The sequence below is a fragment of the Sciurus carolinensis genome, chromosome 4, assembly GCF_902686445.1.
Source record: "Sciurus carolinensis chromosome 4, mSciCar1.2, whole genome shotgun sequence".
NCBI lineage: Eukaryota > Metazoa > Chordata > Mammalia > Rodentia > Sciuridae > Sciurus > Sciurus carolinensis.
The window spans coordinates 25,710,580-25,854,758 of record NC_062216.1 but is presented as its reverse complement, the minus strand read 5'-3'; positions in this window follow the sequence as shown (position 1 = coordinate 25,854,758).

The following is a 144,179-nucleotide window of genomic DNA, read 5'->3' as shown; positions in this document are numbered from 1 at the left end:
TTGATAAGAGGAACCCAAGTTACTTAGAAGAGAGAGATCTTTATGACCCTTTTCACAGGCCAAATCTTGAAACTCAGGGAGATAAGGATAATTACTCCTAACTATAAAGTCTGAAAGAATGTATGGTTAAGAATCCAATTAGGACCAGTCAGCATGGGCCAAAGTGACCTACAGTTGTCATGGTAGTAGGGATTTCAAAGTCTGTTGCCATCTTGCTGTCATTCAAAAGTAAAGAGATGGAAGGGGCAGAACTCTCTGGACACTTCTCTGGAATTCTCCCAAAAAACCGGAATGCAGACGAGAAATATTGTCTCTCTCCTCTCTGAGAGGACTCACTCTCTCCCTGGAAAATGACTCCTTTCGCTTTTCCAATCCCTTCAATAAACTCATTTTTGTTACTCTGAGTCACATATCTGAAATCTTTCCAACTTGATCACGAGAATTGGGTTCTTAAGTGGGGGAGTCTTCACACTGCCTCAGTTTCTCGGAAAGCCTCAGCCCCGTAACACTATAAGGTTCCATCCTTCATCAGTGGGAGGTCCATCTCTTCTCATTTAAATATTTCCTACTCAATTCATTCTTTCCTTTCATTACTGTCTGTGGATTTTATACTTCAAATTTGCAAAACAAGAACGCAGATGGAAATTGGTGAGGCTTGTAGTCTGCACAAATCCCATCTTTCAGCAGGAATAGGGAATCTAGTTTCATCTCAACACTCCATTTTCAATATGAGAGAGGAAACCAAAACATTTTTACTCTTATTAAAAATAATCTTAAAAATTTCTCAAGTTGAAACATTCAAGGTTTATTTTTCAGTCAATATAGAATAAGCTGCTTCTGATGATAAGACAGAGACATACTTTGTTGCTGTTGGACTCAAGGCAGCAGAAGTCACAGGATGAAGTGTCAACAAAATTATCTTCTATTTTACTCTCCCCTCCACCCCCCCCCCTTTTTTTTTACTTGAATGCAGCTTCAATCAATAGCCTTGAAGCTCAAGATTATCTATCAAACTGAGAAAATCTGACTTTGGTAGCTAGATTCCTCTAATCAAATATTGACAGATGAGATTTTCTGGGTGATAAAAACTGACTTAAAACCCAGAATGACATTATTTGATGTGCATGGTAGAATTCAAGATGAAACATGTATCATACAGTAGATATTTAGCTCTCAAGTTTTTACTATTCCTAAATAATACAGCTATAAGTTAGCACTACTTCTTTCATATTATATATTGAAAAGCTAAGGTCAAATCTTTTTCCTGTTTGCATTTTTAACATATTTAATCTACATTTTTATCCTGCCTATGTCTGAAGTATACCAGCAGAAAAGTTTAGTTTGAAGACATCATTTCAAACTAGTACCTTAAAATGTGAAAATAGTTATCAGTCAAGTTTTTAGAAATTTGATTATGTTGTTTGAGATCTTGTAGATAGATTTATATATAACTATTTTATATTTTTTCATATATAACTATTATATATTTTTAAATATAACTATTATATATACACAATTATCTATATACACACATAACTAACTTTAATGTACTATACACAAACACATACATACACACACCCCACCCATGTATGCTACCTAATAATAGAAAACTTAGAGAACTAAGATGAATTTTTTTACTTTAGAAATATTTAATGTGTAAACACACAGTATCCACACTGTTAACATGACAATTTGTTACATTTTCTGTGGTTTCTTTTGTCTTCTGAATTAACAAGTAAACATTAAAGAATGGAGTATAATTACCATGGGTAGGAATTAAATAGAAAAATGATTTTTAGAAGATGTAAATCCATATAGGGTTTAAATGCAGTCATTTTCTCTAAAATATGGCCTGCCATGGAAAGAGCAGAATGGCATTGTATTCATTCTTTAACAGTGAAAAATTAATAAATAATTTAAATGCATGATGGGAGGCAATAAAGTATCAGTCTATGAATCAGTCTTGGCAATAAGTCTGAATCCTTGGAATTTGAAAACTTGGAGTCAGTCCAGTTATAAATCAAAGTTTTGTAATATGTAAGAGATCCAAAGCACATCTTGACCTTTCATTTTAATGTTGGAATTATCAGCCAATATTAGTGCCATTTACTACCATCAAACTCTTAGCACTTCAATGATTTTGACATTTTTTTCTCATTTTTCCATGACCCAGTTTTCCAAAAATAAGAGAAGTTTGAGGAAAATTTTATCCCAGGACTGAAGCAATAATAGAAGCAACACTTAAACACTTCTTCCAGGCAAGAAGTCCTTTCCATTACAGCTACCTTGTTACAGCTACCCCAAGCACTATACTTAATGCCTACAGAAGTGCAAAGGAAGTAAAAATACTAAAAATGAACCATAGGAGTTTCTTGTGTAATTATGGATGCTGTCTAGTACCTTTTAAATTTTTATTATTACTATTATTATTATTATTATTATTATTATTATTATTATGTGGTATTGGGAATTGAACCCAGGATGCTTAACCACATACCCAACTTTTTGAAAATTTTATTTTGAGATAGGGCCTTGCTAGGTTGCTGAGACTGGCTTTGAACTTGGGATCTTCCTGACTTGGCCTCTTGAGCCACTGGGATTCCATCTAGCATTCTTAATGAGAAAGAAAAGTAGATGAGTCTGTTAAAAAAAACAAAAAAAACCCACAAACAAACAAATAAACAAACAAACAAAAAACAGAGAGAGAGAGAGAGAGAGAGAGAGAGAGAGAGAGAGAGAGAAAGATTGAGGGAGAGAGAGAGAGACTAGAAATACCAGGTGACTTTTTCAAATATTGTGGAATCCAGAAAAAAAAAAAAAAAAAAAAACTTCTCCCCTCACTCTGTGGTATTGATGATTACTCAAGAGAGGGAGATGAGTACTCTAATGTAGACAATTCTCAAGGTTTCTGATGTGTTTTCAAAATTTCTGATTAGCATGAAAGATAATCTCATGTATGACACAATTGCTATCATAATTATAATTCGTGCATGACTCTTAGATCCCTATATTCTTTGTGATCTAAGCCTTAAATATCAAAGAAATCTTTTAAAAAGGCACCAACCTGAAACTTGAATTAACTATATAAATATAAACAAGCAAAAACTCAATCCAGTCAGAAGAAAATATTGATGTATATATTAATTTGTTGATAAATCATAACACAAATAAGGCTGGAATTGCTCTATCTATGCAAGTTCATACAAAGGGTACTCTTTAGTAACCTTATTCTTAAATATTAATGTGATATGATGAATGGAGAAGAGCTTCACCAATCTTTCCTATCCATCAACTTATAAGTCTGTTTCCTATTATCAACTTCTTCATTTTGAGATCTTCTGGATTCTAAAAAGAAAAAACAAATAACAACTAGAAGACTTATACAATAACCCTGAATAAAATGACTAATAAGCAATTGAGCACATAATATGTTACAGGAATTCTGTTAGAGTCTTTGTGTAATCATTGCAGAATGATTATCAGAGGCAGTGTAAACATAGTCAGCAAGCCTCCATAATCAGAAGTCTCAACCTGCAATGGGCTCAGAATTCTATAATGTATAAGACCAAACTTCCCTAAATACAATACAGGCAGATGGAGGTGCTTTACCAGGTAAAGTGTCATGTGAGACTTTGTATTTGGTATAGAAGTTATCATTGTGCAAAATTATTGGCAAGGTCATATCATACTTTACTCTGAAAATTAGTAAATTTGTTATAAAAACAAGATAACAAGATTTATCAACATAGATAATTGAACATAATATCCTACCATTTCGTACTGAGGGCATTCATATATTGAAAAGCAGACTTCAAATAATAGACACTTTCTTATTTTTCTAAAACAAAAATAAGTTTTAATTAACCACTCGTCATATAACCAAAAATATTCAAAGAATGTATGCATGTATTGAGGCTGGTATGATCTCATTTCTGCCTTCTAGGAGCAGAGGGAGATTTTCCTAAAAAATGGAACTATTTTAAGAGCAATAGAGATTGCATGCAGAAATATATTTTAGTCTTTTAGGAATCGTATTAAAGAAAAAGAATGTTTCAGTCTAGTTGCACCATGGGCCGGTAAGAAATAAGAGCTCTTGAATCAGGTATTTTAATTATTCTAAGTTGTAAAGACAAACTTGCCATGCACATGTTATGTAGTACTATAGAAATGAACAATAAGTAGTAAATTTTATATCTGTAGCACTATGTTTTCATTATTTCTTCAGGAAATTTTTTCTTGCAATGATGCATTTAATAACATAAAGTTGCTTTTGTCAATAACTCGGGTTATGTTTTCTCAGAACAGTAATAAGTTGCTTAAATTTCTTGCTAATATACTTACTACAAATTGCCTTGACACACACACATGCAAAGATAAAAAACAGAATGAAACAACAACAACAACAACAACAACAACAAAAAACACAACTCAATACATTATAAGTCAAACCCTAAACCCTCAGGTAAATAGACAACATATGAAAGATGAAGTTTCCCTTGTCCAGGTTTTTGATGTATCATGGAAAAACCATGTTAAAAAACTTTTAACATGACTTAGACAAGCTGTAAATCACCAGTCTTCCTATTGCCTTTAACCTAGCTCAAATCCCTAATGACTTCAAAGTTACCAGCTATGCTAATTATGGAATAAGCTCCAATCTTCACTTTTGCAACTTAATTGGAATAATATGAATGGAATTTAGTCTCTTCAGTGGTATTGACCAAAGGGGAACTCCTCTTTTATCTAAGACAACTGAATCAGTTACATTTTTCATATTATTAAAAATAAATATGAAGCTTAAATTGAGCAAAAGTAGATATATATGGTCCCCAACTTAGGATGGCTTGATTTAGGAGTTCTCAATTCAGGGTGATGTGAAAGTGATATGTATTCAGTAGAAGCAATACTTCAGAGTTTGAATTTGGCCACCCCTCCACCCCGCTGCATGGTTGTTGCCACCACAGTTTCCTGGGGAACGCTGTGAGTGAACAAGGTTTGTGGCATACAACAGGGCAGCAATGTCCACAGTCAGGCAAGTGTCCTGGTGGCAGGGCCTGGGCCTCCCGTTCTTCCCTTTGGATCCCTGGAAGCAGATGGTGGGTCAGCGGCAGAAGCAGAGGTAGAGACTGCAGCACTTTCTGTTCCCCTCTCACTCTGTCCCCTTCAACATGAGCCAGGAGAGACCAGGAGCCCCAGTGACTGGAGGGGATCAGCTGTCAGAGAATATGGAATATAGAAATTCTCTTCCCCAGAATGTGGAGACTGCTCAATCACCAGAAGCATAATGCTGTCATTGTTGCAGTGGATAATGCAGGAAAAACTAGCATCCTTTAACAGTTTTCTATGAATGAAGTTGTACATACATCATCTACCATGGTAGTACTACAATAATAGTCATTCATTCTTTTAAAGTGAAGGAAATAAAACTTCAAAGGCTTGAACTATTACATAAACATGGATATTTCTGACTTACCTTTTATTTTTCAATATTCAAAATGGTAGTAAATATAGATAATTCAGGCTGTTTTGGGGAATAGTGTTTGAAAATGGTAAGGCTGGTCATGAGGAGACTACTGCCAGGTGACTTCACTAAAACAAACTAAGACAGCGATAATATAATGGTTACTAAAAGGAAGTGATAATAACACAAGGTAACTTCGAATTCTCTAGAAAGCTGCAAAACGAGGTCAATCCTTATGTTTGCTTTGTTGTGGTTCAATTAAACAAATAAAACATACACAATCCTGTATCCATTTTTCATTTTTTTAAATTTCATTTGAAATTTTGAATTTTTAAAAAAAAATCATTTGAATACTGTGAACATGAATGAGAGCTATATATCTAGTGCTCAACTTAGACTATCTGATAAATGATCCCATCATTTATGCATTAATTCTCATCCCAATCAATAAGGTATACCACACTAACACTAAGCAAAAGAAAATGAGAGTTTTGCTAATTTCAGACGGCTGACTTCAGAGCACAGAAAAGTATAAGAAAGAAAGAGGGGCACAGAACAATGATTAAAGGGTCATTTTTATAAGAAAAAATGTGTGCCAAAATTCATGAAGCAAAATTAATAGAAGTGTGGGGAGAAATAGATGACTCTACTATTATAGTGGGAGACTTCAACAGTTCTCCATTAGAAATGGGCAGGTCCAGCAGACAGCAGCACATTAGTAAGGGCACAGTTTAACTCAATACCATCATCAATCAACTAGATAATGAACCATCTACAGATTACTTTATATAAAAGTAGCAGAGAATGCATTATTTTAAAATCCACATAGAATATTCACGAAAAGAGAGGCCATTCTGGACTACACAATGCAACATACTTAAAAGAATAGAAATCACGTAGTGTCTACTTTTAGACCACAACACAATCAAAGTTGCAATCGATAAAAGAAATACAGCAGGAAAATTTAAATATTTTGGAGATTATTAAACATATCTGAATAATATATGGGTTTAAAAAACCCTTTCAAGATAAATTTAAAATAATTTTTTGAACTAAATGTGAACAGAAATGAAACCTCTCCAAATTTATTACTTGCAGGAAGTAGCTCTTAAGGGAAAATTATAGTACTGAATTCATATGATAGAAAATATGAATGATAGAAAGTAATTTCAGCTTTTATTTTTGAAAACCAGAAATATAAGAACAAATGAAATCCACAGTAAGTAACAGAAAACCAAGTTGTATAAGAAAATAATGAAATTGAAACAAAATAATGAGAGAAAATCAACTGAACCAAAAGTTATTTCTCTGAAAAAATTGATAAAATCAATAAATAGTAGACAGGTTAACTTGGAAAAAGAAAGAAAAATCTTATTAATATCAGAAGTAAAATATATCCTTGGACACTGGTCAAACAAAATAAAAGATACATACATTTGAAAGGAAGAAACTTTGTCTTTGTTGTAAGACAATGTGAATGTCTGCATAGAAAGTTCCAAAATTAGCCAAAAAAATTCCTGGATCTATTAAGCAGTTATACTAAAGTTGCAGAATACTATCCTGCAAAGTCATTCATTTTCTTGTATATCAACTATGATCAAGCGGAATTTGACATCAAAAACACATTACTACTGACATTAGTCCCCCACAATTGAAATACTCAGACATAAATCTAATAAAAATGTATAAGACCTATTAAGTGGAAAACAACAAAACTCTAATTAAAGAAATCAAAGAACTAAGTGAAGGAATATTTCACTTGTATGAATGAGAAGATTCAGTATGGTTAAGATCTCGTTCTCTAAACTTGACCTTCAGTGCAATTCCAATCAATAATCCAGCAAATTATTATTATTATTATTATTATTATTATTATTAATTATTAATCTTTGATACCAGGGATTGCAACCAAGGGACTTAACCACTGAACTACATCCCCATCCTTTATTTTTTTTTTAAATTTGAGACAGGGTCTTGCTAAGCTGCTTAAGACCTTACTAAGTTGCTGAAGCTTGCTTTGAACTCACAATCCTCCCGCCTCAGTCACCCAAGCTGCTGGGATTACAGGCATGCACCACCGTGCCCAGCTATCACATTATTTTTAAATATTGAGAAACTTATTAGAAAGTTTATATGGAGAAGAAAAATCCTCTGTACCCAACATTGAAGTTGGTTGGGTACATTGAAAAATCCTCTGTACCCAAGATTGAAGTCAGAAGAATAATACCTGACTTTAGGACTTACTGTAAAGCTATAGTAAACAAGACCATGTGAAATCAGAGACAGAATAGAGAAACCAGTAAATAGACTACAATAGAACACCAGAAATATGGCCCTTAAATATAGTCTACTGATCTTTGAGCATGAAGCAGAGAAGAGAAGTATCTCAATACAACAGAATAAAGATATTTCAACAAATGGTACTGGAAAAGTGGATATCCATATAAAAAAATCTAGACATAATATTTACATTCATTACAAAAATACCTCAAAATGGATCATAGACATAAATGTAAAACATAAAATATAAAAATTTTAGAAGAGAACAGGAGAAAGTTTCAGATGACCTTGTGTATAATAATGACATTTTCAGATAAAACAAAATAGGTAAGACACATGAAAGACTGAGATGAGCTATTGTTAATAAATAAGTCCCAAGTTTTTAAATTAATTAAATGAAATCAGTTAATTATTTCAAACTTACCACAAGTGTTATATTTGTTGGTCAATTTAAGGTTTTATAAATGTTTCACAGCTGGGCAGATGGGACAAAATGGGTTAAAATGAAAAATTTATGTTCCAAGAAAGATAATGTAAAAAAGAATAAGATAAGCCAGAGAATTGGAGAAAATATTTGCAAAAGACACAGCTGATAAGGGATTGTTATGCAACATATATAAAGAACTCTTAAAACTCAACAATAACAACAATCTGACTTAAAAATGGGCAAAAGTTTTGCATAGACATCTCACAAAAGAATATATATTGATGAAAAGTAAACATTTGAAAATATACTGACATTATTTTTATTAGGGAATTGCAAGTTAAAACAATAGTGAGATGCTACTCCACACCTATTAGACTAACTAAAATCCAAGCAGTGCTAATACCAAATGCTGGTGAGGGTATGAAAAGAGAGAAACTGTTAATTCACGTTGGTGGTACAGCCTCTTTGGAAGACAGTTTGGTAGTTTCACACACAACTACACATACACTTAACATATGATCCAGCAATCATATGCCACAGCATTTACTCCAACGAATTTAAAGCTTCTGTCCACACAAAAACCTATTATAGTAGCTTTAATAATAATTGCCAAAACTAAGGAGCAACCTTCAGTAGACGTATGAAGAAGGAAAATGAGGCATATCCAGCTCGTGAAATATTATTCAACACTAAAACAGAAGTTATCAAACCATGAAAAAAAAAACATGGAATAAATGTAAATGTATATTACCAACAAAAAGAGGTTAACCTAAAAAAGACTGTATACTGTATGATTCCAGCCATACAACATGTGGAAAAGAAGAAAGAAAGAATGTAACCTGTAAAAGATCAGTGACTTCTGAGAGTTTGGCAGGAAAGAGAAATGAATAGGTAGAGAACAGAACTCTGAGTCTCTTCTGCAGCATACCATAATGGTGGTTACGTGTCTTTTTACATGATGCACATCGAGAGTGAGCCCTAATTAACCTATGAATTTTGTGTGATAATAATTTGTTCATGGTAAATTGTCAATTGTGACAAATGTGTAACTCTGGTGAGAATGTAGCTTTGGGGTGAGTCTATAAGTCTGTTGGGGCCATAAGTATGTATAGATACATGTACTTATACATGAACCATCTGCAGATTACTTTACATAAAAGTAACAGAATATGCATTCTTCTAAAATTCACATGGAATATTCGTGAAAAGAGAGGCCATTCTGGGCTGTACAATACGACATACTTTCAAAGAATAGAAATCACGGTATCTACTTTTAGACCACAATGCAATTAAAGTTGCAATCAATAAAGGAAATACAGTAGGGAAATCTAAATGTTTTGGAGAGGTGATGGACACATATCTAGGAAATAACTACACTTTCCATTCTATTTTTTTCCCACAACCTAAAATTGCTCTAAAACTAAAGTGTGGTAGTTAAAGAAATAAACAATTGTGACAATGAAGTAATTATAGTACCCAAGTTATATGTTATTTTAAAGATTAAATCAAACAAGATATGTAAAGTGCATGATGTGGTCCTGGAACATAATAATCTCAAAAAATGTGAGCTGTTTTCATAATGAATATTGTTTTTTTTTCCTTTATATGCAATATTTGGCGATGTTTAGCAATTGGGTTCATAATTTAATCTTAGGACAGACAACACAGGAATACTCATTAGACTATCAGAACTTTATGCAGATTCTCAAATGTTAATAATGTAAATGTATGGAAATAAATTTAAGCTAAAGAATAGACCCAAATTTATCACTTCATAATCACAAGACACCATTCCTTGATTTGATACCATCTGTCCTATGTTTCTTGTCTCTTTGCTTTCAGCAACTAAACTTTTAAAATTAAATCCCTGAACACTTTTTATGCTTCTTTTTTGAATCACTTGAAATATATGTAATGCATTAATTGAAGTTAGTTTTGAAGAGAAGGGCATGGTACAATGAGACCAACGGTGGCTGGAATTAATAGATTATTTCATTGAAAGTTAATGAGAAATGAACAATTTATGTTCAATTCTCTTTGCCATCTGCTGAAATGGGCTATATCTTTATAATAGGGTTACAACTAGTGAAATGACTTGAATATATTTATCTCCAGAAATCAAATAACTCAATATGTAGAATTTTACCTGTTGCACAATGTTTCACTTCAGTAGAAGTTCTATAGTCAGAGAAAAAATGCAAACTTCAATTGTTGAGAAAAAATTTAATTTATGATATATGTATTTTTGTACACCACAAATAGCAAATAAATAGATATATAGAGACATGTTTGAATAAAAGAATGGACACATTGCAATTAATGTAAGAAATCTTCATCTCAAAATAATTGAGTAGGCTATCAGATAAAACCTCTTCACACTAGAAATATAACAGCCAGTGTCAATTTAATTGACAGTTGAAAATTATTCCAAAATGGCAGAATTCATCAAATTTGAAACTTGAATATTGAAGTTAGGATATTCATTCTAATGCTTTGTCTTTATGTCAAAGTGAAATGTAATATTTATTATTCAGTAAATTTTTTTGGATAAATGGATATTTAACTCATTTTGTGAATAGTTACATGGTACACTGAACATTGAATTTCCAGTGAACAGAATTTTGTAAGATAATTTTGTAATTAAAAATAATAATAAAGTCAAGCCCTGTGGTTCATGCCTACAATCCCAGCATTTCAGAGGGCTGAGGCAAGAGGATCACAAGTTCAGAGCCAGACTCAACAATTTAGAAAGGCCTTGAGCAACTCAGTGAGACCCTGCCTCTAAATAAAATATATAAACAAGGCTGAGGATGTGAGGTTCAATCCCTGGTACTAATAGTAATAATAAATAATAATAAAAATAATTTCTTTTTTTTTTTTTTTGGTGTGATTTGAACCCAGGGCCTCACACTTGAGAGGAAAACACTCCACCACTGAGATACATCCCCAGTTCAATAAGTTTGGCTCCTAGTCTGTCACTGCAGGATTTTTTGTTTGTTTTTGTGGAAAGCCTTATGTGAGAGAAATTAAAAAAAAAAAAACAGTTGAAGACACTTCATAAAAAAAAATAACATATCTTAGTCTTTTATTTGGGCTATGGATGCTAGAAAAGGAATTTACATGCATAAATTTTAATATAATTTTTTAAATTTAATTTAACTTTTCTTTTAATTTTGAGGATAAACCTAAGAGAAAGGTATTGTTAGCATTTCCAGATGGGAACAAATCTTAGCAAGGTAATTTTTTTAAGATCACTAAAATATAAGGGGTCGTGTGAGAGTTTCAAATTCTGATTTTATCACTTTGGAGCTTTAACTCATCCCCTAAGCTGTAACATTTCAAACTGATTGACACTTTAAGTCTTGGTCTCAAAATTTTACCTGACGTTCACATTGGACTTTTACTGCATTGTCCAGAAAAAAATAGTCATGTAAGTATGTACAATAGTATTAGCTTCCAGATTTTATGTATGTTGACTAAATGAATGAATGGGTCTTTTATTCAAGGGTGCTTATTTAAAGGAAGTAACTTAGGCAGCATAAGAAGATTTTTGTGACCTATGGAGTAAATCAAATCAAAATGATGCAGGCTTCCTATCTTTCTGTACCTTGCTTGTCTTGAATGACTCATACTTATATTTGTTATTTTTATAAATGTGCTACAGGAAACAGGGTGCAGGTTGAAAGTGCTACTTTAAAATCTAAAATGACTATTCTGTAGCTTATATCAAATAAAATATGGAAACCATGATAATGCATTTTCTCATACTAAGTGAGAATCTCATCAATTTTTTTCAATTATATTTTTCTTCACTATCAAGTGACAGTAAGAGTCCTCTGATATTCGTAGCACAGTGCTGGGCACTAGAAGTTACCCAATATTTTCATTTCACTGAGCACCAGACAGCATTGTGTTTATTTTACTCAGGAAATATTTGCACAGCTAAAAAATATTTTTCTTTGAGATAGAGGAAAACCCATCAAATTCAAATTATATTCAGAGTCTCAGTAAATATGAAGTGGTAGTAAATCTGCCTAAATAAATTCTAAGACTTTCATAAATTTTCAAAATAAATATTGGAGAAATTAGAATAAATAAAAGTGATTTCGCTCTGCTGACAAGACATTATAAAAATGGCATTTTAAAGTAAGTTGCATATGGCAGTTCAAATCTGACAAAAATTGAAGATATGATTCAAAATTGTTTGGTTGAAAATAAATTCAGACTTTATTTGCCAATTCTTCATACAAAACTTAAAGCAGTTTGTATTGTTTTTAGCTTACACACAATCTGAAAAAAATAAGTGCTACTTGAATAATAAGGAAAGTTAGAATTGAAGAAAACAATAAAGGTAAATAAATCTTAAATCTTTTACTATTATTTGTGATATTATTTTTTCACTCTTAGAAAATGTGATGGTGTAATGTAACTAAAAATATGGAGACTTTTTGTCAAAGTTTGGTATATTTCTCTTGCTATTCTTCTTCTTTTTTTTTTTTTAATTTTTTGTAATGTGGGTGGAGCCAGGGTTTCATGTATGCTAGGCAAGCGCTCTGCCACTGAGCTACATACATATAGAATTTCTTAAATAACTGTTACAAAAATATTAGTATTTTATGCATTCTCATTGATACCTATATTAATATTAGTAGCACATTTATTCTTCTTCTTGAAAACACCCTATTGAACTCAAGTATTTACTCCTATCAAATGCAGATGATGCTTTGAAATATAGTTGCAGTGAAGAAAGAAAAGCCGACCTGGAGTTTTCATACTTAATTGATCATAAAGTAAAATGTTTGATAACTTGATATATTACAGAGCTTGAAAGTTTTCCATGACTTATTAAGAAAGTATATTCTATTATGTACCAAAATTGAAAGTCTTTCAGTTTATATTCATTCGCATTGACATAATCATTACCTATAGGTCATGCTTTATGCTCTTTTCATAAAGTTTAATAGTGCAAATTTGAAGAAATATCTAAAAACATTTAACAACCTTTATTATATATTCTGTGAAGTACTCCCTAATTGCAAATTAGGTGGTCAGTGGTTTGAAAGAGTTAATGTGCCTCCAGACCTCTTATTATGTGGGAATAATTGCAGGTATCAGGCTCATTAAGCAGCACACTGACCCTCCTCTACTAAAAGAAACTTCACATTTATGCTCTTTTCTTCTTTTCTTAAACATTCATTTGCTTTCCTTTCATTCTTCTGGATTCAGTTGGCAACATCAGCTGAACTCTCTTTAAGATAGTATTGGAACTCTCTTTTTACATTCAATCTTCATACATGAAAGCAATTTTGCCCAGTGTCTGTTTGAAAATCTTTGTTGAATGACACCATTGCTCCTTATCATCAGTGACACCACATTATGAATACAAGCAAATCATTTTTACAGCAGTTTGTCAGAGGCTGATGATATCCTATATCTACATTACTTGTAAGGTGTCCAGTATTTTATTCTTACTATAATTATTCCCTCTAGAATTTTGTGAAGATATTGATAATGTTTTCATCTATCATCAGAGGATGATATTTTTAAATTTCTTATCCTTCGTTGTTTAGTACTTGTATCACCTCACTTAATTAATACTATGCTTTCCTTCTGTTGAAACCAGTTGGGTTGTGTGTTTGTTGTTTCTAACCTCTGTCAATTAATTTTGTACAGTCAGTAGAAAAGATTCCTCCACTTTTTATAAGGCATTTCTGCTAGCATTTCTACCATACTTCATAGGAATTTAAAGTCAGGACTGGCTTTGAAGATGATCAATAGGGGATCATGTTGTCTTTGGGGTTTATATTACCTCCTATATGTAGGCTCTAATGCTCAGCTTGATGCAATTTTTTCCCCATGTAAAGATCTTATTCCACATCACAGATCTGTATGTATCTGAACAAAAACTGTGGCCTGGGTTCTTCTTGTGCCTCAGAAAAATTTTAAAATATATGTTTCCATTTTTTAAAAGATTTTCAATATATCATGATGTTGAAAATATGGGAATGACTCATAGAGTTCAAGGTACCCAACTAAACAGTCAGCCTTTACCCCAAGTAAAATCATCTATTTCAAGTCACAAAAAGTTTTAAAGCAATTATATTATTCTTCAGGTAATCAGAACCTACCTATCTTGTACACTTTTTATGGTTTAGATATGAAGGGATCCTCAAAACCTCATGCATAAGAAAATGCAAGCAAGTTTACAGATGATATTGTTGGGTTGTGGGAGTCTTAACCTATTCAGTGCATTGCTCCACTGATATTGATTAAACGAGCAGTAACTGTAGGCAGATAGGGTTGGCCAGAAGAAGTAGGTCCCTGAGGGTGTGCATTGGGATATATATTTTATTCCTGGTAAGCACAGCTCTCTCTGCTTCCAGGTGTCAAGTTCTGAGTTGGTTCCCTCAGCCTTGCTTTTCCACCATGATGCTGTGCCTCATCTCATGCCCAGAGCTATGAAGTAAGCCAACCATGGATATCTAAACCCATGAGCCAAAAAGAAACTTTTCCTTCTCTAAATTATTCTTCTCAGGTCTTTTGGTCACAGTGATGAAAAGTTCACTGAAATAGCTATTGTCAAGCAAGAGAAATATCCCAAAGGAAGTCCTTCTTTATAAAACTACTTATGCCCTAATTCATTTTATCAATGCACCTTTCAAAACTTAAATTACAGGAGGATCCAAGATGGAGGACAAGAGGGTTGCTCCAGAACTCAGAATTCAAGACGGGAGGCATTGAGAGACTCGGACCAACATAGAGCCGCAGGGTGAGTCTCTCCCACTGGGTGAAGCTCGGCCCGGGCAGCAGGCTCAGACAACGGGCAGCTTCTCAGAACAAGGCAGGGCAGCAAGAGACTTCCCCAAGGAGCCCTGCTCCCTCCGGCTGCAGGCCTGATCCACAGCCCGCTTCTCAGAGCAGGTCCAACCAGTGAGAGCTTTTCAGTACAGAGTCAATCCCAAGCCCTGAACCCAGTGGTGGGACCTGGGCCCAGGCGGCTTCTGGGACAAGGGCAGGACAGCGGGAGGCTTTCCTGAGCAGCCCTGCTACCTCTGGTGGCAGGTGGGGTCCACAGACAGCTTCTCAGAGCAGGCCGGCACAGTGAGAGCTTTTCCGCACAGAGCTAACCCCAAGCCCTGAAACCAGCTGCGGCCCCGGCCTGCATGCAGCTTCTGGGACCAAGGCAGGACAGCAAAAAGCTTTCCTCAAGCAGCCCGGCTCCCTCCAGCAATGGCAGACCCTGTCTACAGTGGGCCACCCAGTGAGAGGATTTCCATGCAGAACCAGCCCCCAGCCCTGGACCCAGTAGCGGGCTAGGCACAGCTTTCTTCAGAAGCACTGCATTATCAAGTTCCTCCAAGACTTCAGGCTACTGAAGGCTGAGAGGTAACATACTGGAAATCTACAGGGACACTATAAGCCAATAGCGGAAATCTGCAATATCTCAGAGTCCCACTGACATCTGACCAATATGAGAACACAAGGGAAGAAAATGTCCCAAACAAACATAGATGCTATATCAATAAAACCCAATGACAGCACAGCAGAAGAAATGTCAGAAAGGGAGTTCAGAATGTACATAATTAAAACAATCAGGGAAGCAAAGGAGCAGATGAAAGAACAAATGCAGGAATTAAATTATCACAACAATCAACAGTTAAAAGACCAAATACGGGAAGCAAAAGATCATTTCAATAAAGAGTTAGAGATACTGAAAAAAAAAACAAACAAACAGAAATCCTTGAAATGAAGGAAACAATAAACCAAGTTAAGAACTCCATAGAAAGCATAACCAATAGGATAGAACACCTGGAAGACAGAACCTCAGATATTGAAGACAAAATATTTAATCTTGAAAACAAAATTGACCAAACAGAGATGATGGTAAGAAATCATGAACAGAATATACAAAAATTATGGGATATCATGAAAAGGCCAAATTTAGGAATTATTGAGATTGAGGAAGGCTCAGAGAAACAAACCAAAGGAACGAAAAATCTATTCAATGAAATAATATCAGAAAATTTCCCAAATCTGAAGAATGAAATGGAAAACCAGGTACAAGAGGCTTATAGGACTCCAAATATACAAAATTACAACAGACCCACACCAAGGCACATTATTATGAAAATACCTAATATACAAAATAAAGAGAGAATTTTAAAGGCCGCGAGAGTAAAGAATCAAATTACATTCAGGGGGAAACCAATAAGAATATCAGCAGATTTTTCAATCCAGACCCTAAAAGCTAGAAGGGCCTGGAACAACATTTGTCAAGCCCTGAAAGAAAACGGATGCCAACCAAGAATCTTATACCCAGTAAAACTTACTTTCAGATTTGAAGACAAAATAAAATTCTTTCATGATAAACAAAAGCTAAAAGAATTTGCAAAAAGAAAGCCAGCACTACAGAGCATTCTCAGCAAAATATTCCATGAGGAAGAGATGAAAAACAATGATTCAAATCACAAAGGGAGGAACTAGTCTAAAGAAATAGCCAAATAAAGGAGAAACCAAATCATGTCAAAAAACAAATATGAGTCAAATGACTGAGAATACAAATCAAATCACAATAATAACCCTGAATGTTAATGGCCTGAACTCATCAATCAAAATACATAGACTGGCAGTTTGGATTAAAAAGAAAAATCCAACAATATGCTGCCTGCAAGAGACTCATCTCATAGAAAGAGATATCCACAGACTAAAGGTGAAAGGATGGAGAAAAACATACCATGCATATGGACACAACAAAAAAGCTGGAATATCCATCCTCATTTTAGATAATGTGGACTTCAAGCCAAAACTACTCAGAAGGGATAAAGAAGGACAATACATACTGTTTAAGGCAAGAATAAATCAGCAAGACATAACAATCATAAATATCTATGCCCCAAACATTGGCTCATCCATGTACGTCAAACAAATCCTTCTCAATTCCAGAAATCAAATAGACCACAACACAATAATACTAGGCGATTTTAACACACCCTCTCACCACTGGATAGATCTTCCAAACAAAAATTGAATAAAGAAACCATATATCGCAATAACACAATCAACAATTTAGACTTAATGGACATATATAGAATATACCATCCAACAAAGAGCGAATACACGTCCTTCTCAGCAGCACATGGATCCTTCTCTAAAATAGACCATATTTTATGCCACAAAGCTACTGCTAGTAACTACAAGAAGATAGATATACTACCTTGTATTATATCAGATCATAATGGATTGAAATTAGAAATAAGTGACAGAATAAAAAACAAACTTCTCCAATACCTGGAAATTAAATAATACACTATTATATGATGAATTGATAACAGAAGAGATCAGGAGGGAAATAAAAAAAATTCTTAGAAGTAAACGAGAACAAAGACACATCATATCAAAATCTCTGGGACACTATGAAAGCAGTACTTAGAGGAAGATTTATTTCATGGAGCGCATTCATAAAAGAAGAAAAAAAATCAACAAATAAACGACTTAACACTACAGCTCAAAGCGCTAGAAAAAGAAGAGCAGACCAACACCAAAAGTAGTAGAAGACAGGAAATAGTTAGAATCAGAGCTGAAATCAACGAAATTGAAACAAAAGAAACAATTGGAAAAATTAACAAAATAAATAGTTGGTTCTTTGAAAAAATGAACAAAATTGACAAACCCTTAGCCACACTAACAAAGAGAAAGAGAGAGAAAACTCAAATTACTAAAATTAGGAATGAACAAGGAAATATCACTACAGACACAAGTGAAATACAAAACATAATTAGAAGCTATTTTGAAAATCTGTACTCCAACAAAACAGAAAACCTCCAAGACATCAACAAGTTTCTAGACACATATGAATTACCTAATCTGAACCAGGAGGACATACACAACTTAAATAAATCAATTTCAAGTAGTGAAATAGAAGAGGTCATCAAAAGCCTACCAACAAAGAAAATTCCGGGACCAGACTGGTTCTCAGCCAAGTTCTACAAAACCTTTAAAGAAGAGCTCATTCTAATACTCCTCAAAATATTCCATGAAATAGAAGAGGAGGTAACCCTCCCAAACTCATTCGATGAAGCCAATATCACCCTTATACCTAAACCAGACAGAGATGCATCGAGGAAAGAAAATTTCAGACCAATATCCTTAATAAACATCGATGAAAAAATTCTCAACAAAATTTTAGCAAATCACATACAAAAATAAAATAAAAAGATAGTGCACCATGATCAAGTGGGTTTTATCCCAGGGATGCAAGGTTGGTTCAACATCTGGAAATCAATAAATGTCATTCACCATATCAACAGACTTAAAGTTAAGAATCACATGATTATTTCAATAGATGCAGAAAAAGTATTTGATAAAATACAGCATCCCTTCATGCTCAAAACACTAGAAAAAATAGGGATAGTGGGAACATTCCTTAACATTGTAGAAGTCATCTACACTAAGCCCATGGCTAATATCATTCTAAATGGTGAAAAACTGAAACTATTCCCCCTAAAAACTGGAACAAGACAGGGATGCCCTCTTTCACCACTTCTATTCAATATCGTCCTTGAAACTCTAGCCAGAGCAATTAGACGAACCAAAGAAATTAAAGGGATATGAATAGGAAAAGAAGAACTCAAACTATCCCTGTTTGCTGATGACATGATTATATATTTAGAAGAACCTGGAAATTCCACGAGAAAACTTTTAGAACTCATAAGTGAATTCAGTGAAGTAGCAGGTTACAAGATCAATGCTCATAAATCCAATGCATTATTATACATAAGTGATGAATCTTCAGAAAGAAAAATTAGGAAAACTACCACATTCACAATAGCCTCGAAAAAATAAAATACTTGGGAATCAATCTCACAAAAGAGGTGAAAGACCTCTACAATGAGAACTACAGAACACTAAAGAAAAAAGTTAAAGAAAACCTTAGAAGATGGAAAGATCTCCCATGTTTTGAATAGGCAGAACTAATATTCTCAAAATGGCCATACTACCAAAAGTGCTATACAGATTCAATGCAATTCCAATTAAAATCCCAAGGACATACCTCAGAGAATTAGAGCAAGCAATCATGAAATTCATCTGGAAGAATAAAAAACCCAGAATAGACAAAGCAATGCTTAGCAGGAAGAGCGAAGCAGGAGGTATCGCAATACCAGATCTTCGATTTTACTACAAAGCAACAGTAACAAAAATGGCATGGTATTGGTACCAAAATAGACAGGTAGATCAATGGTACAGAATAGAGGACATGGACACAAACCCAAATAAATATAATTTTCTCATACTAGACAAAGGTGCCAAAAACATGCAATGGAGAAAAGACAGTCTGTTCAACAAACCATGCTGGGAAAACTGGAAATCCATATGCAGCAGAATGAAATTAAACCCCTATCTCTCACCCTGCACAAAACTCAACTCAAAATGGATCAAGGACCTCAGAATCAGACCAGAGACGCTTCATCTTACAGAAGAAAAAGTAGGTCAAAATCTTCAACATGTCAGCTTAGGATCAGACTTCCTTAACAGGACTCCCACAGCACAAGAAATAAAAGCAAGAATCAACAACTGGGATAGATTCAAACTAAAAAACTTTCTCTCAGCAAAGGAAACTATCAGCAATGTGAAGAGAGAGCCTACAGAGTGGGATATAATCTTTGCTGCTCATACTTCAGATAGAGCACTAATTTCCAGAATCGATAAAGAACTCAAAAAGGTCTACACCAAGAATACAAATATTCCAATCAACAAATGGGCTAAGGAAATGAACAGACACTTCACAGAAGAAGATGTACAAGCAATCAACAGATACATGGAAAATGTTCAACATCTCTAGTAATAAGAGAAATGCAAATCAAAACTACCCTAAGATTTCATCTCACCCCAATTAGAATGGCGATTATCAAGAACACAAGCATCAATAGTTGTTGGAGAAGATGTGGGGAAAAAGGTACACTCACACATTGCTGGTGGGGTTGCAAATTATTGCAGCCACCCTGGAAAGCAGTATGGAGATTCCTCAGAAAGCTTGGAATGGAACCACCATTTGACCCAGCTACCCCACTCCTCAGTCTATACCCAAATGACTTAAAATCAGCATAGTACAGAGATACAGTCACATCAATGTTCATAGCTGCTCGATTCACAGTAGCTAGATTGTGGAACCAACATAGATGTCCTTCAATTAATGAATGGGTAAACAAACTGTGGTATATATATACAATGGAATATTACTCAGCCATAAAGAATGATAAAATTATGGCATTTGCAGGCAAATGGATGAAATTGGAGAGTATCATGCAAAGTGAGATAAGCCAATCTCAAAAAAACAAAGGATGAAGGATCTTACTGATGTGGATGATGACACATAATGAGGGGTGGGAGTGGGCCAGAATGGAGGAAGTAAGGAATATATAGAGGGAAAAGAGGGGTGGGAGGGGTTGGGGGGAAGGGAAAAAATAACAGAATGAATCAAACAACATTACCCTATGTAAATTTATGATTACACAAATGGTATACCTTTATTCCATGTACAACCAGAGAAACAACATGTATCACATTTGTTCACAATAAAAAAAAAATCAAATTAGAATCAATTTAACTTCATCTATTTGAAAACATTTAGAAAACTCAGTAAATTCCAAAATATTTCCAAAGATGGAAGATATCACAAAGAATCACCCAAAAAAGTAGACTTTTTTTTTCAAGGATTACAGGCTAATTCATTTTGATAAACAATAGTGTAACAACTTGAAATATTATATATGTTAAAAACTATTCTTAACAATATCAGAGAGCCCAATTAAAAGTGTTTCTGGACTAAAACTAAAGGAAATTCAGACAAACAGGGTCTGGAGAATGCTTTCCCCAGTTTGTGCTTGCCAGTATGAAGAAATTTAAATTTTAGAATTCAATGAATAAATTTTAAAGCATGTAAGCAATGATCAAAAATAAAATGGATAAATCAGAAGAAACTATCATGAACCATAATGTTCAAAATTTTTAAAAATCCGCTATGAAAGTAAGTGAACTTATGTCCATAAAGAAGAAAATAATCAATTGATAGCAGCAGAACCAAGAATTGTAGAGACAATGGAAATAATAGACAAGAATGTGAAAATGGTGAAAATGAATATTCATTACATATTCAAGATGTCAGATAAGCAAAGGAATACTATCAAAGAAAAAAAAAACAAAACAATTATCAAAAGTATACTTCTAGACTTAATAAATAAATTTAAAATGACAAATACAATATATTGAAAAAACTGGATGTTTGATTGCAGAAGTTATTAAATGAAAACCTAGCAATATAAACCACCTAGCATTTCATCACAAAGGAAAAGAAAGGCTGAAAATATAAACATGAGTAGCAGTATATACTGGAGCTCCAGAGCAAAGGTGGGGTTGAGGAAGACAAAGAATAATGATAGAAAACTTTCCATGCACAATGAAAAACTCTAAACCCAAAGTTCAAAAAACTCAACACGTGGAAGCAAAACACATATAAAGAAAATTATACCAAAGCACATAATTAATGACAGGCATGCTAAAAAAACATAATAATACACATTATCTACAAGGGATCAGACATAGAATCACTAAACTCTTTTCATTGGAGACTATGCAAATCACAAGGCAATGGAGATATGTGATACCGATGTCTTTCTAATAGACAAGAGTGTGGTGCTATCTTACAAAAATAGTATAACAACCCAATTTTGGCCAATGATAACTTTTGTCTGAAATTATTTTTCCCCAAAACAGTTAAAGACAGGATATGAAAATGAGAGTCAGTCTTTAATATATATTTTTTTGGTGAAAATTGAGGAACAAGAGGGTCAAATCCACTGTTAATCCTGCCTGTGCATATGAAATACATCATTCATTATTGCTAAAGAATGCAACTAATACCCAGTAACAACAAAGACTATGAAAATAGAACAGTTCACATTCAATACCTTAAAACCAAATAGAATTGGCTTTATGACTATTAGTAGTAGAAAAGTAAGATTTAAACTATTCCAAAATTCTTGTGTTGTCAGGAAAAAAGATAAAGTTTCTGAATTATATTTTAGTTAGTGATGCATATTCAAGTTTTCTTTTTACCATTAGAAGATTAAATTATGAAACATCTGATATAGGAGAACAAAAAGCCAGAACAACACACATGCACGTATACACACACACACACACACACACACACACACACACAGAGAAAACTGAAAACTTAAAGAAAAAGAAGTAGACAATAACAAAATTCACAAGCCCATAGAGTGGGAAACTTTAATGCTTTTCTTTATTCATTTAGAGGCCAAATGTCTACACAAAAAATAAATTGAAAAGATATTCAGAAGTTGTGAGCAACAAATTTAATAAACATGTGCTGACTATAACCAAGTGTAACACATAGAACACTATTCCCAATAAGCATGGGTTATGCACTATTTTTTAAGCCTAAACAGAATAATTTATAAAATTTGATCTATAAGAACTATATCTTTTTCAGGAATTATTAGCAAATTTAAAGTCATTGAAATCATATTAAGTGTGTTCTCTGGCCAAATGTATTTATGTTAGACATTAATAAAACAATAATCCCCAATTATAATATCATTAGAAGTTTCAAATGCACTCATAAGTCATGGAAAAATAATGAATTATTCAAAGAAAAAAGTAGAAAACAAAAATTAGAAAATATGTTGAATTGAATATTAATGAAAATACTACATAGAGAAATTTCTGTCATACTAATAAATGGTATGCTGTCGGAAACTTAGAGCATTAGGTGCTCATATGATTTTGTAAAAGAAGAGAGAAAAGCTAAAATTGAATGATACAAGTATTTATCTCAAGAAGTTTGAAAATGAACAGCAAAATAAAACTTTTAACAGAAAGAAGGCATTGATAGAAATTTGAATGAGAGGAATTTTTTAAAAAGTAAACAAATTAGAGAATAAAATTTAATTTTATATTTTAGAATGAATAACAGAAGACTAGAAAGATTAAAATAACAAAATGGATTATAGATAAATTGCTAATAAATTTTAAGCAGACAAAAGAGACATAAAAAAGAAAATTATGAACAAGTGATTATCACACAGATGGAAGAGTTTATATCTCTGAAGGGGAAAAGAGCTTTCTTAATAAGACAGGCTAGACCTGGAGAGTGTTTAAAAGCTCTTATAATTATTCTATGTCATGTGCATTCACTTTTAATGCAATTTTTAATTTTTCTATTGCATGTTTTGATAAAGATATTATTTATATAGATTTATAATAGAATTTTAGGAAACAAATCCACATATGTAACCACCACCACTGATTTAAAACATCATCTTAATGATCATTATCTTGTTTCTAGAAAAGATAATACTCAATTTTATTCAAATCAAATTGCTAGGGCTGGGTTTGTGGCTCAGTGGTAGAGTGCTTGCCTAGCATATGTAAGGCACCATGTAAAAATAAATAAATAAATAAATAAAGGTAAAAAATATGTTCATGAAAAAATTAAGTTGCTGATAGGAAACAATATATTAGATGAGATTAAAATCAAAAGTCATTTTAGAGGCTTATGTATCAAATCAATTGTCAAGATGACTTGAAAAATTAGGAAAACCCAATCTATGCTGTATAGTTAATGGGGGGATCTTATTTATTCATCACAATAGTCAAAATGTTTGGATAAGAGGCATATTATTATTCATTTAATATAGAAGAGAGAACTTGAAATCAAACCAACCTACTCACATTTAATATTAAGTAGGAAACCCAGATTTTGGAAATCTATTTTCTTTTAAAGTCAGATTGTTTACATTTCATGAGCAAATAATTTTAAATAAATTAACTAAGATGTTATACTTCCAAATAATTTTTCAAACTATGATGATATTGATAATAAAACTTAACAAAAGATAATACCTAAATGAAAATTCTATTTGTATTATCCTCATTATAGTTAATAAAGTTAATTATTCAAGTCAAATAATCCATATTACTGAAAAATCCAAAATAATTTGGAGTAAATATTGTAATTGAAAGATGTACAGAAAAATTACATCATTTTCTTGATTCTAGGAAACATTTCCTAGAATATATTTAGAAAACTGTGATCATGAAATTTAGAAAAAGATAAATACAAACGAATATAAGAATAAGCATAAATATAAATATCCAAAGTGATTTATAAATGGAAAAAGACTTCCTATAATACCCAAGATTCTAAATATACTGATTGAAAAAAAATATGTATAATGTACTTAATATTTTTGTTAGCAAGATTGAGTATAGCATGTCTGATTTCTGCTTATTTATACTTATATAATGTCTGTGTTGCATGTAAATAAATTTTGATCAAAAAATTAGAATTGAGACCTGCTGAGAAATGCAAGTGCACATAAATATACTTAGCATACATGAGATGTCAGGAAACACAAGGGACAATACTCTGTGCAATCACATTTGTTATCTATTTTTTTCAGTGAGTCCTACATACAACCCAAGTTCCCTCTTCTGTTGAGTCAGGATTGGTTGAATGACAGACAATTACTTTTCAGATAGAAATCATTTTTTTCCTTAAAAATAAATATAAAAAGTCCTATGCTATGTTCTGTGGTGCTCCAAAAATTTCCATCATTATATGAGGAAGGTAATATTTACTTTTCCTTTCCTCTATGTTGCAAAATTTTCCCCACAAAATAATTGCAACAATTGAAACAATCTAGTGGTTAAGGATGTGCATATTCAAACACCCTCCAAGAAATTGAAGATAATTTTTTTCTTGATTTAAAGTCTCAAGGAAAAATATTTCAGAGATCAAATTATGTTTCCTTTTTTACACAGAAAACATGTTTTCTACTACCTAAGTCCATAAATAGGAGAAAGAAAAGTGAGAAGAAAGGAATAAAATTCAGCAAGACCCTTTCCTTGCATCCTGAAGGACTCTGAGAAAATTAACTAAGAAGGGTGAAGATATGTTTTAAAAGAAAGATAGATGAATGAAATTGATAGAAATCCCTCATTATTTTTATTGTCGAAGGCTAAGAGAGTCAAATCAATTAGATACATGAAATAATAAGGTTAATGTTCAAACCTATGTACTGAATACCACCAACTTGTGTGAACAACGTCCATTTTATGTTCCTGATTGACCTTTCTTAATGAATGCCAGAGAATGTATCACTGATATGCCAAGGTTTTGCCCTGTATTTCAGAGACTAAAATTTTGCTTTAATTCAAGAACCAAGCAATTCCATTAAAATTCTCTGCTTTGCCAAAAGGTTTTGATTAACATTTGACATCAATTTTGAGCTCTGAGGCATTTTAGTAGAGGTTACAAAGGATTTAATATCTTGGAACACACACTTAAGTGTATTACCTAAGAAGGCATGGGGACCCCACAGTAAGAGGAGTCATATTCTGAAATATTAATTTGATTTAGTGTGTTGGGGGCAGTGATAGAAGCACTTGCTAATAAGAGGATATGGGAGGGGCAAAAAAGATCCATTTTACTTTTCCTGTATTCTTTAATTGCTATCATTGTGTTTCACAATTCACTGGATAACAATCAAATTTGTCCATTTAACTGTAAGTATTTTATGTGATTTTTAGTTTGGCAATAGAATTCAAAATTAGGCAATACATTCTCATCTGTCTCTATCTCCATAAAATGTGTCATCTGTTAAAGATTCTGGATGCATTTCCCACTTTTAACCATATTTCGAAATAAACAATCATTTTCAGTAGCAATCCACTGAAAATATGTGTCATTTTCATTTGTAAGAATTATTGAATAACCTTATAAAATGGCCCTGGTTAAAAATAACTGATGTTTAATAAAATACATGTGGATTGCTTCAGGTAATGAAATGTATGAGTTCTATGTATTCAACATATATCAAAATTAATGTGATTTATTCCTTGCTGTCAAAAATTTTAAATTCTCTGAGGCATAAGGGATATGAAATCAGGGTGGAGATAAGACAAATGCTCTAGCAAAAAATAAACAATATAAGAAGAAAATAAAATAATGTGATAGAAATATTTTTGTGTTAATTTACCATTTAAAAATGTTGTTTGAGAAAACATTAACATTTTGTTAAACATAAGGTTTTCCTACATGTCTGCGTTCCTGTCAACTGGCTTGCTCTCTGAAGACAAATGTTTCCAGATATTTTTATATTTATTGTTTTACAGATATTTTATAAATTCAGAGGAAAATATCTATATTTGAAACTGAAATGTTAGCACTATGTTGTTATTTGCATTGCTTTCATTTATTTGCAAATCTTCTTAAGAGTATTCAGATCTATTGTTTATCTCTTCAAGAAAAGGTGTTGGGAAAACTGGGAACTCACATTCAAAAGAAAAGTCAGATCCTTATACTATACCATCTATGAACATTAATTCAAAGTGGATTAAAGACCCAAACATAAGACCCCAAAGTATCAAAGTCATATTAGAAAAGGTTGGGAGAAAAAGACTAGATTTAGCACTGAAAAGCAAAAATATACACATGAAACTACACCAAACATATTCCCTCAAATTGGAGAGACAGAGGCAGAGCATCACAACCTAATCCAAAGCAGAGACCCCTGAGCCTAAACCCTGGGAACTAGTGCTGGGAACCTTGAACTGCTTATGACAAATTGCTATTGGTTTAGGGGAGATAATCCTGAGAGATAAAATCTCCACCTGGTCTTGATCAGGTGGTGTCCTACTTCCAGACTCTCTACCGGGAGAAAAATTCCCTATGGTTTTTGCAGTGTAAGGAGAAAAATAATATTGAAATATACCAGAGCATTCCATTCTTCTATACAAGGACCTAATTGACCTTAAGGAAGGAAAATACGTCCCCCACCCCTCACCCTGTAACTTTGCTGATCTTTTGTATAAGGAAAACAGATTTTGGTTTTAGCCTTCATTGTCTGCAATAATGGGTTTCATTGACTTTAATGGGTTTCCAACTTATTCAGCTCCAAATCTTACATGCATGAGGTAGAAAAAAAAAAAAAAAAGAACCCAGATTTATAGCATAGTGTTGTTCTTTGAAGCTTGTGTCCTTATCCAGTTTGCCTATTTTTTCCACTTTACCAAGTTTTTTTCTTATTTGTGTAGTTTGTGATATCCAAGGTGTTTAATTTTATTCATCAAGAAAAGTAGGGAAAAGTATATGCATTTCATCTTCCCCTAAATAGAAGTCACTTGTAGCTCCTTTAGTTTGTTTTGAAAAAAAAAATAAGATAAAACATATCATTTATAATTTGTATACTAAAGAGAATCATCAAGAGTGAAAAAATAAAATTAAGAAAGTAAGGCAGAGGGTAGGAGTTCAGGAAGAAAACCTTTAAGAATGTAAGAACCGGTATTCTGGGAACAAACATAAACACTGGACGTGGATGAGATCTAGATGTATTCAAGTAGTTTAAAAGACCAAGTATCTTACTTTTTTAATTTTGACAGTGAATTAAGCAATATGTTACTAATAATGAAAACAAATTCTCAAGATAGAGTGATACTGTATAAAATAATCTTTCCTGAAATGGAAAAGTTTGGAGAAACTGGTCATACTGAAAATCCATTTTTTGTGGAGACAAATATGAAATGAAATCATCTAACATTATCTGTCCCTTTTTCCAAAAGATAAAAACATTTGGTTAACTAGGGTTGTGACTTTGCCAGAAAATGTTGGAAAGTGAAAAAAGAAGGAAATGATATTGATGGTGGACAGAAACCATTGATTATAGTGATGGACCACTTAAAATTATCTCAGATATAAGGATAGCATTTAATAAAAAAATTTGAAGATAAGTGAATTTGTGATAACAATGGAACTAAAGAGCTATTACCATCTGGGAATTAAGGAGTGAAGGGGAGGGCACATGGCTCAAAGGGAGATGAGGAACAAGAAGAGCATCAGAACCACCTTCGGGGCCTGTGGTGTGTATGACTGAGAAGAAACTTGTTCTCATGGAAATATAAAACCAGTTTCAGTTTGTGCAAGAAAATGATATCAATTAATAAAGATATTTTTAAAGACTTGGGGACATGCTAATGACAGAGCATGACATCTGTGAAACACAGTGGTGGGTAAGAGATCCGGAGTGGCACAGTGATTGGACATCCAAGAAAAGCCAGACAGAGGTACGATTAAGAGAAGTTGAATGAGGAGCAACAATGTGAAGCTGATTTTTTTGTTGTTGTTTGTTCTGGGGATTGAACCTAGATCCTTATACTTGCAAGGTAAGCACTCTACCAACTAAGCTATACCCCCACCCCACTGTGAAGCTGATTTCTAATGTAACTGCAGACAGTCAAGATGAATCCATAAAGAAATGAGTCCTTGTGTTCTCTGAAAGGTAGTTGAAAATTGGGTCAAATTGGAACTATCTTTCTGTGTGTACTTGGTTATCTTTAGCGGTGAGCAAGGCAATCTTTCTAGTCATCTGAGGAGGAGGATTTATATAAAAAGTGTGAAGAAACATTGAGTTTCATCTTCTTGATATATATTTTGTCTCATTTCTCTGATTTAGCTCTGCAGTGTAACTGGGTAATATTTCGTAAATAAATAAAATCTGTGATACATAATGATACTTTCTTCCATTGTCTCTTACTCTAGAATTCTTTGTCTCCAAATGTATTTCCCTTGCTGAGAGAAAACTTTTTAGTTTGAATCTATCCCTGTTATTGAGTCTTGCTTTTATTTCTTGCGCTTTGGCAGTCATGTTAAGGAAGTCTGATCCTAAGCCGACATGATGAAGATTTGGACCTACTTTTTCTTCTATAAGGTGCAGGGTCTCTGGTCTGATTCCAAGGTCCTTAATCTATTTCGAGTTGAGTTTTGTGCAGGGTGAGAGATAGGGGTTTAGTTTCATTCTGCTGCATATGGATTTCCAGTTTTCCCAGCACCACTTGTTGAACAGGCTGACTTTTCTCCATTGCATGTTTTTGGCACCTTTGTCTAGTATGAGAAAACTGTATTTATTTGGGTTTGTGTCCGTGTCCTCTATTCTGTACCATTGATCTAGCTGTTCATTTTGGTGCCAATACCCTGCCATTTTTGTTATTATTGCTTTGTAGTATAGTTTAAGTTCTGGTATTGTGATACCCTCTGCTTCACTCTTCCTGCTAAGCATTGCTTTGTCTATTCTGGGTTTCTTATTCTTCCAGATGAATTTCATGATTGCTTGCTCTATTTCTGTGAGGTACTTCATGGGGATTTTAATTGGAATTGCATTGACTCTGTATAGCCCTTTTGGTAGTATGGCCATTTAGACAATATTAATTCTGCCTATCCAGGAACATGGGAAATCTTTCCATCTTCTAAGGTTTTCTTTAATTTCTTTCTTTAGTGTTCTGTAGTCCTCATTGTAGAAGTATTTCATCTCTTTTGTGAGACTGATTCCCAAGTATTTTATTTTTTTTCCCCATTCTATCTGTGTAAAAACAGTGGATCAGGAATCACATTAGTCAAATAAATGCACTTTAAAATTATGGTATTTCAGTAACTAACTATGGATCTGTCCTTGGACCTTCATACTTGATGTTGTAACATTAAATCTCCCAGTGAATTTTGTTTCCAAGACCAAAAGCTCTCTAAAGAGGAGGCAGAACAGATATTTTTAAAGCAAATGCAGATCAGACTCATTAGTATTATTTTAACTAATCAGGAGGCAAGTGATAGGCACTTGCTAGGCAAGTGCTATACCTGAGTTATATCCCAAGTCCCACATACATATATTTCAAGATGCTTTTTTTAAAAAAAAGAATATACACAAAATGCATATTGTAATATTTTTATTCATTTTTCAGTGAAGCTAATTTTAGGTATACTTTTTAATCTTATTGTTTCCACCACAAAATGAATGCTTAAACAATATTGCTATATATCCTATTCATTCATTCTTCCATGGTTAATTTCATCAGAGCAATGTGGAAAAGTTGCAAATTTTTGGAAAAAAATATCCAAAGAGATAAGTCTGAGTTTTGAAATTGACCAGAAAGACATTGTTTACCAATGTCAGAATATATTTCTGATTACATTTTATAATGCACTCAATTCCAGTGTTTGTAAATATCCTTATTTTTAATAATTTTTCTGGGTAACATAAGAAAACTAATGTTCATATTTTACTATATCAAACTGATGTAATTAACTTTCACATAAAGTAAACCTAAACATTTTGTAAATAAAACCTGATACATATGTGTATTTATATACATGCCTGTATGTATGTGTACATATGTGTGTGAAAAGCTAGGCTTCAGTTTGAGCAAGGAAATGACGTAAATGAATAAAGATGGTGAAAGATGCAGACATGTCAATGACAGAGCATGAAACTCACCCGGCACAATGGAGGAAGAAAAGGAGAGAGGCATGGTGATGGGGTCATACCAGGACAGCAGACTGTGGTGTGAGACAAGATAATGGTTTACATAAGAAGAAAAAGGATAAAACCACAAGGTTCCCTAACTCTTGAGTAGGGTGATGATCAGCAACTTTATTTTATCCTCAGTTCACAGAACATAAACTTTCTGTGTCCAACGATATTGGAATTGAGTCCCAGCTCTGTCTCCTACAAGTCATGCTAATGCAAATAAAACAAATGATTCAAGTAAAAAAACTTTATCAATAATATAGAAATCATAATATTTCTTCTCATAGGTCTCTAGATAAACTAAATGAAATATTTCATATAAAATGCTTGGTGCAATAAATAATATGTGTCTACATATCAATAAGATTTTAGAAAGTCAGTCTTTGCTTATCATGTGTAATTAATCACTGCTTAATATTCTGAATCTAAAGTTTTAAAATATAAGCACTTTACACAGGATGCATCAAATGTAGTACAAACATAAATGTATGATATGTTTAAATGCCACATTCTTTATGTTAACAAAATCCTTTGCATATTATAAACTTGCTGATTTTGAAGTTAATTTATAAAACATTCACTATTTCCTCCTGTATTTTTCATAAAAAAAGGTGAAGTTCTTAAGATATTCTTTTGAGGGTGGAAGAGCCATCTTTCCATACTCTTGGAATGTTTTTTTAACAAGGTATATAAGAGAGGTACTGTGTAGCAAACTGTATATCGAATTCATTACTTTCAGAATACAGATGTGAGAAAGATGGAAAATTTCTCCTTTAAGTTTATGGGATTTCTGTCTACATGGTGCAAATAAGTTAGCTAATTAAGCATTTATTATAATTATTATTTTATATTCTATATCAAATGTGTCAGAAACTTGCTTTGCTTGAAAACAAACAAATTTTTTTTTTCCTTTCAGCAAAATAGCATTCCCCAGTAAATCAATTCAGGTTTTCTTAGTGATTATTCTTTACAGATACTTATTATGTCTTGGCCTGAAAGCTCCTGATTATCTTGCTCCTGATTGGTTGAAGAAAGTCATGATGTGATACACAATGTGTTGGCCTTTCTAGATGTTGTCTAGTGGTCCTGTGCTGAAGGCTCATTTTCTAGTACTGAACGTGGAAAGTGACAGAGTAGCAGCATCAAGCAATCCTGTTAAGTGGTGCTTAGGGGCAAATTCACTGAGAAATTCTTCCCTATGCTTTTGGGAAGAGCAGGTGTATTTTGCATCTTGTTTCTTCTTCAAATACTGTTCATTTCTTTAGTATTTGTTAAATGACCATGTGAGAGAAAAATAATGGAGAAAACATAAAATTATGAGACTTGGTCATATTGAACATTTTCTTTGCTGTATTTCCCTAAAAAAAAAAAATTAGAGAAAAAAGTTTTCATACTAGTATCTTGTTAGGGTGGTAAAGGGAGGCATCTAGGAAGGAAATCGGGGGAAAATGTAATGAAGAAGTGAATGAAGGGAAATACGGAAGAGTTGCTGCTTAGATTGTTTCAGCTACACAGCACCATTAAGGTTGGCTCAGTAGAATCTGTTTATTTTTGTCTCACTCTTACTTCTGTCTCCTACAGGGGTAAATTCACCCAATAGTGTCCTGACTCTCCTGTACTTTTGGGTGTGTCATCTATCATCTTAATTCAGGACGTGGGGAGTCAAAGTTTCTCCACGTAGAGTTTCACCAAGGTGTTTGCCTTCTAATCTCTCTATAAGACTGCGCACATATATGGTGACTTTAGTGATAATTTATAGTAGCAAGTGCCCAGTAATGACTTTATAACCACAGGAAGAATGTAAACTGACCATAAGATCAGCAAAAAAATTGATCAATTCTTGGCAGGGAACTGGGCAAGATTGTGGCAATCTAGTGTGGCACCTGAATTGAATCCAGGACAGCCTTGGTGTCCTTTTGATTCATTTGAACCTAAGTAATCTCATTTCTTAATAAAGAGGGGAAAGGGGAAGAGGAGTAATGTCCTCAAAGACTTGATACAACAGCGGTTCCCAGGGTTAAAACTGGTATTCTTTATCAACTCCCAACACCAACTTTTTCATTGTTCTTTCCCTCATCCTGCACATTGGCTAATCTCATTGACAGTCTAGACTAGTGAAGGCAACCACAGGACTGGGGCTAAGGTAGTGCAAGAGAAGAACCTAGCATGCACAACTGACTCTTAGGGTCCTGCAAGAGCTGACCCTAGAAAGTGGGCACCTCCTTAAATTTTTACACACTATGTGTCTTACTTGTCTAACCTTAATCTGGACCCTATGAAATCTTTGAAAGGTATCAGTCTTTAGTTTCTTTCTACTTGTAGTCTGTTTGCTGCAATTGCTCTTTAGTGGTTATCATTGGCCATTGAATTATATGATAAAAGTGGATTCATGAGGTTCCAGGCAGCTTCTTCCCTGCAAGCCTGAATGCTCACAGTAAACAGGTCAAATCACCATGTAGTATAGTATCTTTATTCTGTGCCCGATGGTTTGCAAAGTGATCATGTAGGAATCCAAGTTTCCAATTCAAAGAAATACCCAGAGGAATACCCAGTGTCTAGTTTAACAATTCTCTTTGAGAATCAGGGTCTCTTTAACCAGCAGAATTTGAGACTATGGACGTAGGAAGACAAATACCACAAATATTGTCACAGAAAATTATGATGAGCGTGTAAATTCTACTTCAAATTTTGGTTCCTTAACCTACTCAGGAACTAAAGACACAGCACCAAATACCAACAATTAAAAGAGAATGTCAATCCCACTTAAGATTGTAGCTAATATTTCAAAGGCAATTTCACATTGTATTGGCTTGAATGTCCCCAGATAGCAGTCTTAGTGAAACAACCAGGGTATCTGTTAGTCATAAGCCAATTCTGACACCACTTCCTTTTCTCTAAAGTATATCCCTTTTACCAAGTATGTTAGATATTATATTATTGAATAATTTCTGGCAGTTATCACCAGTAGACACCATTTGCAAACTACACATTTTCAATGAATATATACACATGTATCTTCAGATTTCCTTGACCCTGGATTTCCAATCTCTACCCCAGTTCATGCACAAACTGGTCAGACTATAGGTTCATGAGTCAGTAGAGATTCATACTTTAAGCTACTTATCTCTCATATGTTACAAATGATAAAAAATATGTTGTGGCTTTTCCTCACACAAGAATTATTTTTTAAAGTGTCTACCCATTATGAAGGCATTCCTTCACTGTTGATGTTCATGGTGAAACTATTATGTCAGTAGTTATTCCTGACAAATATTTTGTCCTGTCCTGTCCTGTTCATGAACCAATCTGACTCCCTTCTCCCCTTTGTAATAAAGGACTGATTTTACCACAATAATCATAGTCATTTTTGATGTGCACACATGAAGATTTCAAGATCCGTTCACTCATTGAAATGTATCCTTTGCAGACCTGGGTTCCATTCCTAAAATGTCAGAGTCCTGGTTTTAGCATAAGATTTCCTACTTAGTTTCTTTTTCTTTTTTTTTTTTTTTTTTGATTCCTTTATCTGACTTTTATTCATAATGCAGGATTGCTGAAATTCCTTCTGGTTCTTTTCTTTCTTTTTTTTTATTGTAAACAAATGGGATACATGTTGTTTCTCTGTTTAGAGTAAAAGCATACCATTTGTGTAATCATAAATTTACATAGGGTAATGTTGGTTGATTCATTCTGTTATTTTTTCCCTTCCCCTCACCCCTCCCATCCCTCTTTTCCCTCTATACAGTCCTTTCTTTCCCCATTCTTGCCCCCCTCCCTAACCCTAACTCTAACCCTAAAACTAACCCCTCCCATGCCCCATTATGTATCATCATCCACTTATCAGCAAGATCATTCTTCCTTTGGTTTTTTGAGATTGGCTTTTCTCACTTAGCATGATATTCTCCAATTTCATCCATTTGCCTAAAAATGCCATAATTTTATCATTCTTTATGGCTGAGTAATATTCCATTGTATAAATATGCCACAGTTTCTTTATCCATTCATCAACTGAAGGGCATCTAGGTTGGTTCCACAATCTGGCTATGGTGAATTGAGCAGCAATGAACATTGATGTGGCTGTATCTCTGTAGTATGCTGATTTTAAGTCCTTTGGGTATAGGCCAAGGATGGGATAGCTGGGTCAAATGGCGTTTCCATTCCAAGTTTTCTTAGGAATCTCCATACTGCTTTCCAGAGTGGCTGCACTAATTTGCAGCCCCACCAGCAATGTATGAGTGTACCTTTTTCCCCACATCCTCGCCAACACCTGTTGTTGCTTGTATTCTTGATAATCGCCATTCTAATTGGGGTGAGATGGACTCTTAGGGTGGTTTTGATTTGCATTTCTCTTATTACTAGAGATGTTGAACATTTTTCCTTATGTTTGTTGATTGCTTGTAGATCTTCTTCTGTGAAGTGTCTGTTCATTTCCTTAGACCATTTGTCGATTGGATTATTTGCATTCTTGGTGTTGAGTTTTTTGAGTTCTTTATAGATTCTGGAGATTAGTGCTCTATCTGAAGTATGAGTGGCAAAGATTTTCTCCCACTCTGTAGGCTCTTTCTTTGCATTGCTGATAGTTTCCTTTGCTGAGAGAAAGCTTTTTAGTTTGAATCTATCCCAGTTGTTGATTCTTGCTTTTATTTCTTGTGCTATGGGAGTCCTGTTGAGGAAGTCTGGTCCTAAGCCGACATGTTGAAGATCTGGACCTATTTTTTCTTCTATAACATGCAGGGTCGCTGGTCTGATTCCGAGGTCCTTAATCCATTTTGAGTCTAGTTTTGTGCACGGTGAGAGATATGGGTTTAGTTTCATTCTGTTGCATATGGATTTCCAATTTTCCCAGCACCATTTGTTGAAGAGGCTATCTTTTCTCCATTGCATATTTTTGGCACCTTTGTCTAGTATGAGAAAATTATATTTATTTGGGTTTGTGTCCGTGTCCTCTATTCTGTACCATTGATCTACCTGTCTATTTTGGTACCAATACCATGCCATTTTTGTTACTATTGCTTTGTAGTATAGTTGAAGTTCTGGTATTGCAATACCCCCTGCTTCATTTTTCCTGCAAAGGATTGCTTTAGCAATTCTGGGTTTCTTATTCTTCCAGATGAATTTCATGATTGCTTGTTCTATTTCTGTAAGGTACGTCGTTGGGATTTTAATTGGAATTGCTTTGAATCTGTATAGCACTTTTGACAATATTAATTCTTCCTATCCAGGAACATGAGAGATCTTTCCATCTTCTAAGGTGTTCTTTAATTTCTTTCTTTAGTGTTCTGTAGTTCTCATTGTAGAAGTCTTTCACCTCTTTTGTGAGATTGATTCCCAAGTATTTTATTTTTTTTGAGGCTATTGTGAATGGGGTAGTTTTCCTAACTTCTCTTTCTGAAGATTCATCACTTATGTATAAAAATGCATTAGATTTATGAGCATTGATCTTATATCCTGCTACTTTACTAAATTCACTTATGAATTCTAAGAGTTTTCTGGTCAAATTTCCTGGTTCCTCTAAGTATATAATCATATCATCAGCAAATAGGGATAATTTGAGTTCTTCTTTTCCTATTCGTATCCCTTTAATTTCTTTGGTCTGTGTAATTGCTCTGGCTAGAGTTTCAAGGACGATATTGAATAGGAGTGGTGAAAGAGGGCACCCCTGCCTTGTTCCAGATTTTAGGGGGAATGCTTTCAGTTTTTCACCATTTAGAATGATATTAGCCATGGGCTTAGTGTAGATGGCCTTTACAATGTTAAGGAATGTTCACACTATCCCTATTTTTTCTAGTGTTTTGAGCATGAATGGGTGCTGTATTTTATCAAATGCTTTTTCTGCATCTATTGAAAGTTTCTTTTGAAGAAATTATAGTTTAATAATATCATATTTTTACACTTTATATTCATCAGAATCAGCCTATGTCAAGGTTCTCTTTTAATGATTTTAAGTTTAAAACCAAAGCAAAACAAATGAAAGCCCCTGTTTCACAACATGCCATAGGTTGGCTGTCGGTGTCACTGAGCCCATGACTTTCTTTCTGCAAGGCTTCATGTGTCATCAGCAAAAGTCACAATGCTGTGTTATTATCACTGACATCAAGAATAGCAAGGAATTCATATCCCAGTACAGTTGCCTTCTCTTTCCATTTTATTATGTAACACAAATGGACATCTCACAAATGCGACATCACTGCCTACTAGTGCTTTCCACCACTCTCCTTATCAGTCATTACAGGATACCTGTTGCCCTCATATTGCCATAGGATTCCAGCCCCAAATCCCATCCTGAGGTCTGCAAATAAACCCTGGTATCCACACTCTAAGTCCATGACCCCTAGAAAACAGAGCCTAAGGCAAAATCTTTTGAATTTTTGTTTTATTGGTTGCAATTCCAAAGAAAATGCAGTAAGGGAAGAACATGAGAGAGGGAAGGAGGAAAATTCAATTTTAAAAAGGGGTTTTATGAAGCTGATCCCAGATTAAATATCTCTCTCTCTCTCTCTCTCTCTCACACACACACACACACACACACACACACACACCTTCTCATTGTAACAGATTAAATTATCAGGTGCGGTTTTTCACTCTATAATATATCCATTCCCTTTGCCACATTGTTTTTATCATTACAGATAAAGTATGTTTTCCTACTTCAATGAATTCACACCTGGACACATGATTTCCTTTGAGCATGGAGCTGTTAACAGACGTGACACAAACATGAACTTTAAGTGTGCTTGAGGAATCAGGCTATTCCCTTACACATCAAGTTGCCTGAAGATCCCTGATGAATGAGATCGACATGAAGAGGGTCTGATCCAACCCTGTGTCGCTGAGCCAGCACCAGTTAAGATCAGCTAGAGTGGTCAAACAGATGTTTGAGTAAAAAAATTAAATGATGGTTGTTGTAAAAGGCTGAGTTTTGATATGGTCTGATACACAGCTTTATTGCAGCAGTAACTGACTAATATGTAAGATTTTGAGGAATATTTTCAACAGAGCAATATGCAACTATTAAGTCCTAGGTTGTAGATTGGTGGGAAAAGAACAAAGTGTTTATATGAAGACTCCATCCTCCTCCAAATCCCTGATGCTTCTTGGAGCATCAGCCTCTCTGAATTGGCACTTGAACAAATCCAGGCAAAGCCCAATTCTTTCTGTCTGCTCCACCAGTGTGCAGGGGCTGTGTTAAGCAACCACAGAAACACTGTGAACTTTCACTTCAGTCTTTCCCTCCAGGAAGAAAGAGTGAGAGAAAATAGGCTACTATGAGATAATCTTGAATAATATATACATAATGTGTGGGAGATGTAAATCATGTTCATGAAAGAATGAATTATATCAAGTTTTTTATTTTCGATTTTTCTTTTACAATGTAACTTCTTTCTTCAGCTTAGCAAAATCTAAGAAAATCAAAACCATTGGAAGTTAAAATTGATATTTACCTTATCTAAATGTAACAACTGATTGATTAGTATATTCAAAATGAAATAAAAGTGAATGAGAAAAAAAAAAAAACCTACCAAAAAGTGAGTATGAATGTGACGGTTCATTCCCATAGGATCAGTATGGAATTACAAAGAAATCCTCAAGATACAAAGTACTAAATAGGTATACATAAACAACATTCCTACCTCCTTTATACACTTACACAGACATGTACATACAAAGGGAATCAGAAGGCCAATGAATAACATATGAATAAAATTTGAATTAAATTCACATAGATAAAGTTTGATATTCTGCTTCCTATATACGGGACAGTGGCAAATGGGTTTCTCTTATTTAAATCTCATTGTCATAATTGTACAAGGGGAATGATATTATATGTCCCATAATAATTTTAGGAAAATGTCTCTTTTCATGATTACGATTCATGTAGAAGATAAAAACGTTGAGGATTTCATAGTTTAGTGAAAGGGTTATAAAACAAGTATATGTTAGCAATACATACCACAAAAAATGTTTTGGCATTGGACTCTTCAGGATATTATGAGATAAAAAGAGAGAAACACCTAATAATCTTACAGTTAGAAAAAAAAATAGTTTTTCAGTAAATTAATATACAACATCCAGTAAGAAAAGTGCTAGCATAATAATATTGAATAATTTTTAGTTCTATCTTACTAGAATTGTGTTACTTAGTGTATTGCTGTAGTAGGTGACAATTTTATTGGTGCTTACACATAGATTTGGAACAATAAATCAATTTATGCGGACCCTGACACACACAATTCTGAAGCCCTTTGTAAGCATCATTTTGAGTAATATTAAGAAAGAAGTTATTCTTGCCAGGCATGGTGGCACATTCCTGTAATCCCAGTGGTTTAGGAGGCTGAGGCAGCAGGATTCAGAGTTCAAAGCCAGCCTCAGCAATTTATCAAGGCCCTAAGCAACTCAGCGAGACCCTGTCTTTAAATAAAATACAAAAAAAAAAAAGTTGGAGATTTGGTTCAGTGGTTAAGTGCCCCTGAGTTTAATCCCCAGTAACCAGAAAAAAAAAAAAAAAGGAAGTTATTCTTGCAGATTTGTGCAACTAATAAATGAAATCACAAGAAATGAATTAATATGTAATTCATGGCATTCCAAGTCTAGTGAATAATTTATGATAATATAAACAAATTCCTTTTCATTCCCTTCTCCATAATTCTACAGTTTACTAAACTACATATTTAATGTAGTCCAGTTATTATATGAGACTAGGAGAGGAAAATTAAGCTAATTGTTTTCATCCTTGTTATAATGATTGTCAGTTGAGGCTAAATTATGTCTTATACAGCAATTTTCTACATATCAATCAATTTTATGCAATATAATTAGTGTTTTCTTTGGACAAAATTCTTTGTTGATTTATTGTGGATATCAGTTTCCACTCAGTGGTTTATTACTTACGTATTGCATTTAAAGATCTTTTTTTATTTTAAGTAAGAAAGTGTATAGTTTCACTATGCCTCAGTTTCTTTATAAAATATTGAAATAATATTGTTCTTCACAGGATGATTTTAAGTTAGTGGAGATGATACAAAAATTATAATGAATTTATTTTTTTATTCATTGTATCTTTCTTCTTAGGACAATCCATTGTAATTGTCACTTTTCCTTTTCTGAGTTCATGACTTTTCATGAGTATCACCACAGAGACCAACAATACAGTGTTGAGATGTCTATCATCCATAAACACTGTGAACTTTTTCTGTGACCACCATCAGTCACACTGAAAACAAAACATCTTTAGAAACTATATCAAAAACTATATCATCAATATATCTTTCTCCTTTGAAGTAATGACAGTAATAGGTATGGAAAGAACTAATTTTTACAGTCTTTTGACATGACTTGCAATGTTGGAAAACCAGTGGACAAGTAAGTGTCCTCTAAATGTCAATTTCTGGCCAACTCCCAAGTGGAAATGAAAAGAGCAAAGAACCTTGAGGCAGCCAAGTTACAGAATACAAATTACATGATCATGTGGTTAACAATCTTTCCTTGTAATGACCCAATAGATCAGATGTAGGAAAGTCATTTTAGAGCTGACCACAGAATCAATATCGAGTTATTTCTGAAAAGTTTTCAAAGTCAAGATTTTAGACTTAGTCTAATGATTTTATGTTTCTGCTAGGTTCACATTTTAGCAATTGGATAATGAACTATATTGTTTTGCCATTATTTCTAAATAATTGCATGATTAGAGTTCAGAAAAAGTTAAAATATATTTATTTAATTACTGAGAAAAATGTGTTTTATTCAAATGATATTGATATTTTATGTCATAATGTAAGATAAATAGCTACATACTCTTAGTTTAGAAATTTTTATATTTAATTCCTTTTTTCTTTTTCTTTGTAGCACAGATTTGTATCTAAGGATTAATTAAAACTGTCATTAGATGCTCTTGACAAATAGAGATGATACACCAAAACTCTAAGCTAATGTATAGTGGATAAATGAGAAGTCTTTATTTTTTATTTTTCATTTTCTTTTGAGACAGGTTCTTTCTAAGTGGCCCAAGCTGCTTGCAGTCTTCCTGTCATAGCCTCCTGCGTGACTGGGATTACAGGTGTGCACCACCACAGCCAGGTAGAAGTTTAAAAAAAATTAACCGTGGAAAATGACTGCATTTTCACATATCATAGTTTGAATATTGAAACATATTAACTTTGGGTAATCAAACCAAGAACAATTGAAGTTTTATGTTTGAAGTAAGATTAAGGTCAGTAAAGCCAAATTTATAGAATAAAATATTTCTCAATTATTATTTTAGTAAAATATTAAGAAATTTTACTAGCATACACATGCACACACATGCATGCCTGATACACACACACACACACACACACACACACACTCACAAACACACATATTCTATATCAAAGACATTCATAAGAGGGAAGAGAACTGATGTGACATCACTTAAGGTTTAAAATTTATTTAAAACAAATATTTCTAATGAAAAATAGAAATATTAAGATCCTGTTTTTTTAATATAGGCATTATTATTAACTGTTGTTACCATGCTTTGCAAATAGATCACTCCTTCTTATTTTTATTTCATTTTTCAAATGCAATTTACTCTAATTGACTAAGTAATAATTTTCTTTTCCTATAGGATATTTTGCATTCAAATTAAACTACAAATTAAGTATGGTTTTCAATTAAATTTATCATAGCCTATCCAAATCTGCCAATTAGTAAGAACGTAGAAATTGTGAAAGTTAAATTAGCATTTAAGATTTAGGAAATATTTTAATATGATTTAATTTTGTGGACACATTCAATGGTTATAGACTTGAAGTAGAGATAACTTTCTCAAAAATACCTTTAATTTCTGAAATTCTATCTTTCAATTAGATATTCAATCACATTAACAGAGACTATGTCTTTCATGTGCCTTGGGGCAGAGATGTGTCTTATATATTTTATCAGAAAAGCCCCTCCTCAGGACCTTGTGCAGCCTTCATCCAGGAAGGACTCAGTCCTTAGGCAACTTCCTCAGGTGACAGCAACACTTTAGCTTCCAATCCAAGATAACTTTATCTCTATCTACACATATGCATTGATCTATGCACCTTTACCATTGTACTTAACGAAGTAAGACATTGGTAACCAGGTCAAAGTGTCATTTTCATTGTCGTCTGGACACTCCACCAAATTCAAAATCATTTTAATGATATTTGTTCTAATTTTATATTAATACGAATGATGTCAACATTAAAAATTTAAGTTTACAGACAGCATTGTTATTAAACATTGATTGTTTTAAGGATTGTCAGCATTATAGATTAAAACCATCATCAGGCTCTGCAAGTACAGCTGGACTATAGAAACAGCTTTACATATAGAATTACCATCCCTGCTTTACACCAGGCTAAGGATAAAGTTCTGTAGCCCGCTTCATAGAGTTCTGGAGACAGGAATTAGGAACCTAGGCTGAAATTATTATCAAGGATATCAGCACATTAATCTACCATGCATTGTACAAATTATTTGCATTAATAGATTTTGTGCTTCAACACTTAATGAACTCACAGTATAGCTGTATATAAATCAGTTTAGTATCATACTTAATTATAATATTTAATGGTAGTATCCATAGCTATGGAATTTTAATCCTGTACTATCATTGTATTAAGTAAAAAGAGGACAATAAAAAATCATCTGATTGTTGATGTGTCTTATTTAAGAAAAAATATATTTAGTAATTAGTATTAGATAAGTTTGATAAAGGCTGCTGGATACTGCATTCCTAGAAGGGGAAAGGATTATTTGCTTTTCCAATGTCAATGTCAATTTCCTACTAAGGTGAACCAGTCAGTGATTTACGCTCAGTTCAGGTTATGTTTAGAATACTGCATCACTCAGATGGTCTGGAACAAATGAATTGTTAGTCCTTACTCTGCTTCTATCCCAGTGACACTGTTAAAAACTTTTAAACGTTTTTGATTGTATCTCCTCAGATGGCCGGGCACAGTGGCACATGCCTGTAATCCCAGTGGCTTGGGAGACTGAGGAAGGAGGATCCCAAGTTCAAAGCCAGCCTCAGCAACAGCTAGATGTAAAGCAACTCAGTGAGGCCCTGTCTCTAAATAAAATACAAAATAGGGTTGGGTATATAACTCAGTGGTTGAGTGCCCCTGAGTTCAATACCTGGTACAGCCCCGCAACAAAAAATAAAATAAATCCCCTCAGATGTAATTTAGTGAATTCATCTAATATTCTAAGATTCTTTGATTCTTACAGTCTTTGAGGTGCTTGCCTTTGCCACTTATTGCAAATATCTATATTCAGCAATTACAGAGAAAATAGATAGCAAAGCAGAGATAGGTTCATGTTAATCTGAGGTTGACCTGTAATCAAGGACAAATATTCATAAAGGTGATGTAAAATTGCCCTTTAATTTTTCATTAATCTTACTGTCTGCTATATTGATTTAACATATTCTGGTAAAAAAGTGTTCGGCTATTTAAAAAAATATATTTCTTTAATCTTTACTCACTTTTTCCTCCATAATAAAAATAAAAAACTTCCATGTATTATAATTGCGAATCAAATAAACTCCTTAGTGATATAGTTTTTAATCAACAAACAAAGCAAAATTGTAGCTTGTAGTAATCATTAAAAAAGTTTCTTCATCAAATTTCAGGGCATGTCATGAAATATCTTTTTATTCAGCCAGGTGGATTTGGGGATAGACTGGACTTTCACAGTTTAATTTAGCATTTCATTTGGGATTAAGGGAGCTGGGAGCATTGAGCTATGGTTTAATGCTTGCCTAGCATGAATGAAGCCCTGGGTTTCATTGCCTGTACCACCATCACCACGATCATCAACAACAAAAGAAATAATTTTGGATCAAAGATTCTGGGAATATTCATATTTCATAAAGATATTATGTATTAGAACTAATACTTGAATATGCCAATATTAATTAATCATACAAAGACTCAAACATAATATGCACTCGCTAGTCAAAAGGAAAATAATGTGCCAAAGAACAATTACATTCATATATATTTTAAAAAATATTTTATTTTGTTTAATTCATTTTAATTAGTTATACATGACAGTTGAATGCATTTTGACACATTGTACACAAGTGGAGCACAACTTCTTCCCCTGACTGTACATGGTACAGGTTGCACCAGTAGTGTAATCAAAAGTGTGTAACTCCCCTCCCTTTGCACAATCCAAAGTCCCTTCATCCCCAAACCCCTTTACAGATCAGAATCTGCTTATCAAAGAAAGCATTCGACCTTTGGTTCTTTTGTGTTAGGCTTATATCACTTAATATGGAGAAAATTTGAAAGCATTCTCCCTAAAATCTGAATAAGACAGGAATGCCCTCTTTCACCATTTCTGTTCAACATAGTCCTTGAAATTCTAGCCAGAGCAACTAGATAGATGAAAGAAATTCAAGGGATATGAATAGGAAAAGAACTCAAACTATCACCATTTGGGACAACATGATTCTGTATTTAGAAAATCCAAAAAAAAAAAAAATCACCAGAAAACTTCTAGAACTAGTAAACAAATTCAGCAGTGTAGCAGACTATAAAATTAATAAACATAAATCAAATACATTTCTAGACATCAGTGATGAATCTACAGCAAGAGAAATCAGGAAAAGTACCACTAGCCTCAAAAAAATAAAATAAAATTCTTGGGAATCAATCTAACAAAAGAGCTGAAAGACCTCCACATTGAAAACTGCAGAACAGCAAAGAAGGAAATTGAGGAAGACCTTAGAAGATGGAAAGATCTTCCATGCTCTTAGATAGGCAGAATTACTATTGTCAAAATGACCACACTATCAAAATTATTATACAAATTTAATGCAATTCTTATTAAAATTCAAATGACTGGGCTGGGGATATAGCTCAGTTGGTGCTCTGGCTAGATTTCAAGGACTATGTTGGACAGAAATGATGAAAGTGGGCATTCTTGTCTTATTCCAGTTTTTAGGAGAATGCTTTCAAATTTTCTCCATTTGGAATGATGTTGGCTTGGGACTTAGCATAGATAGCTTTTACAGTATTGAGATATGTTCCTATTCTCCTTAATTTTTCTAGTGTTTGGAACAGGCAGAAGTGCTGTACTTTGTCAAATGATTTTTTCTGCATCTATTGAGATTAGCATAATGTTCTTTTCTTTAAATCTATTGATGCAAAGAATTTATTGATTTCTGTATATTGAACCAACCCTGCATCCCTGGGATGAACTCCACTTGATCATGGTGAAATATCTTTTTTACTATGTTTATGTATGTAATTTGACAGAATTGTATTGAGAACTATTGTGTCTCTATTCATTAGGGATATTGATCTGAAGTTTTCTTTCCTTCATATGTCTTTGTCTGGTTTTGGTATCAGTCTGATACTACTCTCAGAATGAGTTTGGAACAGTTCCCTCCTTTTCTATTTCATGGAATAATTTAAGGAGTATTGGTATTAATTCTTCTTTGAAAGTCTTGTAGAACTCGGCTGAGAATCCATCTGGTCCTGGATTTTTCTTGGTTGGTAGGCTTTTGATGACATCTTCAATTTCATTGTGTGAAATTGATCTGTTTAAATTGTGTATGTCCTCTTGATTCAGTTTGGGTAGTTCATATGCATGTAGAAATTTGTTGATGTCTTTGACATTGTCTATTTTATTTGAGGATAAATTTTCAAAATAGTCCGTAATTATCTTCTGTATTTCAATAGTGTCCATCAAAATATTTCCTTTTTCATCACGAATTTTCATAATTTCAGTTTTATCTCTCTTCATTAGTGTGGCTAAGTGTTTATCAATTTTTTTTATTTTTTCCAAGAACCAACTTTTAGTTTTGTCAATTTTTTGCATTGTTTCTTTTCTTTCAATATCATTGATTTCAGCTGTGACTTTAATTATTTCCTGTCTTGCATCTTGTATTCTCATTTACCTCTAAGTATTTTTTTTTTATTTCCTTACTGATTTCTACTGCTATCCATTTGTCATTCGGTAGCATGTTATTTAGTCTCCAGGTGTTGGAGTAATTTCTATTTTTTTTTTATTTTATCACTGATTTCTGGTTTCATTGTGTTATGATCTGATAGAATGCTGGGTAGTATTTTTATTTTTTTGCATTTCCTAAGAGTTGCTTTGTGGCATAACATGGTCTATTTTAGAGAAAGATCCATGTGATGCTTAGAAGAAAGTTTTTCTCTGGATGATGAATGAAATACTCTACATATATCTGTAAAGTCTAAATTATTGATTGTATTATTTAGTTCTATAATTTCTTTGGTTAGTCTTCATTTGGAAGATCTAGCCAGGGCTGAGAGAGCTGTCTTAAATGTTATCGGGTGCAACTTAAGAACAGACTCATCCCCAATGAGAAGTGCAAATTTGAGAGTCTTTATTAAGACGGCTGACTGTGTCACACAATGCCCCAAAAATGGCTGTTGGGAGAACAGCCCTGACCAAAGAGTTGCAGGGGTTTTTATACTATAAATCAGTACATCAACCATAAATGTCTGTTGCTATGAATTAAAATTACAAACTAACATCATGGGATAAATCATTAGCAGAGTGGGAAGTGGGTCAAAATGACCTTACTTAGGTACAAACTAACATCTAAACAATAACTGTTGAAATCACCCTTAACATGGTACATTGTTTGGGAAACTGTAACCAAAAAGAGAACAATTTTTTGTTATACAAGAATTGCCATTTCCTCATTTTGTATTGCCATACAAGTCATGCTAAGCAACTGTTGACAGGTACAGAGGTGGGATGTTCCCATGGGAAAAGTATTTCCTACATAACATGGAGTCTCAGGGTAAAATGGAGTCTCTTTAGTCATTGTCTATATGCCTGGCCTATAATGTTTCCAAGGAGTCAAATAAGCCAACCTGTCACAGTAAGGTCACCCAGTATTATTGTCTTGTGGTCTATTTGATTCTCAAAATTGAGAAAGGTTTTTTTGATGTACATAGATTCTTCATTGTTTGGGGTGCCTGTATTTATGACTGTTATGTCTTATTGGTATATGATTCTCTTAAGCAGTATGTAATGTCCTTTTTTATCCCTTTTGACTAACTTTGGCTTGATGTCCACTTTGTCTGATATGAGGATGGAAACCCCCACTTGTTTATGCACTCCATGTGAGTGATATGTTTTTCCCAACTCTTCACCTTCAGTCTGTGGATGTCTTTTCCTAGGAGGTGTGTCTCTTGAAGCCAGCATATTGTTGGATCTTTCTTTTTAATCCAACTGCCAATGTATGTCTTTGATTGATGAGTTTAGGCCATTAATATTAAGGATTATTATTGAGATATGATTTCTGTTTCTGGTCATTTTGGTTTATTTTTGGTTTTTTCTTCATTTAGTTTCTCCTTTGATTGGCTTTTCCTTTAGTGTTTTTCCTCCCTTTGCTTGCTTTCATTGTTTCTTTTCATTTCTTCCTCATAGAATATTTTGCAGAGAATGTTCTATAATGTAGGCTTTCTAATTGTGAATTATTTTAACTTTTGTTTATCATGGATGGTTATTTCATCTTCAAATATGAAGCTTAGAGTAACTGCATATAAGGTTCTCAGTGGGCATCCATTTTCTTTCAGAGATTGATATATGTTGTTCCAGGACCTCCTGGCATTGAAAGTCTGTGTTGAGAAATCAGATGAAATACAAATTAGTTCCCCCTATATGTAATTTGATTTTTTTTTCTCACAACCCTTAAAATTCTATCCTTATTCTGTATATTAGTCATTCTCATTATAATGTGCCTTGTTGTGGGGCTGTTGTAATTTTGTACCTTTTGGGTTCTCTAAGCCTTTTGTAGTTGATTTTCCATTTCATTTTTTGATTTGGGGAATTTTACAATATTACGTCATTGAAAAGATTGTTTATTCCTTTGGTTTATATCTTCATGTCCTCATCAATTCTGATAAATCCTAAATTTGTTCTTTTCATGTTATCCCACATTTCTTGGAAGTTCTGTTCATGGTTTCTTACCATCTTCTCTTTGTGGTCAACATTATTTTCAAGAGTATGTATTTTGTCTTCATTACCTGAGGTTCTGTCATCCCAGGGGTCTAGTCTGTTGGTGAGGTTTTCTATTGAATTTATCATTTGGTTTATTTATTTCTTCATTTTGAGGATTTCTTCTTGTTTTTTTTTTTTTTTTTCACAACCTCTCTTTATTGAAATGATCATTCACTTTTTGTATTTTCTCTTTGATTTCACTCCTTATTCTATCCTTTACTTCACAGATTACCTTAACTATGTATACTTTAAATTCCTTCTCTGACACTTCTTCTTTTGTGTTTTCTATGGATTGTATTGTTGGAACAACTTGGTTTGTTTGAGGCAATTTGTTCTATCATTTTTTCAAGTTGTTTGTGTCTTCCCATCTAGTGATATGGATCTGAAGCTGTACAGTTTCTACTCTGTAGCCTTACAGTCCCTGAAGGATTCCAGTGCCTCAGATTTAAAGGAAGACCAATATTAACAGCACCCAATGCAAACAATATACAACCTTAAACCTAAGAGCTCCTATTAAGGCTTCTACAGTTTTGTCACAATAAACAGAAACGATATGTTTGGTTATTGTCTCCAATATAAACACTAAGTTTGCAAAAAGAGTTTACTGTTTCAAATGATGGACAAAGAGGGAACAGAAGCAGTGTAGGATGCATGTTTATGAGGGAGAAGGATTGAAGATAGAGGTCAAGATGTATAGTAAGAGCAAAGGAGGAATTAATAGAGGGAGGCTGTTAGTATGTTAGTATGAGAAAGAGAATTTAGGGAGACAGATAAGTGAGAGAAAAAGTATACACAGATTTTTTTTAAAGGTAAAAATGTAAGAATACACAACCAAATTGTAATATACTATTCAGACTTCCCATTCTTCAATAAATTAATTCATGAAAAGTATTTAGATCCAAAAATTGTAGAGATGTGGAGGGGCAAAGAAAAAGGAAAATTGCTTATTCTTTTGGCTTTCAAAAATTTTCTCAGCATCCTTTCTCTGCCAGTAGGTGATATTGTCTGAATTTGAAGGTAGTCCCTGTCCAATGGGTGCTGGACTGGTTGGCAGTGTGAGCAAATAGGAAGATGCCCTCATGCTCTCTTCACGTCTTCCCACCCCTTGTAGCCGGCACCTTCTGTCCCTGCATCATTCAGGAGTCACTGAGCTGGAGAGTGCCCTGTTTTCTGCAGTTTCTACAACCTGTGCTCCCCAGGGAACTGCCTCTAGTCTCCGACTTTCCACAGGCTTGCCAGACCCAGACTGACCCATGCAAATCTGACAGACCGGGGCTTCAGCTTCTCCAGTCTCCGCCTTACTGCAGTCCTAAGATCTCTGTGTCATTCCAACTTGCAGAGACTCCCAGGGATGCACTTACACAAAGGAGTGATCCTGCAGAGGTCACCAGATGGCGGCCACTAGCCCTGGGTATAACCATACCTGCAGGTATCCCAACAATGTATTTCTAGGCCCTGACCCAAAGCCCCAGTCTGAGGCAGCTGCACCCAAGATGATGGGCATGGCTGAGGCAAACCTTCAGGCCCCTTAACCCTGGTCTCCCAGGCTTTGGTGGGTGTCCCAAGATTGTGGCAGAAGCATGCAACCAAGCTTGTGTGTTCCCTGACAATGTACTTCCAGGCAGCAACAGGCAGCATGTTCTCCGCAGTCAGTCTGCAGGTGATCTGCAGGCAAATAGCAAGCACTCAGTGGGTGTTGGTGTGTGGATGCCGGTGGTGGGTGATGTGCATGCTGAAGTTGGGTGATGGGCAGGAAAAGGCAGGGAAAGGGCACCCAGCAGGCATGGTGGTCAAGTGACCTGCCCGTGACAGGCAGACAATATCCTGGCAGAGGACTGTTAATCACAGCAGACAAATGGAGGACAAGAAATAAAGGATCGATGGGCATCGAGGGCTATCTCCCAGAGAAACAGTATTTCCTCTGCTTGAGTTCCGGGTCACCAAGTGACAAGGAATGCATCCTCCCCATAGTTTGCCATCTTGAATCTGTACATTGCTATTTTAATGGTTATTTAATTCCATAGTCTTCTTTAACACTCTTAGATAAAAGGCAACCTGAATCATTTTAATAATTTCCATTACAGAATGCAATTAACTAATTTTAATGTGAAAATTATAACAAATTTTAGAGTTATTTTAAAATTTATTCCAGCCTAAGAATGAAATCAAAATGGATATTATACTGAAAGATAGAGGGAGCCCGCACCTGTATAAACACAGGCTTCCCCAAACTGCCCCCAGCCTCCTGAAAGTGGTAAAGAATTTTCCGTCTCTCATATTATCTGTGAAGGCCAGGGGGCTGACTCAAGAGCAAACCATGCTAACAACAACCCTCCTCTCGGAGGTCAGGGTTACTCAGAACTTAAGATAACATGCTTTACAATTGTGTATGTTAACCAATTAGGAAGAACACTGTATAACTGCTTGCCTCTCATTATATAAACCCTGCTAACGAGGGCTCGGGGCCTCTTAGCATCACTGGTTAAGGATGCAGAGGACCAGGCTCGAGCTTGCTAATAAATGACTCTTTGATGCTTGCATTGATTGTGGTCTCTGGTGATCTTTGCGGGGTCTTGAGCCTTTGGGCACAACAATACCACCAGTATAAATATATTTTGAAAATTTTTTACTTGCAGATGTACACAATGTTTTTATTTTATTTACTTATATGGTGCTGAGAATCGAACTCAGTGCCCCAAGCATGTAAGGCAGGCCACAACCCATCACCCACCATTAAAATTCTTAATCACAAAATTTATATATGCCTTGTCCCTTGGGGGAAACACTTCTAATGAAGTCTTATCTTTGATTAAAAGTCTATAATCTTTTCAATTTGAGGCATAATATGTGCAAATATTTTAAGCCAAATGGAACCACTCTGAAAGCTATTCCATTTTTTAGAAGCCATGCTCAGTCTATAGACCAGTTGGAGAAACACTCAGAAAAGGGAATCAATCAGGTTAAACACTCAACTGAAGGTTTGAATGTCAAAACTCACATCTGTAAAGTTCTGAAAAATTTGTCACTACAATAATAGATGTTGGCATGGATGTGGGGAAAATGGTATACTTTTACATTGCTGGTGGAGTTACAAATTGGTGTAGCCACTCTGGAAAGCAGTATGGAGAATCCTAAGAAAACGGAATGGACCCACCTTTTGACCCAGTTATCCCACTCCTCGATTTATACCCAAAGGACTTAAAATCAGCAAACTACAGGAAACACAGCCACATCAATGTTTTTAGCAGCTCAGTTCACAATAGTTAGATTGTGGAAACAACCTAGATGCCCTTCAACAGATGAATGGATAAAGAAACTGTGGATATATACATGATGGAATACTATTCAGTCATAAAGAAGAAGAAGATTATGGCATTTGCAAATAAATGGATGGAATTGGAGAATATCATGCTAAGTGTAATAAGTCAAGCCCAAAAACCAAAGGCTGAATGTTTTCCCCAATAAGTGGATAATGATATATAATGGGGGTGGGAGTGGGGAGTGAGTGAAGAATGGGGGGACTTTAGATTAAGTAGAAGGAAATGAGAGGGAGGTGGTATGAAAAATGGTGGAATGAGACACACATCATAACCCTATGTGCATGTATGATTACACGAATGGTATGAATGTACATTGTGCACAATAGGAACAAATGATGTCCCCATTTGTGTACAATGCATTGAAATGGAGTCTGTAAAAAATTAAAAGATAAATAAAAAAAAAATTGTCACTCATTGTTTGCCTTTTCCTCACTTAGCTGTGCGTGGCTCAGGCAAATCAAATGATGATGTCCTTTCTGTCTTCTAAGTCTGTGGTTAAAATAATTTATTCTCACTATGGAGAGAGAAGCTTACAACTCTTCCTTAGGAGGCATTGTAACAGAAACCAGGGTGTTAAAATGAATAGTTCAGAAAGGGAGTCATCAAGCACCACATTGACTTAATCAAGCAAAAGTCCAAAATCTCCTTAGCTCTAGTTCTTGTGGACTTCAGAGGTAAAATTGATTTTTTCTGGAATAAGAGCAGGCAAAAATTAAATTAAGATATTAAAAGCTATGTGTCTTTCCTATGAGTTTTGAAAGATTTAAGTATACTAATGTGCATAATAAATAGCTCCATACTCTACATAACATGATTTTTGATATTTTTATATTGATGTGAATTTCTAATATTTCTTTGTTTTTCTGATAGCTTTCATTTTTTTTTAACAGAAAATATAGGTATGATGTAGACTTTGGGAATATCCCAGGACTGTTATAAATCCTGTATAACATTATATTCAAAGGAACTTTAAAATAATTTATCAAACACATAGTTTGGAAGGTAATAGTTTAATATTATTTTTATGAATTCTATTATCATAATTTTAAATGGGCCATTTATATCTATAGGCTGAACTCCATTCTAAGTCACCTTAATTTTCTTAAACAAGTGATATATTCAAGTTCATTTGAAAGAAATTAAAATAATATTGACTGTCAGTAAAAATATCAGTGTCATTAGCAAATCTTTAAATCATTCCAAAGATTGGGATGTGTTATGGTTTGGATGTGAAGTATTCCCCAAAAGCTCACATGTGAGACAATGCAGGATGTTTCAGAGGAGACATGATTGGATTGTAAGAGTCTGAACCCAATTATTGAATTATTAAACCCCGATGGGATTAATTGAAGAGGTATGGTGTGACTGGAGGAGGTTGGCATTGGGGCGGGGCTTTAGGGTATGTATTTTGTGTCTGGAGAGTGGAGTCTCTCTCTCTATCTGTCTCTGCTTCCTGATAATGGAAGCTGCTTCTCCCTGCCATGGTCTTCCACCATGATGTTCTGCCTCAATTTGAGCCCCAAGGAATGGAGCAGGCCTTCTATGGACTAAGACCTCTGAAACCATGAGCCCTCAAACCTTTCCTCCTCTATAATTGTGTTGGTCAGATCTTTTTAGTCACAGCAGCAAAAAAGCTGACTAAAACAGGATAGAAATATGAAGCAATGATGATTACCTCTGTAATCCCTGTGGTTCAAGAGGCTGTAGCCAGAGAATCAGTTCAAAGTCAGCCTCAGAAAAAGCAAGGCTCTAAGCAAATCAGTGAGACTCTGTCTCTAAATAAAATACAAAAAAGGGCTGGAGATGTGTCTCAATGGCTGAGGGCCCCTGAGTTCAATCCCCAGTACCACCCCTCCCCCCAAAAATGCTTTTTTTATGGATTCCAAGTGACACTGATAATTTGATAAGAACTTTCTTAAATACTTCAATATTTATAAAGATTGAAATAAACTTTCTTTATATTTTCTTAAAAATAATTCCATGTCAGATTTATACTAAGAAATGGCAAAATGCATTAAGTTATTTGATGGGCCAGAAATTTCATTTCATTTGATATTAACATCATGCTCTGTAAGGTGATGTGATGAGAAAAACTAAAGTGAAAAAGTTAATCATAAAAATAACTAAGTATTTAAATATTTGATCTACTTTTTATAAACTTCATCCAGTCCTTTTCATATCTTACAATAGTCCATATTAGATAATATATTATAATATTTAATTTTTAGCTTTATCAATAGTACTTTTATACAATGCAAACCACTTGATGAATACTAAACTCTATTCATCAAGTAATTAACATAGGCCCCCATAGACATTATAATTGAATGTCTGTCTTCACCAGCCAAACTAGTTGGCCAGGTCAGTTATCTCATACCTTAATATGTATGAGTTTTGCTTTGAGAATACACTCAGTGAAAGATGCAAGATATTTATCTAAAATTGGAAACAAACATTTCTTAGACACCTAATATATTTTAATGATCATTTGCCTCACAAAATTAGTGATTACTAGTTGCTTCAGTAAACCCTAGGACTTCAAACTCTACAGAAATGAATTCAATTGTAGAAATAGTAGCACTTGGTATAGGGGATCCCACCATTTGTTCTTATAGACATGAGTACTGTGTGTGTGTGTGTGTGTGTGTGTGTGTGTGTGTGTGTGTTGATATTGTTTCCTGTTTTTGGATACATGAAATGCTGTGATTCCTGCTCCTTCCTCATAAGCTCTTTTTCTTGGAAGTATTGTTTATCTGCATGACTTCTTTACCTTTAGTCAGTAGCATTCTGATCTATTTGATTTCAATAGTGGACCTTTTTTTTCCCTCTTAAACACCACATACTTCTATACAACCAAATGAACTTGGAAATGTTACTTGTTTAAGAAAAGCAATGTGACTTAGAATGAATATCAGCCTATTAATATGAATGGCCCATTTAAAATTATGGTAATAGAATTTTTAAAAATAATTTTAAGCTATTACCTTCCAAACTATATGTTTTATAAACTATTTTAAAATTCCTTTGAATATGATGCTATACAAGATTTATAACAGTTCTGTGATGTTCCTAAAGTCTACATCATACCTACATTTTCTGTAAGAAAAAAAAGCCATCACAAAAACAATTGAAACTATTAAATCTTGCCAAATAAGCAATAATTATTTTTTCTTGCTTTTTAAATCAGCTTGAACAGGAAAAACTTATTTAAAAAGAATAACTTTCAACTTAAAGTATTATTCAACCTCAATGACTTATTTCATATCTGTATAAAAACTGTCACCAGGTAAATAACGTATTTTATCATTTGTGCCTTATTCCACTGTTTCAAATGTTAAATCAATAAATCTACAAGTAGGTACAAAGAATAATAGAACTGAAGCAAATCAAGTCATTTTTGTCTCTTTACAGTAAACCACTCCCACCAAATCTCCTCTCACAGGCTTTAGAAATGTAAAATGTAGGATGAAAATTTCAAACATAGTTTCAAAATAAATACTAGCATCTAAGTCCACATATATCATCATTGACTGTATTTCTAGTTGTTCTTTGAATTAATATCTATGTAAAATACATCATTTATCAAAAGTTTTTAAAAAGTGTAGATATGAAGTTTACATATATGTAATTGTGAGTGTGTTTGTGTGTGTGTGTGTAAAATTAAAACTTGGCAGCATTAGCAAACATTTATCAGAAATACAACAAAAACTTTCATATGGAAGAGCGTTTTGGTACTGTCAGTCTTTAGAATTGCCATCCTGTGATGATAATAAAAAGTAGACCAAACGTTAGTCTGGTTCCTTATTATTTTAAATCCTCTGCAGAAATGCAAACCATAATTGCCTGCACTGTGGTGAACTGACTCTGCTGCTTCATTCTTATATGCCATTGCTAATTTAAAAAAAAATGAACATGTATCCAAGTAAATGATAATGCATGCTAAGCTACAATGGTGTTTTTAAGTTATTACATTATGTTTTTCCTTTCTTTAGTTATAACACAAGTTTCATGGGAAGATTAAATTGTCCTGTGCAATTTCAAAATCACTTTCAATACAATTTTTCTTGTAGTTTTCACTTTTGTTTTTTTTTCTGATGAATTGTTAGAGCTTTTGCTCTGTTTAGTTGAGAATACATGGTAGTTGCAAAGTGTGAGGGATGTTTCTTAGAAAAATTGAGCCCAAGAACCACATAGAAATAGTAGAGGCTATTCAATGCCATGATTAAATTACTATATAATATTTTCAATATAATCAAGATTTAAATAAGTGCTGGTCTCACTAAAGTCACCTAGGGTCTCTCTCAGTAGCTATCCACACTTAACAAATGCTAAAATCACATGCTTAAAGCAGAACATATCAATCAAAGCAGTACATTACTACATATAAAAAGTACTAGTTACAATGGTACTAATCAGATAAAATATAAACTATATCTTAAATATTTCAATAAATTTTCTTATCAGCTAAAATTGAATTTCCAATCTTTAGTTTTGTGTCTTTTAGAAAAAAAAAATATGTGCAAGTTCCTTAATCTTAAATGGAATATTTAATCATTGAAATATGGAATACCAAAAATAGAAGCTTAGGATTTTATGTAAGCTCAAATCATTATGTATGTCTTGATTCTTATTCTCAAAGATATATTTTTTCATATGAAAACGTTACAAAGAGGAAGTGTTAATATTATCCTATTGAGCTGTTGATTATTGTAAGGGAATTTTAATTTAAATTTGTTTCCAATTATACAGAACAAATAATTTCTCAAGTAATACTTATGGAAAACTATGGAACATAACATTGAATGTAAATGAATATATTTGTGCATAGTCACATTCTCATCAGGTACAGCTGAATGTAAAATAACTTACCAACCTGCATAATAACTTTCTGATTTCATAAAGAAATAGTGTGTTTAAGACCTGGTAATAACAATCAAGAAAGATATTCTGAAAAGAGAGAAACGAAAGTGTATAAATTAAGTTACGGATCTCATGTCCATAAATCACTTTTACAATTTAGTACTTAGTTAAAATAGCCACATTGTTTTTCTAAAGAAATAACATGTTTCACTTTTAATACTGTTTCATAATATTCTTCAAAGGTGTGGAAAATGAAACACAGCAAAATGTTAAAGGAATTAATTAGAAAATCTCTACAAATATGTATATATCCTTGATATTAGAAAATTAATTTCCTGTGCTTTCCAATTTTCTACATCCTTCTTCTGAACACTTTGACTTTGTACTTTATGATCTGCCAGTTTAAAGGTTTCAACTAAGTCTTAATATCTGTGCAAATTTCAGAAGCATATATTTAGATATAGCTCTGGTTATTTCTAATAGCTTATAACTCATCTAAACATAATTGAACTCTGATTGACTTGAAAATTGTAATAGCTCAGTATAGTCTATGGAAAAACAGTACAGAAATTAAATGAAGTTTGTTCGGTTTGAACATTTTTATGTTCTATAACTGTTTACCTTATGGTTGTGAATTTATTGGCAAAGAATTTCCAACTTAGCCAACTCTATTTGGATTTCTTCAGTCTTACCAATCATCAATAACAATCATTTTTACAAACATGTTTTAAATATCCCTGAAATTGATCATTTCAACATAAGGGGCAGTAAACCAGTTTCTTAAAATTTCTTTCAACCACAGATGTTTGAAAATATAGAGTCCTCTAGACTTGCTGGTTGATTAGTAGTTCCCCAAACCAGAAAGACACAGAACCTATTTAGTACCTAACTAAGTGTTATATATATATATAAATTATATATATATAAATATATGTATATATATATATACACACACACACATATGTAGTAAATTTTATATATACCATATACATGTGTATGTGTGTGTGTATATATATGCCAGAGAATGGCAGATGATTACCTAATTGACATAATAAATTATAACATCTAGGAATGTGAGCATAAGAACATAATATCCATTGTGTTTTAATATTCTTGCATTGATTTTTAGATCTAATTACATTTTTTTTTAAATTATTAATCTTTTTGGGTCTTTTCACTTTTATGAATAGGTTGTAAATATTCCTAACTCTCAGGAAGGTTGAAAAAGCTAATTTCCTTATTGCTTCAAGAATAAAGACTATTAATTTATTTTCATCCAAAAGGTCCTATATACATATATGCGGTATGCATAAACATACATACACATTTTCAATTAAATGGTACCATGTTTTTATGTATCCTGTTTTTCTCATATGATGATGTAACATAGACAGTTTTCCATATCATTACAAAACTAAGTCCTCATTCTTTATAATGACTGTGCTGAATATATTATATGTATCATATTTCCCCCCCCAGATAATCCGATTTGCTTATATTTTATAGTAATTGATTCTGCAACAATTACCCTGCTTCAAGTATCTTTGAATACAAACATACTGCGTTTTCTGGATAAAATGGAAATAAATTGCTGAGTGATAAACACTTATATTTAAAATGAGATGTGCTACCAAATGCCTCTTTAAAGTCCATTGGATTGCTCCAAAGTCCAAAAGTCAATGTGTAAATGAGTGCTCATGCTATACAAGGCCCTACTATAATCTCTGTGGTCTCCATTTATCTCTGTATATTATCTCTCCCACTTTTTCTCTCAATTCACTTATTACTCAGTCTTCTTCCTATTCTGTGACTCACTAAGTCCTTCCCAACTCAATTCTTTTGCAATTGCTATTTCTTTTTTTGTTCTAAAATTCAGTTACAGTTTCATCTAACAATTCTTATAGGTGCTAAATTCCTTGTTTTTGCCATTTTTACCAAGGGAAGTTGAATTGATAGCTTCCATATTTACTTTCTTTTCAACCAGAACCTCAACTGAAGGACTCCTTAATAAAGAGTTAACCCAAATCTAGTTTTTTGAAGGAGTGAGTTCTCTGAGGACCTTTGTGTTTTGGCTGTTGCTGTTGCTATAGTGACTTATTACTGTTATTATTGGCCATGGAAGTACAAAGAATTGCCTTGGGTGCCCCTTGACTTCAATTTCTCTAATAATCATTTTCCTGGTGGTAATCAGGATCATGAATTTCATCCATTAGAGTAGTATCTTTCTTACCCTATTTGTTCTGTGGTTTGAGGTACCCCAATGGCTAGGAGGCAGTCCCAATATATAATTCAATGAAATTATTTTTTCATTGGTAGAAATATTCTCTAGAACCTCAGACCTCCAAACCAGCAGCAACTGGATTATTAGGTTTAATAATGAGAGAAGTAATTTCCTTGTTCTCCTTTTTTCCCTAATACCTGACAGTAGAAGACAGAACATTGTGTACTGATTGTTGTTTCAAGCATACATTGAACCTTGTAAGATTGAATACCATATTCATAGGATCTGTTCATCACACAGTAACACAACTGGGTCCTCAGTAGCATATTTCACTGGCTTTTAGTCCATTAGCTTCTCAGTGATAGGGTAATGGTAAGCAAATTTCACAAATGTAAACCCACTGCTGGGTATTTTCTGCTATGAAATAACTTTTGTGATTGAAAGAATTATTTGTAGAGGAATATGATAAAATGAATAATGTATTATAAGCACTCTTCTTTCTTGATTTCCATCCAAAATTTGCAGACTTACAAGTTATTAAATAGATTGACTTAAATATCTCATATTAATACAGAATCTACCATGTCTCAAAAAACATCGATTCTAGTACTGTTAGGGGGTTGAAGATTCAGTAATTTATTTGGGAGTCCAGGTCATTAGATTGCTGGAGAATTGTGGGTTTGTAAGGCCCTGAACACCATGTGGCTAATCTCTCAGACTATGAGACTTGCAGTACTTGCCATTTCTGGCCCATTTGCTTTAGTTGGCATGTATCACCAATAAAATGATACAGTGTAATATTGTGAGGAATTTCAAGAAGATCAAGATTCCTCCAGATTCTGGCAAGGTGGGGAATAGGGGCAATAATGAAATCAGAGGCAAAACTGCTAAGGTGTTTGTTGAATCAGTCATATAAACTGTTTATGGTAATGCCTATGGAATTTCATGAAAAAAGTATTTCCAGATAAATATGTAAATATTAGATGCCAGGGATATACATTCGGAATAGTAGCTAAAATCATAGTCTCTTACTTAATTAAGTTTACAATAATCTACAGTCATATAAAAACATATGATTGCTACACAGACTAACAGAGAAGCTAAGAAGTATGTGATAGGCATTATCACCACTGAATGTTTTAAGCTTTTGATGCACAATTTTCCACAAGTGAAGTTTTACTGTTACACCCCTCATATAATAAGGAAGACAAATTCTAAGTCCTTCAGTTCTCCTGCCCTCAGTAAGCATTCTCAATGCCTTATGAAGGAAATGATTTCCTAGATTCTCTTGTAAGCTAGTGAATATACATGCAGGTCACATGTAATAAATCCATCTCAACATTCCATCTCCTTATGACTTTCTGTTTCAGGTTTCACATTACTCCAGGAAAAGTTCTGGCATGTCAACTTTATTAAGCACAGACCACTATTGAGTGCAAATTCCAGTCAACCAAACAAGAAAGCTGCTCTGGCAATCTGTGGCTCAATGAGCAAAATTATTAAATCCAAAATTTCTGGTAAACACAGCCAAATTGATAAATTCAGCTGTGTCAGGGTCCTCTCTGCCATGTCTCCCATGGAGGAGGGAAGGGTTAACTGCCGGAGGAGGATGTTGGCAGTTTTTCTATCTATTACCCAATAAACTTATCTACTCAATGAACACACAAGAGCCAATAATCTTTTTATGAGAGAGGGGGTATGATGAGTCCAGTCATATCAGTTCTGGCCTCTTCACAACTGAGTTACCCAACTCTTTTTCATTTATAATATGCAGGTAAAAGGGGGCAAGGGCTGGATGGAACTTCTACTCTGATGGTCAGGATAGGGTAGAGTTAGGGAGTCATTCTCTTAGGGGGAAAATTCCCGAAGGAAACAGGGAACCATTCCCATGCAGCGCCACATTCCCGGCAGTTCCTAGAAGCCAGGTCTCCATGTCACATGGCTCAATCTAGTGTGATTCTGCTAAATAAGGATGGCTTCCCACACAGCTGAATCTGGTATTATACTCCATCCTCCCTAATAGAATATATTGGAATCCATTCACACATATATTCCTACCAATATGGGGAATAAAATCTTTCAACTATTTTGGTATATAAACCATTTTTTCCTCCAGTAAGATTTTACTTGCCTTTTTAGAAATACTAAGATATAAGCCTCATTATAAGTCTAATAACAACAAGGAGCATTGGTTCTAGATTTTAAAGAGAATTGGAATTTCCTTGAAAGAAATATACTTAGGCATGATTACTATCCTTCCAAGCAATAGAAACATAAATAAGTCCGTATATGAGAGTGAAAGCTACTTCCAATCAAATGTCCTAATTCAACTTTTAGGGTGGTATGGCTTACTAAAATTATATAAGACTTGTTGGGACATCAGACTAAAATCATGTTTTCATTTTACAATGAAGTCAAATTACATGAAAGTATTCAGCAGATTTAGGCCCAATGGCTACAGGGAATAGAGGGATCTTCTGGAAACACCACAGATAAGCTCCAAGTCTCTGACTGTAATTTGAGGTGAGAGTTTAATGACCTCTAGCTTGGCATGTTCTTTCTGTCAGTGCTCCAATGCGGTGAAGATACATCCCACATGATAGCCCTTGTCGTCATCGTCACTGTCACAACAGACGAATGTAGCAGCTGCCTAGTTCCCCAAGGCACTTACTTCAGTAGATACTTTATCACAATGAGTCGTAGGTAAAGGTAAAGGTTTGACTAATCATAACATCACAGATGTCATGGATTATTAGCATCTGACTTCTAATTTGCCAGCAAATCAGCTTGGTGCTCAAGCACAAGAACAGAACCCAGTGAATTCACTGCTCTATATTTTAGATTCTGAGGATGGCTCCTAGCACCAATTTCTATTACTGTCAAGGTTGGGCTACAAGACAGAAACTAGAGCAGTTATTGGAACAAAAGTATTTAATGTGAGGAATTGATAGCTAAGCATATTTTTTTAAAAAAAAACAGATAACTTAAGAAGCCAATAAATAAATAAATCCAAAGTATCATAGAAAAAATAATGAGTACCACCACCTCTGAGTTTTGGTGAACAAAGGAAATAGGATAGCCTCATTTAAAATTCTATGTTTGGCAAAGGACCTGACAGAGCGAAGCCTCTGACCTCTGAAAAGCAGGTGCTGCCTGGTGTTCTTGTTCTCTAGGAAGAGAGGTGGACCAAAGGGGCTGAGACAGCATTGGACAAGTTGATACCTCTGAGCGAGGGCTAAGAGGCCACTGGGTAAGTATAAAGGAAGGATGGATGGTAAGAAACTGATGCTGGGATGAAGAAGCCTGTGATGCTATGGGAAAGAAGGTGGCAGGATCCATACAGGAAGCACACAGGAAATAAAGAGTAAATCCATTCTTTCTGCAGCCTTGAGTCACCAGGTAATATACCTTGATGGTTGAGCCCAACAGGGAGATATCTAGCAGGAAATGTTTTTAGAAGATATCAATACAAAGTGGTGTTTATCAAAGGTTGATCTATAAATGAAAGATATGTCCTCCTCATTCAGTTTAGGGAATTCATATGTCTCTAGAAACCTGTTGATGTCTTTGAAATTTTCTATTTTGTTGGAGTATAGATTTTCAAAATAGCTTCTAATTATGTTTTGTATTTCAGTCATGTCTGTTGTGATATTTCCTTGTTCATTCCGAATTTTAGTGGTTTGGGTTTTCTCTCGTCTTCTCTTTGTTAGTGTGGCTAAAGGTTTATCAATTTTGTTTATTTTTTCGAAGAACCAACTATTTATTTTGTCAATTTTTTGTATTGTTTCTTTTGTATCAATTTCGTTGATTTCAGCTCTGAGTTTAACTATTTCCTGTCTTCTACTACTTTTGGTGTTGGTCTGTTCTTCTTTTGGCTTTGGGCTATAGTGTTAGGTCGTTTATTTGTTGAGTTTTATAGTGGGAACATTCCTTAACATTGTAAAGGCCATCTATGCTAAGCCCATGGCTAATATCATTCTAAATGGTGAAAAACTGAAAGCATTCCCCCTAAAAACTGGAACAAAGGCAGGGATGCCCTCTTTCACCACTGCTTTTCAATATCGTCCTTGAAACTCTAGCCAGAGCAATTAGACAGACCAAAGAAATTAAAGGGATACGAATAGGAAAAGAAGAACTCAAACTATCCCTATTTGCTGATGATATGATTATATACTTAGAGGAACCAGGGAAATTCCACCAGAAAACTTTTAGAACTCATAAGTGAATTCAGTAAAGTAGTGGAATATAAGATCAATGCACATAAATCTAAGGCATTTTTATACATAAGTGATGAATCTTCAGAAAGAGAAATTAGGAAAACTACCCCATTCACAATAGCATCGAAAAAAATAAAATACTTGGGAATCAATCTCACAAAAGAGGTGAAAGACCTCTACAATGAGAACTACAGAACACTAAAGAAAGAAATTAAAGAAAACCTTAGAAGATGGAAAGATCTCCCATGTTCTTGGATAGGAAGAATTAATATTGTCAAAATGGCCATACTACCAAAAGTGCTATAGCAGATTCAATGCAATTCCAATTAAAATCCCAATGATGTACCTTACAGAAATAGAGCAAGCAATTATGAAATTCATCTGGAAGAATAAAAAACCCAGAATAGCTAAAGCAATCCTTGGCAGAAAGAGTGAAGCAGGGGGTATCGCAATACCAGATCTTCAACTCTACTACAAAGCAATAGTAACAAAAACGGCATGGTATTGGTACCAAAATAGAAAGGTGGATCGATGGTACAGAATAGAGGACATGGACACAAACCCAAATAAATACAATTTTCTCATACTAGACAAAGGGGCCAAAAATATGCAATGGAGAAAAGATAGCCTCTTCAACAAATGGTGCTGGGAGAATTGGAAATCCATATGCAACAGAATGAAACTAAACCCATATCTCTCACCGTGCACGAAACTAAACTCAAAATGGATTAATGTCCTTGGAATCAGACCAGAGACCTTGCATCTTATAGAAGAAAAAGTAGGTCCAGAGCTTCAACATGTCGGCTTAGGACCAGACTTCCTCAACAGGACTCCCATAGCACAAGAAATAAAAGCAAGAATCAATAACTGGGATAGATTCAAACTAAAAAGCTTTCTCTCAGCAAAGGAAACTATCAGCAATGCGAAGAAAGAGCCTACAGAGTGGGAGAAAATCTTTGCCAATCATACTTCAGATAGAGCACTAATCTCCAGAATCTATAAAGAACTCAAAAAACTCTACACCAAGAATGCAAATAATCCAATCGACATTTGGGCTAAGGAAATGAATAGACACTTCACAGAAGAAGATCTACAAGCAATCAACAAACATATGGAAAAATGTTCAACATCTCTAGTAATAAGAGAAATGCAAATCAAAACCACCCTAAGATTCCATCTCACCCCAATTAGAATGGCGATTATCAAGAAGACAAGCAACAACATGTGTTGGCAAGGATGTGGGGAGAAAGGTACACTCATACATTGCTGGTGGGACTGCCAACTAGAGCAGCCACTCTGGAAAGCAGTGTGGAGACTCCTTAGAAAACTTGGAATGGAAACACCATTTGACCCAGCTATCCCACTCCTTGACCTATACCCAAAGTACTTAAAATCAGCGTATTACAGAGATATAGCCACATCAATGTTCATAGCTGCTCAGTTCACAATAGCCAGATTGTGGAACCAACCTAGATGCCCTTCAATTGATGAATGGATAAAGAAACTGTGGCATATATATACAATGGAATATTACTCAGCCATGAAGAATGATAAAATTATGGCATTTGCAGGCAAATGGATGAAATTGGAGAATATCATGCTAAGTGAGGTAAGCCAATCTCAAAAACCAAAGGATGAATGATATCGCTAATAAGTGGATGATGACACATAATGGGGGGCGGGAGGGGTTAGTGTTAGGGTTAGAGTTAGGGTTAGGGAGCGGGGAAAAGAATGGAGGAAGGAAGGACTGTATACAGGGAAAAGAGGGGTGGCAGGGGTGGGGGGAAGGGAAAAAATAACAGAATGAATCAGACAACATTACCCTATGTAAATTTATGATTACACAAATGGTATGCCTTTACGCCATGTACAAACAGAGAAACAACATGTATCCCATTTGTTTACAATAAAAAAATAAAAATAAAAATAAATAAATAAATGAAAGATAATATCATATATGCTACATTAAATAGGGAAAATGATCAGATGTCTCCTACAAGTCTGCTAGATAATAAATCTTCACAGAACTTTCAACAGATACGAAAGTGTATTCTCCAATTTTATTTTTAAATTCTTACTTATTATTTAAGAATTTACTAAACTATGTTTGGTTGATTTTTTTCATACTTATTTTATACTCAGAAGTCTTTCAGTAAGAATTTTCTCTGAAAAAAACAAGAAAGGATATTTTTTAAATGTATTAACAATTTCTATTTAATATATCAGGGTAAATTAGTTAGGTTCCAGTCAGAAGGAAGAAAATGCTCCAGTTAATCAAAAAGGGAAATTCTGTAATATTTTAATAATGAACTCACAAAAGATGGTTAATTACTATAAGTGAGAATAAAAAAAATCTATGATGACCTGAAAAAAAAGGGGGAGGGGAATAGAACAAATAATACCCTAGGATGAGAAATGCAGACAGACTAGGTAGAAAATACTTAGAAGAGGATATCCACCCCCACTTGGCCAGTCTGATATTTAGACCTCTTTATGAAATGAAGCACAGCCAAGGAAATTACCAGAGGATTTTGGCAAGGGGAGCTAATTCTTAGAAGAATATATTCAGTAGGACCATCTCATGATTGGCAGACAGCTTCCTAGTACTGTGGTTGGGATTACTGTGTAAGCAGCTAGCGGGTAAAGAAAGCCAGAGACTGCTCCTTTGAGAACAGTAGTCTCAGAAAGCCATTAGCATGATTTCTGAACAAGAGTCCACAGTTACCTGTCCCCAAGGGGCAAAAAATGATTTATACATTCTGCAGTAGAATCAGCAAACAGAACAAAGAAGGGTGATTTAGATTTGAGAGACAATAAGCTGATCACTATCATATTTTATCTCAAACCAAAGAAAAATGTGAAATTGGTCCAGAAACCATTATTGACAAATCACCACATAGGGTCAAAAATATCTCCATTTGTAATCAATTTTATTTCCTGGTTAGTGAAGTAGTCAAAACTAAGGGTCAATACTGTATCTATTTTTTGTATCTATTTTTACAATAGATTTCATCTTAATTACTCAGCCTAACAGCATTAGCATCCCCAGGGAACTTCTAAAAAGAAAATTCTTGGACCCAACTCTGATTTTCTTAGTCAAACGGCCTAACACTTTGCATATATAACTCTTACAGGCAATTCTGATTTATTCTAAAATTTAGGAACCTTAATTCTATACATTCAAAATTGACATCAATGAACCTAGGACTATCTTTCTACTTTCTGATATGTCTCATGAATTTGCACAGTTATAATATGAAGAGTAAATAAATATTTTATTTGCAACTGGGAAGTTATTTATTAGAGCAAATTTTCACATTAATTTTTGTTTCATACATCCCAGACCAGGGGAGGAAGGAAGATGGAGAGAGAAAAGCAAGACTTGTAAGAATATTAAACCTTAGAATGGCTATGTAAACCAGAGATAATTGCCATTCTTGGAAAAAGTATTAGAAATATGATTAAAAGTTAATAAAATGTTGATAAGAATTATATAGAATTTTTAAATCACATTGGGTAGAATGAACATTCTGACGATATTTATTTTCCAATCCACAAAAATGGGATATCTTTCCATTCATTTGCATCTTCTCATATTTCACTTATCAGTATTTCATAGTTGTTGGTGTACAGGGTCTCTAGAACCCTTAGTTATATTTATTTATATTTTTTCTTTCCAATAGCTATTGCGAATGGGATCATTTTCTCAATTTTTGGTTCATTTTTCAGGTACAGAAATAATACTGATTTTTGTATATTTCTGTATCTATTTATTTTTTAGTTCTAACAGGTTTTAATGGAGTCTGTCAGGTATTCTGTATACGTTATATCACCAACAAATAGTGATGATCGTATTTCTTCCTTTTCAACCTGGATGCTTTCTATTTCTTTCTCCTGCCTAATTGCTCTTGCTAAGGTTTAATAAAGGCATAGGAATGGACATCCTTGTAATAGTCCAGATCTCAGAAGAAAGTCTTCAAATTTTTTTTATCATAGAATATAATATTAGCTTGCAGAGTACATTGTGTTTACCATAATGTAAAATGGAATTATTCTATATGGCCTTTATTTTATTGAGGTACTTTCCTTCTAGACTTAATTTGGTGATGATTTTTATTATGTTGAGTTTTGTTAAGTTTTCTGATATCTAATGATATAATCATATGATTGTTACCTTTCCTCTGTAAAGGTGATGTATCAAAGTTATTTGTGTATGTTGAACTATCCCTATACTCAATGGATAAACTACAATTGATCATAGTAGATGAACTTTCTAATATGTTATTGAATTTGGTTTGTTAGTATCATGTTAAGGATTTTTTCATTTATATTCATTGGGTTATTGGCCTGAAATTTTCCATTGGATTAGTATTAAGGTAATTCCAAAATGGTAAAATTACTTTGGAAATATTTCTTCCTCTCCAATTTTTTGGAAGCGTTTTAGAAGAATTTGTTCTCCTTCAAATATTTGGGAGAATTCAGTCATGAAGTGCTAATATTTGCAAGCTATATATTGAACAAGGAGTTAATATGAAAATAAACAAAATTCAAGCAATACAATAACAAAAAAACCTCAATTAAAAATTTAAAAGGTCAAATGTTTTCTTTCATATGCAGATGCTAAAGTAAAAAAAGCAAAGGGATAGGGAAGGATAGTATATCATAAAGAATCAACAAAGTATAAAATAATAGATGGACACAAGGAAATCTTGGAGAATAAATGAAGCAGAATGGAAGAGGGAAGGGAAGACAGGAGGGAAAATGTGGGGTGGGGACGGGAATCATGAACTGAAAATGATTTCCAAAAAATGATTTCCAAAGTTGTATGAGTTTTCAGGATGAACCCAACTACTATGTATAACTATAAAGTTCTAATTTTAAAAAAGAGAGAGAGAGAAAGGAATGAAGATTGCTAAATTATTTTAAAAAATGAAATTATTGTATTGAATATCTAAACATTTTAAAAAGCTTAGAAAACATGTATTTAGGCTGGGCATGGTGGCACACCCCTCTAATCCCAGTGGCTCAGGAGGCTGAAGAAGGATGATCCCACTTTCAAAACCAGACTCAGCAATTTGGTGAGACCCTCAGCAACTTACTTAGACCAGTCTCAAAATAAAAATAAAAATAAGAAGGGCTGGGGACGTTGGCTGAGTGGTTAAGCGTCCCTGGATTCAATTCCTGGTACCAAACCCTCCCCCCAAAAATACATTTATGTATAATCAATTTCTTATAACTAAATATTTTCTAATATAATATGTTTTCAATATGGAATCCTTTTAGAATTGCCTACAAATGTTTCTTAAAATTATCTTTAGTTAATAAATTTGAAAATGTTCACTCTTAAAAAAAAAAAAAAAGGTGGCAAGGGACTGGATCATACAGTTTTCAAAAGAAGACAAACAAATGTCCGAGAGGTATATAGAGAAATATTCAGCATCACTAATCGTTAGGGAAATGTAAATTAAAACCAAAATGAGGTATCAACTCCTACCTATTATGACTATTATCAAAAAATGAACAATAACGAGTGCTGGTTAAGAGAGGAAGAAAGGCAATACTTGTACACTGCTGTGGGAATATATACTAGTACAGTCACTATGTTCAGCTATGTACATATTTCTCAAAAAACTAAAACTAGAAGTACCACATGATGCAGCCATCCCATTTGTGGGAACTTGCCCAATATGTTTGAAAGCAGTTTGTCCAAGAGACATCTGTACTGCCATATGCATTGCAAAACTATTCAGAAAATTCAGGTTACAGAATTAACCTAAGTGCCCTTCAAAATGGAATGCAAAATGTAATAGATAAAGAAAATGTAGTGCACTCTCTCTTATACACACACACACACACACACACACACAGAATTAATATTCATCCTTTACAAAGGAAGAAAAATGTCATTTGCTACATTTTGAATGGATCTGGAGGATATCATATTAAGTGAAATAAACCAGGCACACAAAAACAAATACCACATGTTCTCACTCATATCTGGAAACTAACAATTAAACTCACAGAAGTAGAAAGTAGAATGGTGGTTAGAGGCTAGAGGAGGGAAGAATTGTCGGAGTATAAAATTTCAGTCACACAGGAGTGTGTTTGTTTCCTTTTGAATTTTATTGCAGTGTGCAAATAAGGCTCATTACAGAGTGCTGTGCTTTTCAAAATTCATAATAGTAAATTCCAAATATTCTCACCACAAAAACTGTTAAATATTTGAGGTGTTAACTACCTTTATTTAATTATTCGATATTGTGTTCATAAATCTTAGCACCAGTTTGTATCCCATAAATTTATACAAATTGTGAATTTTCAAGAAAAAGTAAAGTTAATGAAATATTAATATTAATGAAATGAATAATCAAAAGTATTGACTCTTCAAAACTCTCATTTAATAAGATAAATTAATGCAGAAAAGGTAAATCAAATAAATATTCCCATTATAGACCTAATATCAAAATCCTAGTACTTCATTACATTTTTCCTTTATAGCAATCTGATTCATTTAGCAGCATTTTTTGGTAATGACTAAGAAAGACAATATATAAATGAGTTAGTAATTAAGTTTCCATTTAATTTTTATGTGCAAGAAATACAAAATTATTTGAAAAGCTTTATTAAATGCCAATTTAATATTTAAAATATCTTATGATGCATTATTTGCCTAAGAGTGATACTAAATTTGACACTTCAGTTATATTAATTACATCTTTTGTACAGTAACTTTTTTCATCCTTTTATCCCTAACACAAATTAAGCAGTCATACTTTTTCTTAGATATTCACTAATGCACAAGAATTTTAGCATTATTTCTGAATGGCATATAGTCAGTGTAACTTGTATGATCTTGACTTAGTAGGTAAGGGTCACATCAAGTTCACTATAACCTCCAGGCAGTCAAAAGTTAACAGCCTCATAAATATGTCACAATGACAAAAGAGCTATAAAGTTGATATAAATTTAATATGAATGGACATTGATCTCAAATTTCCTTCTTGTAAGGGTGAAATTACTTTTTTACTGTTACTATAATTTTAGATAACCTTAGAGAGAAACCAACTTGGATTATCACATATAATATGATATATTTTTAAATACACATATCTAAAGAGAAACCTAAATTAGAAATATTCATAGAATATTCTATACAAACATTCAAATTTTTTGACATCTATGGACACTATCTCAAAGATAGGTAAATATATATATATATATATATATATATTTGTATATATATGTTTTTAGAAACTACCTAAATAAACTTCTAGGGAAAATTTTCAGATTTTGTTATGGACTCTCAAGAAATTATTATAAAATTGTAAATAAGAGAAAGTTAAATTTTTGCTCATGTGTGTAAATATTTATCTAGTATCACAATTAAATTCAAATGGGTATAGTTAGCTGAAAGTCACATAACAGAATTAATAAAGATAAATTTAAATAAACAGAAATTTTGAAAGGTGGTATTATTTTTAATTTTATTTTAATCGAAATGGAGATGAATAAAATAAAAATGATTATGCTGAAAATCAACTAAAATACATTTTTGATATATTTTGAAACTATGTGCTATTACATGATTAATATTAATGGTCACAAGGTTAATTTTATTTATTTATTTATTTTTTTTTTTGCGGTACTGGGGATTTGAACCCAGGGCCTTGTGCTCAACCAACTGAGCTATATCCCCAGTCCACAAGCTTAATTTTATTCTTGATGAACAGAAATCATTTTTTTTCTCTCAGATACTCATAAACTGAAAGATCAAGACCTGTCATGATACCTAAAGTCAAACTGCTTATTTTACAATGTATATTCTCAAGTCCTAGCTATGATTATCCCAGAATCTCAGGGAGCAGAGAATTATTAGAGAGCATTGATATTCAGTTTACCACCCTCATAAAGGACAATTTTACAACATAAATAAGGCAGAAATTAAATTAAACTGGTGGGAAAGTAAAGCTCAAAGCCAGACCACAGCTGAAAGCCTTAGAAGTATATCTAGACCCTCAACCAAAATTCAACTTCATTAACATGGTAGGATTTTTTTTTTAAAGATTTTCAAACTCTCTTAAAATGATTGACTCACTAGGTCCAATGAAACCAAATATTTTCCTTTCTTCCTAAATACAAACATTTACTGAATTCAGATATTTCCTGAATCCCTGAAGTTTTCCTTTAGCTAAACTGGTTAAGTAGTTCATTGAGCAGAATTCACCTTGTGAAAATTATCCTGTTCCACCTGTGACAACAATATTTAAGAGAAAATGTTTTCTTATGTTAAGATGAGTTTACGCTACAATGAGTTCTAGTTCTGATTAGGTTGCCAAGCTTCCAGAAATCGATCTAGTTCCCTTTCCTCATTTAGTGATGCTTTCTTATAAATTTATCTTCACTTTTCCCATTTCCCTATGTTAAACATTTTCAGACAACATATTCAATAAATACAGACAAAAATAAAATAATTACCAAAGAATAACAACTGCTATTAATATGGTTCAGATAGTAGCTACAAAGTAATTTTTTTAAAACTACCTGTGAAATATTTTCAAAACTACAGTAAAATTGTTAAAAGATCAAATTAGCAAATAAAAAATGAATTAATAAAAGGAACCACTAATTCAAAATCAGACAAAAGGGAAAGAAAGTTAGTTGAAGCAGGACAACTATTAATAACCAAATAATCTGTAGATTTAATCTAACACATCAATAATCATAAAAATTATGATTGAACAAAATGTCCTCTTGTAAAAGGAATCATTGGACAAAAGAAGCAAATAAAAAATAAATAAAACCAAGCAATATGCTGCTACAAAAGGCAAAGCTAATATTAAAAAGTTTGTACAAAATGTGCAAAAATAAATTATGAAAATACTAGCAAAGAAAAAGCTTGTATAGATATACAAGTATTAAAGTTTATAGATCACTTCATGATGATAAATTATTCAATTAACCAATATAAATTCATTATATAAACAGAATTGATAGGTTACAATGTGAAAAGACAAATCCACAATGATGTGATGAAGATAGAAAGACTATAATAAATATTTTTACAATTTTATCTACAGGGTTAAAGTAACTAAAGGGTTTCAATGAAATGTTAACAACCTGACTTCAAGATTTACATGGCATAGAAAAGGTGCATAATAATCAAGAGATTTCTATCAAAAACAATAAGGAGTAAGGACACTAGTAGATAGTAAAATGTATGAAAAGATATAATGGGGTAGTTTAGATTTATAGTGATATACAGATAAATAAATGGTGCAAAATATTGATCCTTCAAATTAACACAATGAACTTAAGGTATTGGTATCTTTACCAATCAAAAAATATATCTGTTCTTTGTATTAGAAACAGCGTTCATTACACTGTGTGTGATGAAAATTGAACCCTCACACCATTAGGCAGGAACACAGTAAATAAGAAAATTATTTTGTTATAGTTAAACTCATAAACAGAGAAGTGGCTCAGAACCTCCCCTCTCGTGCTTATATTATCCTCAGACATATTTTCAGCGCAGGGGCTGGTTTCTAGGGAAAGAGATCCTATTGCCATAAACAGGGGCTTAAAGGGATGAGCCATGCTCAGGAATGCCGCAAAGCCTTGAAGCAAAGAAAGAGGTGAACTTACGAGTCTAGGTAGGTGTTTTCTGCTTGACCAGGGGCTTCATAAGAAACTGGAGGGTACTGAATGCAGTCTGCAGAAGGAAATGCTGGAGCTGGACTAAAGCTATAATTAGTAAATGTTGTGTAATACTTTATCCCACCACATAGCAGTCTAAAATAATTATATTTGCTACTTCTTATTTTCCTTAGGTAAGAAACCAGGGTGTGCATCAGTTAGATTCTTTGCTTCAGAGTCTCTTACGGATTTCAAGAAGGGAGTCACTGGGCTTCGGTCATCTCAAGGTTCAAATGAGTAAAGAACAGTTTGGTCATTCACAGGTTGTTGGACTGAAGTCTTTAGTTCTTCCCTTCCTATTGGCTAGAGACTTCTTTGAGATTCTTACTACCGGGAAATCTCCATATTTTATCCCACAACGCTGCATCTTCTTTAGAATGAGCCTGGAGAAATTTCTTCACTCAGCAAAGAGAGAGAGAGAGAGAAAGAAAGAGCATTGTATTGCCCAACTCTGTCCTGGATTCTACTTCTCCCTAGATAAGGTTCATGTCACAGGGAAAGAACTCTCTTGAACCCTCAGGATAATCATTAAACCCATTGGGAATCTCTCAGCAATCCATTTGGGGCATCCAAATTTGAAAGGATGGGAGGCAAACTGGCATAAGAAGTGCATCAGATGAGAAAAAGATGGGGAAAGTCAGAAGTCTGAAAAACAAACAAACAAACAAACAAAAACAACACAAACTCTGTGTCCTAATATGCTTGAATGCAATATTCTGAATGTTGCATAATTCTCACTTTTCTGATATGTGTTTACTAAGGTAACGGAGAAGAAATTATACACTTCGGTTCATAAGTCCTGAAATATAAAGTCAGAGGAGTAGATCATGATTTGATTTGGTTTGTCATTTGAAGCTCCGATGAAGAGAGAGGTTCATTGCTCACAAAACTTACAAAGGAGATATAGCATTGGCCTCAAAGATGGAATCATGATAGCCTCTCAAATTACATTATGGCAATGTAAATAAACATTATGCAAACAGCTGCTGCCCTTGTACAACAGCTGCTTTATATAATTAAATAAGTCAGTTGCTTCAATGAACAGAATAAGGCAAGAGCGCAGCAACAACAAGAGCCAGCACTAAGGACACTATAATGGCAGCCACATATCCATTCTTGAAACTGTAAGTAATATTAACTTTCCCAGAATTTTTTTATTCCAACAATTTTTAATATCCACATATTTTTTGATTGTTTACCTAAATTCTGTTGTTTTTTTTTTTTAATATACCATGGATTGAACCCAGAGGTGCTTAACCACTGAGCCACATCCCCAAGCCTTTTTATTTTTTGTTTTGATGCAGGATCTTGTTAAGTTGCTTAGGACCTCACTAAGTTGCTGAGCCTGGCTTTGAACTTGCAATCCCCCGATTCAGCCTCCCAAGTTGCTGGGATTAAAAACACGCAAAAATCCTAAATATATTCTATCAGTGCTATTTCTCTGGAAATCCCTAACTGATAGGATAGCTACTCTGATATCCCAGATTTTATAAAGAAAACTGAGACATAATTACTCAATCTTATACAGCTATGAATCTTATACAGTCTCATTTCATCACTAGCCCTCATGATTGCTCTCTCTGTGTGTGTATGTGTGTGTGTGTGTGTGTGTAATATATATGAAAACACTTCTTATTACCACCCCCCTGAGTTTTTCATGAAGTTCATTAAGAGGATCTTGGTTAAACATCCTTAAATACAACTGAAAGACCTCGATTTTAGGTCCATATCTGTTGTTAAGCTTTTAAAGGACAAATATTTGCTACTTTCATAACCATTTTTCTCTTATTTGTCCACCAATTGTATTATCATTGTCCTTTAAAGGAATGTGTCATTTGAATCCGGATAACTAGAGAGTTTAACAAAAAGGTTATTTGCAAAGTCTTAGTAGAGTATGAGTAAACCACACAGCACAAGACAATGTCCTGAGGTTAACAGAAATGGAGAGTAGTTAACTCTGCTCTTGCTGAGGAAGGAGATGCAAAGAACATTTCACTGATCCTGGAGAACAGGAGGGTTCTGTAAAGTGTACTGTCTCTCAGGACCTATGACCTAATGTCAATGATTAAAATCCTCCAATGACACCTGCCAACAAATAAATACTTCTCACCTTATGTTCTCATCACCTGCTGAGTGATTGCCTTTGAATATGGGGTCCGTTTAATGTAGCGCACACTGTCCTATCCATGGTAGATTAATTCAGGAGACAAAAAGATGGGAGGTAAACTGGGCAGAGTAAAAATAAGCTACAAATGACAGAGCATTTTTAATAGATGATACCAAGGACTCTTTCTTTTTCTTTATTTCCAATGGAACAGATTTTATAGCTACTTTAGTACCACAACAAAAGTATATAATATCTGAATTAATCCAGCATTTCCTTGTAATCCTAAACAAATGGAATCAAATTTCCTGTTAAAAGAACATGAACCCACATGTGTAGATTTAATCCTTTATTTTAATTAGTATTGAATATAATATTATAGTAATTAGAAACAAAGTGAAACCTTAAAGTCATTACAGTATCAGAGTAAACAATTGATTCAGAGAGGAAAAACCCAACATTTTGTATTGAAGAAGAATAAATCCAGATTCCTTTATGATTGTAATCAAGTAGAACTGAGCTTTCCATTAGCACAGTAAGAGACAATATGTACTGTTTTTGTTAATTTTAAATATTATTATGTATACAAAATAAAGTAATTAAAAGCACCCTGTGTGAAACTCCACTCCTTCAATTAAATAATTAGTGTTCATTTAAAAATGTAATTGTAACTTATTATTAGAAGTAGCTAAGTTCTATTGAGTAGGAGAGAATAGGCTTGCTGCAGGTGCTTTATAAGTACTGCCTCATCAGATCCTCATAACAGCCCTAGGAAAGAAATAACTTCTATTACCTATGAACAAGTTGCCATTACCTGTGAACAAGGAGTCTCACAGAGCCCGTATTGCTGGTGATTTCTCTTTCCTCAGTTGATTGGTGACTCCCAGCAGAGAAGAGGACTGTGCATGGGATCTTGAATTCACCACAGTATATAAGTGCCCCACCATGAGGAATACCATAAAGAAGGCCAGTGGCTGCCCTCCTGGAGATGGAATTTGAGCTAAGTTGGAAACGATGCAGAGAAAGCATTATAAAGGTGAAACACAATGTCAGGTCCATTGAAATCCTGATGCCTATCACAAATACAAAATCTATCACTTCAAAAGAGTAATGAATAGTCAGATACAAATGACTGAGTACATACCTTTAAAATCCTACTGCAAAACAAGCGCAATATGTCGATCCTTCCCAACTCAGTTCGTGGAACCTGCCATTTATAGCTTCATGGTTTTTCATTCTAGGATACTCTACCATGGGTGTGAAGCAGTCCTTTTCAAATCTGATGTTCTTGGTGAAGGATTTAGTAACATCTTTGACTTGACATTGAGATCATTGAATTCCACGCTGTGTGCACTGGGTCAGTGCCTAGCATATAGTGTTCATTCAGCTTTCCTTTTAAAGTAGTACAAAGCTGAAAACAACCATTATTAGCATTAGACTGAATTCCTAAATATTTGTGCTAGATACCTAGTGACAAGCTAATTCATCTTTCTGAGCTGAGCTTGGGAAATTACAACTTCCTGAGCCAATTATGGACTATGGAATATTTTTATGAGTACATTTAATTCATACATTTATTTACTTATTGTATTACTAAGTTTTTTATTGCTGTGGTAAACACCCAAGAGAAACAACTAAGAGGAAGAAAAATTTATTTTAGCTCATGGTTTCACAGGTTTTGGTCCAAGGTCAGATAGCTCCATTGCTTTAGGCTGGGGTGAGGCAAAACTTAAAGAGGTTGATATTTAAAACATACCATGTCTAGATTAATGAGCAAATTAAAATTTTAACTAGTGGAAGTACTGAAGTGTTTAAAATAATTCTTATAAACTGTTTATTTTCCATACATGTTTAGATACATATTTATACCTTTTGTAGAATTCATTGACATTTTTATTTTGATAGAAATAAAACCAAACACAAAAACACCCACTCACATACTTGTTAATACATATTCAGTGACTAAAAAATTAAACTAAGTACAATCATATGAGCAGTTATCCATCTGTGAAATTTTACTACCATACTATACTACATTATACTATAGTATATTTAGTATACTCTACTGTTGCATATTAGTATATGCATTATAGTATAGTTAAGATGTGTATTTTAGTGGAAATGTAGGATTGCTTGGAAGACAAACATTCTACTAAGTCAAGATGTGATAGGAAAGAATGGAAAAAACCTCAGAGGAGCAATTTAAACTGTATTTTAGAAAGATATCATCAAATTGAAAAGTACTCATGTAACACAGTATACTGAAATGGCAGACTATTTTTTTATATTAAACCCAATATCTTGTCAAATGGTGTTTTAACAACAAAATAAAATTATTACATCATGGAATCTAAAATTATATCAATGAGCTTTTTATACACTCAACTGAATTAAAATCCATTGGCTTTCCTTGCTTATGATTGTCTTGCTTCACCATGTGTGATTTCCTGACATAATGTATTGGTCATTTGGAAAGCGTTAGTTTGATGTATTGCTCCTATCTTCAAAAGTTGATAGATTTTATTAGTATTAAAAATCACATTACTAACTAGCACCACTCTTCTCATCAGAAAAGTAGTAGGATAAGTAAGCTGTCAAAGTCACATTGATAGATACAATTTTTCTAAATCTGATTTTCTTTCAAAACCCAAATTCTATCATTGGCAACAAATACTGTCAGTCTTTTATCTTGGCATAACACAACCACTTCATTCATTTTCAAGAAAATGTCTGCCATACACACAAATTGGAAAGATCACAATTTGTCATTCTTTTAAGTTAAATTAGCTTTGATAGAAATTGCAACTGGTTTTGCTCACAATTCAAATAACTGAACAAGTACTTTTCCTTGAAATAAGTGTGGCATTTTATTATGTAGGAATATTGCAAACAATTTCCTTTCTAATCCAATGCAATATTGAAAAGTTTAATACTCATGGTCAAGATTTAATCAAGTATAATTTGAATTGCTTCATTATGGAGATTTTTCAGTGAAATGATATTATTTTTATTGTTCATATATAATGATCAAAATTGTGATGACTGCTACAACTAGTTCAACTTCCTTTATTCATTTTTTTGGGACTATTGCTTTTTCGCCATCAATACAAATGTCAAAACGATGAAAAATCAAATAACATCTTTGTTAGAAGAAACAAAAGGTGAAAATCATCTTAGATTTCTCATGAAAATAATTTCTCATGAAAATAATTCAACCTCCACTGTTCCACAGACCACACTTTGGACATGTCAGATAACAGTTTCAGTGGATTTAAAACACAAACTATATTCTCTGAAGAGTTAACAAATATTATACTGCATGCAAATATGTATTATTTTGCTGCCTTGAAAGGTAAAAATGCAGATTCATTTGAAGATGCAACTGAATGGGTAGAATTTATCTACATTACGTTTTTCAATTTACAATATAAAAGTAAAAATATTATTATGCAGTTTCTTTGTATTTTATTTTGAATGTTAAAAATGATTTCTCTCATTTAAAAATTCTGGAATTAGTGAATTTTCTACTTGCAAGAGTACCTTCATCCTTGCTTCTCAAAATGTTTCCATAGACCAAAAGCTTTGGCATCATTTAGGAAAGTCTCTTCAAAAAAATGTTGGGAAAATTAGCTGTAAACTGAAGAAAATTGAATTTGGAACCTATCTCACACCATATTCCAACGATTACCTCAAAAATGACTTAAAGTCTTAAACGTAATTCCAGAAACTGTAAAACTGCTAGAACAAAACAGAAAAACTGAACAACATTGGTTTAGGAAATGACTTACTGGATATGAGGACAAAAGCACAGGCCATTAAGGACAATTAGGCACATGGGAAGGCATCAGACTAAAACACTTCCACCCTACAGGAAAAATAAGTGACAGAGTTAATTGGCAGCCCACAGATCAGGAGAAAGCATTTTCACATCATAGATCAACCAAGGAGCTTGTATACAAAATATAGAGAGGCTCCTTGCCTCACAGTAGGGTTGTGCCCTATAAGCCTATTAGAAGTTGAAAATGTCATATGTTAAAGTGCATTTGATACATCCGGCCCATGAAACATCATAGCTGAGCAAGCTAGTATGCTGCAGAGTAAAAGGTGTTTATCATAATCACGTGGCTGACTGGAAGCTGAGGTTCATTGTCATGGTCTAGCATTGCAAGAGTATCTATTACATTGCACATCACTGGCCCAGGAAAAGATCAAAATCCAAAACTAAAGCTACTATTTCTACTGAATACATCCTATTTTCACACCATCATAAAAGCCAATGGCATCATTAAGCCAGGGCCCATCTATACAAGGAAATCAAATTACTCAACAAAATGAGAAGAAATAATCTGGTTAAAAAATGAGCAAAGGACCTGAATACACATTTCTGTAGGAAAAAAGCATACAAATATTGATGTTGAAAAAGCAGTCAACATCACTAATCAGCAGAGAAATACAAATAAAAATCACAATAAGACATGACCTCAGATCCGTGAGAATAATATTAATGAAAACATGAAAGTTAACAAGTTTTGGTGAAGATGTAGTGAAAAGCAAAACCTGTGCACTGTTGCTAGGAATGTCAATTAGTACAGTCATTCTGGAAAATACTATGGAGTTTCCTTAATAATTTGAAACTGGAATGACCATATGATCCAGCACTACCATTGCTGGACTATAACCAAGGGAACTGAAATCTGTATTTCAGAGAGATGTCTGCCCTCCCATATTCCTCACAGCGGTATTCACATAGCCACAATATGAAACAATTTCATGTCTACCAAGAGATGAATGGATAAGGAAAATTCACATGTACACACAAATACTATTTGTTCTTTAAAAAGGAAAACAATTTTTCTGGCAACATGAATGAATGAATCTGGAGGAGATCTCGTTAAGTGAAATAAGTCATGCACAGAAAGAAAAATAACCCTGATCGTTCTTACATATGAAATCTAATATGAAATTGAGCTCAAAGAAGTAAAGAGTACCCAGGAGGGAGGTAAAGGGAAAATGTTGGTCAAAGGGCATAATGTTTGAGTTACACAGAAGAATAAGATTTGTTGATTTCTTTCACAACGAGGTGGTTATAGTTGAGAATAACATAATGCATATTTCTAAATTGCTAAAAGTTCAGATTTTAAATATTCTCACTATGAGGAAATCATAAGTATGTAAGGTTGTTTTAATTAGTTATGCTAATCATTTACAAGTATACATGTCAATATATCACATTTCATACCATAATACATAGTTATTGGGTGAATTAAAAATAATATACATTTTTTAAAAAAGAAATGTGGATGAAATTATCCATGTTATAGGACCAGGTTTGGTTTCCCTCTGTAGATAACTGGATAAAGAAAATGTAGTATATACACATAATGAAATTTTACCTAGTCATAAAAAAAAAATTATGTCGTTTGCTGGGAAATGGATGAAACTGGAGAATAACATGCTGGGTGAATTAAGTCAGACCCAGTAAGTCAAGGATCTAATATTCTCTCTCATATGCAAAAGCTAGACAGAAATAAGGATTTTTTTAAAGTGGGGGACTTCATGAAAATAGAAGGGAGAACAGTGGAGTGTAGGAAGGAGATCAAAGGGGAGGGAGGAAGGATGGGAAAGGGAAGGGACAGTGGAATAAAATTAACCAAATTCTGGTATGTACATGTATAGAGGTATTACAATTAATTCCATTTTATTGTATAACTATAATGCACCAATTAAAAAATAAGTAGAATGAAGACCAGTAGAGTAGATGAAGGGAATCTGAGGTGGGGGGCGGGGTGGGTAAGAGGTATTATTGGGACTAAAAAAGGAGCAAATCATGTTATATGCATTTATGATTGTGCCAAAATGAAGCCCATAATTGTGTGTAAGTATAATGCACTAATAAAAATATTTTTAAAAAAAATTTAGCATATCGGTCCTACTTCAGGACTACCAATTAGGCTGCTTTTTTCCAAGATACTGAGGTTATTCACATGCACATTCAAGTTTGAAAAGCTATGTTCTAATCTACTTTGTGACAAAGAGAATAATTTTTTTTTATATCCTCTGTGATTCATTTATTAACCTATTCATTTTTAACCCATCTATTCTATGAATAGCTAAGGTGAACTTATCTGGTGGTAGGCACTGTGATTGGCATGAAGCATTTAGCAATGAATAAGATTTTGCCCTTGTCTTAAAGTGAATCCATAAGTAAGTATTTTCAATAAGTAGTAGAAATAAGTTCTTTCTTTTTGTACAAAGGGGAGTAGACTATCTCCCAATATGTACTTCAACAAAAGATGTACACTGTTTATTCTAAATGCAGATAGTAACCACAGACACATTTTTGCAGAGAAGGATATCTAATAAGCAGACTGTCACTGTACTTAAAGAAAGTAAAATAACAACATTGCTAAACACCATCACATAATCGTGTTAGTAACTGTCTTCCCTCAGTGATTCTTCAGAAGAATCAAGCAGTGCGTTATTGTAATCACAGCTCAATTTTATAAAATTTAAAGCATAAAGGTTTTTCTTTGCAGTCTTCTGTGGACCACACTACTCTGTTTTTTTGTAGCTTTTATTCAAAAATATTCTCAAGCTGTAAAAGATAGCCATGGACCAAGGAAAAAATAATAGGTTCAAAAAAGAAATACTCTATGAAATTTCTTCTTGTAACAATAGGTGTCATTTGACAGAAGCAACCTATGTAGTGGAGCAAAACTGTCAGTCTGCTTTGTAGTTGCTGAGATTTTCAAATTTGATATGAAATCACCCTGAGTCACTCTTCTGAACCATAGGAAATTCTAGAAAATTTGCTGTTTACAACCCAAAGTAACTAACATAAAGTCTAAATAATATTATTAACTCACAACTACTGGATAGCTCAGCTCACAAATGACCTACATCTCAACACTCTTTTAAAGTATATTTTTTTATAGAATGAATTGCCTGAATGGGAAGCATCAACTCTAACAAAAAAAGAACAAAAAAAAAAAAAAAAAAAAAGACAGAGAAAGAAAGAAAAAACCTCCCCTCTGTCTACACTTTCTTAGGTTAACCTAAAGCAATAACATTCTAAGTAACTAGCCCATCCCTCATTTAACATTCTCTGCTAGGGATTTCTCTGGTGAGGTGGTTGCTGTCTTGAGATACCTCAAACTGCCCCAAGGCCTAAACCCTGGGGTAGTCTGACAGACACATCTTTCCATTATTTCATTCCTAAATTGACTGAAAGATAAATTGACCCAATCAGTATCTTAGTTTAAGAAGATTAGGACACAAATATAATGAGTCTATAATATGAAGTATAAATACAGCAGCAGAAAAAGTAGCACATAAAGCAAATTGAAAGAATGGAACAGAAATGGAATTTTTGAATCTCTAGAATAAAAACCGGTTTTTCTATGTTTGTCAATTGTTTCTTAATCATGAGGAAATTTAAAGGTAAATGAACCCCTCCAGCTACCATTGGATTATTAGAGTTGCTGGTACAAATGACAGGTGCTGTAGAATCTAGAAAGAAGAGAAGCAGTTTCCAGTTTATGAAATATGGTTATATGTCTAATTAAACGATTTCCCACATTTATTCCCTGTGTATGTGTTCTTAATACATTTCATTGACCTGCAGTTTTTCTTTTTTTCCTTTCTACCCGAAAACCCCAAGCTAAAATAAAATAGCCAAGAGAAGCCAGTTAAGTTTATTTGGTACAAGATTTGTAAAGGAGATTTATTTTCCAAACAGAATTGGCCATGGCTTTCCATTTTCCCCTCTGTTCTGCAACCAAGACCACAGGAGGAGGAGGAGGGCAAAGGCCTGGAAGTTACGTCCTTTGACAGCAAAACCACAGTCACTTTAATGATAGGATGTTATGAAGTATCCTATTATTTAAGTTAATAATTTCTCAAAGTTATGTTTAGTAAATGAAAAATTTCATTATATAAATGTACAAACTCTCCATCAGAACTTAACAACCAATTTTGGTAGTGGAGACATGCTTAGTTTTTGACTGAGAAATGTTTCAGCTTCACTCAGGCATGGTGTGAACCACATACAACACCAAGTATGAAAAAATGCCCTGAGCTGACCTTGAAGAACTCAGGGAGAGAGAAGGACAAGTCTCCATGCAAGGGTCACATGTAGGGCTTCTTAGAATTTAGATTAGTTGGGATACTTGAAAGTTGGAAAGCTAGCATCAGCTTATTTATGAGGTATCAATATGACATATTATTGAGAATCATCACTAAAATTAAGCCATATTATTCTGTATTGATTAAGTTAAAGATATTTGTTTTAGTTATTGAATGACTGAAGAAATAACAGTGCTTGGTTACCAACTGTTCCATTTATGAAAAAGAGTCAACAGGTATACACCATGAGACAAGCCTCCCTCCAACAGCCCTGTTTACTAGTCATTAGGGCAAGCGCACCGAAGACATGGCTCCTTTTCCAAAAATATGTGAAAGTCCTAGCTTTTACTTTTCAGATATCTGTCTTTTAGTCTTTCTAGAATAAAAATATAGACCAGGCTAACTGGTAGATAAAGGAATTCTACATTGGGTCAAGTCCAATTAATTCACATGTGTTATCCTTTGGAACATATTATTATGGCTCTTTTCTTTCTTTTTCTCTTCCTATGTTCTATTACTCACACAAAAACTTTGAAGGAATGTGTTACCTAGAAAGAGGATTAATTTATATAACTTTTCACCAAACCTCTGATTAATAACTGATTTCATAATTACTTAGGGAAAGCACCTTATAATTTTCTAGAAAAGGGCTTCCCCTTCTTCTCTAGAAAATAGTAGCAAGAGAACAGTATAAATGAGTTATCAACGTGCCCTGACACCAAGGATTTCAATCAAAAAAGAGAAGGTAATTTATAAAAGGAATAGAAGATTGTGGGGTGTGTGTGTATGTGCATAGGCATGTGGGTGCTTGTATTCCAAATGACTTTCTTTTTTGTTTTCTGCACAACGTTGAAGATTAAAGGTAGTTTTCTAAGGAGCTATCAGGTATATTTTTAAACATCAGATTAAGAAGTAGGTCAGAGGAAAGCTGAATTATAATGTGTGGCTTCTGTATATATTATCTGAAGTAATGTAATCTGCCTCACTATCCTAGATTCCTATGCCAAATTTCTAAGACAGGCTAGAATCATGAAAATCTGGACTAAATGTTTATGTTCCAATACTGTAAATTAGGTCTATTATTTAATTAAAAAATTGAGTCAGTAGATGCCTAATATATGAATAGTCATCATTAATTTAGTAGACATTATTTATTGGGCTAGTGAAATGTATTTTAAAGCTCTAAAGTTGATTTAATTGTTCCCTATAGAATTACTTCCATACATTTGTAATATACAATTTGAAGAATTATTTTTCTCTTTTAGAGGGATCATTTGGATCTCTAATAATGTGGGGACATAGCCATACAAAACTCATCTCACAAATTAACTTAATGCAAAATATTTGCATTACATATTCTACTGTGGGAGAAATCCTCTGTGACAAAGAAAAATCATCAATATGTATGTTAGTTTTAATCTTCCCAACAAATTAACTCTCTATTATTCTGGTGAACAATAAAAACATCACATTAAATTTAGGGTAACTATAATTAAGATTAATTCTAGATGATTACATGTTAAAGCATAAGGCATGTAGCTTCCAATAATGGAAATATATACCTCCTTGGTTTTCTTCATTATGAGGTGTGTAACTGGTGTGCAATAAACATTAAGATGACACTAATTTATTTAACATGCAAATTAGTTTAAGATGATAGAAAAATGTAGTGAAATGAATGCTTAGGTTATACAAGTCTTGAAGGCTTTTGGTATTTGCGAGTTCTAAAATGTCAAAGGATGTCAACGTAGCTTATCCAATGTGGGTGTGAAAATAACAACATGAATTATAAATTAGTTCATGAAATGGAGATTACTTTGGATTTAGTTCATGGATCAAGAACGTGTGGCAATATGAAGCCCACTTTATGCCTTCTCATATTATGCACACTTCCATATGGTGGTCAGGGAGGCATAAAAATTTTAACCACTGTAACTTCACTACTAGCTGATTCATAAATTACTATGGTAGGTAAATTCAGGGCAGGCATTTATGAATTTCAGTTTCTTGAGAGTTACCACTGCCGATAGCATAAAGGGACTCCATGCTTCCCTTTAGTACTTTTAATTATGATGCCAAGTCCATTGGAGGCAAACATATCCAGTGATATTTTCTTATTATCCTCAAGGCATCTTTTTATTACTCCTATTCCTTAGCCTACGTGGGTTTTAATAAAGTGAAGTGATAACAGCCACCCAAGTATACTACAATAAAGTTCAGTTACAGCCGATTCTCTGTGGCAATTTACCAATCACAGTGCCAGGCCATTTTGTGTCATTAGCTTTGTAATAAAAATACTTTTTAGTTGTGAAGTAGGTCAGGGGGAGGCTCGTAAAAGTGCATAAGGGAGAAGAGATAAAAATATGATGGGGTCTGTGAATATACCCAAACCTGTTGACTTTAAGTGGGTGGGTTGTATGGCACAGGACGATATCTCCATAAAGCTCCTTTTATAAAAAGCATCAAAGGGTCAGTAGAATGTGCAGTGGCAGAGGGTGGAGAATCTTATAAAGCCACCATAATTTAAGTAAGAGTATCGCAGACACAATTTGGTTGTTTCCATCAGGTTTCTTACTACCTTTATTAGAGTAAAAATAATCAACTTTTAAAATAAATGTTTATGTCACTGCTCTAATTGTTTACTTCTCTAATGGTCATTTGGAAATTCTTTGAGCAAGTTATAATAAAAAAGGATCAAATATTAATTGCTACAAAATATTTGATGGGATCTAAGAGAGGAACTATGTAAATAAGAATACCACTCAGATTTCTTTTTCTTTTCCTTCTATTTTAGTTGAACGGCTTTCCTTTGGTTCTCTATTATGCAGTACATTGATGAGCATATATTTTCCTAAATCTTTAAAAAGTATTTTCAAAGACATGTAATTTTATTAATTTCTTCATTATTTTCAGTGAGTAGAAACAATATATATGATGAAATAAAAAGTCACAAAATTAGAAAATGAATTAATTAAAATTATTCTGATGTTCCACTCTAAGGAATAAAATGTGACACCAACAATTTGTCAATTTAACTTTGAGTTTTGCATTTCTTTAGCCCAGGATTGTTTTGCTCCCCACCCCCCCTTTGCTGTAACCCTCTTAACTGCTGAATTTGTTCCATTGACTGGGAATTATTTCATTTATTTGGAGGTAACTTTCAGAAATTTGTATACTAATAGTTTAGGTTTTTCGCAAAGACAAACATGTCGGGGTTTCCGGGACCCCCAGCCTTTGGACATGGTCAAGATGGCGCCTGACGCTGAGCCAAAAGCGGCCAGCTATACAGTAAACAACCAGCGAATTCCAATGATTGGCCAGTTAACGATGTGATTAGAGCATGCCCCCCTCGTGTACCTATCCTAGGCTTGCAGCTGTCCGCGTTTACCTAGTGTACTCTCCCCTGATTGGTTGAAGTGTATATAAGCCTGGTGGGTGAGAGAGTAGGGGAGCGGAAGAAAAGGGAGAAGCGGAAGAAGCGGCGGAGGCGGAGGCGGAGGCGGAGGCGGAGGCGGAGGCGGAGGCGGAGGCGGAGGCGGAGGCGGAGGCGGAGGCTGAAGCTGAGCTGGAAGCTGGGAGTGCGCGGAAGCTGGAAGAAGCTGGGAGAAGGGAAGCTGGGAGTGCGCGGAAGCTAGGAGTAAGAGAAGTGTAGGAGAGGGACTGTGCACAATAAACTTCCAAAGCTTCAGACTTTTGTCGTGTCTCTCTCTGTGGGCAGAGGGAACGCGATACAAACAGATAAAAACATAGATATTGAAATTGCATTGAATATTTCTTCTTCTATTTACTGATATCTTTGTAAGTTCTTAATATGTCCAAGGTTAGGGAATCAGTGTACAAGGTTTACATAAGTTCTGTCTTCTTTCTACAGTGGATTGAAGCAGAGAAGATGAACTTAAAATCTTAAAATAATAGCCTTGCTTTGGTGTGCATGGTACTTTAGATGTTCAATTAAGTTGAAAATCCAGGCTTAAAAGTTCATTTAAGGTGTCTTAGGAATGCTAAAATATTTCATTACTTATAAATCCTGCCTAGTAAGTACTTCAACATCCACATGTCTTTTTCTTGAAATAAATGAATATCTTTTGTATTCCTTTAAAATGTTTCAACAGAACTCTTCACAGATACAAAACCAGTGGTTAATTAATGCTTGAGTGAAAGGATAGAGTTTGCCCCACTTGACCCTGAGCTGTGTATCATACAACAGCATGACTATGGAGAGTAAGAACCTTTTTTCTCTTTTTGGTCCTATAACTATAAGTTAAGGTTTTAACCCAAGATCAAAGTCTTAGCTCGCATTACATAAAAGAGCTTCTGTGGATACTGTAATGTAGGACATTTGTTAATCACCGTTAAGATTGTAGAGTTCCAAATATCGGTCTGTCTTTCTTTTATACTTTTTTGTCAACTTCTATATTAATGGATAATTAAAAAATGTATGCATTTACAAGTTGGCTTAATGAATAAGCAGACTGGTTTCAGTGTATATTTGTTATAAGCCAATATAAATTAATCAGGATGAGTTGTGTGCAGTAATCTACTTAGTTATCTTCATTTTTGAAGAAGGAAATTTAAAATAAGGTTATTTAATAGAATGTTATTTTGGAAGTGGTTATAATCTTAAATGTTTCTATAAAAATTGTAGACTTGATGAATACATGGTACAATTAAAACTACAGTGGAAATAACATAAGTTCAGTCATTGATATTATCATGCAATTTCAAACATAATCAAATGAATAGTCAACAGTGAATTATCATAATGAACCATTCTAAAAATCATAAAAGTGTTAAAATGTTAACTTTGCAATTTAATTATTTTTAGTGCAGAAGTTAAAAACTACTATGCAACCAAGTATTTGAAAGAAAAATCACATTTCACAAGAATAAAATGAAAACATGTACCTCCTTTTTGCCACTATTACAGTTCTCCATAACCTCCCTTATGGCAAAATGACTACACTGCAAAAAACACAAAAGAGTTGTAATATACTTAAACATGCTTAAATGTTTTTCTTCATAGCTGGGCTTGGTGGCACTTTCTGGAGGCTGAGACAGGAGGATCACAGATTTGAGGTCAGACTCAGTAACTTAGACTCAAGCAGCTTAATGAAATCCTGTCACAAAATAAAAGGTCTAGGGTATAGCTCAGTGGTAAAAAGTCCCTGGGTTCAGTTCCCAGTTAAAAAAAGAAAAAAGAAAAAAAGAAAAAAGCTTTGTTCTATGTGTTGTATCTGATTGTGTGTGTCTATCAAAATTGACTCTTTATCATGTTTTGTTATTACCAAAAATAAGATTCCACAAACCCCCTCAGTTCTAAATAAAACGAAAGAAGACGGTCCAGAAAAAAGCATTTTTGAAAGTCACTAAATTTCAAAATGGAATAAATTTTTATAATAGCCTCAAGAAGAAAATGGTATTCTGGCTTCCTATGACCATTCTCATATTATTATCATACTCTTCCAAAAGTATAAAACAAATAGTTCAAAAGAAAGACACTGTACCCACAGAAAATAAAGAATTTTTTTCTGGTAAACAAACACACACACATCCACATACCCACACCAACACACACACACACAAATAAATTTCTGAAAAATTAAGATTAGAGGGACCATCCAAGATGGCGAACTAGAGGGAGGCTGCATTCCCTGTTGATCAGTGATCATGATTCAAGTAGAGGAACACTGTTTCTTTGCAAGGCAGTCATTGCTGCCCACAAATCCCCTGATGTTTGCCCCTGTTTGTGCACTGTGATCACCCTCCCTTTGGCAGCATATCACCTGCCTTTTGCTAGCAGATTGCTCGTTGACCACTGTCAATCATCTGCTCTTTGCCTGTTTGCCTGCCTTTGGTCTACTGTCCAACTTCTCACTGCCAATCGCCAGACATTTACTTACAGACCGCCCATGGATTACCTGCTGCCCGCTGCTGCCTGGAAGTCCATTGTTAGAATACCTGCAGGTTTGGTTACATGTGGCTGCTGCTATCTTGAAACCCAGTCAGGGCCTGGGAGTCCAGTGTAAAGGGGCCTGCAGCTTTGCCATGGCTACCACTGCCAACTTGGGGCACAGTGGCCTCAGTCTGGGAACACCGGTCAGTACCTGGAGATACATTTTCAGAGTACCTGCATTTCTGGTTGCACCTGAGGTCTTCCTACTGTATGTGCTAAAGGCTGCCATCTGGCTACCTCTTTGCAGGGTTGCTCCTTTGTGTGAACACATCCCTGGTGATCACTCTGCAAGTTGAAATGGCATTGAGATCTTGGATCTGCAGCAAGACAGAGCATGGAGAATCTGAAACCCAATTTGTGAGATTGCATCTGGGTCTGAGTGAGTCAGTCTGGGTATGGCAAGTCTGTGGAAAGTTGGAGACTGAGGGTAGTTTCCCAGGAGGAACACAGATTGGAGAAAGTGGAGAAACTGGACTCTCTCCAGTTCAGTGGGTCCTAAAGTGGGCTGGGTACAATGGGTGAAAGACTGGAAAAGGGTGTGAGGGCATTTTGCCATCAACTCATCCAGTCAACACAGTCCAGCACCCACAGGACTGGAGTGATCATCAAACTTCAGAGCCCATTTATTAGAGAAGGGAAGTTGAGAAAAATACGAAAAGCCAATGGCAGTAACTGTTCAATTATATATTGAGACTATTCTTTTTCCTTTTTTTTCTTTCTTTTTTTTTTTTGCCCTCTCTCTCACATCTCTACCATCTTTTGAAAACCAGCAAAGGGAGGAAATAGACTAAAAGAAAAGTCACTCAAAGGAGAAACTAAGTCAAGTTAAAAACCCAAAATAAGCCAAAATGACTCAGTGACTCAGTAATAACCCTGAATATTAATGGCCTAAATTCATCAATCAAAAGACATAAACACTGGCAAACTGAATTAAAAAGAAAGACCCAACAATATGCTGTCTTCACGAGACACACCTACTAGGAAAAGACATCCACAGATTGAAGGTGAAGGGTTGGGAAAAACATATCACTCACATGGAGTGCATAAACAAGTGGGGGTTTCTATCCTCATAACAGACAAAGTGGACATCAAGTCAAAGTTAGTCAAAAGGGATAAAGAAGTACATTTCATACTGCTTAGGGGAATCATACAACAAGAAGAAATAACAATCGTAAATATATGCACCCCAAACAATAGAGCATCTATGTATATCAAACAAAGCCTCTTCAATTTTAAGAATCAAATAGACCATAACACAATAATACTGGGTGACATTAAAATATCTCTCTCACCACTGAATAAAACTTCCAAACAAAAATTAAATAAAGAAAATATGGAACTAAATAATATAATCAATGATTTAGACTTAATGGCATATAAAGAGTATGTCGTTGATCATCAAGTTACTGTATTTTCTTCTCAGCATCAAATGGATCTTTCTCTAAAATAGACCATAAGTTTCTCCACAAAGCAACTTTTAGCAAATACAAAACAATATACTACGCTGCATCCCTCCAGATCATGATGGAATGAAACTAGAAATCAATGATAAATGAAAAAATGAAAGCAACTCCAACATGTGGAGACTAAATAACATGCTACTGAATGACAAATAGATAGCAGAAGATATCAGGGAGGAAATTTAAAAATGCTTAAAGGTAAATGAGAACACCGATACAGCATATCAAAATCTCTAGGACACTATGCTGCAGGCAGTGCTAAGAGGAAAGTTCTTTCATTGAAATCATTCATTAAAAGAATAAAACAACAGATATTTTCTGTCTCTCCAACTGACATCACTAAGTCCCCACACTTGGTTTGAGCTGTTTTATCAGAGGCCTTACTGCATGATTTTTTTTTTTTAAGTGGTGAATTTTATTTCTGGTTCTTTTTTGTAAATTTATTTTTATTGTACACAAATGGGATACATACTGTTTCTCTGTTTGTACATGAAGTAAAGACTTACCATTTGTGTAGTCATACTTTCACATAGGATTACATGGTGTTTGATTCATTCTGTTATTTTTTCTTTCCCCCCACCCCTCCACCCCTCTTTTCCCTCTATACAGCCCCTCCTTCCTCCATTCTTACCCCTCTCCCCAACCCTAACCCTAACCCTAATCCTAACCCTCCCACCCCTCTTTTCCCTCTGTACAGTTCCTCCTACCTCCTTTCTTACCTCCCCCCTCCCCCACTATGTGTCATCATCCACTGATAAGGGTCATCATTCTTCCTTTAGTTTTTTGAGATTGGCTTATCTCACTTAGCATGATATTCTCCAATTTCATCCATTTGCCTGCAAATGCCATAATTTTATCATTCTTCATGGCGGAGTAATATTCCATTGTATATATATGCCACAGTTTCTTTATCCATTCATCAACTGAAGGGCATCTAGGTTGGTTCCACAATCTGGCTAAGGTGAATTGAGCAGCAATGAACATTGATGTGGCTGTATCTCTGTAGTATGCTGATTTTAAGTCCTTTGGGTATAGGCCAAGGAGTGGGATAGCTGGGTCAAATGGTGGGTCCATTCCAAGTTTTCTAAGGAATCTCCACACTGCTTTCCAGAGTGACTGCACTAATTTGCAGCCCCACCAGCAATGTATGAGTGTACCTTTTTCCCACATCCTCGCCAACACCTGTTGTTGCTTGTATTCTTGATAATTGCCATTCTAAGTGGGGTGAGATGGAATCTTAGGGTAGTTTTGATTTGCATTTCTCTTATTACTAGAGATGTTGGACATTTTTTAATTATCTATTGATTGTTTGTAGATCATCTTCTGTGAAGTGTCTGTTCATTTCCTTAGCCCATTTGTTGACTGGGTTATTTGTATTCTTGGTGTAGAGTTTTTTGAGTTCTTTATAGATTCTGGAGAACTTTTGTGCTAAGGGCCGACCTAGGCAACTGCATAACTTCAATCTTGCTGCATCCTCCCCACAGCTAGAGCTAAGTATTACAATTTTCTGTAATATGGAATCTCAGAAAAGTTAAGTTAATGTGCTCCAGACCACACAGCTGGTGACAGAGCAGCTTTCTTCTTTGCATTTTACTACCTCTGGGTAGTGGGACAGGGACCACTAAGTATGTTAATGGTGATGATGTCTTCTCCAGACCTCCTGGCTCATTCCAGTCACTTGGACCCCCTCCAACCATCCACACCAAGAATCATCTCCCTGTCCCTCTTCACATACCCAAACTTCACCCAGGCTGCAATGCTCAGCTCAACTCTCACTCATGGATCACCTCTTCCTGTGAACACAGCAAATTTTGTTATCTGGGTGTCCCCCATTCTATATCTGCACCTCACCCCTCCTGCATCCTCTGCCCAATTGATGTGGGGTCTGCCTCCCCCTCATATCATTGACTGCCTGAAGGCAGAAATCAGTGCCCAGGAGAAACTTGAAGTATGGAGCCTATGATGGCCTCAGGCCCTCAGATTGGCTGAAATTCCACTCTTGGCATTTATTTGTTTGGTGTAACAGTTCATCATTGCTAAAAGGAAACTGATTGTGCACAAAGCCTTATCAGGCATTGTGTCACTCTTTGATTTCACCATATGAAAGTAGTTTTGATGAAAAGAAGAATCAGCGTGAGGACCACTGGAATTGTCAAGGACAAGTAAAGGAATTGAAGAAAGAAGGACACTGAGGAGGAAAAGGTAAGAAAGGCCAAGAATGACTGACCATTGTTGAAGTTGACCTAAGGGTCAGAATAGTTGTTGATTGACTGGGCAACAGGAGAAGCAGAAGAGTTCCTAGGAGTCATCGAGGCCTGTTCCTGAAAGTTCCATAGGAACCTGTAAGGTCCATGAGAGGCAGGAGTTGGTTGTCTTCTTAAAACACAAGTTCAACTGTGTCACTCTATACTGCAAACTCTTCAGAGCTGGGGGTGGCAGCAGTCAGCCTCCATCTCCACCAGCATCAGCCTCGCCCTTGCCACCCACCCACTAATATATGCAAACTGTGGCTTTTTTTCCTGTACAGGAATGATTCGGTGCCTACGACATCCCAACTATGACCTCCCAAACAAGCCTTAAGGTTCAACTGAAACAGAATTTCCTTAGTGATTTCTTTACAGTTCTTGTCCTACTTAGCTGTCCCCATGCTGAGCCCCCAGACCTGTTCTTTCAATGTTTGCTGTCATTTATAAGTCAACATTTATTGGTGTGTTTTATTCCTTGAAAGGCCACGCCTCTCACCCCAATAAACTATCAGCTTCATGAGGGCAGGGAAATTTGTTCCCCACAGTGAAGCCTGTCCCTGTGTAACACATAGACCCTCAGTAGATACTTATTAAGTGACTAGGTAAATGCAGTGTGCTAGAAGGTGAGGCACCACAGATGTGGAGATGGATATGGACTCTGTACGGTCAGTCTGGGCAGGGAGGAAAGGCCGCCTGTCTGGGGGGAATGGGGAGGCACGATGGATGTTCTTCTGGGCTGGGCCCCTGCTTGTGAGCCGTTCCCACAGCTCTGTGAGGTGCACAGTGACTTCCTTGAAGCCATGCCAATGTACACCAACTATAAAAAGGCCACTCAGTCAATACCTTGAGAGTCATTAGGAACCAATTACTAGCAACATGTCTCACATCTAATTTCTGCAGTGTGACACCACACTGAGAAACCACACAAGGTAAACCACCGAGCTCCTGATCCTTCCTGATCTTCTCCCACCTCTCCCCGGGGACCCTCAACACCCCGGACCTCTGCTCACATTCCAGGCTTTCCTGCCCCTTCTGTAAGCACCTGCCCCTCTACCACCTGGACGCCTCCCCTCCTCGAAGGGCAACTGGCTCACTCTGTGTCCCCACCCACTTCCAGCCCCTTCCATGTCACTGGTTACCTGGGTGTAAAAAACACTTGAGCCATCTACCTAAATATGCAGTGGTCGTCTCTGCAGAGCTGAGTTTTTTAAATGGTTTTTAAAATTTCATTCTTGATACTTTGATATGCTTTCTCCTTTTTCCATAGTATCTTTCTTTAGAGTTATGTTTACCAATGGAAAAAAAGGTTGATGCTTAAAATGATCACAGGGGCTGGGGCTGTAGCTCAGTGGTAGAGCGCTTGCCTAGTATGTGTGAGGCTCTGGGTTCGATCCTCAGCACCACATATAAATAAATAAATAAATAAATAAATAAATAAATAAAGATGTTGTGTCCATTTACAACTAAAAAAAAGAATAAAACATCAAAAAATAAATAACCTAACTTTATATTTCAAAGCCCTATAAAAATAACAAATCAACATCAAAAGCAGTAGAAGACAGGAAATCATTAAAATCAGAGCTGAAATCAATGAAATTGAAACAAAAGACAGTTCAAAAAGTTGACGAAACAACAATCTGCTTCTTTAAGGAAATAAATAAAATTGATAAACCCTTAGCTACACTAATGAAGAAAAAGAGAAAGAAAACTCAAATTACTAAAATTTGTGCTGAAAAGGAAATATCACTATGGACACTACTGAAATACAGAAGATAATTAGAAATTATCATGAAAATGTATACTCAAATAAAATAGAAAATATCAAAGCCATTGCAAATTTCTAGTGATGTATGAACTACCCAAACTGAATCAGGAGGAAATACACAATTTAAACAAAACTATTTCAAGCAATGAAATAGAAAACACCATTAAAAGCCTACCAACCAAGAAAAGCCCAGGGCCACACAGATTCTCAGCCAAGTTCTGTGAGACCTTCAAAGAAGAATTAACACCAATCCTCCTCAAATTATTCCATGAAATAGAAAAGGAGGGAACCCTTCCAAACTCATTCTATGAGGCTTGTATCACCCTGATAACAAAACCAAACAAAGACACATCAAGGAAGGAAAACTTCACACCAACATCCCTGATGAATATAGATGCAAAAATACTCGATAAAAATCTGGAAAATCCCATACAAAAACATATTATAAAGATAGAGCACGATGATCAAGTGAGGATCATCCCAGGATGCAAGTTTTGATCAACATACAGAAATCAATAAATGTAATTCATTGTATCAATAGACTTAAAGACAAGAATCATATGATCATCTCAATAGATGCAGAAAAAGTATTTGCAAAATACAGTATCCTTCATGTTCAAAACACTAGAAAAACTAGGGGTAGTAGGAACATACCTCAACACTGTAAAAGATATCTACACTAAACCCAAGAACTACAACATTTTAAATGGAGAAAAAGTGTGAGCATTCCCTCTAAAAACTGGAAAAGACAGGGATTTCCTCTTTCACCACTTCTGTTCAACATACTCCTTGAAACTCTAGCCAGAGCAATCAGACTGATGAAAGAAATTAAAGGGATACAAATAGGAAAAGAAGAACTCAATCTATCACTGTTTGCTGATGAAATGATTCTGCATCTACAAGATCAAAAAATTCCACCAGAAAACTTATAGAACTAATTAATGAATTCAGACAAGTAGCAAGATATAAAATCCATACCCATAAATCAAATGCATTTCTATACATCAGTGATGAATCCAATGTAAGAGAAATTAGGAAAACTACCCCATTCACAACAGCCACAGGAAAATAAAATACTTGGGAATCAATCTAACAAAAGAAATGAAAAACCTTTACAATGAAAACTATGGAACACTAATGAAAAAAATTGAGGAAGACCTTCAAAGATAGAAAGATCTCCCATGCTCTCTGATAGGCAAAATTAATATTATCAAAATGACCATACTACCAAAAGTGTTATACAGATTTAATGCAGTTCCTATTAAAAGTCTAAGGATGTTCTTCATAGAACTAGAAAAAAGCAATAATGAAATTCATTTGCAACAATGAGATCCAGAATAGTCAAAGCAATCTTTACCAAGAAGAATAAAGCAGGAGGCCTCACAACACTAGACCTTAAAAGATACTACAGAGCCATAGTAATAAAAAAACATGGTATTGTTACCAAAATGGACATGTAGAGCAATGATACAGATTAGAAGACACAGGAACGAACCCACATAAATACAGTTATCTCATACTAGACAAAGGTGCCAAAAACATCCATTGGAAAAAAAGATAGCCTCTTCAACAAATGGTGCTAGGAAAACTGGAAATACATATGTAGCAAAATGAAATGAAACCCCTATCTCCTACCCTGCACAAAAATCAACTCCAAGTGGATCAAAGACTTAGGCACTTTAACAGAGACTCTGCACCTAATAGAAGGAAAAGTAGGCTAAAAATCTTCATCATGTTGGCTTAAGACCTAACTTCTTTAACAAGAATCCTAAAGTACAAGAAGTAAAATTAAGAATCAATAAATGGGATGAATTCAAACTAAAAAATTTCTTCTGAGCAAAGGAAACAATCAATAACATGCAGAAAGTGCTTACAGGATGGGTAGAAAAATCTTTACCATATGCTCATTGATTAGAGCACTAATCTCCAAGATATATAAAGAACTCAAAAAACTCAGCACCAAAAACCAAATAACCCAATCAATAAATGGGCTAAGGAATGAACAGACACTTCACAGAAGAATACAAATTGGTCAACAAACATATGAAAACATGTTCATCATCTCTACCAAAACTACTTTAAGAGTTCTCCTTACTCCAATCAGAATGACAACTATCAAGAATACAAACAATAATAAGTGTTTGTGTTGATGTAGGGAAAACATTAATTGCTGGTGAGAGTGCAAATTTGTGCAACCATTATGGAAAGCACTATGGAAATTCCTCAGAAAACTTGGAATGGAAGAACCATTTGACCCAGCTATCCCACTCCTAGGTTTATACCCAAAGGACTTAAAATCAACATACAACAATGACACAGTCATGTCAATGTTTATAGCAGCTCATTTCCACAATAGCTAAACTATGGAACCAACCAAGATGTCCTTAAACAGATAAATGGATAAAGAAAATATGATATATATACACAATGGAATGTTATTCAGCCACAAAGAAGAATGAAATTATGGCATTTGCAGGTAAATAGATGGAGCTGGAGAATATCATGCTAAGTGAAGTAAGCCAAAGCTGGAAAAACCAAAGGTCAGATGTGTTTCTCTGATAAACAGACACTGATCCATAATGGGGGACAGAGCAGGGAAGAATGAAGGAGCATTGGATTCTGCAAAGGGGAGCATGAAGAGGGGAAGGGGTATGGGGGTGGGAAGGACTGTGGAATGAGATAGACATTATTACTCTATATTCATATATGAATATACTATTGGTGTGACTGTGCACCATGTACAGCCAGAGGAATGAGAAGTTATGTTCCATTTGTATATGATGTGTCAAAATGCATTCTACTGTGATCATGTATAACTAATTAGAACAAATTAAAAGATAAATTTAAAAATTAAGTTAGAAAATCATGACTGTTATAAAAATCTTTACCTATTTTGAGAAATTTCCAGGAAATCAATACTTACATTTCGATCAAAAATGTTTGAAATGGATTTGATCTGTATCAAAACATCAAAAATTACTCCTGCAACTTTAAAACTTGGTTTTCCCATCAGTGTTCTCTAATTCTTAAAAAGAAAGTCAAATCAGCAATTTAATGTCTATTAACTTCCAGTTTTCACATTTGTATAAGTCTTATAAGCTTGTTGTTAAAAAATAATGGACTGCAGTTAAACCTTTAGTCATTTAATCAGAAATATGTTGAATATTAGAGAAAAATATTATAGAGTGAAAATGTGAAAAAGTTGTTTGTTAGAATCTAAAAAATAAACTACAAGTAAACTACCTAATAGAGCGATTTTCTTTCAAGAGAACTAGAAAATATATTTTTGACTTAAAAAATTATTCTAATATCTGTTGGAATCAAGGGGGTCTTACTGAAAGTAGCATTTGAACTGGAGATGAGAGGAGAAATTAATAGACCAAGAGAACATTTATAAGGAAAACAGGAAGTGAATTCTACATGAAAATTAAAGATGAGGAGGATTTCCAAGATGAGGTTCTCAAGGATGACTTTCATCCCCGATGTAGTTAACATCATCACTTATTTATCTGCTATTTATGAAACAGAAAATGTAGAGGCTTAAGACTTAAGAATGGTTAAGTGTAGGTAAAAGTGGGACATACTCCTCAAGCTGCTTACATCAGTGTTGTGAGGGAAGAAAGACCCTCAGAGATTTAACTGATCAAATTTATACATGTGAAGCTACAGTAAAGAAAGATTATTTTTCTTTGTAACTTTGCTCATTTACTCCCTGGGCCAACGTACTGCAGTTAGAAGGCATGAAGACAAGGGGCAAAGAATGGACTCCAGAGGTCATTGCATCACAATTACAGTCTGCTCAGACAGGTGAAGAACTCTGAAACTTAGAAATTCAGTGTGCCCTGAACCAGATTCTCTGATTTCCCTTTTCCCATGTGTCGTGAGCAGTGAGTAAGAGAGGAATCAAGTTTGGTTCCAACGAGTGGATTTTATTCATGCAGTGTGCACTCAACATTCCTAATAATAGCAAGTCACAAATACATTGGAGATTCACTCCCTTGTTCACCTAGAGTCCAATCCCCATGGACTTACTCAATGCAATGTCTCTTAGCCAAGAAGTCAGTCAGCAAGACGGAGGGGATTCTTCTCGGCTATGGCCTCTCTCAGCTCCTCGGATGTCTTTGGATGGCCTATGAGTCGGAGGCTGGATGGCAGAGGTCCTTGCGGGAGAGGTGGTCAGTCGTCTGGCCTCGGTGACAATGGTGGATCAGCAATCAGCGATAGTGTGGACAGCAGCCGGGGCAGTCAAGAGACAGACCAGAGTCCTCTGATCACGGTGCTGCTGACAGTTCGCTCCAAAAGTCCAGGGGTTTAAGTAGTGATTTTCAGTCCAGTCATGCTCTGGTCTTCATTGATAAAGACCAGAAAACGACTATATTAGGAGCCACCACTCAAATCATAGATCAAGGTTCATATCAGCATTGTTCAAGAGTGTCATCCTGCCGCACAGCAAGTTTGTCACCAGGCGCCTTTTATGATTTTAGTTTTACAAGTCCAGGCAAATACCAAATACAACTTATTATTACTACATAACACACAAATATAGCAATTTCTATTATTTCCTTGTCTCATTACACCATGCCAATCGTTTCAGAATGCCTATGGATTCCTCACTCAGCCTCCATATCAAAAACTACTGCCTTCTTCCTGTACATTATGTAAGTAATTTCAAAAGCAAAACAAATAATTATTTTGGGGTAGTGGGAATGGGTATAATTCAGAGTTAAAGTAGTTTGCTTGTTCCAGTTTTTATACTATATACACTTCTTTTTTTATTTTTTTTTAGCTTTTAATTTTTTACAAACTGCATTTGGACTCATTGTACACAAATGGGATACATAATTTCATTTCTATGGTTGTACACAATGTAGATTCATACCATTTGTGTAATCATACATGTGCATAGGATAATGATGTCTGTCTCATTCCACCATTTTTCATACCCCACTCCCTCTCATTTCCTTCTACATGTTCTAAAGTTCTCCCATTTTTCTCTCATTCCTCACCCCCCAACCCCCTTAGATATCATTCTCCACTTATTAGGGAAAGCTTTCAGCCTTTGTTTTTTGGGGTTTGGCTTATTTCACTTAGCATGATATTCTCCAATTCCATCCATTTATTTGCAAATGCCATATTATTCTTCTTTATGGCTGAATAGTGTTCCATTGTGTATATATACCAGAGTTTCACTATCCATTCATCTGTTGAAGGGCATCTAGGTTGGTTCCACAATCTAGCTATTGTGAACTGAGCTGCTGTAAACATTGATGTGGCTGTGTTACTGTAGTTTGCTGATTTTAGGTCCTTTGGGTATAAACCTAGGAGTGGGATAACTGGGTCAAAAGATGGGTCCATTCCAAGTTTTCTTAGAATTCTCCATACTGCTTTCCAGAGTGGCTGCACTGATTTGCAACTCCACCAGCAATGTAAAAGTGTGCCTTTTTCCCCACATCCACGCCAACATCTATTATTGTTTGTGTTCTTGATAATAGCCATTCTAATTGGAGTAAGATGAAATCTTAAAGTTGTTTTAATTTGCATTTCTCTAATTACTACTAATGCCAAAACTATGGCAACATTTGCTTTCTTTAGTGCTACAGTTCACGTACATCTTATTTTAAAATTGAACTTTCCTCCCACATATCTTAAGATGATGCCTCTTTCAAGTTTCCTGTCCTGTGATCCATTTTTTCCACAAGCTTTCTTTATTGTTTTCATTACCTGCTTTTTTGTTCTTGCTGTTTCTAAAAAATATTTTAGTTGTAGGACACAATACCTTTATTTGATTTATTTATATGTGGTGCTGAGGATCAAATCCAGTGCCTCACACACACTGGGTAAGCACTCTACCACTGAGCTGCAACCCCAGCACACTTTTCTTTTCTTCTTCTTTTTTTTTTTTCCTTGAGTGAGAGACAAACATGATAATAAACAAAGGTTAAAAAAAATAGTCTACTAAAACAATGTTAGGAAATGAAAATTATCATCTTACATTTTAAATTTTGATCATTGAAATACATGTGTGTGTGTGTGTGTGTGTGTGTGTGTGTCTATGTATACACATAGAGGACAGTTGTCATTTTATTAAGGAAGCTTATTAGAATAGTTTAGGTAAGCTGGTGTATTTAAGGAACATTATAATTTTGTTTTGAAAATTCAAAGGGACTTTTAGAATATTTTTTAAAATTTGTAATCTAAAAATGTTTTTATTGAATGAAATGTTTTGTTGTATTTTTACTTATTAAAAAACTCTATTTTCCTTTATAACTTTTATTCATTATCATTTTTGTGGTGGCAGGAAATGAACAGAACTCAGTGCCTTGCACATGATAGGCAAGCACTTAACCACTGAACTACATCCCCAGGTCCTTTAATAACCACTTTAAAAAATAATTTCTGGCTCGGTCCAGTGGCACACACTTGCAATCCCAGTGACTTGGAAGGATAAGACAGGAGGATCACGAGTTCAAAGCTAACCTCAACAAAAGCACGGCACTAAGCAACTCAGTGTGACCCAATCTTAAAATCAAATACAAAATAGGGCAAGGGATGTGGCTCAGTGGTAGAGTGCCCCTGAGTTCCATCCCTGGTACCTAAAAGAAACAAACAGAAAAACAATTAAAAAAAAATCTGTCATATAAAAATTACATAAGGTACATATAAAGTATAGTGCAGTACTGCATCATCCTTAAAGAATAAGGAGACTGTATCCATGAATGTCCCCTTTTAATTCCCCAAAATCTGTTCAATTCAAGGGACCAATGAGACAAGCCTGGACTGAGTTATCCAGATGCATATTACCTTGGAGGACTATGACTTTTTCTTATGCATACTAGGAACTAGGGTAACTTAATGTTATCTGTAAAACAACTTCTTTCTTTCATGCACAACCAGTTGTTTTTTTTTGGGGGGGGGTTATTGGTCATACAAACAAATTAAGCAAGCTAATGCTGATTTTGTCATTGTTTCTGCAACCTGACATACAAAATCCTTTCCCATGCAGGGTCTTGCACAAACGTGAGGGCCCTGGAGAAGGGCACCTGTCACTCATCCAGGTAGTCACTACTGTACAAAATGCCTTGAGGGAGAGGAGTCTCTGCTTGGCAAAGTGCAGTGAGGGATGGAAGAGCTATCTGTTCAGCCTATTTCCAGGAACTTTCCTCATAAATGTTTCTGAAGGGCAACTTATGCCTTACTCGCTATCTCTAGGTAATTTCTATTGGTCTTCCAGCAACATATCCCACTACCCTGACACAGCTGAACTGTGGTCATGACAACTACCAAAACATTTTTATTAGATTTCTTTATATTGACTGTTTAATATTTAATAATAGAAGTAAAATTATGTCTTGATTCAGATATTCACATACTTCAACTAAATCTTACCTATATCTATTTCTAATGCTGTCATTTATTGTCTCAAAAATATATCTTTCATAGTTCTAATTCTATGTAATATTTTAGAAAATAGTCTATAATTTTAAAATTTCAATTTTTAAGTTTCTGAATTTAAGATTAACGAACTAGTCGCTGTAGGTGAAAGTATTTCGCTTTATTTATTTATTTATTTATTTATTTATTTATTTATTTATTTATTTTTTGGTACCAGGAATTGAATTCAGGGACACTTGACCACTGAGCCACATCCCCAGCCCTATTTTGTATTCTATTTAGAGACAGGGTCTCACTGAATTTCTTAGCACCTTGCTTTTGCTGAGGCTGACTTTAAACTCATGATCCTCCTGCCTCTGCTTCCTGAGCCACTGGGATTAGAGGCGTGCACCACCATGCCTGACTTCTTTTTTAATTTAAAATAAATTTATTTTTAATTAATGCACAAAACAAAACTAAACATATTTATAAGGCTTACTTCAGGTTAAACACACATATTTCTTCAAACACTTGTGATTTCTATATGGTGAAAACACTCAAAATTCTTTCTTCTAGCTTTTTAAAACATAGTACAATCATCATTATCTGCATCACCCTACTGTGTAATACCACCAGAGCTTTAAATTGAGGAATACTCTCTTTTTGATGCTGGTCTACATAATGAATTTAGAGGACATTTGTGTAAATGAAGAAAGCCTTTATTCAATTCTTTTATATGAAATATTTAAACATTTCATCTCACCTTTCATATGCATTGCAATTTTTTTCTCCATTTGTTTAAAACAATTTAAAATGTTCAATTCAAAAAGTTGTGTTGATGGATATCTGAACTCTTCACTGAGATTAGATGCTGCAAATTTGTGAACTCCTTTGTGTTATGTCTGCATTAACTAGTGCTGTTATAAAACCCCTATACTTAGTAGATTGAAACAACAGTTGTTATTGATGACAAGTCTTTGAAGTCCTTGTGCTAATTTGCTTCTAATGTCTGGGCTTAATCTTAGTGTACTTGATCATCTAGTCATCTGGCTGGTTGGACATCCTCTTTAGGGATAATTCAGCTCTGTTGCACATGATCTCTTATCTCTTATCCTCTCATTAGTTTGTTCTCATGTGAAGGTCCCCAAGAGTGGCAATAAAGCACACCATGACTCTCGAGGCCTAAGCTTGTACTGTGAAACAATGCCTCTTGATGCCTGAGTAACTCAGGTAAGTCATGAGGTTACCCTCTTAACTCTTGCAATGTGACCTGCTAGGTCACATTGTCAAGTGCATGAGGATAGCACCACAAGAAGTCAAGATGTAGGGCTAATTTTATAATTCAGATATCAAAATTCCATTCTGGCAGTGAATATAAACGTATCCAATTAAAAATAGATCCATTAAAATTCCATTAAAACTTTCTCTCTGAAATTTTAGACAATCCAGAATCTGATCATAAAACTTCAAAATGAAAGCATAATATATGAGATCGTTATTTAATATTTTCAGGTTCCCCATTGATGCTGAGAGATGACTTTCAAAGTCTTTGTATTTCAAGTACTGTTTTAAATAATTACAACACATTACAACATCTCATATTTCATATGTAGAGAAATTCAACTAAAGGTTTTCAACTTATTTCATACATAACAAAACAGAAGTTTTGTATTCACTCATAAAGTTGTTTTTATCTTTTTTGATATTAACTATGGTTGATTATAAAATAATTATTTAATGATAAAAAACCAAAATGACATGGTCGCTTGAGAACACATCTGATGCTTTCCTTCCAAAATAAACATATTCTTACCACATGATCCAGCAGTTTACCAAAGGAGTTGAAAACAGGTCTACATAAACACCTGCACACATTAAAAGTTCATGTCAGCTTTATTCCTAATTGCTAAAAGTTGGAAACAACCAAGATGTCCTTCAGTAGGGGAATGGGTAGATAAAGTACAGTATAGAAAGTTATTCAGGGATAAAAAGTAATGAACTATGAAGCCATGAGAAGATAGGAAAGAAACTTAAATGCATATTAGGAAGTGAAAGAAGCTAATCTAAAAAGGTTTCACACTGTGATTCTGAATACATAACATTTTGAAAAAGGAAAAAAGTGTAGAGACATTAAAAAGATCAGTGCTTACCAAAGTCAGAGGGGAGAGAGGAATAAACAAGTGGGACACTCAAGAATTATAGGGCTATTAAAATACCCTGTAAAATTCTACAGTGATAGAAACATGTCATTATGACTTTGTCTGTATCCATGGAATGTATCACATGAAGCCTCACACCAAAGTACACTCTGGACTTTGAGTGAAAACAACATGCCTGATGTTGGTTCCTCTATTGCAAGACATGCACCACTTTGGTGAGGCATGCTGAAAATGGGGTAAAAGGAGCAATGATATATTTTTGTGTATTTTGTCATTAACCTAAAACCATTGCAAATAATAAAAGCTAAAAAATATTTAAAAATAAATAAATTCTCCAAGTCAGCAATAAAAAAAATAATTATTGTTATTTAAATTTTCAAAGTTCAGTTCAGTTTATGGTAGCAAAGAGAAAGCACATATGATCACATGATTAGATATACTGTGTATTAAATATCAGCTTTATTACAAATTAGTGGCATGCAATCATTCTGGATATGTACATATAAAATTTAAATCCCATCTTTTGCTACTATTGGTAAAATTTTACAATGTATTTGGATCCAACTATGAATTCTAAGTACATTTATGCTTCATAGTTTTTAGTTTTATAGGAGTAATGTTTTTCTATAGCACTTCTGCTCAACAAAACTTTGTATTTATAAAATTAACACAAAAATTATCTTCAGGGTTGAAATTTAACTATTATAGGAATATATATAATAACAATCAATAATGAATTATAATGTGGATTAAATCAATAAAGCATGTTTGGAAATAATTCACTGATTTTTAACTTAAATCATGTGATCAGACCTATCGCGTCTTATGTCTATTCAATATTTGCAAACTTCAACTGCTAAGGGAGGCAACATAGCTAATCTTGCAATTTTATTTATGATCATAAGAAAATTTAAAATGAGTGCAATTGTTATTTGATTTAAATAAAGAAAAATGTGTACTTCATATACAGATGAGCTAAGTATGCCTCCTAAACCTGCAGGTGTTAAATCTTTACCTATATTACAGTCATTTTGAAATATGTGTAAATTTTGAAGTAGATAATGATGCTTGGCCAGCATACTTGTGTTTTCTGATTGTCATATGATTGCTATCATTGCTACAGCTCTCAGGGTAGATAATAAATGATAAGGTTTGGCCAGTTCATATTTGTTATCAACTCAAAATCTACCACTAATATTTAATTCACTGGCACTATCTTTTTATTAATGTTTTCAAATATACAGTAATTTTAAAGCAACATAATTAGCTATAAATTTATACCACAAAATAAATTATAAAATTCCTGTAATAACTACTTTCAAACTATTCTGTTCTACTATAGGGCTGCTCTGTGTCTACTTTATGGATATAATACAAAAACACTTATTATATTGTTTTCTATTTCACTTCCAATCTTATTGGCTGGCTGCCCAGAGGCTTTATGTATTTCACAAGTCACAACATGGACCTGTTAACAACTGTCTATAGAAGCTGCAGGATGGAATCTTCTCACTCCATCCCTGTTACCAGAAGAATCAAGTTGTTTCTGGCCTCTTGTATCTCTAAGTACACTAATTAGAAAATGTCCTGGAAGGAGCTATTACTTATTACACTTCATCTTTGATCTTTAATATTTAATAATTTACTGACATGAAAATACTGTGCACAAAGACTTCACATTCAACCAGAAGAGATCAAGGCAGAAAATTTAAGTAGAGGGCTACAGAAAATATTATAACTCATTTTAATGTTTTAAAAATTATACTATGATTGAAAAATATTAATTCAGATGGAATACCAAAACAAGATTAAACCAAATGTGTTCCAGGCAAAAATGAGATGTTTGGTCACCCAAGCTATAATGCATTTTCATAGGGTTTCCTGAAAAATATTCAGCTAACAATTAATGGAATAGTTTCAAATTTATGTAACTAAATTCATAATTGAATTGAATACATACTAGGATGTTCCAAAATATTTTAAAGCATTGTCTTATTATGTTTTAAAATCTTCAAATACATAAAGATTGCTCTTGATACGATATTTAATATTTTAAAATTTGGAGGCAATTGACATAGCTATATTTTGCAAAACCATCTCCTTCATATGGATCAACTTGGGGATCCGTATCCATACAGCACTCACCACTATTCTTACTACCCATGTGTTAGGTGATATTTAATGCAGGTGTGGTGTACCAATGAAAATGAAATGAAAAAAAGAGCAGAAACCACCATTGATTCACTTCTTATTCTTTCTCTGGTACTTTGGTAACTAAACTACTTACATGATTGCTTTAATCCTTATAAATCCCATTAGGAGAAATCATTTAAAGAATCATACAGAGTTCTGTTGGATGATTAATAGCCCCCTTCCTTTTGCATCAGTATCAGAAAAGAGAAATGCTTCAGGCAGCTGAGGGAAACTATTAAAAGGTAGTCTGAGTACTGATGTGCACATTGGTCACTTTCACTTTTTACAGATTCAACACCATGTGCATGTCAAGATGGAAGGTAAAATGAATGAGAAACCATTGATGCTATCCATAGAAATGTGATTAGTATGTCAACAGATATAGTCTTTCATCAATATTCTAGAGAGATGCTAAAATGTGCAGATCTGGGCATGAGTAGATGTCTTCATTTTTAGGATCCTCAGTCTAAGTTACATGGTATCATTGGAGATAGAGATCCGCCATAATACACAATCCATTCTCAGGCATCATGCATGTTTTCATAGGTGAGGGAAGGCATATTCAATGTATACATTTTCTAATCAAAATGTTTCCTGTTTTAGAAGATAAAATTGCCTATGCCATTATTCATTTAGTGTTCTGTCCCTTTTTCCTTGACAGCAGTACTCCATGGAAATATCTAGTTGACAACATGAAAGAAATTATTAGAGAAAACACCTATTCTTCATCATTTGAAAGGTTTACAAAAATTCCATTACAAATAAATCATTTTGTAGTTTAGGCTTTGTCAATTTCAATATGTCAATTTGAATCCATATTTTATAACTTTTCATATGGTAAAAATTGTCAGTGTGATATTCAAATACAGGTTTACTTATTTTTCAGTTGGAAATAATTCATGCTGAAGATTTGGGGAATAGTTTCTTTGATCTACTCCTAAGATTTAAAAGACTGGTTGTTCACATATCCTTTTATTTCCACAATCCCACAGTGCTGGGACTCAAACCCGGGCCTCCAGCATGGGAGTCAGGCCCTCTACGTGATGGGCTATATCACCAGCACACACATATCCTTTTAAATAGCTATAAGTTAAAATTATTGTCTAATTATCAATTAAATCAGAACTAAAATATAATGTTATTACATAAAATATGAAAGCACACATTTTAGGCTTTGTAAAGAGAAAAAGGTTTTAATAAAGGCACATTATATCAGAGAGCATATGTATGATATTAGGTAATTTTAATATTAAAGTAACATTTTACACTAACACCAATGAGAAACATATATGTAGCACAAATTACAATTTACTGATTTGTATAATGAAGTAAATTGTATTGAATTTGCATCTGAAAGTTCTTATGTATGAAAAACTCTGCTAAAATTGAAAGATGAGTGAATTGGATTCCTGGACTTCAAGGTGGCTTAAATTTTAGTGCTGAAAGCAATAACTTGAATGCTAATTAATACACTAGTAATATCTTTGTGGTTACAGAATAAAGAGAGGATTCCTTTTTTATAAACTTGTTCTAATACATAGCTTTTTAGCTAGGGGATCAGTACAGAAGAGAAGGAAGGAGTATTTCATGTTATGAACTAAGCCACAGAAACAAGGCAAGATAAGATCTATTAAAAGAATATTCCATAGTTCTCTTTTTAGCTGACTTAGAAATACATATGGTGTAGAATAAAAGAAACAGTAAAGAAAACTAGAAAGATTCTCATGCATTTTATTTAGCATACATTATTAGTGCTTGACTCCCATTACCTTTTGTTTTTAGCATGTAAGTATCATCATCTTAACAATGTTTTAAGGATAATTTTGTTATATGGTTTCTTAGAGACAGAGTAAGCAGATGTCAATCCAGTAGAACAATTGCTTACATCCTTAGGTAGAACATAATTATCAGAAAAAATAATATGTACATATATATATATATATATATATATATATTGCAATTTAGTAAGCTTGGGCTTTCTAAAGTATAAAGCAAAATGATTAAACATATGTGTTGCTAAATTTGCAGAAATGCTGAGAACAGCATCACAAAAGTGCTTAACAATTATAAAGGTAATGACTCTTATAAATTGTGTACACAATTATTAGTGAGAGCAGAAGAGAAACTGATGTTCTCATGTCAATGTTTCATGCGAGCTGAAATAAGAACTAAAGAAATTCTACAAGCAAATTATATCCCAAGGAAAAAGGCTTAAAATAGGATATATTGTTATGAATAAATAGGGCTGAAGGAAGTATAAAAATAAAATCTCCAATGAGTGAATGTGATATTCTAAGGATTTAGATATTATGTTAGTCATATCCTCTTTCTGCTTTTAGCATGCCTGGAAAGGTTAACCTAAAATTCATATAATATTAAAAAAAATTTTTATTTCTACATTTGCCATCATATAATTAGACATTTGTTATTTATTCAGAAAGTCAAACTGAATGCATGTGTATAAGGTAATTGTCTCTAAGGATTGACTGGCGGAAATCTACTTAATCACTGAAACGTATACAGTCAGTGATTTACTTTTTGTCTCAGGTAAGACAAGAGTTTGGCATTTGAGATTACAAGGTAGTTAGCAGTAAAGACTTTGAAAGCTTCCAGAATGTTAATTAAAGTAATCATGGCTTAATTCACTTGTTTTTGTAAACAAATGCTTCCAAAGATTGTTTGATATTTGATTCTCCATTCAACTCATGTTAATCTCTTCCATAAGTCATTGTCAGTTAGAGCTGAGTTTCAATGACAGATGCCTAGTATGATAACAAGGAATCTTAAAAACAGAAATTCTAGAACCCATCACAAATTAATTATACCAGAAACTCTAGGCATTGATATGTTTTGAACGTATCTCTAGATATCAATAATGTACAATCAGGGTTAAGAACAGCTAATACAGTTGGAATAAAAGTAACACCTAAGAGTGGGTCAAGGTTTGGATTAAGATTTCATGAGTTCAAATCCAAATTTTGACACCTATTACTGTACAATTTGACTCACATTTCTTAGGCTTTCTATATTTTAGGTATTAGATTTAGATTTTTCTGTTTGTTGTTGTTCAGTGTTATGTTTGAACATGGTGAAAGGTAGTTATAGGGATTACATCATTAAATAATTACAAAACATTTAATTGTGTATAGTGACACAATAAAGATGCCAAAATCTATGTTGGAGAAAAGATAGCTTTTTTAACAAATGTTGCTGGGAAAACTGTGTATCCATGTATAGAAGAATGAAACTTGATTACTACCTTTCACAGTGCACCTTCAACCAAAGTGGATCAAAGACCTAGGAAATGCACCAGAAACTCTGCAACCACTAGAAGAGAATGGAGGCTCAACAATTCAACACTGGCACAGGCACTGACTTCCTTAACTAGACTTTAAAGCAAAAGAAATAAAATCAAGAATCATTAAGTGAGATGGTGTAAAATTAAAGTTTCTGCAAAGCAAAGGAAACAGATGTATGAAGAGAGAGACTACAAAACAGGAGATCTTTTCTACCTGCTCCTTAGACAGGGGATTAATATTAAGAATATATAAAGAATTACAGAAAACTTCTAGAACTAATTAATGAATTCAGCAAAGTATCAGGATATAAAACCAATACTCATAAATCAAATGCATTTCTAGACAACAGGGATGAATCCACTGAAAGAGAAATTAGGAAAACTACCCCATTCACAATAGCCTCAAAAAAATGAAACAGTTTGGAATCAATCTAACAAAAGAGGTAAAAGACCTCTACAATGGGAACTACACAAGACTAAAGAAAGAAATTGAAGAAGACCTTAGAAGATGGAAAGATCTCCCATGCTCTCAGATAGGCAGAATTAATATTTTCAAAATGACCATACTACCAAAAGTGTTATACAGATTTAATGCAGTTCTTATTAAAATTCCAAGGAGATTCTTTATAGAACTATAAAAAGTAATCATGAAATTCATTTGCAACAATAAGAGACCCAGGATAGCCAAACCAATACTTACCACGAAGAGGAAAGCAGGAGGCATCACAATTCCAGACCTTAAAGGATACTATAGCATGGTATTGGTACCAAAATAGACATGTAGACTAATGGTACAGAGTAGAAGACACAGAGATAAACCCACAAAAAAACCCACAAGAATTATCTGATTCTAGACAAAGTCACCAAAAACATATATTGGAAAAAAGATAATCTCTTCAACAAATGGTGCTGGGAAAACTGAAAATCCATATGTAATACAATGAAATGAAAGCTCTATCTCTCACTCTGCACAAAAATCAATTCAAAGTGGATCAAAAACTTAGGCACTAGAATAGAGACCCTACACCTAATAGAAGAAAAAGTAGGCCCAAAGTTTCATTATGTCAGCTTAGGAACTGACTTCCTTAACCATATTCTTAAAGTACAAGATGTAAAATTAAGAATCAATAAATGGGAAAGATTCAAACTAAAAAGATTCTTTTCAACTAAGGAATCTTTACCACAGGCACATCAGATAGAGAACAAAACTCCAGGATATATAAAGAACTCAAAAAACTTAACCAAAAAAAACCAAAAAGCAAACAAAAAAAATGACCCAATGAATAAATGGGCTAAGGAACTGAACAGACATTCACAGAAGAAGAAATATAATTGATCAACGAACATATGAAAAAATGTTCAATATCTCTAGCAATTAGAGAAATGCAAATCAGAACTACTCTGAGATTTCATCTCACTCCAGTCAGAATTACAATTATCAAGAATACAAGTAAAAAAGTAACCATAAATATTGTCAAGGCTGTGGGGAAAAGTACACTCATACATTGGTGTTGGGATTGCAAATTGGTGGAACCAGTCTGGAAAGCACTATGGAGATTCCTCAAAATCTTGGAATGAAATCAACATTTGACCCAGTTATCTCACTTCTCAGTTTATACCCAAAGAACTTAAAATCAGCATACTACAGTGAAGTAATCACATCAGTGTTTATAACAGTTCAATTTACAATAGCTAAACTGTGAAACCAACGTAGATGCCCTTCAACAGATGAATAAAGAAAATGAAGTACATATACGTAATGGACTATTACACAGCCTGAAAGAAGAATTAAGTTAAGGCATTTGCAGGTAAATGGATGGAACTTGAGAATATAGTGCTAAGTGAAGTAATCCAAACCCAAAAACCCAAAGGCCAAATGTTTTCTCTGATAAACAAATGCTGATCCATAATGGGAAAGGGTAGGGAAGAATGAAGGAATATTGGATTGTTTAGAGGGGAGTGAGGAGAAGGGACAGGTGTGGGTGTGGGAAGAAGCTGGAATGAGATGGACATTATTACCCTGTATACATGTATGATTGCACTACTGGTGTGACTCTGCACCATATACAACCAGAAGAATGAGAAGTTGTGCTCCTTTTGTGTACAATGCTTCAAAATGCAATCTACTGTCAGGTTAAATTAATTAGAACAAATTTTAAAAATTAAAAAATTAAAAAGCTTTTACACCAAAAACAAATAGCCCAATTAATAAATAATCAGAAAAACTAAACAAACACTTCTCAAATAGGAAATAAAATGACTGACACACATGAAAACATGTTTAGCATCTCTAATAATCAGGGAAATGCAAATCAAAAGTACATTCCCTCTACCCCCTGACTGGGGGTACATTCCCTCTACCCCCAGCCAGAATGACAATTACCAATAATATAAAAATAATACACGCTGGCAATGATGTGGAGGAAAAGAACACATTATTGGTGGGACTGCAAATGAGCACAACCACTCTGTAAAGAGTACGGAGAGTCCTCAAAACCCTAGAAATGGAGCCACCATATGACTCTGCTATCCCACTCCTCAGTATGTATTCAAAATTACTCAAATCAGCATGCTATAATAATTCAGTCATTTCAATGTTTATAGTCTTGCAATTCACAATAACCAAGTTATGAAACCCAGCAAGATTCCGGTCAAGAGATAAATGACTAAGAAAAAATGTGATATATATGCACAATTTAATTTTACTCAGCCATAAATCAGAATGAAATTATGCCATTCGCTGGTAAAGGAATGGAATTGGAGAACATCATGCTAAGTAAATAAGTCAGGCTCAGAAAGTCAAGGGTCAAAGGATTTCCCTCATATGTAAAAACTAGAGCAAACTAAGTGGGGAAAAGTTGGGATGGAATTCCAACAAAACAGAAGAGAGTTCAGTGGTGTAGAGAAAGGGGATCGAAGAGTGGCAGAAGGGATGGGAAATGAGAGGGTCAGTAAAATGAAATCTACCAAACTATCCTATGTACATATAAGAATATGATGCAATGAATCTTATCTTCATTTTATTGATATAGCTTAATTTTTTAAACAAAAAGAAGGAAGCATAAATAAATAGGAAGATCAGAAGAGTAGAGAAAAAGGAATAGGGGGAGGTAGCAAAGGAGGGAAAAAACCTACTTACTGAATTGGAGCAAATTATATTCCATGTTGAATAATTATGTCAAAATGAGCTCTAATATTATTTAGCAATATAATGTACCAATTAAAAGAATGTATCACCAGCATGCCTGCATAGCAACATAAATACTACAAAAAGAATATATGATAATGAGATCCAAGATGGCGAATAGAGGGTGACTGCATCTCCTGAAGCTCCAGAACTCAGGATTCAAGAAGGGGAGGTATTGAGAGACTCGGACCAACATAGAGCCCGGGGGGTGAGTCTCTCCCACCCGGTGAAGCTGGGCCAGGGAGGCAGACCCAGACAGGGGGAAGCTTCTCGGAGCAGGGCAAGGCAGCAAGAGGCTTTCCCAAGCAGCCCTGCTTCCTCTGGCGGCAGACGAGGTTCACAGCCAGCTTCTCAGAGGAGGTCCGCACAGTGAGAGCGTTTCTGCACAGAGCCAACCCCAAGCCCTGAACCCAGCGGTGGGCCCTGGCCCGCAGGCGGCTTCTGGGACCAAGGCAGGACAGCGAAAAGCTTTCCCCTAGCAGCCCGGCTCCTTCCAGCGGCAGCAGGCCCTGTCTACAGCCAGCTTCTTGGAGCAGACCGCCCAGTGAGAGGATTTCCACACAGAACCAGCCCCCAGACCTGGACCCAGCAGCGGCCTAGGGGCAGCCTTCTTCAGAAGCACTGCATTATCAAGTTCCTCCAAGACTTCAGGCTACTGAAGGCTGGGAGGTGATAAACTGGAAATCTACAGGGACACTATAAGCCAATAGAGGAAATCTGCAATATCTCAGAGTCCCACTGACATCTGACCAATATGAGAAAACAAGGGAAGACAATGTCCCAAACAAACCTAGATACTGTATCAATAAAACCCAATGACAGCACAGCAGAAGAAATGTCAGAAAGGGAGTTCAGAATGTACATAATTAAAACAATCAGGGAAGCAAACGAGGAGATGAAAGCACAAATGCAGGAATTAAATTATCGCACCAATCAGCAGTTAAAAGAGCAAATACGGGAAGCAAAAGATCATTTCAATAGTTAGAGATACTGAAAAAAAAACAAAACCAAACAGAAAAGAATATATGATAAAAGAAGCCCATGATGCAGAAGGAAATTTCCTTAAATAAGAATCTGGATATATTAAAAATCATGAAAAACACCAGATATTGTAACTACACAGGTAAATATAAGCACTTATTTTTTAATATTTAAATCTTTTCAAAATATACATATCTATTTAAGGCAAATAAAGTATTTTGTTTTATTTTCTGATACTATATGTAAAATGGGGTCACAGCAGTTGCAAAATATTTGAGAAGTTATAAGCACACTATAAACCTTAAAGGAGTCATCAAAATAACAGAAGATAGAGTTAGAGCTAGAATTTCTACAAAGGAAAGAAAATGGATTCACAAAAATTACTAAGAGATTCAGAGAAAGCACACAAACATGAATCTTTTTCAAGAAGAATTGAAAGAAATAAAATTTGTCTCTACCATTACAGACTTAAGTGCTCTGTTGTAGAGAAACAAGGAAAGAAGCTTTTTGCCTCCAGGATGACTTTGTGAGACTGGAAAATGCTGCACAACACAGGAATTTTCTCTCCAAATGGATTAGAGTATGCATATTTAAAAAAGAGCATGATATCACAGAATCTCTAGTCAGACTGATTAATGAATATATAGCTATATCAGTGCCTTACCATAAAGACTAAACGAGTTGATTTATCTTGAAATGCAAACATACAAATGCAAAACTACAAGGAACACCAAGAATCAGGGAAATATAAAACAAAAATGATACCAAAACAAATCTCCTGCCACTAAAACCAAAGAAATGGACATCTGTGAATTGTCTGACAAATAATTCAAAATAATCTTCTTAATGTTCAGTAAGTAATAAGCAAACACAGAGATGAAGCTAAATAAAAGGAAAGATAATAAATGAAAATTTCACCAACAATGTAGACCCTATTTAAGATCATAAAATAGCTCACAATAAATTAAAGTGATCCTACTCAAACTAAATGTAGTCTATGTCCTGAATTAGATTTAATATCAAAATTAAAACTAAAAAAAGGTACGAGATATTTAAAAAATAAGTGAAACACTCCTAAATAAGCAATGGATTGAATAACAAATCAAGATGGAAAATAGATTTTTTTCAGTGAAAATGAAAAAAAAAAGTATTCAAATATAAGGGATGTAGCTACAGTAGTATTAAAAGGAAATTTTAGTACTAATTGACTATATTAGTAAAAGTGAACTGTCTAAAAATGACCTAAGAAACAATGAGGAAAAAAGAAAGAGGAGAGAAAATGAAATGAAACAAAGAGAGAAAAGGAAGAAACAAAGACTTTAAACCAACTAACATGCTACAGAAAAGTATTCTTTGAGATCAATAAAATTGATAAACGTCTAGAAATGTTCATCAGGAACATAAGCAGGAGATGTATATTAACGTTTTTAGGAAAGATAAACTTTCTTCCAGGTCTTGGAGGGATCATGTTGCAATCATAAATATCATGAAATCATCAGAATTTAATAAAAAATATTATTAAGACTCATTTGAGAACAGATTATCAGAGATCTATATAATGATTTTGTAATTGTGACCTTAGCCTTCAGCAAATGCCAGTCTAAAATGTTTTCAATGGGTGAATTCTACCAGCTACTTAGGAAAAACATAATCAAAATAATAATTTTACACATTTTTCTAGAAGAGGAAGTACTTCCCAATTTATGTGATGATATCAGCATTATTCTGATAGGAAAAGTAATACCTTTACAAGAAGAGTTATCTATAGACTTATATTCTTATGATTATAGATATAAAAATTCTTAACAGTATATTAGAAAATAAAATTAAATAACATATTAAAAATATTGCACATCATGACCAAGTGGAATTTATATCAGAAATTCTAGGATGAGTATTTGAAAATATATATTTAGGTTTGAATTATAATTTATTATTTGAATTACATTAAAATTCATAATTATAATTCACAAATATTTGAAAATATGCAACCATAATAAACATTAGAGTCACATGATCAAATCAGTGCTGCAGAAAAATTCCTTTGATAACATCAAACATTTTTTTCCTTATAAAACACTCAGAAAAATAGGGATAAAAGAGGCATTTTAACTATAAAAGTGATAAAGGAAATGTGCTGAAACTGGCAGGGAAAATATTTGATATTGAAGGAATGGATCATACCCCTTATGATCAGGAATGAGGTAAGAATAAAATGTTGAATAACATTTTATTAGAGGTATTAGTCAGTGCAATAAGACATTAGAAGGAGCTGGGGATGTAACTCAGTTGGGTGAGTGTTTGCCTGGCATGCACAAGGCCCTGGGTTCAATACCCAGCAACACACACCAAAAAATATATACATATATATAATAATAATAATAAAATTAGAAAAATAAAACTCACCCACCTGAATTGAAAAGGCAGAAGTAGAATAGTCTTTGTTTTTATGTTCCCCTACATATAAAATGATATGTGATATACCAAAAACACTAGAAATGGGCTGGGGATATAGCTCAGTTGGTAGAGTGCTTGCAAGGCCCTGGGTTCAAATCCCCAGCACTGCAAAAAAAAAAAAAAAAGGAAACACTAGAAGTAATAAATGAGTTTAGCAAGGTGATAGAATATAAGATGGAGATGAAAGCAACATATTTTGTTTCTGTGTACTAGTAACCACTTTTCAGGGTGATTTGGCAGTTCTTTACGTGCATCACAAGAGATTTGCATGAGTCTATCCAACCTCCAGTTACCTAAAAGAAAACTTTTACACAAAGAATTATACATAAATTTTCATATCATTTGTAAATGCCCCATAGTGGAAACAACACAATGTCCAAAAGGCAAACAAACACATAAGTTGTGTCCTATCAATTTATTGCATATATTCAGCAATAACTAGGATTAAATTCTTGATTCAAACTACAACATGATGGATACTTATTTTGCAGTTTTCTGAAGAAATACTGTTTTAAGCACATTAAATTTTATACAGTTTACTTACTTTTAACAAGAGAAAAAACAATGAAGTCTACTGCCACCAAGAGAAATTTAGAGTTCGTGTTAAAATTAACAGGTAACTACAAAAAAAAAGTGCCAATTGTTAAATTTTATCTTTTTTCTCCCTCTTGAAAGAACACATGTTTTTTTAAAAATTCGTTTTATTTGTTTGATTATATATTTGTGTTTTTTTTAAGCCAACAACCTTTCTTCTAGAATTCTTCCTAAGTCTGGTAAGATATTGTAACTGAGCAAGATCAAGAAGAAACTATGCTTTGTTGAAGAATATGTTAAACCCTAGGTTTTTTTTTTTTTTATTCTCTACCTTTTTCTTTTTTTAATTTTATTTATTTTTTGATTCATTGTACTCAAATGGGATACAACTTTTCATTTCTCTGGTTGTACATGATGTAGAGTCACACCATTTGTTAGTCATAGATGTACATAGGGTAATTTTGTTTGTCTCATTCTATTATTTTCCTTTCCCCCAGCCCCTCCTCACCCCTCATTTTCCTCTATACAATACAATTTTTGTCCATTTTTCCCTTATCTCCCGCCATCCCCATTATGTAAGCATTCACTTATCAGAGAAAACGTTTGCCTTCGGTTTTTTGGGGATTGGCTTATTTCACTTAGAATGGTATTCCTCAATTCCATTCACTTATCTGCAAATGTCATAATTTTATTCTTCTTTAAGACTGAGTAATGTTCCCTTGGATTCAAACCCTGGGTTTGAATCTATCTATAATTGTCCAAAGAAAGAATGATCAATTCTTGTTTTTAGAAATAACATTTTTACTTCTTCTTATTGAGGGGAAAAAAAGGACTTGGGCAATACTTTGATTAAATCTTTTATTCTTCCTTATAATTAACTTTTACAATTGTTATTTACTCCACTTTTATTATTGTGTTTCATTATGAAAAAAAGAAATAGAAACATGCTATTGTGAGTTTAGAAGTATCTTTGAGCTCTTACAAGACCCCTATATTTTAACTAGGGTAAGCAAGCAAATATCTTCTATTATTGCCCATTCCTCCTTTTATTTTGACTAGTTTACAGAACACCAATCAAATGAAAACAAAAAAAAAAAAAACTGCACATTTTAGTGGAATGTTGGTTCATGGATGTATGTATGATTGTTTTATCATTCAGTTAGTGCAAATTAATATATTTAGTTTGAGTTAGATTGATTCAGTGACTCAATAGGGAATTAGCTATTTTTGAGTCACAGAATTAATAATTAATTTAAAAGAAATAATAATTAATTTAAAATAAATATGCAGATTTTACTACATAATTAAGTAACTGGTTTTCCTAAAGTTTGTGTAATTTAAATTTGGAAAATTTGTTCTTTTTGAGAACTGTATAATGGGTACTAAAATTACTACTCCAGGCGAAATAGCCATCTCCTAAATGGTGCAGTCACAGATTGCTCTTCTAGTAGTAGGAAGGTAAAAAAGAGAATCAGAACTCCATTCAATCACCCTCCAACCTGGGACGCATTTCATTTTCTTAAGGTTCACTCAGTTTTCGAGTGAGGATAGCAATTCTTACTCTGGTGTACCTCATCTGATTTCTGTAAGAAACTAAAGATAGAGACTGTTAAAGAAATCTGAAAATCCTCCAAAAACACTAAATAATTTATATTCTAGGAATCCCAAATTTTATGTAGAACTCAATCTCACTTTTGTTTGTGCCATTCATTTTACTGTAAAGTGAGCTACTCTTCTGCTGTGACGCTTTCTTCTGTAACACATTTCCTGTGCTGAGTACTTCATCGGATTCTGTTTTATCTTCACTCCATTTCATGCATACGTTAGTATCATCCTCATTTTTCATAGGCAAAAAGGGAAGCTTAGATTCAGAAAATGGTTCAAGGCTATGAGTCTGACAAATAAAAAGTGAAATTATAACTTCTGTATTTAGGTATGAAGACCAAAGTATATCCTTACCCTTATAGATGAATTAGGTTGGAGACACATCCTCAGTGCTATTTTTCCTTTTCTCTTTTATTTTCCTTCTTCTTTCCTTTGATTTGAACTATATACTAAATAACCAATTTTGTTTGAATGAAAGAGAAAAAATTACTTTCTTTGTTTTCCTTCAAGAGTTTGGTCTAGCTCAGCCCAATATAGTTTTTATGTGCCTGATATAGAGGCTGCATTCTCTGGTCAGGATTAAACTGTCATGCCATTTACAACTTCACCCTCCACAAATTTGCTTATAATGAAATGAGAACAATATTCTTTCAATAGATGTTAAATTACCCCGGTCAAAGTCATCCACCTAAGATTCTGGATTGGTGAATAAATGCAGATGCGATCCAGCCTTATTCTTTTTTCTGCAGGGTGAGGGTGGGTTGTACCAGGGATTGAACTCAGGGACACTTGACCACTAAGCCACATCCCCAGCCCTATTTTATATTTTATTTAGAGACAGAGTCTCACTGAGTTGCTTAGTGTCTCCCTTTTGCTGAGGCTGGTTTTGAACTCGTGATCCTCCTGCCTCAGCCTCCTGAGCCACTGGGATTACAGGCATGCACCACCAGGTCCAGGCCTTTTTACCTCTTACGTGTTGTATTTTCATAGACTAAAATAAACTTAAGTGCCAGGGGTAAAAAATACCATTGATTTTTTTTATTGGTTTCTTGAATAAGATGTAAAAACAATTAATTAGTTTGGGGTAATTAGCTTTTGAAATTGGATTCTTCTAACCAAGAGCAGTCATTTATTCTAAACATTTTTCTCTTCTGTAACTATCTTGGCAAGTTCCCCACCCCCCAAAAATCAAATAATTACAGCAACAGTGGGCATTCTTAACTTTTCCTCTTTTATTGTAAGAAAACTCTCAGTTTTATCCCACTAAAACAAGATGCTGCCCTATTAGGCCAATATATGTAATACTCAAACATTCTCACATACATATATTATTGGATTAAGACACCATCTATTTAGTCCTATTGAATGCTTTTACTTAAATACATACTGAGTTTTCAAAATCATCTTCAGTATCTAGGGCAATGAGTGGTTTTCTTGAATTTATAAATATAACAATAAATTAATGTATTATTTATCAAATGATCTAAATTAGGGTAATCTGAACTTGCAAGGTGTTGCGAATTTCTCCTTTGAAACGATATAAGACTTTGAGAAGATTTTCTTATAACAATTTCATTTTTTATAAAAATACTCAAATATAGAATATTTTTATTTCTTACATGGTCAGTTTCTTGGAGGACTTGATATATAAAAGGCTAGTTGGCTAGATGTCCAATTCTTGGTACATCTTTTTCCTTGAGCATTTTTGAATTATGGATTCCCTGCTTTATGTTATTGTACCTTTCTGAAAAATATGTCAACCTGACATTTTTTGTGATATATTTCTTAAATTAGTCTTTGTGTTTGTTCATTTGCCTCTAGGCCAAGAGAAGTTTTTAAATTATCCTTAAATTGTTAAAATATAATAGTATGACTAGAGTGTGTTTTGCATCTGACCCTTTGGGTAAATTTTCCCATTATGGATTGTATTCTTCTAGGCATTTCTTTATTTCAAGAGGTTTGTACACTGAGTTTGCTATCTTCTCAGCTTTATGCTCTGAAATGATGTATGGATAGGAGACTTGCTTATTTAACAGATAATGTACCAGTGGACTGTGCTAGATGGGTTTTATCTGCAGACATAGGTGGACTTTGGGAGTATCTGATGTTGTAGCGTTTGTTCCAGGATACAACACAGTCATAAATTCTAACCAGGTCAAAAATGAAGCACACTGCAAAGGTAGTAGCTCACAATAGAGGTGTATGTGTGATGGGTCTCTGACTCTGGGGACACTTAAAAACTTACTTCTGAAAACTATGGACTTAAGGATAAAAATCAGCTGGAATTGTGGGAACAAGATTCTGCCCACATGTCTCCTAACTTACTGGACCTTAGGCATTCAGGTTTGCAAATGTTTTATAAGAGGGAAATAAGAAAGCTTTGTTGAGACAAGATAATACCTTATGTGGAGACAGGACACCCCCTGAGAAGATGAATGGATCAGCTAGGACACGCTGTGAAAAAATTGACAACTTTTCTCATTTTGTAGATTATTTCTACCTGTGTTTTTGCTTTTGTATAAACACAAATTCTTAGAGAGTGGTCAGTGGGATCCCTCTAACTTGAGATTTTCAGAAGATATGGGATATTCTTTGAGGGTTCATGCTGGTCTTATGTTTGTATTCATATTTATAATTGTTCTCCTTTTGATTATAGCAATATGTTGAGTCATTAGATTAACCTGGGTCAGCTTAATGATAATTCTAAATAAATTACCACATTAACATACTGTGTTCTTTTCCAAAAATACAATCTTTGCACTTTTAGACCCTGACCTAAGTCCACATTTTGGCAATGGAATCAGTAATAAACTTGATCAATATCTTCTCTCTTCATTTTCCATTGAAATAAGGCTCTTAGGAAATGTTCCTTAATTCTGGGTCTTGATCACTGTTTAAGAAAAAAAAATTCAAAATGAAATCACATGAAGGTCCAGAGAGAGAAAACAGAGGATCACTTATGTGTTATTCAAGATACATATCCTTCCTTGTCTCATGACGGAATATGCTACCAAATGCAAAAATAAAATAAAGAGAAAAATTAATGACACCAGGAAGAAGTACTGATAATTGCCACTTTGCTTGAATCAAAGAATCTAGAATCAGTAGTATTTAAATTCAAATGAATGCTAAGTTATTTTGATGGGCAGAATTACGTCCTCCCAAAGATTTCCACATTCTAAATATTATAAATATTCTAAATCATTATAAATATGCTGTTATTAGCAAATGCGAATTGAGGCAGAAAATGAAATTATTTGCTAATTAGCTCTTCTTAAAATAAATCATCCTTCATTATCTAGGTAGACAATGTAATAGCAATGGTCCTACAGTGGAAAAATGGAACAGAAAGGAATTGGAGAGAGATGTGATTATGACAGAAAAGCTCATAGAGGTCACTGTGGTTGGCTTTGAAGATGGAGGAAAGGGCCATGGCTGAAGGGACATGGGCAGTCTTGAAAAGCTGAGGAAGGTGAGAAAATGGATTTTTTTCTAGAGACTCCAGAAAGGAAGGCACATGATGCCTCCTGAAATTATCACAGACAGAATAATAGATTTCTAAGCTACAGAACATTGAGAAAATAAATTTTGGCTTATTAAGGCACTTATATTTGTGACAATTTGTTATATAAACGACAGAGAATACAGTTATGATTACAGAATTAACATTGAATAATACCATTTGTTTCAGTAGATGGTATTATCTTTTAGATTTGAATTATAGTAATTGCCTCCAGAGATGTTTTCTTTTTGGAAAGTTATATTTAAATATTTTTTTGTTATCTTTAATCTTTAATACTAATTACAATATTTTGAAAGTATAAAACAAAATTACTTAAAATTCCCATTTATTTACATTTATTTATTTAGTTGTTTGCTCTATTTCATGTAAATTAAAATTTTGTTTTTGAACATCTAGTTTTGAATTTAAGTTGTCTATATATCAAATTCTAACACATATGAAAACTTTCTATTCTTTGCAAAAATTGCAAAACAAACAAAAATGCAGCATCCAACTGTACGCCTCAGAAAATATAAAATGCACTTTCAAACCTGAAGTTAAAACTTTATTTAGGTCAGTCACTAACCATTAGGTAACACAGTTTATGTAAGGAATTTAAATTATAGCACTTATTCTGTATTTTTAAGTGTTGCTAAAAGCACTGAGGTGAAAATAACTTGTAAGTGTAAATGCTTTTTCTCACGTATTTGAACAAGACCAAAGGGAGGAAAAGGTGTGTTTTCCATTATCTTCTCAAAGAATCAAGATTTATAATTAGTGATATGACAATGTTGGGTGCAATGAGTGTTTCATTAAATTTATGCAATATTTAAATAACTTGGATATTTTACTTTTCTTAAAGCTTGATGTTAAAAAAATACATCAGAAAGATAAAGGATTGAAAGAATTTATTGACAACTCAAAGTTTAGGTAATATTCTGTTTTAATTACAACCAATTTAAATGTGCTATCAGTGATGTAGCCACATTACCTATATATTTTGTAATTATATAATGCACTAAATAGGATTACAAACTCTGGAGTCACCTGGCTTTGTTTGCTCGCTTGCTTGATTGATTTTTATATTTCTGCTGGTGCTGGAGATGGAATCCAGGGCTTTGCTCATGCAAAGCAGAGACTCTACTACTGAACTATACCCACAGCCCTTGGACTTCTTCTAAAATCTGTCTTCTCTACTTTTGAAGTGACTAACGTTCGTCATACAAATCTCTGTGGTCTTTAGTGTGTTTATGTAAATAAGTCAGAACCATGAGGATTGCATGAGATGATGCTGTGGCATGTAGGAAGCATTCTGTCTTCAGTATGGCCTTTAGTGTGAAAATCATGTTCATTCAGATGGTTACCATTTTCAACTGAAGTATTTTATTTTGCTCCCACTTCAGTACTTAGTTCCTGCTGGGATTTTAGTCCATAAAAACCAGGAAGTGACCTTACTGCATTCCAATTGTCATTGGCTACAAACCCGTAATAGTTAAATGGGAATAATAAAAATGAGATGCTGGAGATGGGTCAGCTGTAGAAAGGATACTACCCTGAGTGTCTGTACATATGTGAAGATATTGCAAATTGTTGAAAATCCAGTACCAACAGTGTTTTCACATGTTACTTACTCAAGAAAAACTATATCCTAATTCTTTCTTTATACTCAAATGATAAAATTAGCATTATAAAAGTGCTTAAGCTGTGGAAAAGGACTTCTTAGTAGATACAGCAATCCAAGGATGGAATAGCTTAACTTCACTGTTTTCTAAACCCAATGTATGCTATGACTTGAGTGTGCCAAGAATGTTATCTGCAATCCCTAATAGATATCCTTATCTTTGATACTAATAGTATTATTTTGAATATATCATATTTTAATGTATTTGTATTCACACAAAATATGTACAAAACATGAAATTTAGTTCTTCTTCCATTTATTTATTTATTTATTTGGCAATGTTGGGAATCAAACCCAGGGTCTCAGGTATGCTAGGGAAATGCTTTAACAAAAAGTGATGTTCTTGCCCCCTAAAGGGGATTTTCTAAAATAAACTTTAAATAAAATTTAGAATTGCATTTCTGTAACCTTTAAACAATTTATAGTAACCAAAGAGTTTAAGTCTTGCAGCAGCAAAATCAAAACAATTAGGACTATCATTAAATGAGTGAGATTTAAGTTATTAAGACTTGTCTAAATAAAATTATAAAATTCCATAAGTGGAAATTCCCAGAGTAACAAATATGAGTTTTTTAGAAGGGATAGGAAAAGGAAAACGGGGTACTTTCAAGAGAGGAGTTCCTTTCTGAAAAAAGAACAATGTGCTCCTTGTGCCCTCTGATTTTATTGAGGTTTCCAAAAACCCCTGCCCATGCCCACCTATGATTATCATGTACAGTGAGGACTTAAATATATAATTTTAAAAAATTTTCCTGATTAAAAGGAATAAAAATATGAAGACTCATATTATATGAATAAAATGTTCATGAAATCCAAGTTCTCTATAAAACACTTGAATATATGGGTGTGCTTTTAGATGAAATTAGAATAATGATTATATAAAAATGTATTCATTTACTTTAGAAATAGTTGTTGAATATTTAGTAAAGTCAGACATTGAACCAGACAGAAAATACAATGTCCCAATTAGTTTAACTCCTATGGTTTAGTAGGAAATAAAGATTAGAAAAAGACTGAAAAGAACACTGAGATTAACATTTTGATGGTTGAATATTCCAGCAAATGACACAAAAGGGAAATGTAAATTTACTGGATATGTTTCATGTTAGTTTTCCTTCCTTTAATGATAGAGATGTGCTAGTCAAACTAATGAATGATCCTAATATATAGAAAATATTTTTTAAAGAACCAGAAAGTATTGTTAATAATTAGTACAATTCCTCCTTTGTTTCTCTGAAGTAAATAAAATTTATCTAATAATCTAGAGTTTTCTAGAGAAAAACTCTATTTGGTCAAAATCAAAGCTAATGTTACTAGAGCACTTATCAATAAAATTAACAAGTCTGATTTGTAAATGTGAAAGAGGAAGTCTTAAATTCCATTTTTATGTCACCAATGATTTACTTTGTTATCTAGGTGAGTACCTGCATCATGAACCTATTCCACATCAAAAACCAGGGTCTGTTTTTAAAGGATATTCATATCTTCTGGTGTAGATGGTTTATTTTCCAGTATTATGGAATATCATGGTGATAGTCTTGGAACTGCATAGTCAATCAAATTTAGGAAGCCAGAACCATGACTTTAATTTTTTGGTATAAATGATAGAGTGATATATAACTAACTTACTAGACTGATTGAAAAAAAGAAGGAGCGTGAAAACGAGAATGACTTGATTTTAACATGTTGCAAATTTTAGCACTCTGTTACAAGTTCCCCTCCATCCCAGTTCCAGAAAAAAATGTGTTTATCATCCTTGTAACAAAAGTGCTGAAATTAAAATCGTCCTGCCTAGGTAAAATTTCATTTAAAAATAATTTTATTCATGTACTACTTATTTTGAAATATATAACCTCCTCCTATATATAAACCCATAGTACTGAAACTGTTCAATTCTTGATTTCTCATCCAACGTGTAGCTTCAAATTAGTTGCTTTACGGAGAATAATCATAAATAACTACTCATCCAAAGGTGGTGAATTGTAGTAATCCTATAACAATGTAAAGAATCTCTGCTTTGTCTTCCTACTTCCTAATTCAGTCTTTAGCATCCTAATTTTCCTGAAATTTGCAATGGGATTTTGCTTACTTGTTTCTATTTATAAAGGGAAGTCTAGGTTGGATAGTCCTGGTGGTTGATTTGTTTTTTCAATAGGGATTCTTGTTTTCCTGTTTTCTTATTGGTACATGTATACATCCATGATCACAGACTGAAGTGATGGTTTGAATGAATGGCTGGTGTGGGAATCAGGCAATGTTTTCTGTTTTACTCAAGATACAGGGCTTCCTTGCCATACCAAGGACTATGTGGAGCTATTGCACAGTCTTGTTTTACAGGGTTTGGCTCCAACAGTGAAAATATTCTATGAAATAATGTCCATTTCAGAGGTCTGCATTTCTGGCTTTGATCTTTAAAAAAAATAAAAATGCTGGAGGGTTGAAGCTCCATGGCCCATGGATGGGTGATGATGGGACAGTAGGAGCAGGTGGAGGATATTTGGGAACAGATGGAGCTCCCCTGCAGCAATCAGCTAAGGGGTACTGAGTGCCTGCCTTGCAACTATTGAGCTTCATCCAGGACATTTTAATTTTTAAAATAACAAAAGAGGTTAAATCATTTGGAGACAAGAAAAATAAAGCTATTGGGATTCCTGCTGAATTTCTTATTTTGTAGATTATTAGATAAATTCTAATTAAGTTAACCTGCATCTCAATACCTGCTATGAAGATAGTTTAGATGTGGGATTCAATAGATACAAATACATTATGGAAGAGATGACAGAGCTTAACAACACTCAAATGTCTAATGAATAAGATAAAAATAGTATAATGTTCTTGGTCCAGGAATGGGTTGATTATTTCTTGAGAAGTATGACCATTTTAATTTAGGAAGAAATTATAAAATTCTTACTTTTTTACATATTTTAAAGACAAAATATAGGAAATTAAATATCTCAGTTGAGAGACACTTTAACATTTCTGTTTTATTTTAAGCTCCTGTGTGGGCATAGGGGTATAGTCAGCCTAATTTAAACATTGCTAAATTTAGTTTGATACTGCCATTTAAACTGATTTAAAGTTTGACATATAATAAAGACACAGATTCATTCCCATGCCCTTAATATCAGCTATATTTTGTTAAAACATTCTTTGCTTAAAATATATGAGATTATTATTTCCAGTTTTTCTTATGTGTTCCATCCATGTGTACAATCCTGGAGTTGAATGAGATTAATTCAACTAACTCTAAATATTCATTAAAAATTATTTTCATGTGAATAATCCAAGATTTTACTGTGGAAACATACAACCAACCCCCTAGACAAAGAATTCACATCAGTGACCAAGGGAAACCTTAATGTGTTCTTATTAAAACCAATGCACTGAGACTGAGCCAGGACCTTAGATTTCCATAGCAAATTGTTCCCTGATGTTGGCTCCTTAAGAGTACAGTAGAGACAAATTCTCTTTCACATCTAAGATAGATTGGAAATGTTAATGCCTCATAAAAACTTGCAAATTTTCCAAGAAGTTAGGGAAATGAAGCCCAAAATAGCACCCATTTCTAGATGACACATGGATTTTCATTTAACCATCTTTTCAGTATTTAAATGGTTAGTAAGGGAGGTGGCAGGTTGTAAGGTGACAATTTAAAACTAAGCACTGAAAACTAAATATCAAGTCCTCACAGGTCTCACTCCATATGGTCAGAAATGAGATTGGAATAGTGAGTGTACAGTATTACCTTGAAATTGTATTGTTTTATATTTTCAAAATGCAACTTTGTCTAAACCATACAATACCCCGGTGAAAAAGGTAAGAATTCTTATAGGCTCTTTGCTGAGCAGAAAGATGTACACAGATGTTAAGTGACTTGCCAGAAGCCATAGTGCATTACTGCTATCAGGCAGGGGTTAGACCATGAAAACCTCTGATTCTCAGTAATGTGCTCAGCATCTTCTAGCAGTTGAATCAAGAGAATAAGCAAGCAACTGAAATATCCTCCTTTCTGTGCTTACACTTAAGGACAGGATATTTTAATGGATATTTATATTAAATGATAGTACCAAGATTTAAAAGAATTTGGAAAGAGTGGGAAAATTGCCCTGTGACATAAAAGGTGTTCCAGGAACTCTTGCATAGCACAGCCCAGCTGAATATAAAATCTGATACAATAATTTCTTTGCAGTCATCTTTTGCAACATAACAGATCACACAAAACTTACTGACTTAAAGCAACTGATAGTTTGATAGTTTGATAGTTTCTATGTGCTAGGAATTTGGGATGGACTGCACTGGGCATTTTGGAGTCAGGATCTCATGCACTTGCATTCATGTGGAGACTGGAACTGGACCCAAAGAAGGCCAGTCAGGCATTTCTATTTTCATATGGTGATAGAACCACTCTGCTGAGTCTTTCCACATAGAGTATTTGGCACGGTAGCCTCAGAGCAGTCAAAATGTGTACTGTTGGTTCAGGGTCCCACAGAAAGAACTTCAACTTGCAAGGCATTGCCTTTTCTACCCTATCCTTAGAAGTCATGGATGCCAATGTGCTGCATTCTATTGGTTATAAACGACTTTGGCTACCACCATTCAAGCAGAGACACATACATGAGAATTAACGGGAGTAATTTCAATGTCTTATTGGAGAAAAGTTTGTAGAATGAGGGATGTTAGTGCTAAATTCATATAATAAAATTCAGCACAACATCTCACAGAAAGCCAAGTCTTCTGTAAATCATTAGAGAAATGATTGAGGAAATGTTTTCATTGATAAAATATATACATACATCCACTCCCATGATAAAACAAATATGTGATTGGAAGATCTTACCTGGAAGTTGAGGTTAGAAAAGCATCTACAACTGCTGTAGGATGACTGGGATATTTGATTTCTTTGTGAAGATGATAGCTTAAAGAGGATCGTGGTATAGGGGAGGAATAAGATTTTAAAGTTGTAAGAAATGGAGTATTAGTTCTGACTTGGCATCGATGGTGTTTAGTAGTCATTGAAGAATATGTTTGTAAAGCAGAAAAGTGAAAGGAGGGCCAAAATAAGTCTCCTTCCCTCATGGAGGTGGTGGAATGCACGTTTACAGGGTATTCTATTGAATGTGAGATTGTGAATATGATCTGCTTATATACTAGACTTTCTTTGGGTTCTAGGATTTGTCCTCAGTGAGAACATTCAACTTGTATTCTTAACAATTTTCAACTATCAGATGACTATGTAAACCCTTATAATAGCATCTTAACCACTTAGCCAAGAGTAAACAAAGGAAGGGTTAGTTATGGTTTTATACCATCATCATCATCATCATCATCTTTTCAGAGAACCTATATCTAAACCAATATCAACTTTCCCATTACGTGCAACAAGAATCTTCCACATATTGATGGTTATTAGAATTGTTTGCTTTTCTTTTCTGCAATGTTATACTCTTCATAAATATATAAGGACAGTATCTACCTTTTTCTTCATTTATTCCTAATGGATATACAATACTTTTCAAACGGTCAAATGTGCAAACATGAGCATTTTTCTATTCACTAAAACAAAATTATGCTTTAAAATAATATTAGGGATTAAAGAATATGTAATTTTCCTTAGTAATAAGATAAAATTAGAAAGTGGCATATTTGTACATTTGTATGGAGGTATATATTTATATAGTTTATATACATATGAGTTTAGGTTGCATATATATATAACATATATATATATATATATATATATATATATATAAGTTCAGATTTTTATACAAACACATATATATGAGTTTAGGTTGTGTATAACTTGCCAAGTCCCACTCTTTGGCAGTAATGTCTGTGATTTATGGAGCATTTCACTTGATGTTGGTAAAATATGAATGTCCAATGTTTAGTTACCTGAGCTTTACAGAGGATTTTATATGACTACTATAATGGCTTAAATAACCTTTTGGTTTTTCAAGTCATAAAAACACATTCTGTCCCTGCAAATATAAATTATACAAATTTACTGTGATTCTGTGGGACAACAATCTTTTCAGGTCACTCCACTCATAATTACAACTAATTAAAATGTGCCAAAGAAAGGATAGGAATTTATCACTGCTCATTAAACCTGTAAAGACTGTGTTAATTAGATGTCAGGCTCAGTAACTCACATAAATGTTTGCTGCCAGTCTAATTTTAGAGGAAAAGAAAAGTGAACTTCACTATATTCTAACTAGGGAGTTTAAAGTTCTTTCAACAAAATCTTATAGCTTTATAGAGGTAACATGCCTTCTTAATGGATATAATCATCATCAACTATTGACCTAAATAACTAGAATAAAGTAGCATCATATTTGTTGATTTATAACCGACTTAAGTTTACAGTAACCTACAAGAGAGAGCTATGAACAACCACAGCTCATTTGCAAACCTGCAGAATTTTATGAGTTCATATATTTAAAATATCATGTCTTTCCTTCAGCAAAACAATTTCAGGGTCATTATATAGAAAAATAAATGTTTACTTAAAGAAAAATGCTTTTTTCTTCATAGAGGATGCAATTTGGGTATAATCTATTATCAAATTCTTCTATGCAGGCTTTATATGAACAATAGAGAATTATGGAAGAAAAGTAGAGTGAACCTGAAGGAGAAGCACATGCATTTATGGATAACAAGGTCAATAATAGCATATTTTCTTTACCTAATATGCAGGTTTAAAGAGTGTACCATTCTGTCCAGGACATGCAAGAAGTGTAGATGCTTCAGAATTGAGGCAGAAGAATTGTTGATTAAATGCTGTCATGCCCTGATTTCTTGAATAAAAATATCATACATATTTTTTAACAATTCTCTGGTCTTTTGTTTCATGTCTCGTTATTTTAAGTCTTAAATAATTTAGGCACTATTTTTGCTGTTGTACAAAAAAATATTAACAGCTGTTTTATGATTGTTTTATTGACTTTCTATGCCTTAAATAAACAGTTTTTTTGTACCATTCATACAGTTATTTTGCCATGAGCATATGGTGTCCCACGAGTTCTGAAGTCACCAAAATATATTAAATATGAACTTACATTCCTGCAGAATATTTCTCTCATTCATTCTGTCTTTCCTAGCTGCATGAATTTGGATAATGTGCATTGTAGATATAGACAGTGTGATATGGGTATAGACAGGGCAAAAGGCATTCAACCATTTCTTTGTTAAAATTTTGATCTTGAATTTTTCTCATGTATTTTTCTAATTCAAAAAAAGATTAAGTTTCGAAATGATGGCTTTAGTTCAATTTGTTTTCTCACATAATAATTATCTTTTAAAAAATGTCCTGAGTGTATATTATGATCTAAGACTCAATTAATTCTCCTTTGTTTTAGCATTCTTGGCTTGAAATGATATTTTCTTAAAGGCAAAAGACAAAAGAGGTGTTAAATTGGCAGGCATGGGATTTTTTAAAAAAAAATAACTCCCAGTGGCAGGAAGTAATTAATTGTATGAATTTTCCTTTATTTCAGAAGTATAGGCATGCTCTTTTGTTTTGTCCTTAGGTTGCTTTTCCGATGTTGGTTTTCTACACTTATCTGTCCCTGCAGAGGTCAACACTGGCAATTCTGCTGATGTATTCAGTGGACTCTGGAATAATCACAACCTTCATACTTTGTCTGTCAGCATTATTTAAGTCAGGCAAAAACTCAGTCCTCCCTAAAACAATACGATCCCTTCCTATGGTCTTGCTTGACCATGTCCTTCCAATCTGAATTGAAGACTTATTTTCATATACTGCTTAAATGTTCAAATGTCTCAAAACTGAGTACTGAGAATTAGTTTCTTAATATCTCTACGGAGGTGCCAAGACTGATGGTGCCTGCCTGTAATCTCAGCAACTTGGGAGGCTGAGACAGGAGAATTGCAAGTTTGAGACAAGCCTCAGCAACTTAACAAGACTCTGAAGAGCTTAGTGAGGCCCTGTCTTAAAATTAAAAAATAAAAAGACTTGGGATGTGACTTAGTGGTTAAGAACACTTGGGTTCAATCCCTGTTACAAAAAAGAAAAAAAAAGGCAAGAAAACTCTATGTAGTCTCATAATTTCCCATGGATTTATTTCTATATGCTCCTGATGAGTTCCAAATATAAACCTCCATCCCACATTAATTTGAATATTTCAAAATAACATACCTCAAATGAAACTTATGTTCTCTCCCACCGTGACTTTCTATTTCTGTAAATTTTACAACTCACACTGTTAGTTAATCCCAAAACTTGAGTCATTTCATGTTGTTTTCTTTTCCTCATTATCCATATCTGAATTTTATCCCCAGAATATATTCTAAATATTCACCACACTTCTTCCCTAACCTGGAGCAACATTGTTAGTTTCCCTAACCTGGAGTAACATTGTTATTTTTCTGGATGACTCTACTAAACTCCTCTCTTCACATACGGAAAACAAAACAAAAAATATTCTAAAAACATACATAGTCTGGCAACAGTAAATACCGGAGACAGTAAAACGGTCAGTGGTTGCCAAGAGTCAGAGAGGAGGAAGGAAGGAACAGAAGGAATATGAGGAACTTTTTTGGAGCACTGAGATTCTTCCATATAGTTTTTCATTGCTGGGTTCCTGCCAGCATGCAAGAATACCAAACCTCACAGAATGTACAACCTCAAAGCCAACCCTAATGCAAACTATGGATTTGGGGTCATAAGGATGTGTCCTTATAGATTTGGTTTTAATGAATACACCATTTCACCTAGGGATTTTCATGATGGGAGTGGTTGTATGTGTGTGTAATCGGAATGTGGGGGCAGAGTGAATGCAGGAACTCTATAATTTCTGCTCAATTTTTTGTGAACCTAAAATTCCTCTAAAAATAAAGCCTATGAAGAAAATAAGTAAAACTCTGTTAACATCACCCTACCCATTTAAAATCATATTTAAAGGTTTTTAGTTGAACTTAAAATAAAATTCAAATTCCTTAGAATGATCTCAAACAATGCATGATTTAACCTTGTTAATTTTTTGAATTTGATACATGTGCACAGTTTTCATCATTGTTCACCTATGACCAAGATCATTTTAAATAATTTTGTTTTCTTTCTCCTCCTTCTCCTCCTCCCCCTCCTCCCCCTGCCCCTCCTCTTCTTTCTCCTCCTCCTGCTTCTTCTTCTTTTGAATGTTTTCTCCCAAAGATCTGCAAGGTTAAATAAGTATAAAAATTGGTTACTTCTGTATAACATGCATTCTTCTTAAGAAATAAAACTTTTCCACCACATCAGAAAGTTCTCTTTTATCCTTTTTAATCTTAAATACATTTTTTAAATTTTCACCAAAAACATTTTTTTTTTTTTTTACTGTTCTTGGCTTTCTTGTTAAAGGGATCACACAGGAAGCTTTTGAATCAAGTTTCTTTCTGGCAATGGGTGAGATCCTTCCACACTGCACATATCAGGAGTTTGTTCTTTCACATCACTGAGTAACAAGACAAATGTAAAGCGTTACTTTTGAAAATATGAAAGAGTTCTTAAAACTAAACAGTAAGTGAACAAGTAACCTGATTGAAAAGTGGCCCAAAGACCTTAACAGACACCTCATCAAAAAGACAAATGACACCCAAGCATATGAAAAAATGTTCTACAATACATGCCATCAAGGAAATGAAAGCTAAAAACAACAATGTGATATCATTACGTCCCTGTTAGAATGGCCAAAATCTGGAACAACATCAACACTAAATGCTGATAATAATGAGGAACAAGATGAACACTTACTCATTGCTTGCAAGGATGCAAAATGGTTCTGCCAGTTTGAAAGACAGTTCTGCAGCATTTTGCAGAACTTTTTACCTATGTAACCCAGTAATCTAGATCCTTGTTATTTACCCAAAGGGATTGAAAACATATCCAAAACAAAAACTGCACATGGATGTTTATAGGAGTTTTATGTTTAATCACCAAAACTTGGAAGCAACTGAAATTCCCTTTGGTTAGGTGAATCGATGAACAAACTGTGGTACATTCATACAATGTAATCTTTAGCCCTAAAGGGAAATGAGATACCAAGCCATGAAAAAAACAGAAAAACCTTAAATGCATCTTACTAAATATAAGTAGCCAATATGGAAAAAGTTTTTATACTGTGTGGTTCCAATATATGACATTCTGGAAAGGGTAAAACCATGAAGTAAAACTGTAAAATAATTAGTGGTTTCCTGGAGTTGGGAGTTGTGAGGAAGAAGGAATGAATAAGGGGAATGAAGAGAATGTTTAAGGAAGTGAAAATACATAATGCGATAATGAGGGATGCCTGCCACTACACATTCATCTCCAGTTCGTCAAATGTGTAACACCAAGAGTGAATCATAATGCAAAACTGGAGAGTTCAGATGACTATTAGGTGTCAAAGGCTCATCAATTGTAACAAATTCACCATCCTAATGAGAAGATAATTTGATGCTAGAGGAGTTGATGAATGTATACAGAGGGCAATATGAAGGAAATCTCTAAATTTTCATCTTAGCTTTACTTTGACTTATAACTGCTTTAAAATAACATTTTAAAAACTTATGCAGGCTTTAATCTTACCTATGTAGCAAATTTTTCATCCGTAAATGGGGAATAAAATGATCTACTTTATAAAGCAATTTGAATGATTAAATCTATAAATAAATGTAAATACCTAAGCATTGCTTTTTGCAATGACTTATAGTAATACTGCACGTATGTTAGTTATCATGATCAGATATCCTAACACATTAAACTACAGGGATAAACCTACATTTCTATATCTTCAAAGATAAAAAATAGCAGCTCTGGATGAAGTTAAACAGGTATTCAAAAATTGCAACAGAACAAAGGTGGAACACCAGGAGAAATTTTAAGTACTGGGATATAGGGTATTTGAAAAGTACAGACAAATGTTAAGGGGAGGTTGGTCTATGTGATGAAACCATCTATTTTTGCTAATTGACACTCCGAAATCAGGTTGTCTGACTATTGCCCTCTGCAGAGATTTGGACAGAGGGGTTCTATTTTTCTTGATTACATTTCAAGAGGGATGATTCCCAAGTCCTTGAAGAAGACATTCCTGCCAAAAGGTGAGAGAAGATTTACTCCTTAAAGGAGCAGAGATAGGATTTACAATTACAAGTTTTCCAATGCAGATGCTCTCAGATAAGGAGGTCAGGAGCTTGCAGTTGTGAGGAAGTCCTTTTACAGTTTAGTCAGGATGAGAGAAACTTTGAGTCCATTCTGGGCAACAACTATATTGCACATATTCTTTGTATCTGATTTTTTTTCAAAGAAAATGTGCTTAGTTCTTTCCTCAGATTGTTGAATATTCCAAACTATTTACTGTATCTTCATTCTTAACCTACCTACTTCTCCTAAACAAAAAAATCTTTTAAATTTTCATCATTGTTCCAAATTCATGATTGAACTGAACACATACCTCAACTCCAATGTCTTCTCTATATTTCCTTAGCTTGGTAAATGTAAAACTATTTTCTTCAGATTTTATTTTAATTTTTATTTTTGCACCAGCAGCTCAATTTCACTTTTTTAAAGTCTATTTTATTTTTTTCTAATTAGTTGTACATAACAGTAGAATGAATTTGTACATTTTGATAGATCATACATAAATGGAGTGAATCTCTCATTTTTCGAAGTATACATATCGCAGGATCACATTGGTCATGCAGTCATACATGTACATGAGGTAATAATGTTTATTTCACACTACTATCTTTCCTTCCCCCATATTCCTTTCCCCCTTCACTCCCCTGTAACTCTATTCTTCCCTATCCCCCCACATTATTGTGAATTAGTTTCCATATATCAGAGGAAACATTCAGCCTTTGGTTTTTTGGATTTGGCTTATTTTGCTTAGCATGATAGTCTCTAACTCTATCCACTTACCAGCAAGTGCCAGAATTTCATTGTTCTTTAAAGCTGAGTAATAGTGTATCATTTATATATATATATAAATTTTCTTTATCCATTCATCTGTTGAAGGACACCTAAGTTGGTTCCATAGTTTAGCTATTGTGAATTGAGCTGCTATAAACATTGATGTGCCTATGTCACTGTAGTATGTTGATTTTAAGTCCTTTGGGTATAAACTAAGGAGTGGTATAGCTGGATCAAATGCTGGTTCCATTCCAAATTTTCTGAGGAATCTCCATGCTGCTTTCTATAACGGTTGCACCATTTTTCAGTCCCACCAGCAATGTATGAGTGTACCTGTTTCCCCACGTCCTGACTTGACCTCACTTTTACCTGAATTTCAACCTTTCTTCTTTTTTGGGAGTGGAAAGGGTCCTGGGGATTGAACTCAGGGGCACTCAGCCACCCAGTCACATCCCCAGCCCTGTTTTTTTTTTTTTTTATTTAGAGACAGGGTCTCACTAAGTTGCTCAGTGCCTCACTATTACTGAGGATCTCTTTAAAATCAGGATTCTTCTACCTCAGCCTCCCAAGCAGCTGTGATTACAGGCATGTGCCACCGCACAGGACTCAACCTCTCTTCTTTTAATTGTTTTCAAAATCTTGTAATTGACTGCTCAGAGTACTTCATACACAGCTCCTCCCTTGCCATTTTAACATCATTACCTTAGTTCAGATTTAGTTTCCCTCTCCAGGCTCCAGAAAGTAGTTGACCTCCCTTCCTGGTCCCCTGTCTATTTTACCAACATTATTAAGTTAAACTTGCAAAGGTCACGTCTGATGTTGGTAAGCCTTTTCAAAACCTTTAATAGCTCCTTTGTCCAATTATTAAATAATTATTATATATCCTACTACTTACAAAAAGGAGGTCTTATTTTTTAATCTTTTTTTCCTTTTACACTTAGTTCCTTCCATTCCTCTTTTCTTCCTTACTCTCTTCTTCAAGAACTTTACTATGTGTTTCTGTGCCTGTCTATCATGGCATATTCTAGAAAACATATCTCATAATAGAGACATGGTCCATTGCTGTCTTCATGTATATTAGAGAAGGAGGCAGATTACACTTAAAACAATGTGTGATGAGTGCTGAGGCAAAGCACGGATGTCAAGGAGTAGTTTGACTAATTATAGCAAGAATGTTTATAGAGGACCCTAAGAAATTTATTTAGAATTTGAACTAAAAATGCTTACTATAAAAGCACATAATGAGAAAACCAATATAAAAAAGAAATTCTAGAAGGGAAGTATATGGTTCATAAACAACAGGACAAAGGAAAAAGAGAATATACGGAACATTATTGTTTGTTAGATATTTGTGTGATTTGATATTGAAGGCAAGCAAGGGAGCTGTAAGGAATAAAGATTAAAAATTATATAGAGAACAGACAGTAAAAGACTTCTTAAGCCATATCTAGATTTTTGAGTTTTACCTTAAGGGAAATCGGATGACATAGTTGGATCTTGAGTATCCTCTGAAGTCCATGTGTTATAAAGACTTGATCCTCAGGGTGGTGCTAATGGGAGGGGTTAGAACTTTTAAGAGGTGGGACCTGGTTGGGGGTCTTTAGGTCACTGGAAACATGCCTTTGAAGGGAACCATGAGACCCTAGTCACTTCTTTTGTTCCCTGGTTCCTGATTTGAGCTGTTTTATTCCAGCAAATATTCTCACCATGATACTCTATCTCACTTCAGGCCCAAAGCAACAGGACCAATCAGTCATGAAGAGCAGCCTCCAAACTATGAGTGAAAATAAATTTTTACTCTTTATGAGTACATCACTTTCAGTATTTCATTTTAGTAATGGAAGGTTGACTAAAATGTTAGGAATAAATGAAGGATTTTAAACAAATGAGTCATGTTCTCACTTATGTAACTTTGAAAAGGTACAATGACAAATGGATCATGCGGGGTTCTTACAGAAGTTAGAAAATGCATGGGGGGGGTTTCAAGATGGCGGACTAGGGGGCGGCTGCATTTCACGTTGCTCCAGGACGCAGGATTCAAAAGAGGAGATAGTGAGAGACTTAGGACCAACTCAAAGCCGCTGGGTGAGTCTCTCCCGTTGGGGAGGCATCCCGGATGGGGCAGTAGCCCCGGAACGCAGGAAACTTTGTGAAGTAGAGTTGCTCGGTGAGACGCCCCTCCCGCCGCTGGAGTGGTAAACACGGACCACTGGGATCATCGTAAGCACAGCACTTGGACCTGGAGCAACCACTGGGGCTCCGGGCTGCTGCCTGAGGAGGAGCTGAGTGGCGAGCTGTTTGGACTCAGAGTGATTGCTTCTGAACACCGGGGGGTTGCCCGGAGGAAGAGGAGAAGCACGGCGGGTCGCTTGGTCTAGGAGTGACTGCATCAGAGCCACAGGCAGTTGCCAGAGGAGGAGGCAAGTGGTGAGTTGTTTGGACTCAAAGCGAACGCTCCGGAACACCGGTGGCCTGCCTGGAGGAGGAGCGCGGTGGGTCCCTTGGTCTCCAAGCGACTGCTCCTGAACACCCGGGGGGGCTATCCCCAAGGAGGAGGAGGAACAGGGTGGGTCACCTGGACTCAGAGTGACTGCCTAGGGCTATGGGCGGTTGGCAGGAGGAGGAGACGCGAAGTGAGTTGCTTGGAATCCTAGTGACTGCGTCAGAACACCAGGCAGAGGTGTGTGGCGGGTCTCTGGGTCTCGGACCTATTATATAGGGCTCCAGGTGGTGGCTCAAAGGAGGGGCCACATAGCCAGGCGATTAGGTGCACAGCAGGGTCCCAGAAGCTAGGTGGCTTCTTGCTGGAAGAGCCACACAGAGACATGCCTAGGGGCGGAGCAAAGTTTCTAGGACTGCGGGCAGATTCTCTGAGGAGATGCAGCCTAAGGAGACTCGTCTGTGAAGGGTGAGGCTCCTAGGCCCAGGAGGTAGGTCTGGGACCCTGGGAACATTGCAGAGGAAGACAGCCCAGTCCAGGCAAGAGTTGTAGATTGAGGGGAACCTCTAGGAGGGCAACTGACCAGCGAGACCTCCCCACCGGGTGAGTCTTCCCTGCCGGGTGAAGTTTTCCCACAAGGTCGGTAAAACCAGAGACACAGGCTCAAACAGGCCTTGCCTCAGCCCCTTTGGATGACCATTGGTCAACAAGTGGAGGCACCTCTGCCCACTATCAGGGAATATACCCCACCTGAGGGTCACCACCTCTAGAGAGGCAGCTTCCTTGTGGAGCACATCATTATCAACTTCCTCCAAGACTGTAGGCTACTGAAGGATAAGAGGGGATATACTAGCAATCTTCAGGGACATTATAAGTCAATAGAGGAAATCTGCAATATCTTAAGGACCCACTGATTCTTGAACAATATGAGAAAACAAGGGAAGAAAATGCCCCAAACAAATATAGATGTTACATCAATAAAATCCAACGACAGCATGGCAGAAGAAATGACAGAAAGGGAGTTCAGAATGTACATAATTAAAATGATCAGGGAAGCAAACGATGGGATGAAAGAGCAAATGCAGGCATTGAATGATGAGATGAAAGAGCAAATGCAGGCATTGAATGATCGCACCAATCGACAGTTAAAAGAGCAAATACAGGAAGCAAAAGATCATTTCAATAAAGAGTTAGAGATACTGAAAAAAACAAAAAAACAGAAATCCTTGAAATGAAGGAAACGATAAACCAAATTAAGAACTCCATAGAAAGCATAACCAATAGGATAGAACACCTGGAAGACAGAACCTCAGATATTGAAGACAAAATATTTAACATTGAAAATAAAGTTGAACAAACAGAGAAGATGGTAAGAAAGCATGAACAGAATCTACAAGAACTATGGAATATCATGAAAAGGCCAAATTTGAGAATTATTGGGATTGAGGTAGGCTTAGAGAAACAAACCAAAGGAATGAACAATCTGTTCAATGAAATAATATCAGAAAATTTCCCAAATCTGAAGAATGAAATGGAAGATCAATTTCAAGAGGCTTATAGAACTCCAAATACACAAAATTACAACAGACCCACACCAAGGCACATTATAATGAAAATACCTAACATACAAAATAAAGACAGAATTTTAAAGGCTATGAGAGAAAAGAACCAAATTACATTCAGGGGGAAACCAATACGGATATCAGCAGATATTTCAATCCAGACCCTAAAAGCTAAAAGGGCCTGGAATAACATTTTTCAAGCTCTGAAAGAAAATGGATGCCAACCAAGAATCTCATACCCAGCAAAACTTACCTTCAAATTTGACGATGAAATAAAATCATTCCATGATAAACAAAATCTAAAAGAATTTACAAAAAGAAAGCCAGCATTACAGAACATTCTCAGCAAAATATTCCATGGGGAAGAGATAAAAAACAAAGAAGCAAATGAGCAAAGGGAGGAATTGTCCTAAAGGAACTGTCAAATAAAGGAGGAACCAAGTTGTGTCAAAAAAAATAAATAAATAAAATTTAAAAAATGAACCAAATGACTGGGAATACAAATCATATCTCAAAAATAACCCTGAATGTTAATGGCATGAATTCATCAATCAAAAGACACAGACTGACAGATTGGATTAAAAAGAAAGATCCAACAATATGTTGCCTGCAAGAGACTCATCTCATAGAGATACCCATAGACTAAAGGTGAAAGGATGGGGAAAAACATACCATGCACATGGACTCAGCACAAAAGCTGGAGTATCCATCCTCATTTCAGATAATGTGCACTTCAAGCCAATGTTAGTCAGAAGGGATAAAGAAGGACATTTCATACTGCTTAAGGGAAGCATAAATCAGCAAGATATAATAATCATAAACATCTATGCCCCAAACAGTGGCTCATCCATGTATGTCAAACAAATCCTTCTCAATTTTAGAAACCAAATAGACCATAAAACAATAATACTAGGTGATGCATGCCTCTCTCACCACTGGACAGATCTTCCAAACAAATATTGAACAAAGAAACCATAGATCTCAATAACACAATCAATAATTTAGACTTAACAGACATTTATAGAATATACCATCCAACCAAGAGCGAATACACTTTCTTCTCAGCAGCACATGGATCCTTCTCTAAAATAGACCATATATTATGCCACAAAGCTAATGTCAGCAAATACAAGAAGATAGAGACACTACCTTGTATTCTGTCAGATCATAATGGATTGAAGTTGGAAATAAATGAAAGAGTAAAAAACAGAAACTTCTCCAACACCTGGAGATTAAACAATATGCTATTATATGATGAATGGATAACAGAAGATATTAGAAAGGAAATTAAAAAAATTCTTAGAGGTAAATGAGAACAAAGAAACATCATATCAAAATCTCTGGGACACTATGAAAGCAGTACTTAGAGGAAAATTTATTTCATGGAGCGCATTTAATAAAAGAAGTAAAACTCAACAAATAAACGACCTAACACTACAGCTCAAAGCCCTAGAAAAAGAAGAACAGGCCAACACCAAAAGTAGTAGAAGACAGGAAATAGTTAAACTCAGAGCTGAAATCAACAAAATTGAAACAAAAGAAACAATATAAAATATTGACAAAATAAATAGTTGGTTCTTCGAAAAATAAACAAAATTGATAAACCTTCAGCCACACTAACAAAGAGAAGACGAGAGAAAACCCAAATCACTAAAATTCGGAATGAACAAGGAAATATCACAACAGACACGACTGAAATACAAAACATAATTAGAAGCTATTTTGAAATTCTATACTCCAACAAAATAGAAAATTTCGAAGACATCAACAAGTTTCTAAAGACATATGAATTACCTAAACTGAATGAGGACAACATACACAATTTAAATAGACCAATTTCAAGTAATGAAATAGAAGAAGTCATCAAAAGCCTACCAACAAAGAAAAGTCCAGGACCTGATGGGTTCTCAGCCGAGTTCTACAAAACCTTTAAAGAAGAGCTCATTCCAATACTTCTCAAAGTATTCCATAAAATAGAAGAGGAGGGAACCCTCCCAAACTCATTCTATGAAGGCAATATCACCCTGATACCCAAACCAGACAGAGACACATCGAGGAAAAATTTCAGACCAATATCCTTAATGAACATCGACACAAAAATTCTCAACAAAATTTTAGCAAATCGCATACAAAAACATATTAAAAAGATAGTGCACCATGATCAAGTGGGTTTCATCCCAGGGATGCAAGGTTGGTTCAACATCAGGAAATCAATAAATGTCATTCACCATGTCAATAGACTTAAAGTCAAGAATCACATGATTATTTCGATAGATGCAGAAAAAGCATTTGATAAAATACAGCACCCCTTCATGCTCAAAACACTAGAAAAAATAGGGATAGTGGGAACATTCCTTAACATTGTAAAGGCCATCTATACTAAGCCCATGGCTAATATTATTCTAAATGGTGAAAAACTGAAAGCATTCCCCCTAAAAACTGGAACAAGGCAGGGATGCCCTCTTTCACCACTTCTTTTCAAGATCGTCCTTGAAATTCTAGCCAGAGCAATTAGACAGACCAAAGAAATTAAAGGGATACGAATAGGAAAAGAAGAACTCAAACTATCCGTATTTGCTGATGATATGATTATATACTTAGATGAACCGGGAAATTCCACCAGAAAACTTTTAGATCTCATTAGTGAATTCAGTAAAGTAGCGGGATATAAGATCAATGCACATAAATCTAAGGCATTTTTATACATAAGTGATGAATCTTCAGAAAGAGAAGTTAGGAAAACTACCCCATTCACAATAGCATCAAAAAAAAATAAAATCTTGGGAATCAATCTCACAAAAGAGGTGAAAGACCTCTACAATGAGAACTACAGAACACTAAAGAAAGAAATTAAAGATAACCTCAGAAGATGGAAAGATCTCCCATGTTCTTGGATAGGAAGAATTAATATTGTCAAAATGGCCATACTACCAAAAGTGCTATGCAGATTCAATGCAATTCCAATTAAAATCCCAATGATGATCCTTACAGAAATAGAGCAAGCAATTATGAAACTCATCTGGAAGAATAAAAAACCCAGAATAGCTAAAGCAATCCTTGGCAGAAAGAGTGAAGCAGGGGATATCGCAATACCAGATCTTCAACTCTACTACAAAGCAATAGTAACAAAAACGGCATGGTATTGGTACCAAAATAGAAAGGTGGATCAATGGTACAGAATAGAGGACATGGACACAAACCCAAATAAATACAATTTTCTCATACTAGACAAAGGGGCCAAAAATATGCAATGGAGAAAAGATAGCCTCTTCAACAAATGGTGCTGGGAAAATTGGAAATCCATATGCAACAGAATGAAACTAAACCCATATCTCTCACCACGCACGAAACTAAACTCAAAATGGATTAAGGACCTCAGAATCAGACCAGAGACCTTGCATCTTATAGAAGAAAAAGTAGGTCCAGAAATTCAACATGTCGGCTTAGGACCAGACTTCCTCAACAGGACTCCCATAGCACAAGAAATAAAAGCAAGAATCAATAACTGGGATAGATTCAAACTAAAAAGCTTTCTCTCAGCAAAGGAAACTATCAGCAATGCAAAGAAAGAGCCTACAGAGTGGGAGAAAATCTTTGTCAATCATACTTCAGATAGAGCACTAATCTCCAGAATCTATAAAGAACTCAAAAAACTTTACACCAAGAATGCAAATAATCCAATCGACAAATGGGCTAAGGAAATGAATAGACACTTCACAGAAGATCTACAAGCAATCAACAAACATATGGAAAAATGTTCAACATCTCTAGTAATAAGAGAAATGCAAATCAAAACCACCCATCTCACCCCAATTAGAATGGCAATTATCAATAAGACAAGCAACAACAGGTGTTGGCGAGGATGTGGGGAGAAAGGTACACTCATACATTGCTGGTGGGGCTGCCAACTAGTGCAGCCACTCTGGAAAGCAGTGTGGAGACTCCTTAGAAACCTCGGAATGGAACCACCATTTGACCCAGCTATCCCACTCCTTGGCCTATACCCAAAGGTCTTAAAATCAGCCTATTACAGAGATACAGCTACATCCATGTTCATAGCTGCTCAGTTCACAATAGCCAGATTGTGGAACCAACCTAGATGTCCTTCAATTGATGAATGGATAAAGAAACTGTGGTATATATATACAATGGAATATTACTCAGCCATAAAGTATGATAAAATTATGGCATTTGCAGGCAAATGGATGAAATTGGAGAATATCATGCTAAGTGAGATAAGCCAATCTCAAAAAACCAAAGGACGAATGATATCGCTCATAAGTGGATGATGACACATAATCTCGGGAGGGAGGGGTTAGGGTTAGGGTTAGGGAGGGGGGCAAGAATGGAAGAAGGAAGGACTGTATAGAGGGAAAAGAGGGGTAGGAGGGGTAGGGGGAAGAGAAAAAATAACAGAATGAATCAAACAGCATTACCCTCTGTAAATTTATGATTACACAAATGGTACGCCTTTACGCCATGTACAAACAGAGAAACAACATGTATCCCATTTGTTTACAATAAAAAAAAAAGAAAAAGAAAATGCATCCAGGATTCCTGGCATCGTGGTGCACATTTGTACATCGTCATTCGGAAAACCGAGGCTTGAGTATCACAAGTATGAGGCTAGAGAGGAAACTTGGTGTGACCTGGCTAAAAATTTCAAAAAATGTAAGTAAAAAGGGCTGGGGATGTAGCTTAGTGGTAAAGCAACTTTGGGGTCAAGTTGCAATACCATAGGGGAAAAAAATAAGACAAGGAAAATTCATCTAGGAGAGTATTGTATCCTATAAATGATTCTGGTGGCCTAGATTTGGGTGCCATTCAGTGAAGCAGGCATATGAAGGAGTGATTTAAAGATAGGGTGTACATGACTCGCTAACTATTTGGTTTCTGGGAGGAGGGAGAGGAAAGCGTCATAGATTTGCTTTGAGAGTGTCTGTGAGTTTGTGGTATCACTTAGAAGAAATTCACTGGAGAATTAATTTTGACATCTTGCTTTTTTTGACATTGCAATATTTGTTGTTAAATATCTTGGTCTTAGGACAGAGATCTTGACAGGAATATTAAGAAATAAATTAAGAAAAAATATACATATGTAATCATTATGAAGGATATTCCAGGAAGATAAGTGTGCCCAAGGTGAACTTCAAAGCATATAAATATTTAAAATTTAAAGAAAATAATATTGATATATATTCGTATTAAACATGTTTTTGAGATCACTTTGCTTCACAGGTTAGGCAGACTCACAACTCACTTGGAACCAAAGTGATGATTAAGTCACTCTGTACTTCATTCATTCATTAATAGGGTTACTGTAGTATCTTCAAATATAGAAATCTTTGTGCAGTCCCAAGATTATGCAGGTTACAGCTCTGTGGTGTTTTTGTATTGTTGTTTTTGTTGTTGTTGTTTTGTTGTTGTTGTTTTTGATCTGGCCTATGCACCTTTCCCCACACAAATTCAGCCTCTTCCACAATTTCTTTGTGGGTAGCAGAATTTGGGTCTCTTGACCTAGCAGAATTCCAAGATCTCGTTCATTATAAGGTCTTCACTCTCACCCATTTCCCTGCCTCTATAAGACAGCTATGAAAACCACATCAGTGGGTCTGTGCTTTAAAAACATCTAAGAAAAGGTGTCACTCACAATTTAGTAGGTCAGAATGCCAAATCATCTAACATTGAAATAATAAATTATATTAAATTATATGATATTAAGGATTAAGTTCTCTAAAATCATATTCAACTTTTTAATTCTATGTATTTTATCAGTTGAAATCATGACTGTTCCTGGTTTGTTTAACAGATGAA